At 46.8% G+C, this 141,549-nt stretch overlaps 6 protein-coding genes across 9 annotated transcripts; 2 read left to right on the top strand and 4 right to left on the bottom strand.

Annotated features, from left to right (window-relative positions):
- Positions 1-28,201: 28,201 nt before the first annotated feature.
- Positions 28,202-40,883, top strand: CHRNB4 (cholinergic receptor nicotinic beta 4 subunit). 2 transcript variants are annotated; one of them, XM_071568629.1, is made up of 6 exons: positions 28,202-28,494; positions 32,816-32,961; positions 34,650-34,694; positions 34,822-34,931; positions 37,512-38,484; positions 40,480-40,883. In XM_071568629.1, the coding sequence occupies exons 1-6, from the start codon at positions 28,437-28,439 to the stop codon at positions 40,618-40,620; spliced, it is 1,473 nt and encodes a 490-aa protein (XP_071424730.1). In that variant the 5' UTR covers positions 28,202-28,436; the 3' UTR covers positions 40,621-40,883. The 2 variants fall into 2 exon arrangements, with proteins under 2 accessions (XP_071424730.1, XP_071424731.1); XM_071568630.1 differs by lacking the exons at positions 28,202-28,494; positions 32,816-32,961 and adding an exon at positions 33,392-33,401 and having other exon boundaries at positions 34,439-34,694.
- Positions 40,884-49,188: 8,305 nt separating this feature from the next.
- Positions 49,189-56,022, top strand: CHRNA3 (cholinergic receptor nicotinic alpha 3 subunit). Its single transcript, XM_071568101.1, has 5 exons — positions 49,189-49,314; positions 49,384-49,428; positions 51,034-51,143; positions 52,342-53,353; positions 54,872-56,022. The coding sequence occupies exons 1-5, from the start codon at positions 49,294-49,296 to the stop codon at positions 54,998-55,000; spliced, it is 1,317 nt and encodes a 438-aa protein (XP_071424202.1). The 5' UTR covers positions 49,189-49,293; the 3' UTR covers positions 55,001-56,022.
- Positions 56,023-57,391: 1,369 nt separating this feature from the next.
- Positions 57,392-76,199, bottom strand: CHRNA5 (cholinergic receptor nicotinic alpha 5 subunit). Its single transcript, XM_071568100.1, has 6 exons — positions 76,053-76,199; positions 65,677-65,828; positions 64,591-64,635; positions 63,041-63,150; positions 61,219-62,050; positions 57,392-58,480 (listed from the first exon to the last, which is right to left on the bottom strand). The coding sequence occupies exons 1-6, from the start codon at positions 76,159-76,161 to the stop codon at positions 58,319-58,321; spliced, it is 1,410 nt and encodes a 469-aa protein (XP_071424201.1). The 5' UTR covers positions 76,162-76,199; the 3' UTR covers positions 57,392-58,318.
- Positions 76,200-82,512: 6,313 nt separating this feature from the next.
- On the bottom strand, positions 82,513-90,098 carry PSMA4 (proteasome 20S subunit alpha 4). Of its 2 annotated transcripts, none has more exons than XM_071568493.1 (9): positions 89,953-90,098; positions 89,288-89,417; positions 89,090-89,132; positions 87,244-87,406; positions 85,912-85,989; positions 85,598-85,686; positions 84,631-84,761; positions 84,324-84,447; positions 82,513-82,916 (listed from the first exon to the last, which is right to left on the bottom strand). In XM_071568493.1, the coding sequence occupies exons 2-9, from the start codon at positions 89,288-89,290 to the stop codon at positions 82,762-82,764; spliced, it is 786 nt and encodes a 261-aa protein (XP_071424594.1). In that variant the 5' UTR covers positions 89,291-89,417; positions 89,953-90,098; the 3' UTR covers positions 82,513-82,761. The 2 variants fall into 2 exon arrangements, with proteins under 2 accessions (XP_071424594.1, XP_071424593.1); XM_071568492.1 differs by having other exon boundaries at positions 89,288-89,380; positions 89,953-90,091.
- A 515-nt stretch (positions 90,099-90,613) lies between these two features.
- HYKK (hydroxylysine kinase) lies at positions 90,614-96,411 on the bottom strand. Of its 2 annotated transcripts, none has more exons than XM_071568404.1 (6): positions 96,163-96,411; positions 95,975-96,054; positions 95,330-95,680; positions 94,421-94,563; positions 91,821-92,004; positions 90,614-91,131 (listed from the first exon to the last, which is right to left on the bottom strand). In XM_071568404.1, exons 3-6 carry the CDS (start codon positions 95,676-95,678, stop codon positions 90,626-90,628), a joined length of 1,182 nt encoding a protein of 393 aa, XP_071424505.1. In that variant the 5' UTR covers positions 95,679-95,680; positions 95,975-96,054; positions 96,163-96,411; the 3' UTR covers positions 90,614-90,625. The 2 variants fall into 2 exon arrangements, with proteins under 2 accessions (XP_071424505.1, XP_071424506.1); XM_071568405.1 differs by having other exon boundaries at positions 96,235-96,411.
- A 3,882-nt stretch (positions 96,412-100,293) lies between these two features.
- IREB2 (iron responsive element binding protein 2) lies at positions 100,294-124,862 on the bottom strand. The gene is made up of 22 exons (XM_071568133.1): positions 124,783-124,862; positions 124,172-124,261; positions 120,871-121,036; positions 119,655-119,792; positions 116,437-116,640; positions 114,768-114,837; positions 113,592-113,775; positions 112,901-113,040; positions 112,021-112,192; positions 111,155-111,255; positions 110,611-110,727; positions 109,320-109,479; positions 108,366-108,501; positions 107,756-107,840; positions 107,005-107,161; positions 106,601-106,725; positions 106,185-106,289; positions 105,777-105,919; positions 102,249-102,396; positions 102,038-102,160; positions 101,334-101,519; positions 100,294-100,692 (listed from the first exon to the last, which is right to left on the bottom strand). Exons 1-22 carry the CDS (start codon positions 124,799-124,801, stop codon positions 100,582-100,584), a joined length of 2,880 nt encoding a protein of 959 aa, XP_071424234.1. The 5' UTR covers positions 124,802-124,862; the 3' UTR covers positions 100,294-100,581.
- Positions 124,863-141,549: the final 16,687 nt, after the last annotated feature.

Raw genomic sequence — 141,549 nt, 5'->3', positions numbered from 1 at the left:
CTCATCAATGTCTGATGGAGACATGAATCAACCTCACCCTGGATTTCTGCAGAGAGCAGTGGATTGTTATGGCCAAAAGAGAGCAAGGTGCTGCTTGACTTGTGTCCCAGTTCAGCAGCTGGGACCAGTTTATCCCTGTGTGGATGTGACCAAAGCTGTGCATTCTAAACCCTCTACGCCATTTCCCAGGAACTGTTAACAACCGTTAACATTGGCAGCAGCTGCCCAGGGCACACCTGACCCCTCAGGCTGGGAGCTGGCTGGGAAAGAAGCCTGGGAGAGGAGCTGGGAGAACTCCCCTCTGGGGAGTCCTTGGCACCTCCACACCCACCTGAGGGCTCAGCTCTGCTCATGGGCCAGCAACGATTCCAAAATCCCCCTGACCCCCAGAGTCAGATCCCCCAGTGTAGAACTCCCTGCCCTGAGGGAGGGACTGGGTGCTCCCACCTGCACCTGAGGGGAGAGAATCTTGGGCTTTGGGGACTTGGGGAACCACTCATTGGATCCAGAGGAGGAGCAGAACCTGGACAGGAGACCACCACTCTCCACCAGACTGTGACATCATCTGCACCAACAGGTTTTTCCCTTCCTTTTACTTTGGACTCGGAGGAACCACGTGGGGCTCAGCACAGGGGCCACCAAACCCCATTGTGTTTGTGCCCCAGGGGGCTGGGTTACACTCCTGGGTGTTGTGGGTTAAACCAAATTTCTCTTTGTGCCATTGCATTTATTGTAATATAGTCATTAAATTGTAACTCTGACTTCTAATCTCTTTTGTGTTGGGTTCATTTCTCCTACCACTTTACCTTTAAACCAGCACAAACCTCTAAGAGACTGACTGCATGAAGAGTCCAACTCAGGAGCTTCTATACATAGATCCACTTTGCATAGTCTGCACACTGTTACTCACTGGGTATTTTCACCTCACTAGAATTAATTATCTCCCTTTTCTGTCAGTTTAACTCAATCTCATAGAGCAAAATAATTGGCCTTTACCAGAGCAGTCATCCAAAAATATCACTGAAAGGTAAGCTTTCCAGCATTCAGATTGCTTATTGTATTCCACTGCCTATATTTGTGAATTTTTTTCTGATAAAAAGTCAGAAAACCATCCCACTTTGACAGAAGGGATTTAAAAAAGGATAGCAAAACCTCCTGTCAATAAACCTGGTGTGACTGGGATTTGGAATTTCTATTCTCCTCAAATACAAAACATCTTAGTTTTTACCTCATTGGCTTGTTATTTGAGCTGCTGTAAATAGCTCTTTTTGGGCTTAGGAGAGTGTTCTTTGCATAAACTTAGCCTAAAGCAGACACCACTACAGCAATTTTTAGAAATACTTCTAAAGCAACTGAATATCCCGGCTGAGTGAAGCTCAACTGGCACAGGAATCAAGCTGAGTAGGTAAAATTCACATTAATAAGTATAGAATGCATGTATATGTAATGCAGGGTCCTTGTTAACGTAGCGATTAGCAGTGTCCAGCTTTATGATGCCTTTGTCCTCTCAACTAGTAGTCGGAGAGGGGGAAAACGTGGTAGCTGGGGTCTGGCGGCCGGAAGATTTCGCATTGTATGGAAAGATAGAGACCCCCCCCCGATGCCTTAGTCAGTAATGTTAAAAGAATTATGTGAGCAGACGGAAATGACGTCAGCCCACTATACCATACAGCACTCTGTTACATACCAATAAACGCCATTTTGCCATCCACCATCTTGGTGCTCGAGAGTTGATGGCCCGAGCGGTTAGAGAGTAGCCGCCCTGCCATTCCTGAACCAGGTCACCTCGCAACAAGTGGTGCTGAAACCCGGGAAACCGAAAGCCTGGACAGCCTGGAGGGCTTGTCAGCTACCGGGACGGGAATTTCACTTGAGCTCAGGTGAACGGCGGCCGGAGCCGCAGGATCAGCCTGGCGGGGAGGACACTCCCAGACCAACAAGGAGAATGGAAGCCCTTGTGAAGGTCGTATCGCAGATTCGTAAGCAATGGGGTATAAATTGTAAGTCCAAAGATTTTACTCTCACCGTTGTGAGACTTATGCAGATTGGGGTCATTGACCACCCCGTGGATGTTCTCCACCCGGAGATATGGGATAAATGTACTAAAGCGTTAGCCCAGGAAATGATGTCCTCGGGTCATGGGAAAAATCTTAAAGCGTGAGGAAAAGTCATCCAGGCCTTGCGAAAGGCAATACAAGAGCAAGAAACCAGGAAAGCAGCTGGAAAATGCCTGTTAGCTGCACCTAAATTAGGAGTTGGGGTGACCACGCAAACTTTATGTCCCCCAACCACCGATGTTTTTAATTCCCATTCAGCAGCGGAGGAACAAGAGCAGGTCGGTACGAGTTATAGTGAGTTGGCTAAGGAAGCCAGAACCGTTATGGAAAATGTGGGTTCTAAAAGGGTTAAAGATAAACCGCCGCCCTATGTGTCCCAACATGGCGCTGAGGGGCAGGAAGAAGGGCGGGGCGAAAGCGTCGCTGGCGGGAAGAGTGGGGAAGTAATGGCACTTATGGGTGTGTGTGGTGAAGAGGGGGAGGAGAATAGTGGAGAGGGGGTGGAGAAAGGAGACGGGAGTGACCGAAAAGGGAGGAGGAGTGCGAATGGGGAGAAGAACATTAACCAGAAGGAAAAATATTTGCGTAAAGCGAGCGCCCCGAGTAGAGGGCGGGACAAACAAAGAGGGAAGGTGTGGTCTGCGTGTGAGGGGAGAGGACGGAGTAAAAATTCATCCGCCTGTGGGGGTGGCAGACGAGGTCGCGGTTTGAAGGGGAGGTACCGGAGATCGGAGGTAACCAGTCAGTCGAGTTCTAGCTCCGATTCGGATACTAGTTGGGATAGTTCAAGTTTGTTTGGTTCAAGTTCAGAAAAAGAGAAAAAAGAAATAAATACAATTAAAAATAAACCACAAAAAGAATTAACTCCCCTCACGGACTGAAGAAAAATAAAAGCTGCATGTGCTGAATGGGTTCTGTCATCTTCGCGAGCATTCCCAGTCCAAGTACTAGAGGGAGACCGAAGGGTCTATTCACCAATAAATCCAAAAGACATACAAGCAATTGTTAAAGCAATAGCAGAAAAAGGACTTAATTCTGCTATGGTTTCTACCCTCATAAATGGTGTTTTTGGAGGAGATGATTTGCTTCCATTTGATATTAAACAAACCTGTAGAATGATTTTTGTTGGGTCAGGGATGATTGTTTTTAAACAGGAGTGGGAAGATAACTGTGCAAAGAAATTAGCCCTAGTGACCGGGTCAGATCACCCACTACATGGATCTAGCTTACAGCGGTTAATGGGTACAGATCCAACCATGATTACCCCCCATACGCAAGCCCAAGGCATGCGGTCCCAGGAAGTTGCAACAACTACTCGTGCAGCTAGACAGGCCATTTGCACAACCTCAGCAATCATTGTTAAGCCATTACCGTGGTCTACTATTAAACAAACTGAAAGCGAAAGCTTCACACAATTCATAGACCGTCTTCAAGCAGCAGTTGACTCCTCTGCCTTACCTCCGACAGCGAAAGGCCCAGTTGTTGCTGATTGCATACGCCAACAATGCAATTCAGCAACCAGAGACATTTTACGGTCCCTGCCAGCAGGAGCGAGTCTTGTAGACATGATTAAACACGTCGTAAAAGAGGAGCAGCTGGCTCCAATTCAAGTAGCCGTTCGTACCGCAATAGCGAATGTAATGATTTGCTTTAAATGCGGTCAAGCGGGCCATGTGGCAATAAACTGCCCTCAACAGGGAAGCTTGGTAACAACACCTCCTCCATCCCAAAATCGACCTAGAGGACCATGCTGGGCTTGTGAAAAAAGGGGCATTTTGCTAAGGATTGTAGATCCAAAAAGCAGGGAAACGGGAAGGGGAGTGGGCACCTAGAGCATCCAGGCCGCATACAGCCCCCTCCCACCTGGAATATGAAGCGGCCCAATGGTATGGGATGGTATGGGACGCCCCCAAGCCTGGCGTCCCATCAAGAAGTAGTCACTGTTACGGTCCAACCAGAAGTGAACCTGTCTGTACCTCAGGAGCCACAAGGACCACCTCCCGGGGCAGAGGTCCCAAGGTGGCCCTGGCAGTAGAGTGTGGCCACCCACCTGTGGTGTGAGGAGTTTGTTCCCTTCATGATACCACAGACAATACTACTATTAACATTTCTTTTTTAAATGATACTGGGGCAGATGTTACAATTATCCCTGAAACAAACTGGCCCCTACATTGGAAACTAGAAAATGCTCCTATGGTGGGTGGAGTTGGAGGATCAACTCGAGCTCGAAAGAGCGCCCATTTAATAGCAATTATACTCCACACTGAAAAAGGGCCAGATAAAACCATTACCCTTTTTCCTTACATTTTATCTGAGGTCCCACCCTTGTTGGGAAGAGATGCTCTAACCCTTCTAAACGCCAGAGTGACAAATTTACAGTAAGGGCCACTGCTGTACACCTACCCCCACCTATTAGATTAACATGGAAATCATCCAGCCCAGCGTGGATTGAGCAGTGGCCTTATCCCAGCCTCGAATGAATGCTCTTCTTAAACTAGTTGACCATGAATTACAACGAAGTCACATAGAACCCTCCACCAGCCCGTGGAATACCCCAGTTTTTGTAATACCTAAATGAACAGTTTCATCTCCTCCATGACTTACGTGAAGTAAATAAGAAAATCAGCCAATGGGCGCAGTTCAAACATTATTGCCCATGAGTTCTATGATACCCAAAGGGCAACCTTGTGCGGTTCTCGACATTAAAGGCTGTTTCTTCTCAATACCACTGCACGAGGAAGACAAAGAAAAATTTGCTTTTTCTGTGGTGTTTCCGAATAGCCAGTGCCCTAACTTATGCTTTCAGTGGAAGGTGTTACCACAGGGAATGATCAATTCACCCACTATCTGTCAAATTGTAGTAGACCGAGCACTAGCACCAGTTCGGAATAATAATCCGACTGCAACTATTATCCAATACATGGATGATATCCTGGTATCTGCACCAGGGGCCAAGTAGATCAACTAGTCCTGATGATTTCTGACATTTTAAAATCGAACAGATTTCAAATTGCGAACTCAAAAATAAAAAGAGGACCCTGTGTAACCTTTTTGGGAGTAGAAATTACAAACTCTTATATAACCCCTCCCAAAATAAAAATCCGCCGAGATATTAAAACACTCCATGATGCACAACAATTAGTGGGGTCCTTGCAATGGCTCCGCAACATTGTTCTAATTCCTCCCGGTATTATGGCTCCCCTATATGATCTTTTAAAAGGGAAACATCCCTGGGAGCATAAAAGCCTAACAGCGGAAGCCGTAGATTCCCATAATTTCATTGAACAGCAAGTGTCAACAAATGCTCTTGCAAGATGGAACCCAGATGTACCACTCAATTTGTATGTGCATTTCACAAAAGGGCGGGGGTAGGGGCGTTAGCCCAAGGGTCACCTGAGAAAGCGCAGCCAGTACTGTGGATAGTTTTGGGAAAATTATCACATGCATTTTCCCCAGGAGTCGAGTGTGTTAGCAATCTCATCATAAAGGCAGAAAACTTGCACTAAGACATCTGGGTATCGAACCTGCTAAAATATACTTACCCTTTCGCAAGCAGTTACCAACACAATCCATAGTAATGTCAGAATACCTCGCTGTAGCTCTTGCCAGGTTTGGGGGGGAGGTTCAGTATGCTAAAAAACCCCCTTGGACCCAAACGTTGGCTATCATCAACACCGACCTTCCACAGAAGGTTGTAGACCGGCCCTTACAGGGACCAACAGTTTTTACAGGTGCATTCTTGACAACCTCAACTGCAGCAGCAGTGTGGCAATTGGAAAATGAATGGCATTGTATAAAAATGACCGACAACACACTTTCAGTCCAGCAACTAGAAGTTATGGCTGTGGTACTGGCCTGTGGGCTGTTTTTAACAGAACAACTTAATATAGTAACCGATTCCATGTTTGCAGCAAAACTCTGCCTCGCTATGTCACAGCCAGGCGTGTCTATATCCACAGCAGCTTTGGCGCTGGAAGAAGCCCTTTTCTCCCAGAAAGGCACCATATCAGTTATCCACATTAACAGTCATAACCCAATTAAAGGATTTTTTCAGGTTGGCAATGACAAAGCAGATGCTGCTGTGAAAGGACTGTGGACGCTCAGAGATGCTCGTCAGCTACACGAGTCTCTCCACATTGGAGCTAAGGCGTTAGTAAAGAAATGTAGAGTCATGTATGCTGATGCTAAACACATAGTGGCTACATGTCCTTACTGCCAAAAAGTGCCGCTTTGGTCCAGTGGTGTAAACCCCAGAGGCCTTAAAGCCTCCGAAATATGGCAAACAGATTTTACACTTTGCCAGCTTTTAAAACCTCGGCCTTGGCTACCCATAACAGTAGATACGAAACACTGGAGCAATCGTAGCTACACAGCACCTTAAAACTTACTTCAAAGCCACTATTCAGCATTGGCTGACAGCAATGGCATGGCTTGGTGACCCTAATCAAATTAAAACAGATAATGGCTCCAACTTTATATCCAGATCAGTTCGAGCCTTTTCACAGAAATGGGACAATACTCTGATACATGGCATCCCATATAACAGCACCAGACAAGCTATAGTTGAACGGGCGAATCAAACCCTAAAATCTAAATTAGAAGTACTAGTAAAAGCAGAAGGCTTTACCAGTGCTCTTCCCTCAAAGGATCAGGCATGTTTATTAGCAACTGCTTCGCTAGCATTAAACCAGTTCCCTAGGGGAGAAGAAGTAAATAGTCCTGTCCACAAACATTGGGCCACTCGAGCATTAGAAGAAGGTCCGTCAGTTATAGTCAGGAATGAATTAGGAAATTGGGAACAAGGATGGAGACTAGTTCTTTCAGGAGGATATGCTGCTGTTAAAAAAGATGCAGAGTCAAATGGTGTCCACTTAAGTCAATTAAGCCAGACTTGCAAAACAAAACTAATGAAAACTGTTGAGACTTTATCTACAGGACCAGATTATTGGATGCCCTCGCAACCCATACGTCGCAGTGCCAGAAAAGAACAATGGACTGACTGACGTCCCGTTCGAAACCGGAGAATTCCACGCGAACGAGCTCTGAGCAGCACCAGCGTGACTGCCGCAAAGGAAAGCTGTGATGCCTTTGTGTAATCTTGCTCTTAGAACTGGCCATGGTGTCTTGGTTTGAGATAAGCAACTGCCAACCCCCACCAAGCACAGAGAGAAAAGCCTCCCTCCTAACACCAGGGAAAGGGAGGAAAAGAGAGGGGAAAGAAAAAAACCACTTCAAATGGCATTTATACTAAATCTACATATATTTTTCACAGAAAGAAAGAGACAATTAGAAGAGAGTACAAATATACACTCACACAAGTCTGCAACAACAAGTTCTCCACCTCAACTTCTTAACGAACACACAAATTCTACTGTCTTAACTACACATTACTTAAGAAGAAGCTTATTCCCCAGGGAGACAAACTCAAGCAGAAAGGAGAGACCCAGAACAACACAATTTACTTTCCTGAGGTACCCTGTGAGCCAGTGGTGGGCCTGGTCCTCTCCATCCCCCCTGGGACAGCACCGTGTGTCCTCCCAAGAGGAGGGCTGAGAAGCGACTGCCTTAACCACTCCCACACTGGTTCCTACTTCCCTGGAGATGATGTCATAATGTGGTATGGAATACAAAATTACTGGCTAGAAGAGGTCAGCTGTCAGCTCAGCCCAGCTCAAGTCAGCTGACAGCTTCGGCCTAGTCCAAACTCCAGAGCCCAAATCTAGGCCCACCTGGGTGAACCCATAACACTTGGTAAAACAGGTAAGTTCAAGCCACCTTCGCCACCAACCGTTTCAGTGGTTTCTTTCTCGATTTGAGAATCACAAAATTATAGCAACTCAAACAACGTCAGACGCACCAAGCTTTACTGTCACCTTATATCAACTTGTCCCAAGAGACTGATGCTGGGAATATCTAGGGTTCTACATGTGTCCTGCCTTAAACCCAGGAAAAAGGTACTGTAACTTACCCAACGAATACTACTGTGCTTACTCGGGATGTGAGACCATAGCCCCTGCTTGGATATCTGGCAGTGGTATAGATAAATACCTAAAGGTTCAGTGGGACCTTGTATTTTAAACAAACTTGTGTCATTTGTCAAAAACTGCCTAGAGGCAGTTAACATTATGCTGCTGGAACGTCAGCAACTACTTTAATGCTGCGTTTATCGGATTTTAATCTGCATTGAGTTGTTGTGCCTTAAGTTTTTACTGTCTTTACTGTTATGACAAATGTCTTTAAAAAAAAAAGTTCCTAACATGAAATAGAAAATAATACGCACATGTGGAATAAAAATGAACTTTTACCTCTAACCTCGTTTACAGTACAGTTGGTCTGTTTGGCATGGAGAGGGGGGAAATGTGGTAGCTGGGGTCTGGCGGCCGGAAGATTTCGCGATGTACGGAAAGACAGAGACACCTCCCCCCCGATGCCTTAGTCAGTAATGTTAAAGGAGTTATGTGAGCAGACGGAAATGATGTCAGCCCACTATACCATACAGCACTCTGTTACACACCAATAAACGCCATTTTGCCATCCACCATCTTGGTGCTGGAGAGTTAATGGCCCGAGTGGTTAGAGAGTAGCCGCCCTGCCATTCCTGAACCAGGTCACCTCGCAACGTAAAGCAACTGAATATCCCGGCTGAGTGAAGCTCAACTGGCACAGGAATCAAGCTGAGTAGGTAAAATTCACATTAAGTATAGAATGCATGTATATGTAATGCAGGGTCCTTGTTAACGTAGCAATTAGCAGTGTCCAGCTTTATGATGCCTTTGTCCTCTCAACTTCCCAGTGAGGCAGCAGAGAGAAGCTGAGGGGTGTCACGAGGCCTGATCTCCACAGACACAGTTCTCAACTGACCCTTTTAGGGTCTTTTCAGGGGCTTCAACAGCTATCATTAAATAAACCACTCGACTGCATCTAATTTTATGGGGTTTAACAAATTAGTATTTTATTTCTTGGTCCTCTTCATCATGTGTTACAGTTGCTAAGCAGTTGTGGAGAGAAGGGAAGAGGAGCAGGAGGGAAAAGGGGAAGGGGAAAAGGTACAACTATGTTTACATTAACAATGTTTAAACTAAACTTGCACAAAAAATATTTAAGTTTCAGGAGGGACTATATTCAGAACTACTTTTTCACACAATTACACACAATTTTAAGACTTATACACAGCATGCAAACTGTCTGACATCACACAGCTATAGCTAATTATTAAGTAACACATATTTCCTAAACATTGCTAGATCTAAGCAAACTTAATCAAATTATTTTAACTTTATAAAAGAGCACTTTTAATGTTAACTCCACAGAGTTTCTGCAGATTTCTTTTCTTGTTTCTGCACCAGCTCAAAGTCTCCAGACAAATTCCATTTTTATCTTGGAAGCTGGCACCTGCAAATTGGTCTTTGGTTTGCTAGCCTGAAAATGTATGAATCCTAACAGAGGGAGTTGTTCAAGCACACAGAGAAACTGTGGTGAAGGCTGAGGAATGGATGCCCTCAGACAGAGTAGACACAGCTCTGTGTGCAGAGCCAAAGCACTGCTGAACCATCAACGCCAGATGAAAAGTCATGAGAAGAATCACAAGAAGCATCACAAAACCACCCAGAGCTGGGCAATCCCAGGGTTTCTCCCCATGGCTCTGCTCTCTGGCCCTGGTTGCCTACTAAGAAGCTCCAGTGACTGCAGCAAGGCTCAGACTTACTCCAAATGGAGGACCAAGGAACCAGATAAACCAACTCTATTCACTGCTGAATATGGAGAAAGGTTTATTTTCCTGTTTCTAAGGCAAAACTCCTGGATATCAAGAAAAATTAATAAGAACTGTCTCACATTTTGGCTGTTACCAACTTCCTGTTATTTAGATGACTTGTTGGGTAAATTAGGAAAAATAAATCCAGCCAACTAACCATATTTTATAATGGTAGATTACTTTGAGGTTTTGATTGCTGCAAGATTAAAAAAATATCTCAACATTAAAGTGTGCACTGAAGAGCCAAAGAGGAGCAGCACCTGACAGGACTCCCCAGAAGCACGTGAGTCAAGGGGTAAGTTGGAATGCCAGTCCCAGACACCAGTTCAGAGCTGTGTCCCCTGTGAGCTGTGCAGGAACTGCAACCTTCCTACAGGAACACACAACTGGCCCTGAGGCCACATCTCAGGAGCTGGGCTGTTTGTCTTTTGTCTCACAAAAAGCAATCAACTATTGCTATGTCATCAGAAAATTTCCCCTTCAGCAACTGTTGCTGGACCCAAATGGTTCTCTAAGTGGTGACAGAAGGAAAAATAAAGCGTATGACCTTTTACAGTTTAATTATTTAAACCAATAATGCTTGCAATAAGTAGTAAGCCAGTCACCAGGAATTCTAATATGTTATTACCAGACATAGAGCACCCACTTTTCATTCTGCGCTGACATAAGAAGATTGTACATAGGTTAGGATTTGAGTTTGCAGAATCAGTATAACTGACCTCAGAGTGGGGAGAGATCTCTGATAAGAGGAAGAGTGAAATTCAGCCTTCCTACTTGGAGGGCTACCAGTTTCTGCACTGCTACTTTCTGAACCCAGCCTCCTCCTTAGAGTACCTCTAAGTCTACAGGTAAGTGTGCTGGTTTAAAGGGAAACCAGCATGAGAAATGAAGCCAACATGAAAGAGATCACGTCAGACATACAATTTAATAATAATATTACAATAAATGCAATGGCACAAAGAAAAATTGGGTTTAACCCACAAAACCCAGAAGTAGAACCCAGCCCCCTGGGGCACAAACACAGTGGGGTTTGGTGGCCCCTGTGCTGAGCCCCACGTGGTTCCGCCGAGTCCAAAGTAAATGGAAGGGAAAAACCTGTTGGTGAAGATGATGGCACAGTTTGATGGAGAGTGGTGGTCTCCTCCTGTCAAGGTTCTGCTCTTCCTCTGGATCCAATAAGTCATTCCCCAAGTCCCCAAACCCCGAGATTCTCTCCCCTCAAGTGCAGGTGGGAGCCCCCAGTCCCTCCCCCAGGGCAGGGAGTTCCACACTCGGGGATCTGACTCTGGGAGTCAGGGGGGATTTTGGAATCGTTGCTGGCCCATGAGCAGACATGAGCCCTCAGGTGGGTGTGGAGGTGCCAAGGACTCCCCAGAGGGGAGTTCTCCCAGCTCCTCTCCCAGGCTTCTTTCCCAGCCAGCTCCCAGCCTGAGGGGTCAGGTGTGTCCTGGGCAGCTGCTGCCAATGTTAACAGTTGTTAACTGTTCCTGGGAAATGGCAGAGAGGGTGTAGAATGCACAGCTTTGGTCACACCCACACATGGACAAACTGGTCCTGGCTGCTGAACTAGGACAGTAAGAAATAAAAGTGAAGAGCTCCCACAGAGCATCTCCTTTTAGCTGTGGTGCCTGCTCAGTGCTATTCAGGATGTCTTGAACCACCTTCAATCCCACTCAGCAGTTGTATCTCAATCACCCTGCTCTGGGCACCTTGTTTTATCAGTTATCAGCTCCTGAAAGATTGGACACTGTTCTGCCTCTGTGTGACACACACACACAATGGGATCAGAAGGCAAAAAATTTGCAATCCACAGCACTGCTGTCATATAACACACAGGTAATAAGTCCTCCACATGCCATGTGACCAACCCACAGACCACAGCTCACAGAAGCCCATGTGTCCTCTTCCAATCTGCTCCTAAACTCATGCTCTGGACTTCTGCTGCACTTAAGACCATGACATCTGACCACATTTAGCTCCCAAGCCCGACCCTACACCTCTTGTCTAACCAGCCCTAACAGTGCTCTGAGAGAAGTTTGCAGAAACCAAACACACAGAAAGGGATGGATGGTTTGGATCTCATAGTAATATGAAGTTCAAGAACCTAGACTGTGTCTGGCTCACCAGTCTTCAGTCCTTCAGCTGGCTGCTGGCAAACATAACAAGAGCCATCACTGAAGAGTTTTCACGCATTTACCAATTTGCTGCTCCTACTGGTGTGATAAAATTGGAAACAGAAGCAGCTGAAGTGCTGTCAAAAGAGGAGGAGGTGGGTAAAGGGAAGGAAGGAGTTAGAAGGTATAAAGAGTAAAGTTAGAGAAGAAAAGGATGTCTCTGTAAACTCAACAGTGAAAGGTGTCTTGTGGATAGTTAATTCACAATGACATTGGGATCAACCAATGGTGAGAGATTTAAAGAAGCAAAACAGGAAGGGCTGGGAAAATAAGATCCAATGCAAATGCTATGCTAATATTAAAAAACATACCCTAGGAGTAAAAAGCAAATAAAAGGAAAAGTTCACCTCCTTAACTCTTGTAGGTAGTGACTTTACGTTTTGTATTCCTAGCCTTGGTTCCTGATACAACAAGACTTCACATTTTTGTCACATTCCTGTCCACTTGGCCCCCACCACCTCTGAAACTTCACAGATGATTGAAGCTCACCAGACAGGCAAAGCTTCTAACCACTCCAGTACCTCTGCAGACAGGCCACCAGCAGATGAGAGGAATCCCAACAGGCTCACCTTGACTAACCATCAGGGAACCTGTACTAGAAAGAGCCTTGCAAACCAGACTCAGCCACTTCTGAAGTTCCTGGGCCTGACCTCTCATGACTGTAAGCAATTGCTGAGTGACCCAAGCATCTGAGTTTCTGGGGTTTGTTGTGTTTTTTTGGCAGCAGAAGGTGCTTTAACTATGGCACAACTTACCATTTTATGTAGGTGTGTGCTAACTCCAAATACACTATTTTAGCTTATTCTATATGAAAACCCCACCAGCTACCACAGGGGATGACAGCCTGGTCTTGACTCACTGCATGGCCTCAGACAAAGCAGTATGTAAATTCTCAGACACCTTGAAGAGTTGACAGGGCAGCAACAAAGGATTCTCCCACTCTTGTCCCAGGAACAGCCACAGACCTCCACCCTGGCATTCTGGTACTCAGCTCAGTGCTCACAGCTCTTATCCACAGAAGTGCCCTTCTCATGCCTTGACAAGCTGGCTGCCAACATTGTGGATCCTGTCTCCTTGGACTGCTTTCTGCCTTGTGTGCACTGCAGGGCTGGAAAGCACAACCTCCAAAACCTCTGCACATCTCCTTTAGATCCCCATCCTGCCAAGTGCTGCTGCTGGAGCATGGCTGTGAGCAGGGGGTTGGAGCAGCCCTTCCAATGGACTTGAATGCACAGCATCGTTTCCAGCCCTTTCCAAACATGCACAAATTAGCAACACTCCCAAGTCTTTCTGTGTTTTACACTGTTGTTCCTGGTTAGTTTAAAGCTGTCCTTTGTGAAAACTGCAATAAAGAGGGAAGTATCACGCATACCCTTTTCAGCTGAGAGTCTTTCATGCTCTGTACCACTTTGTCCCAGTTCAGCAGGTGGGACCAGTTTATCCCTGTGTGGGTGTGACCAAAGCTGTGGATTCTACACCCTCGATGCCATTTCCCCGGAACTGTTAACAATGGACCATTTGCATCCATATTGCTCCTGCAGGCTGGGAGCTGGATGGGAAAGAAGCCTGGGAGAGGACTGGGAGAACTCCCCTCTGGGGAGTCCTGGCACCTCCATACCCACCTGAGGGCTCAGCTCTGCTCATGGGCCAGCAACAATTCCAAATTCCCTCCTGACTCCCAGAGTCAGATCCCCCAGTGTGGAACTCCCTGCCCTGGGGGAGGCACTGGGGGCTCTCACCTGCACCTGAGGGCATAAAATCTTAGGGTTTGAGAACTTCTGGGACCTTTTGCCAGATCCAGAGGAGGAGCAGACCCTGGACAGAAGGGGACCACCACTCTCCACCAGACTGTGACATCATCTGCACCAACAGGTTTTTCCCTTCCTCTTACTTTGGACTCGGAGGAACCACGTGGGGCTCAGCTCAGGGGCCAATGAACCCCACTGTGTTTGTGCCCCAGGGGGCTGGGTTGTACTGCTGGGTTTTGTGGGTTAAACCTAATTTTTCTTTGTGCCACTGCACTTATTGTGATATTGTTATTAAATTGCAACTCTGACTTCTAATCTCTTTTGTGTTGGTTTTTTTTCTCCTACCAGTTTACCTTTAAACCATCACACACTTTCTGTGAGATTCCACCTCTTTTTACTGCAGCTGCCTGAAAAGAGCCTGGATACAAACCATATTAATAAAATACTAGTCTTCTTTAACTGAAGTATTTCCCAAGCACAAATAAGGTAATAACACCCTAAAGATAATTTAAAAAAAACAAAACACTGAAGCCAACATAAACCTCAGTGTGATGATCATAATTGCTTGGCAGAGCATAAGGAACAAAAAAGACCTGTGGGATCTGCAGTTCCCTGCAGGCTCACAACGATGCTACCCTGTGCTCAGACACAACACAAGAGCCAGGACAAATGGGTTGGGCTGACATCCACTTCGGCTGTGCTTTGGAGAGTCCAGCTGGGATACAAAGAGGATGGCCCTTGGTTTAACAGCAAACAGCACATCATACTGAGGGGATGTGCTCAGATCAGTCCCACTTCTGCAGCTTTGGAGGTGTCCCTAGCAAAGCAGCCCATGCAGACATGGGGTGGGTTGTGGGAACCAAGACATCAGGCAGGAGAGTCCTCTGAGTACAAGTTGGCAAAGGCAGAATTGGGAAAGCTGAGGGATGTGCTATCTCCTCCCACCCACCACAGCAGTGGATTTCAGCCAGATAGAGAGGAGTGTAAGGGGGGCAAAGCTGCTACATCACATGCAAATATTCTGTTCTCCCTTGTGACCACCCTTCTCTGGAGCTGGCTGTTTTTACCGAGACCCACTTGGGCACAGAAAGTCTGAGATAATTCCTCTGTAAGCAGAGAGCTGTTCCATGTAGTGGAGTGTCCCCAAAGCCACCTCTTGGAAGCTTCAGTGCAATACGAACAGCTCCTCCCTCTCTCTCCTCAGCTCCAGCTGACAAAGGCCTATAGATCTGCTTTGAGAGCAGGAGGGAAGTACTGTTAGCTTGAAAATCCAAAGTCATTCCCAACACAGATATTTGTATCTTTTTAATCCACACATTTTTGGTCTCCTGTGCCAGTCACTCACTCTCCACAGTCTTCATGGTGCCAGTGTTGGGAGCCCAATGCCAGAAAGAACCATTGAGCTCAGAGAGACACAAGATAGTTTGATAGCAAATGAATTATAAATTTTGCATATTAAAAAAGAGTTTTTCCTTGTGAGAATTAAGCAAAACTCCAGGGATTAATCTGAAAGAGGAGGTTTTGACTCTTGGAATGATACACTGTATCAAGATTAGCTTCACTTGACATTGCCAGAGACACTATGAAAGGCCTTTGGCCTCTTTATTTGCCATTTTCACATCATAAATTGAAGGCTGATGATAAATTTTTAACAAACAGCAAATTTAAATTCTTTGTCCTGACACATTTAGCCTTTATAAAGAAATCAACCACTGTGAGCCCTCTGGACAGTTTCTTCCCCTTTCTCAGCCACTGTAACTGATCCCTGGAGAAACTTTCCCAACACATTGATTTCCAACCCCTTTCATCTCATGTTCTAAGACTGCCTTGGCTCTGTGTTTCAATGACAGCAGCCTCCAGAACATCATCTTCTCAAAGTGCAGAGTCTAAAGGGACCTGAGCCACCAGGAGGGCTGGGAGGGTGAGTGTGGCACTTGGGGCAAACCCCATGGCTCTAATGACAAAGGATTTGCCTTTCTCTCAGATCTCACACTCACATGAACAATAATTTCTCCCTGACAGCTGTTAAAAAAAATCACAGAAAGAACTGAAACCTCACCAAAATGGTATTTAGGCAGAAAAAACAGTCCCTTAAATCCTAACAGGTCAGGGCATACCTGTCAGTCCCAGGGTGGGGACAGGCAGAAATACCCACCCAGCTCTGAGGTTCAAATGAGTGCATGTGCTTCAAACTGTCTTCCTGCTTCCAGGGAGAAGTGGCCCTTTAAAAGAATTAGAAAGAGAGGAATGGGAGTATTTTAAAAATTCTGGGAGAAGAAATCAGTGGCAGAGACTGGAAGCATTTCACCTCAGGGTATCTGCAGTTCAGGGACTGCAATGTTGACTACTTGCTCAAAATCCAAACATTTTGGCTGCAATGACAACACAAAATAGTTACTAAAAATTCAGCAAGAAAAATCCTCAAGAAATTAGTTCAGTGTTGATCTGGCTTGATCTGCCTGGTTTTGTGCCAGTCCCAGTATAGCAATTCCTCCTACTGCCTCAAAGGAGACCATACCAAGAACATCACAGACAGTTTAGCACCGTCAGGACCGGGTGGCTTTTGCTCCTTTGCTTGCTGCCACTTTGCAAACTGCCACACATGAGGAGCAGATGGAGCAGAGATTGCACTGCAGAGAACTCAGAGGAAGTTTTTGGCTAGGCAAGACACAGTGGAGACTCAATCACATATAAGGAACTGTAAGGTTCCACTTGAATTCCAAAAATACACCACCTTTCCTGACAAGCAAATGTGTGCTGTGCTTATATTTAGCTCATGTCCACATGTAGTGACTGTTGGGGAATTTTTTGTGACAACAGACTGGCTTTGGCCACACACTGGGAGAGACATCTCACAATCCCAGTCTGACGGATTTTATGGGCAGCCAGAAAGGACTCTCACACCCATACACAGGTAAATTACACAGGATAAAATAAGCCCAGATCACGTAGTAAGCCAGATGTTTTGTTAATTATCTTTTATGTACTACTTAGGAAAGAAATAAATGACCCAGTGAGTCAGATCTATTACCTGCTGAATCAAATGCATCATCTACTCAATCAGATACATCATCTTCTCAAACAGAAGCACAGTTTTTTAAACTAAATGTCATATAATATGATTTCCATGCACTGGGGGAAAACAGATGCAGGAAGGTGTACATGGAATGCAAAGAGAAGGTCAGGGGTGCTGGTGGGCAGAGCTGCCCTGGTGAGCTCTGTGTGGCTCTGGGGCTTCCCATGGCCTGAAAACACAGTGAGTGTGTGTGCCAGGGGCACTGCACCTGTGTCAGGGGCTCAGGGCTGTGCTGAGAACAGACCAGCAGCACAAGCCCTGGCAGGGGAAGCTACTGCACAGACCCACCAAATGCCCATCACATCAGTCTGGGCTGTGCCAGTGGTTTGCTGCTGGGGAGGAGCACCCAGCCTGTTCAGCATCTGCAACAATCCCCCCTGCCAAAAAATATCAATAATCTGTGTGGGTTTCGTCGCTTGGAAAAAAAACAACTGTTGGGATTCATACATTTTCAGGCTAGCAAACCAAAGACAAATTTACAGGTGCCAGCTGCTAAGATAAGAATGGAATTTGTCTAGAGACCTTGAGCTGGTGTAGAAACAAGAAAAGAAGGCTGAAGAAACTCCGTGGAGTAACATTAAAAGATTTCTTTTATACAGTTAAAATAATTTGCATTAAGACTGTTTAAATATAGCAGTTTTTAGGAAAATATGTATTACTTAATAATTAGCTATAGCTGTGTGATGTCAGACAGTTTACATGGTGTGTGTAGGTTTTAAGATTGTGTGTAACTGTGTGAAAAAGTAGTTCTGAATATAGTCCCTCCTGAAACTTGAATATTCTTGTGCACGTTTAGTTTAAATATTGTTAATGTAAACACACTTGAATCCCCTTTTTTTCTTCTTCTGCTCCTCTTCTCTCCAGAACTACCCAGTCACTGTAACACATGAAAAAGAGGACAAAGAAATAAAAAACCAAATAGTAAAACCTCATAAGATTAGATGCAGTCGAGTGATTTATTTAACAATAGTGGTTGAAGCCCCTGAAAAGCCCCTAAAAGGCTCGGAATTGAGAACTGTGTCTGTGGAGATCCGGCATCATGACAATAAACAACTCCTGAGCTCTGCTAAGCTCAGCTGCCACAAAGGATAATAAAGCCCAGAAATGGCTACAAAACCGAGGCCCTGGTAATGATTTCCTTTCAGTCATAACCCATTATATCCACACAGCAGAGTCCCAAGACATCGCTAATGATAGTGGGATCTGTCAGTTGTGAGATGCTCGGAGACTTTGTGAATTAAGCCCCATTATTGCCCTAAATTATAGATAAATTTCTCCCTTTCCTTGGTGATATGCAGCATATTTTTTCTTCAGGGCAGTTAGATGATGTCAGCACAAATTACTGCTTTCCACATAGTGAAGCTGAGAGAACCAGAGGCATTAAAGAGACTTTCCAAACCCAAATCTGAAGAGACAGAAGGAGCTGCTTCCTTGGACTGGAAAATAACAAATTCTGCTGTGGTATGCTGGGTAAGGCAAAAGGAAAAAACTTAACTTGGGACACTGGTGCAGCTTCAGAAGCATCACATACTTAAAAATCTAAATTCAAGTTTGGATTCTAAATTACAAAAAACCCCAGTCCAGTAGAAGTGCCTGTGTTAAATGCTCACACCTCTCCACTACATATGTATTGATGGGTAATACTGAGATATTGGGTTGTTGTGGAGCAAACCAGGGAGCTCTGTTTTCAGCTTGGAAATGACTACACAATGTAATTGAAAGTGGTTTTCTCAATGATTTCCTATTCTTGCAGTTTTTCCCAGTAGACCAAAGTTGAAGGAAGGGCAGAGGAAATGTCAGTGGTTACACGTCTGAGAAAGGTTACAAAGTTCTGTGCCAGGGAAAGTTTGCAGGCAGGAGCAGGATCCTTTACTACATCAAGTGATAGAAGCAGAAAAAAACCCACAACAGGTTGCCAGACACATGGCTCTATAAAGTCTTTTGTTACTTGATATACAAATACTTAATTTGCAAATCGAAGACCTGGTAATTGTTTCATTATCCTGCATAATTTACCTTTATTACACTTGCATTGTGGCCCTGTGTGCACCAGCAGCCAAGCTCTTGGTTGCCATCTGCTGTTCTGCCTTTCTATGGCTCCACTTTGGTCAGGTCAGGACAAGGAGTCTCAAAGAGCTGTTCAGAGCAGGCACAGCTGCTGCTCTCACACACGAACTGGGGGCCAGCTGGTCATGCGGAAAGCACAGTCACAACTGGGAACAGGTCCTGGCCAGGCTTCCACTGCAGCCCTGGCACCACCACCCCCTGCAGCCAGCACAGGGCTCCTTCCACCTCCCAGCTCTCTGCTCTGGGATCCATCCCCCAGCTATCTGCTCTGGGATCCATCCCCCAGCTGTCTGCTCTGGGATCCATCCTCCAGCTCTCTGCTCTTGAATCCATGTCCCAGCTCTCTGCTCTGGGATCCATCCCTCGGCTCTCTGCTCTGGGATCCACGTCCCAGCTGTCTGCTCTGGGATCCATCCCCCAGCTGTCTGCTCTGGATCCATCCCCCAGCTCTCTGCTCTGGATCCATCCCCCAGCTGTCTGCTCTGGGATCCATCCCCCAGCTCTCTGCTCTGGATCCATCCCCCAGCTCTCTGCTCTGGGATCCATCCCCCACCTCTCTGCTCTGGGATCCATCCCCCAGCTCTCTGCTCTGGGATCCATCCCCCGGCTCTCTGCTCTGGGATCCATCCCCCAGCTCTCTGCTCTGGGATCCATCCCCCGGCTCTCTGCTCTGGGATCCACGTCCCAGCTGTCTGCTCTGGGATCCATCCCCTGGGCTCAAAGTCTCCCAGTGCCTGCTACTTCCCAAGCTAAGCAGGTATAAAAGCCCCACATTAAAACAATTAATTTTGGAGCCTCTCTCTGGGCAAAAATTAAGTCTGTGCCTGCATCGCCACCGTGTTTTCCCTTCCATCCCTCTCTGCCCTGGAGCAGGAACAGATCTGACTTGTACCCAAACACCTCTAAGTGGATGTCCCTCATACTGAAGTCTTCATGCAGGTGCACTCCCAGGTTTACAGAACCACATGCCCTGCACATCTGTCCTGGCTGCATTTCTTTATATGTAACATGTTTAAGTTTTGAAGAGTTTAGAGAGATCAGATACATTCATGTTACACATTAAATATTTCCCAAGCCCAATTCAGCTTTGCCAGGGCCTCTGGTATGAAAATCACAGTAGGCATTCATTTCTGTTGCACCAAAAAACAGGACCAAGGAGCTCATACACTGAATTTAGATGCTTGTTCAGACAACTGATCTGAAGGTGCCCATTTGGTTCTGCAGAACCAACCACCATCTGCACTTTCACAGTTTCAGCCCCTGCCAGGAAGCAGAAGCAGCAGCCTTTCTGCTCTCAGGTCAGTCTCTGCAGGCGTCATATTTGTTGTCATCATCTGTGCAACCACCAGAGGGTCACAGGAACCCAAGGAACTCCACACAGAAGGGTCTCACCGGAGAGCTCCAAGGCTGGGCTTTCTGCTGGGCTGAAGTCTACTCCAAACAGGGATCCAGCTCTCACCGACAGTACCATAATGAAGTCAACCTTCAGCACAACTTTGTGGAACTTGAAACTGGGTTTTATTTTCCACCATGTCCCTTCCAAGCATTTAAGTTAAAAAGGAATCTCAGTACCAACTCCTGTGCCACACTGACAGTCTGGATACTTCACTCTGAGACAGTGATGGTGCAGATTATTGCTCAAGGTGTATCCATCCCTGCAGCCACATCTGGACCTCGGTCTCTAAGAAGGAAAACCAGAAGGGATTATGAATTTCAAAGCGGGTTGATGAAGCAGCACTGCCAGGTTAACTCCACACAGACAAACCCAGGATCCATCTCCGTCACCTGTTAAACAAGGAAAACCTCTTTGGCAGCAGAGGTGTAAATGTGAGAGTCAAAGCACTCCAGGGCTTCCTTGGGTTTGCGTGGCTCTTTTTCATTCCCTGCCATCCAAGTCTTTTACTAATTAGTTAATTCTTTGCAAATCCTTATCTTTGCTTTACACCTGGGGAAAATGGAGCACTGAGGAAGGATGGTCCTTGGTTAAACACAGCCCTGGAGAGATGAGTCCTAGGAGAGATGAGAACAAAGCCCATGTCTTTTGGCTCTTAGTCTTGTATCCCAAAGCCCTCTTTGTTCTGCACTTTCCAAATTTGCTCCTTTTGAAATGTAGAAATAGAAAGGTAAAACTCAAACACTACAATTGCCATTCACTCTTCCTACTCCTCCTTTTGGAGGATGTGCAGATACAGACATTGTGATTCCCTCCCTCATGAGTGCGAGAGAGAAGTCTTTGGAGACTGCCATGGGCAGTTATGGGTTTGGTTTTTCCTGGCACACAAGTGACTCAGAAGATTAATCCACAAATGCCAATGTCTCATCCTTAGAGTCCCAGTGCACAAAACAGCCATTACTGTCCTGGACTGGGCCCAGCACAGACAGCAAGAAAGGAGAGTGCAGGTCTGCCTCAGGGAAGAGTGATGGTGTGCTGGTTTAAAGGAGAACTGGCAGAAGAAATGAACCCAGCTCAAGAGAGATTATAAATTAGAGTTACAATTTAATACTACAGTAAATGCAATGGCACAAAGAGAAATTGGTTTAACCCACAAAACACAGAATTATAACCCAGCCCCCTGGGGGACAAAAACAGGGGGGTTTGGTGGCCCCTGTGCTGAGCCCCACGTGGTTCCTTCGAGTCCAAAGTAAAAGGAAGGGAAAAACCTGTTGGTGCAGATGATGTCACAGTCTGGTGGAGAGTGGTGGTCTCCTCCTGTCAAGGTTCTGCTCCTCCCCTGGATCCAACGAGTGGTCCCCAAGTCCCCAAAGCCCAAGATTCTCTCCCCTCAGGTGCAGGCGGGAGCCCCCAGTCCCTCCCCCAGGGCAGGGAGTTCCACACTGGATGATCTGACTCTGGGAGTCAGGGGGGATGTTGGAATCGTTGCTGGCCCATGAGCAGAGCTGAGCCCTCAGGTGGGTGTGGAGGTGCCAAGGACTCCCCAGAGGGGAGTTCTTCCAGCTCCTCTCCCAGGCTTCTTTCCCATCCAGCTCACACCCACACAGTGATAAAATGGTCCCAGCTGCTGAACTAGGACAGTTGCTTAGAAAAGGAGTAAAACTCTCCATAATGTTCTAGTGACCTGTGTCCTGCACCACAGCTCTGCTGGGTTTGCCAATACTTCTCTATTGCTATCAGCACCCTGCAGTGGTCAGAGGCACCTTGAGAAGTAAAACCATTTTACTGCCAAAAAGTGATCCTTCTAATACCACTCTGTCCAGCACAAAATTTGCCAACCTCACAGATAAAACTCACATGACTCCACAGCCTGAGCAAGGTCTGCATATTTGGCCCTGCAACATTAAGTTCCACAACAGCTCAAAAATGTGATGTGTAATTTATTCACAGCATCTCTGCTTCTAGCAGACAGCAGAGCTTTTCTCAACAGCTCACTATTTACTGCACAGGACACAGCAGGAAATGGCATTAAAACTTCACTCTGCATAGTCAGCTGTGCATTTGCCTCAGCACAGGCTGCTCACTCTTTGCTCTGGGACAATTCTGCTTTATTGCACAGCAATGGTATATGCATTATAATTTTTGACACCACTCATAAATAGTTGTTTGCTGTGGGATTTGGCTGTAGGACTTTCCACTTATTCCAGTAGAGAGGTGTAAATACTGAAAAAACCTGGGAAAAAATCCTTAGTAACTGGCCCTTAGGTTCAGTTTGATAATAACTAGTGGGATGAGGATTAAAAGGGGCAATTCTACTGAAACTAGAAAAATTGTGAACCCTAACAAAAAACTTACAAATAGACCTTTACCAAGAGATAGAACACACCCAAACTGGAAACTGGGCAACAATTGCAGTGATTTGACAGGCAAGGAAGTACAGTTTGTTAGTCAGAATAACATAGCAAGGTAGATAAACTTAAGAAATAGAGTTTCAAATCCTGGATTGACATTCAGAGTTGTTACTTCAAAAAACAAGAGCACTCAAAACTCCTTCACTCCAGGTAGGAACACAGTGGTTTGGGTGAGGATGTGCACATGTTTAGCCCCTTTTTTATTCACTTCATACAAGATGCAGACATTGCAAGAATGGCTACAGCTTCATTTTCAGTGTTGTCAAAGAATGTGGGACACTTTGCTGGTATATACTGGGGAGGCAACAGGTTGCCCTGCTACAAATCTCAGAGCCTGTAAAAGGAAACAAAAAAGAAAAGTAAAAACAGAGCATCAGCCCCCAAATAGCATCCTCCAGGAGCTGCTTCTGCATTGCTTTGGAGAACCTGCTGGACTTGTTACACTCACACCCCTTGGAGGTTAAAGAGGATGATAATAGTCAGTGAGTGTTAGAGGCTTTGATGTCACTGCCCTAAATACTCTGCAAACACAACACACCTGCAGCTCACCCAGCTCCTGGTGACAACTTCCCAAATCAAACAAAAAAAAGGAAAGCATTGTTTGTCCAGGAGTGACCTTGTCTGCCATCAAAGCAGAAAGGTGGTTTTTCACTCATCCCTAATAATTCATATTTTGACCATGAAAACTGGAATGGCATCCATTGCTACAGACTCACTACTGTTGTTATCATTGTCCCAGTGCTATCAGAGGCAATTCCCTGGAACATTTTATGGGTTTGGAGCAGACTGTGCTGGGATAACACAGTATCATTGTTTGAAACCCTAAAGGAGTGTTATTTACCTGATAATCTGGCAGCATCACAGCTCTGTTTTGCACTGCCATTTGCAGAAGTGTGGTGGTGTTATGCCATCAGGGTAGCTGGGGCTGTGCCTGAAGGAAGCTCAGTGCAAATACCTGTACAAATTGCTCAGTATCCATCTGGCAAGGCAAAGGTGGCTGTAGAGATGCTGTAGGAAACAGGCTTTAAGCCTTAATTACCCACACAGATACAGTCTGTCTCTGTAGAGGAAGCCTCTGGATGAAAGTCCAGTCCTCCAGTGTAAAGCATCCACTAATCCAAAAAAAGCTTCCTAAATTCCAAAGCTTTAGATTACAACAGACTAAACACCACACGTATCCTTGGCCTTGCCACTGATTCCCACTCCCAGTTGTGAGGACCCAGCTGGGCTCATCCATCTGGCACTGGAACTCAGGGCCACAGCTCAGCTTCGCCTGGCAGGTTTGAAACTGGGCTCCACTGCAGCACTGTTCAGTGAAGCTGCAGGCTACAACCTCACCCTAAACCATTAGCACCAGAATGACTGAGGCACCACCTCCAACTGGACTGTAAGAGCATTTGTAAGGAAAAAAATTCCAGGAATGCCGACTGTTGGCTCCAGCATAGCAGTTCTAATGAGCTCATCTAGATCCCTGTGAGTGGGGAAAACCAGGATTTTACCTGCAGAAGTTGGAAAAAGTTCCATTCCTCAGCCACTCAGGGCAAAGTAAGCTCTGCTGCTGCTGCCACCAGCCAGAACTTTGGCAGATATCATTAAGTTTACTCAGGCACAAGGTGCCAGGGAAAAAAACTGCCATTAGCTGCCACTTTCTCTAGTAATTTTCAACCAGAATGTGACAGCTGTTCTGACTGTGCAGCACCAAGTCAGTCCTGTATGTTCTGTGAGGTCACTATTTAACGAGTGCATTTGAAGCCTCTTATCAACCCAGTTTAGTCATGAGCTCAGCCCTGAACTTCGTTTTGGTGCCACAGTTACTGGACACTAATTGTACCTTTCCTTCCCAGCTGGCAGCCTTTATTTCTGCAGTGCACTGCCAGGACCTGTCCCTTCCCACCTGGCAGCCCTTATTTCTGCAGCGCACTGCCAGGACCTGTCCCTTCCCACCTGGCAGCCTTTATTTCTACAGGAAACTGCCAGGACCTGTCCCTTCCCACCTGGCAGCCTTTATTTCTCCACCACACTGCCTGGACCTGTCCTTGCCTCGTTAAGGACACACCCCTTGGTGCTGCCCCTTAAAAAGCTCCAGCCTTTCTCGTTGGTTCCTTCTTAACACAAGCAGCAGCTGGAAATTAGCCTGAAAAATCCACAAAAAGGGACTGCCCAGTTTTCCTGGGCACTGGGACATCTTGCATTCCTCTGCATCTAAGAGCTCTAACACCCCAAGGCATGCACAGCATTCCAGCCCCAGGACCAAGCCCCCAGGCAGCTGGGCATGGCTCTCTGTCTGCCACGCTGGTCCTATGCTGGCACAGGGCATTGATATGCAAACCCAGAAGATCACATATGCTAAATGAATAAATGCTAATGAATAAATGGATCCTGCAGCATCACTGTAGGGCAAACAACTGCAGAGCACAAGGGATGAAGGAAGACCTTGAGTGCTCTGACAGAATGAATGAGCACAAGTGGATGGCACAGGAAGGAATATGGGCAGAAAATCAGCTGTGGGAATTCTCCCTGTTCTCCTCAGCCTCAGCAGCAAAACCAGTGCAACCAGTGCAGGATATGCGACCCTTTGGCTTTGTGGTAACTCACTGCTTGAGTGGAGCAATCCCAACCTCTTTTGTTGTTTGCTGCTGCTCAGCTCCCAAGCAGCAGAGATGGCACAAGCACAGGGACTTCAGGGGCCACACATCTGGTACAGCTGGAAGCACTGCAGAGTCACAGGGGCTGGGGTGGCAGAGGGAAGATTTGCCTTTGGGGAGGAACAGGTCAGACAGCAGAGGGTAAAACTGGGGAACCAGCTGTGTCTCTCCTCCCCAGCAGGATGGTGCTTGGGTCAGACATGCCCTCAGCAACTGCAGGCTCAGCTGCTCAGAGCAATTGTCCTGCACACTGTGAGACATAACCTTGCCCAGCAGCTCCAGAGGTCTCTGACCCCACAAGCCTCTGACAAGTACAAGCCTTGCAAGTGAGAAGCAAAAAGTGGAAAGCTGGAGATAAACACTGCTTGGGACACACTTCCCAGGGCTTGGGACTGTTGCAAGAGGGCCATTTTCTGGGGGCTCCTTTTCTACATACTGTCAATTAAATACTGGAGAAGAGGGAAATAGTGGTGTCTTTCCATGCAGTTAATCTATTCCCAGGTACTCAGTGGGACTGCCTGGCTTTTTTCACCCAAGTAGATGACTTCCCCTGTTTGTGTCAATGAAATCATCTTCCTCCCCCTCAGATCCCACATTATCTCAAATCATAGAACAATTTTTGTTAGAAGGGGCATTAAAGGTTATCTATTTCAACCCCCCACTCTGAAATGAACAGGGACATCATCAGCTAGAGCAGGTTGCTGGGAGCCCTGTCCAATCTGGCTCTGAATGTCTCCTGGGGTGGGACATCCGCCACCTCCTGGGAAACCAGTCAGAATTATAAAATCATAGAATCAGTTGGGTTGGAAGAGACCTCTGAGATCAAGCCCTGGTGTTTCAACACCATTATTGTAAAAACTTTTTCCTTATATCCAGTCCAATCTACTTCTTCTGGTTTAAAAACAATGCTCCTTTTCCTACTGGTGCCAGTCCTATAAAAACATCAGTCACCACCTCTTTATAAGCTTCTTTAAGTACTCAAAGGCCATGTTAAGGTGTCCCCAGAGCCTTCCCTTCTGCAAGCTAAACAACCTCAATTTAAACCAATTCCAGCTAAGGAAGAGTGAATAGGAGGGAAAAGGGAGTGATGAAAGCAGAAAAAAGGACCAAAAATAACAGGTAGGTGACAGCCCAGGTGATCTTTGATGCCAGGCTCAACTTAATAATTAAGATCAGCACCAAACCCAGAGCATTTATATTGGTATGTCTAACAATCAGCAATGAAGTAAAAATATTTTGAGTATACAAAAAGCATCCACCATTGATTCTTCCATGCTCCATAGAACATTTTATCAGCTGAGATAGCACAGCATTAGACACAATAAATCCATCTCTAAACAAACAGATCATATGTATCTGTCTATAAATACATTTAAATGTTCAGAAGTTATAAGGGATCAAAGTTGGGGGGGGTTAAGTCAAAAATATATGAAACCTGAGAGATTATAATAGAGAGTGTTTTATTAAAGGCATATCTGAGGAAACTGGTTGAGATTGCAGGTGAGAAAGGTGAGAACATACAAGCCATTCTTGTCCTGGGAGAAAGCTGTGAGCTTTTTAAAGAATGCTGGGAATCCGCAGGGGAGGACATGGAACACTTGGCATACCTTGAGTTTCCAGAGTAAGGGAAGGCAACAGCAGATGCCACTTCATCAAAGCTGACCTGACAGCTTGTTTTATCCAAACAGAAGTCCATGCAGTGACTGCTTTTCCATTTGTCTCACTGAATCCTTGCTCCTAACCCAAAGAAATGGGCCAGTATTAACAAACTTTTGGAGAAGTTTAGAGAAGTCCATAGATTGTATCCAGTACAATTATCAAAAATTGTAGTAGTCTCTTTGTATATTAGGCTACCTCCTCTGAAGACCCCTGTTCTGAAGTTCTAACATCCTGGCCTCTTTGGTGAAATAAGGAGGTGGCTACAATATTTAGGGAGAAGGCAAAGAGCTGTTCAGCACTGCACTGACAGCTTGCCCAGAACAACAGCAGGTGTCCTTCTCCAAATAAACCCAGTCAGGCCTCTGTGCAGGGAGCAGCAGTCTGGTGTGTTCTGCTGATAAACCAGGAATGGCTCCATCCCCCCAGGGGTGTTGGGTGGTGGGAGAGGAGGCGAGGGCAGGGCTGGGTCCTGTGACCAGCTGAGCAGACAGGAGCCTCAACATGGACACAAAACAGCATTTAGATTAGCACCCTTTCTTTTTTTCCTATCCAGGGACTTCATCCTGGATAGAAAATATCCAGGGACTATCTAAGACAGACAGACACAAGACATGATAGATACAAGACAGACTACAGTGCCCACAGAGGGTACATAAGATCGTGCCCCTTCCCTCCACACAAATCTTCCCATGTGCAATCCCCAAAAAAATGACACTCCACACTCTGCTGAACCCTTCAGCTTTAAAAGATGAATTCCATGGGGCCTCTCTGATGCTCGTCTAGAGTGTCTTTATTGCTATTGCTACTTCACAATAGGTTGCTGCAGCTTTCTTTAAAAAATCCTGTCAGATGCTAATGACAGACTCTCTCTTCCTCTCCTGCTGCTCCCAGAAAGCTTTTTGGAGCTCTGTTTTACAGAGATCAGATGTGTGGGCCTTGGAGGGGGAAAAGGCGATAAACTTTCTCTCCTGACAGCCAATTACCCTCTGCTGGGGTTTTAATTTACTGACGTGGCTTTCCCTAACAGGTTTTATGGCACAGAGTTGATGTGCAGCTTTTCCCACACGGCTCTTCCCACCCATCACACTTATTAACCAGAGAGCCTCCCCAGTGTTCCCCAGCAGCAGGAATACAGCAGTTGTGTTTTTGCACACCATGTCCCTCAGCTGGCTCTTTCATTTCCTCTTTTCCAATATTATCACATTATGTGCCTTCTCCTTTTCCTCCTCACAAAGCTCTTTAACAGCTGCAGAGGGGGAGGGACCACTGTGCTCAGGAAACTCCACTTTGCAGAACGCTCCTCTCAGGTCCTGCTCTCTGCCTCTTCCCAGGCACTGAATGCCTCCAGGATCCAGGTTTGTTCTGCCTTCCCTTCCAGGGGCATCCTGACAGCAGAGCCTCTTGCCAGCTGCCCTGAGTGAGGGTCAGGAACCCACCTCTGCCTGGTGCTGCCATGGGGACACTGGGCACCCTCCTCCTCCTCTTCGTGCTGGGCTCCTTCTGTCTGGATGGTGAGTGACCTTTGCTTTCTCTGCAGCCTCAGGACAGCAGTGGCTCTGGGGCCAGGGGGGAGGACTGTGGGATCAGCTCCCAGCAAATTCCTGACCAGCACCTCGGGAGGTTGCAGAATTAGGAGGGTGCATGAAATGTGTTATTCGAGTGTTGTTTTGGTATCAGCAAATGCACTATATGGATGTGGGCAGACAGTTAAGTTGGATATAAAATGACAGAACTGTAGGAGATAACAATGATAAACACTGAATAATACCCCTTTAGATGTTCCCAGGATTATCTGTGATGGGAAAAGCAGATGTTGTGCTGAGGGAAAAATGAACCATGACATGAACCCTAAATAAGACAGATCTCATTCCTCTACAGTGCCTGCTCAGGTTCCTGCATTTTACAAAGTTCCTCCTTTCTGATTTTCTTATTAGCATGTAAATAGTGTAAAGTAAGATAAATATCTGCTATAAAAAGCAAACATCCGTTTTCTTTAGCCTTCAGGATTTCTTCCCCATGTTTTAGCCAACAGCAGCATGAAATGGTGCATTTACTGTGGGATCTTCTTCAGGGAGAGACTCCCCTGGAGGGTTCTCAGAGGGACTGGCAGCAACCACACCCAAAGAGCACACCTTTCCCTTTATTACCTACTGTTAGTTTTATCCTTCAGTCATTGAAAGGGAACTTTATAAAACATTTGCTTTCTAACAAAGGATGAGGGCCCACTTTAGAGTCTGACTTTATACACTTTTAAACCCTTTATTATTTCTTTTTCATTTGCATTAATTGCAATGTATTGAAAGCCTTTAAAATACAGTAAATGCACTGCTACTTCCACTGGAAGAATAAGCATTCCAATCTAGCATGGTTATGAAAATCCTCTTGCTCAAGAGTGTGCTGAAAAGAAACAAGTAATCTCAGAGCAGAGACTGGGACTGTCTCGTTGTTGCTTCTTGCCTGCTCTTTGCTAATCACAGAAGGACACTTGGTATGTCACTGTTGTCCACATAAGTTATTTGTGAGAGGGTGAAGAACTAAAATCCCAACACATGCTACAATATTATTTCTAAACAAATGCTATTTCAACAGTTATTACAATAACTGAAGTCAGTTACTACAATAACTGAAGTCACTTAACATGCCTCATGTTACATTTTGCAATTTAGACAGTGGACTTGCCTGTATTTCTGTCTTTGCTTCTTTTCTGTGGAAAGCACTCCAACAAATTGGTCATTGCACAGAAAACAAACAACAAAACACAGGATGATTAATTATTCATTTCATGTGTTTAAATTAGACCACGTAAAAGGCAAAGTTTGCACAGGGCAGTGAGTGAACTCTGGGGTTTCTTTCATGGAATTGTTTAATGGTCACACTCCCACAGGGAAAACCAACTCACTGAAGGATGTCCCTGCAGGTTCTGTGGCCACTGCCCTCCTTGTCACAGCAGAGTGTGGTGAATTCAGGGCAGCTGAAACCACTTCCTGGCTCAGGATCCTCCCCAAGGTGTTTGTTCTGTTGCTCAGGATCCTCCCCAAGGTGTTTGCTCCATTGCTGCTTCCAGGACACAAAAATCCTCCAGCCCCACATTAGGGCTCCTCCATCACTGCTGTCCAAATCCTTTGCATAAGAGCATCACTGTCCCTCTGCAGCATCTCTGGTGGTCGCTGCTATCTGGGGGAAAAGCCACTTTGGAGGGAAACTACATTTCCATTTCTCCCATCTCTGAGAGGAAAAAGAGGAGTTTGAAACCTGCCCACTGCCAGGAAGGGCACATAGAGCTGAACCTGAATGTCAGGGAATTGTGTTTTCATTGGGTGCCATCTGCTTAACGTGTAGATTGTTACCAGAAGATATAAAAACTTCCCAAGACCCCCTCATTTTTGTTTAAATCTCCGTTTCCCACGAGTGCTGTGGCGAGCTGGGAGCAGTGCACGGCTGACACCTGGTGGTGTGTGACACAGACAGTGACCTTTAGTGCTGGCGATTAACTCACAAAGATCGGGACAGGATGCCATTTTACAAGGAATTATTCATCACTAAGAACAGATAATCATTTCTTCAAGGGATTCACTGCTGAACAAATAGTTTTTTCGAATTAAGTCCTGGCTCATTATTCTGCATCAAGTTTATTAGGGGAGGCAGTGCCTGGAAATCTGAGCTGTGCCCATCAGACACGAGGGCCAGACGGTTTGATGTGCAGACCAGACAACCAGGATTGCTAAAAGCAGGTCGCAGAGAAAAAACTAATTACAAATCCAGAATTAGCTTTCTGCAAATATCCTGCAGTTTCTGCTGCTTACTCTCTGTTTAGCAAATACTCTCCAGGCTAAAATATGGACAGCAGAAATACAGTGAAAACATCTTTAACAATTCCAACAAGAGCTCCTTGTCTTGCTGGCAGCATTCAGGGACCAAATGACAATTTATTTATGTTTGAATTATAGCCATCTTCCCTGTGCAACAGTGGGCATGTATGTTCAAAAACTCCAACAAACAAAACCAACATAGAAGGCCACCAAACCACACACCAAAATAACTTTATTCAAAATTCTCTCTTTAGCTACCCCCAAACTTCTAACCTATCCTTATAAACACAGAACGATTCCTTCCTGGAATGTGGCCCCCTTTTCTGCACAATATCAAATTTAGCTCTTCCTTGATGGCTGGAACAGGGACCTGAGCGAGAAGCAGCATCTCTCTGGCTTGATAAGCTTCTGATTAGGCAGTTTGCATCGAGAATAAATGTCATATTGAAATATCACCTGGTACTGGGGCTCTTATAACAACTTGCAGGAGGTACAAAGCAAGTGTGAGTCAAAAAACAAACTGCCCCAACAAACACAGATACATTCATCCAAATTCGTTTTCCCAAACAGCTTGGGAAGTACTTGAGAAGCCTTTTCTGAGGAACAGTGTCATGGTTAAGGATGTGTGACCAAATCTGGGCTCCCAGTGCCAGAGCATATGCTGGTCCTAAAGGAATTAAATCAGGCCTGGTGTTTTATCTCAGCCTTTCCACAGAGCTTGACTAAAAGCTGTTCCTAGATGTGAAATCTCTGTTTGATAATGTTTCCTTTTACATCTCTCCACTCTCTTACTGGATCAGAAACAATTTCTTGGGATTTTTTTTAACCTGAGTTGGATTCAGAGGAACCAAGTTTTGAGAGCCCCAGAAAATGCACAGCCCAGTCCTCATGAAATTCAGGCAGCTTCTAGAAATGCACACAAATTTTATTTGATACTGGTCTTTGGATGACTGCCTTTCTCTGCATCTCATGGATGTGCTACAACATAGAAAGCTCAGCACAAATTTAAAATGCTTGCGGGGACAGTGGGTTTTGCTGTGTGGAATTGCTCTGGGGATGATGAAGCAAATATGCTGTAGGCACTCTGCCCTCATTTCTGCAATATCTACAGTTGAATTAAGTGGTCTTTCCTATGGAAGAATCACTCTATCCATTGGATTAGAATCTGCTTTCATCACCACCTGTGGCCATCACCCCACAGAGCTCAACACCAGCACAGTCTCTCTGGGTCAGTTCTGTTGGCAGGATCTCACCAGGACCTCAGTCACCAGTACCATCAGGTGGTCAATATGGTGTGAAAAGTCCACTTTAAAAGGCACATGCAAGAACATGAGAGCAGATTCAGCTCCCTCTGGGGTTGTACCCAGGGCTGTTCTGCTCCATGGACAATGTTCAGACTTGTTTGCTGGAGATACTCTATTTTGTAATCACTGGACTCCAGCTTTGGCAGTCTGAGATTTATGGTATTTCTGCTGCTTCACAAGTCAAGTTTCACTTCTACATAAAACAAGGCTTAAATACTGCCTTGGGTTTTCAGATTCTGAAACAGAAACATCAGTAGCTACCAAAGAGTCCCCAGTCATTAAAAAATCTTTATGACTCCTTCAGCCTGAGCCCCTGGTTTTCCCTCCATAAATCAGAGCCTTTAAATTTGTACATGTCCTGCAACTCTGTCTCCTACAGCACTGAAGAGAGAAGTCACAGCTGGACCTCTGCCTTTGGATCACAGAATAATTCTTCCTCTGCTATTAAGACGGTGGTTTCCACTTCTGAGTGTAATCAGAATAAATTTGAGCTTCACATTTTACTGTGAAAACCCCCAAAGGGTTCCAATTGATCTGTGCTCAGCAGAGCAGATGTTGGTGCAGGCAGCACATCCTTCTGCTCACACAAACTCACAGTCTTTAGAAATCAAAAGCCCTCATTACTCCATGAGGCTGATGTGATGCCCAGGGGCTCTGTGATCCCTCCATCATGTCACTTTGGTGTCCCGTCTGCAGTCCTGTCATTTTATGCTTTACAGGGAGCACAGCAGCAGATGCTGAAGAAAAGCTCATGAACCATCTCCTGAGTCCTGACAGGTACAACAAGTTAATTCGCCCAGCTGCCAACTCCTCCCAGCTGGTGTCCATAGAGCTGCAGGTGTCCCTGGCACAGCTCATCAGTGTGGTGAGTTCAACCCAGGCTATGCCTTTTCATTCATTACTACCTGCACAGCACTCTGACAGTCATATTGGGATTGCAGTGTCCCTGCTCTTTTCTCAGTTGTGTAATACTATTTAATAGGCAGAGCTCATTCATGCTGTTGGCTAGTTTTGTACCACAGGAGCAGCTACAACAGGGAGATCAATCTATGCCTAAGCAATGAAGGACAGTGGCCAGATCTCCATCCAATAAAATTCCACTGATGTAAAATTCAAGATCACTCCACAGGTTTCAGTGCAGCTACCGGAAGTTCCCTCAGCTCGTGATCCACCCTGGAATGTGCCCACAATTCTGAACCATCTACTTCTTGCTTCAAAGAAGTGGTTCAATGGCCTGAAAACAAGCTACAAAGCCAATCAAAATCTCGTGACATCAGGCATTACAGCAAAGAACAGTGGAATGTTGTAAGTAAATAGACAAGATAGCTCTGGCTGGATGCTTAAAACAGTCCTCATGCAGGCAACTCCTCACATTCAATAAAAATGACTTCAATGGCTCTCAAAGACATTTCCCTCCCCAAGGAGAGCATGTTCTTCCAAGGTACAAACACGTCCTGGCCAGGAGAGGTTAGCATGAACTGCAGTGGGAACAGGAGCCAGCACACAAGTGGGAATAATTTCCTGGATCAGGGCCTTTCTCTCTGCTGCTCTCTGCCAGATGACAAGGACACAGAGTCTGGGGCAGGGCTGGGGACTGGGCTGCTGCAAACCTGCAGACATCTGAAGAATTTACATTCTGAAATTGAAGGGGAGATGAGAGAGGCGCAGATGGAACAAAAGGGAAACTGTATGAACAGTTGAGGTTTCATACACATGTGCAGGCTGGATATAATATATATCTATTTATATACTTATACAGAGAATATAATGCCATGTACACCAGGTGACTCCTGCAGAACTCCAGCTGGACAGAGCCATTCCTCCCCACATACTGCACTGCCACCACTAGCACAGTGTCCACAAACCTGCAGATTCTGGGCATAAAAAGTGACCAGAGGCCCCAGTGATCAACAACCTAAGCAGAGCAGATAATGGGCAGGGATCAAGCATAGTTCAGGCCCCATCTCTCTATATCCTCAGTCTTCAAGCAGAACACAAAATTAGTCATTTCATAGACTCTAACAATCTTCAGGATCAGAGAACGAGCTTGTTTTCCTGCAGAAATCCTCCTGACAGGTCTGCTGCAGAGAGGTTTCTCCTCTGAACTGCTCTGCAGAGGGACAGCAGCTCCCTAGAACAGAGCCTGTCAGCTGAGAGCTTACATGGCCAACTTTATATCAACCTCACACAAGCCCATGGAGGCCCTCCCAGTGGCCAAATGTACTTTCTGTACTGTAAATCACAGGTGGAGAAGTGGAGTGGGGGAAGGAAACCAGCTTGGCAGGGTGGTGGTTGTCCCCAGAGAACCACACTCATTCCTGCCACAACTGTTCTTGTTAAAGGGCATCTGGAGCTCTGCACTTGTGGGGTCACTGTTGGTCATCACTGTGGATACAAGACTGACCATCTCACCTACAGAGAAATGCCTGTCTCAAAATACACTGAGCAAAACCATGCTGCACAATTGGAGATGTGCTCAAACCCCACTGAATAAACCCTGTTACTGCAATAAAGATTTTACAGGCCAATTTTTGTCTCTGTTTTTGGCTGCAGAACGAACGGGAGCAGATCATGACTACCAACGTCTGGCTGAACCAGGTAACCAAACCTAACCAAACCCACAGAGACTTCTCTAGCAAACCACAAATGCCTTCACTCCATGGGAGGATTGGTGTGTTAGTGGTGCTCTGGATATTCCCATCAGCAGTTACAATTCTTCCCTTAGGAGTGGATTGATTACCGGCTGGCTTGGAAACCCTCGGACTACGAAGGGATAAACAAGCTGAGAATCCCTGCAAAACACATCTGGCTGCCAGACATTGTGCTCTACAATAAGTAAGTTTACCTTCTGTTGTTTGTGCAGACAATGGACAAAATTCTAACCAAAAAACAAGCACCGAAGTAGGTTTGATAAAATTCTTGAACTGAATATTGTAACTTTTACAGAGTATCAGCTGTACTGGCCTCAAAGATTATTTCTGTAGCTGACAGTTTTGTTTTTCTTTGGTTTAGGTCTCTAGCAAAGCCTTGAAGTGGATGATATAATTTTTTTGGGGGGGGGAGGGAAATATGAAAATTTATACTTTTGTGATATTTTGAAAACCAATGAATTCACAAACACATGATGATTTATGAATTTACACAGATGGGAAACCCAGGAAGTTTATATATAACTGAGTTAAGTCCTTGGAATCCTACTACTGGAAATCAGATTTGATGAACACTTAAAACTAGTGTATTAGTCACAAAATAATTCAGCCAGTGGATTAGGATGTAGCCTGTCTGCTCAAAGCTTGTTCTGGTAGATTGTGCCCCTGCCCTCTGCTCCTTTCTTCTGCTCCCTAAGTGATACCATTTAATGATTTGTAAGAATAAAAAGAAACAGTTTTAAAAGGTTTCTTAAATGTACAGGAACAAGCCTCACCATAGTGGATTTTTATAACAGTACAAACTTCAAATTGAAATTTTAGATAAAGGACAACCACCTGTGACTTCCTGCTGCTGAAACAGAGTTTCCTGGGCATCAGTCAGTGCTCAGGAAAACACAAAGCACATCCCCATGTATGTCCTGTAGTCTCTGAGGCAGCACCAGCCTCTGTGCCACAGCTGAGCAGGGGCAGCCACACAAGCCCAACCCCTGCTCAGCCCAGAGTGTGCCCAGCACACTGTGTGGTAGGATGCTAAAGCTAACTCAGGGAGACACAGATAGGTGAGAAGATACTATTTATTTATCAAAAAATAGCTATTTTATTGGCAGTGAACTAACGACCCCCCTGTGCTGCAGCCACTCACTGCTGCATCTGGTTGTTCCCCTGCCCACAGGAATTACCTGTGGGGTCCCAGCTCAGTGCCAGTCCCAGCTCAGTGCCAGGCACTCAGAGTCCCTCCAAGGGGAGCCCTTTCCAGAGACAAAGGACACTGATCCTCAGAACAGCTCCACATGTGCCAAGTCTTGGGTACTTGTAGCACTGCCCTCTTAGAAAAAAAAATCAATCTTAGCACTGAAATAACTCCATTTTCCATGATGTCTTGTCAGCACACAAGGATATTACCTAAGGATAATTGAGAGGTTAAACAGCCCTAAGCTGCTTGCCCAGAAACATTGGGCAGGAGAAGATCCTGATCACTGACTGTTAATGATCTTCTCCTTGAATTAAGGAAGACCCTCACCCTAACCCTAACCCATAGAAGACTCACTCCCCTGGTGGAAGCTCAGCAGCTGGAAGAGACACAAAGCCAGGATTATTTGTGGGCACTCAGAACAGAGTGACTTGTCTGTTCTGGGTTTGTAATGAGCAAACATTAAGTGCAGTGATGTAACAAATTAAGAACCACATAATCACATTTCCTCTGCCTGCACTCTCCTGCATTTCTAATGAATGCTGCTCATCCTTGTTTCCTCATCCAAGTCACTTAAGAGTGCTCTGTGCCCTCAGCACTGGCTGTGTCCCAGGGCAAAGGTGCCTCCATCAGCTGGACTCATTCCATTTTCCCTCAGCCTTCAGAGATGCAGTGAGCTGTAGGGACTTTAATAAACATTTACACAACACTCTGCTTTCTCTGGATGAACCAAAGGAGTGTATTTATTATTTAATGATAATTTTACAAAGAGCTCTTCCATGATAGCGAAAAATGCTTTGAAATAAATAACTACTCAGAATCTTTTTGTCTTTTTAGCAGCAAGGTATTCATTGACAACGTTGGAGGCAAAACCAGTTCATACTGGGCAAAAACTTGCCTCACTTGTTTGTGTAAAATGAGCCATTTATAGACTTAAGTTCATAGTTAACACCTTCTAATTTCCATACTAATGACTGGGTGAAATCTTGGGCAGAGCTTTCTTTTTGGCTTGAAATTTGGGTGGTGGTCTCCTGAATTCATCCCTCGGGGGGTCTTGAAGCATCTTCATCACTGTTGGATTTCTGCCTTTTCTTTGTTCAATGACATGACCTGTAAAACTTGTAAAATCGTGGCTTTAACTCATGAGATTAGCTCAGTTGGTTAAAACTTGGCTGTAATGATGCCAAGGTCATGGGTTCAATCCCCTGTGTGGGCCATTGACTTAAGTGTTGGAGTCGATGATCCTTGTGGGTCCCTTCCAACTCAGAATAGTCTGTGATTCTGTGAAAATCTTGGATCTTACCATTTCATCCTACTGAAGTGTCCAGCTTACTTTAATGTACGGCTTCTGACCCATGGCATGCTGGTCTCTTTAATTGCTGGACAGGGTGTACCAGAACAAAGTGACTCCAGCACCTCATGCTGTTCATGAGTTAAGCAGCCTTGCTATGCAAACATTTTGCAAAGCAGAATTAGAAATTTCACAAAACTAGGGGCTATTTTGGTCTCTTTTCTCTTTCATCCGTTTTGGCCTGGGTTTGCCCTCTCAGTGCTCTGCTCTCTCCCCCTGCTCAGTGCCGACGGCACGTACGAGGTGTCCCTGTACACCAACGCCATCGTCAAGCACAACGGCAGCATCCGCTGGCTGCCCCCGGCCATCTACAAGAGCGCCTGCAAGATCGAGGTCAGGCACTTCCCCTTCGACCAGCAGAACTGCACCCTCAAGTTCCGCTCGTGGACCTACGACCACACAGAGATCGACATGGTGCTCAAGACCTCCATGGCCAGCATGGATGACTTCACACCCAGTGGGGAGTGGGACATAGTGGCACTGCCAGGGAGGAGGACTGTAAATCCCCAGGACCCCAGTTATGTCGATGTGACATATGACTTCATCATTAAAAGGAAACCTCTTTTTTATACCATCAATCTTATCATTCCCTGTGTGCTAATTACATCCTTAGCCATTCTGGTGTTCTACTTGCCCTCAGACTGTGGGGAAAAAATGACCTTGTGCATTTCTGTGTTGCTTGCCCTGACTGTGTTCTTGCTGCTGATCTCCAAAATTGTCCCTCCAACGTCTTTAGATGTTCCACTGATCGGGAAGTACCTCATGTTTACCATGGTGCTGGTGACCTTCTCCATAGTCACCAGTGTGTGTGTGCTCAACGTCCACCACAGGTCTCCCAGCACCCACACCATGCCCCCCTGGGTGAAGGTGGTGTTCCTGGAGAAGCTCCCAGCCTACCTGTTCATGAAGCGCCCAGAAAACAACCCTCCCCGGCAAAAGCCATGCAACTGCAAGAAGACCAAAGCAGAACAACCTTGTGTGGAGTCAGCTGACTTCTACAAGAACTCCACCTATTTCTTGAATACAGCCCCTGCCAAAAAATATGAGATGAAAGCCTCTGAGACACTTGACAATGTCAGCAGTCACCGAGATTTCAGGTTAAGAACAGGCACGAAATTTTCTCCTGAGGTCCAAGAAGCAATTGATGGAGTCAGTTTTATAGCAGAGCACATGAAAAGTGACGACAATGACCAGAGTGTAAGTAAAAATGACATATCCTCCCTGTCTTTCCAAACCTTGTCTTCTGTCCTTCTCTGTAACAAGCTCTTCCTCACAAAGCATGTCTGAACTCTCAGCTTTGCAGAGAGATTCTAGATATAGCTTATAAGAGGAAATTGCTTTTGCTGTTAAAGAACTTAATGAAGAGCAATTTGGTAACTACAAATACTCTCCTGATAAGTAACATGGCTATTTCTACCAAGAGAGTTTGTTGATTGCCCAGTAAGTCATGAGACACCCTTGGAAAATCTGTGTTGTCACATTAGAGTAGTGGTTGGCAGGGAAAGGAAACAATATTCAGTTCCAGGTTAGAAAAAGAGTATTTTTCTCCATTTTATTCAGTAAAAATGTTATTCAACCCATGTCCAGACCAAGTGTGCCAGAAACAAAGCACCTGCAGCTCAGGATGACTGGGCACAGCAGGATTGAGGCAAACTGGTACAGGGCCTTTGCAAACACCCTCTCTGGGCTAACACACCTTTGTATAGATGGCAAACAATGGGTAGGATTGAAAACCTAATGTTAGCAGAGCTTTAATCAGACTTATAGGTTACAGGAACTGCTTTACCCAGGACACATTAAGCAGTGCTGCTCCTGCCCTGTTCTCATGCCCTGCTCACAGGACACCGGAGCTGATAGAACACCTGTGAATAGGGCTTGGAACACTGAGATGTTCCCAGTTTTGTTCAGACAGGCACCCATGGTTGGGAAAACCCCCCTTCCTCCCTCACAGAGTCCTCTCTCTGAGCCAGAGCCCAGTCAGATTCCAGGTTCTCTCTTCCTGCTATGCTTCCCCTCCCTCAAAACAGGAAGATTAAATACAGTCTGGTGTCTGATCTTGCAGGAGTCCCTTGAGGATCATCCTGCTGAGCAGTCCATGTTTCCTATTAGCTGAAATTACTGTCAATATAAATCCAGAAGGTCAGCTGTTAACACTGGACATGAGCTCGTGAATGCTGAAGCTCAACAGGAGCAGATTCACAGAGCAGGGAAAAGTCTTCCTGTGGCTCAGAAATTCTTGCAAGAACATGTTGCACACTAAAGGATCTACAGAGCTTCCACTTGATATTAAGAACAATTTCCAAGGATATTTTATACATTAAAAATTTATTTAATGCTTTTCACATGGGGTCCTCCAATACTATAGGCAACTTTTCTAGATTCATCTTTATTCTCTGCTTCCTTCATCACCACAATCTGATAACAACTCTTCATGTACATTTATACAGTCTGATTTCACAAGTGTTCAATTCCCGTTAGCAGCAGTTGAAAACTAGACATGCACTGAAGGAAAATTAGGTAATGTTCTAATAGAAGACATGAGACAATTGAAAAGATTGGTAAAGTCATTGCTGTGAGGACATCCCACATGTAACTAGAATCAATGAGAGAGGAAAAAATATTCCTGGGATGCAAATGAAGATTGATATCTTCCCCTTTTACAATAATAGCCTGACAGTTGCTTCAGTTTGAGGCAGAATCTCAGGCCAATGCTTTCACAGACAACACAAGCAAGGCAAAAAGGGATTTTACTAAAAGCAACAGTACTAACATGCTTTAAAATCCTTGATTAAGATGACTGCTGATAAGAAAAGAACTCTGAAGCTAACCTTGTTGAACAGCAGGAAACACCATCTATTTTTGCTCACCGAGATGAATAGCAACTGCAAACTAAAATTAAAGAAAAAAAATCCTTAATTGGATTATTCTGAGAGTCCTTCAGGACTGGCTTCCACCAGGCAACCACACTCAGTATCTCACCCTTCCAAGAAAGCTGGGAAATATTCTCTGTGTTTTTCTCCATTCTCAAAATGGTTGGGAGAGAAAAATCCCTTCCCAAGCCTAAAGTCAGGTTATCACTGAACCTTGAGATTTGTTTCCTTTTGTTTACATAGACAAAAACTCTCATTAGCAAGAGGAAGACAAAAAGAATATGATAAATTGCTAATATCTTTAATTGACTTTTTCTTCCAGGTCATTGAAGATTGGAAATATGTTGCTATGGTAGTGGACAGGCTATTCCTCTGGATATTTGTCCTTGTTTGTGTCCTGGGGACTGTTGGATTATTTCTGCAACCACTTTTTCAAAACCACACTGTTGCCATGAACCCTTAGCTGTCATTTAAAGCTCTCAATATTTAGACAAATATTGGGTCTTCTTCTGCTCTCAATTCCACTCCACTAATTCCACAGAGATGCCAAGTGAGTTGTACCTACCTCCCTTAGAGCAGGGAAAAGGAAAGTAGAACTTGGCTTACTGTGATAAGAAAAAAAAACAAACTGAAAACTAATTATTTTTTCGAGTAAGTCCAGTACTTCTGGTGATATCTTGGCCCTTTTTTCAATTATTTGAAGTTTGGATACTACAGAGAAAAGCTTTTACTGTACAACATGCCATCCTGGCATATTACTATTATTATTATTATTATTATTATTATTATTATTATTATTATTATTATTATTATTATTAAAATACATTGCCCTGGAAAGGATACTTTCTTTCCTTAGAATACTTCAATTCTCCTGTTATAAAGAAGGTATTGCTGTGAAATTCATTTCCTTCAAATGCATCAGAACAATTTGTGTCTGATTTCTAAAGAGCTTTCCAAGTGGGTTTGATACTTAAATCTGACCTGAGAAATAAACCCATCCTCCTGGGGTGACCACTGCAAGGTTTCTCACCTTGCCATCTCTGATAGCAGATCAATCAGCAAAGGCCAAATTAATGTATATAAACAAACATGTATATAATATCCTGTTCACTGGTGAAATATAAATAAACCATAAATTTTTCCTTTATATAGATTTGGTCCTCAAATATGCCTGTAACTTTCAGAGCTCCTGTGTCTGGGACTCATTTACACCTTAATGAATGTCAGGGTAAGAGCTCAGGAAAGCAACTGGAGAAGACAACTGTGCGAGGCAGCAAGAATGGGAGACCCCTGAGAACACACAGACCTGTGTGTTTTTCTGGGGAGATTTTCATGTGGATTTAAGTGCAATCCTCAACAAACTAGCCAGGAAAGCACACAAGGCATGTGGAATCTCCAAGTCTTTGGCAAAGGCAGGTTGAGGTCATGGGACCATCCCACCACAGTCTGCTCCAGGGAACCTGCAAGAAGAGAGAGGGGCTCCTGGCTCACTTAGCTCTTCCTTGGGTGTTGGCAGAACATGCAACAATTGTAGCACCACAGATGAGCACAGCTAAGGGCTTGTGAACAAACTCAAAATCCTCTGCTGCCCATGGAGGGGATTGAGGCTCACCTGTCCCAGGGGAGGAGCAGCTGACACCTAAACCTGTGTTCTTCAACAAGCCACAGGCGAGGGCCCCTCCAGCTCTGCCTGCTTTCATCAAAACTGCGCGCATCTGCCCCTACATCACCATTCCCAGGCAGCTCTAGACAACTCCATGGACTTACCCATGCCAGAACAGCTGCATCCACACCTTCCCAGCTGTTCAGAGCAGCTGTGGCCTCACAGTCACTGCCCCCCAGCATTGCTGGCACACACACCCTCACCCCACCTGGAGGGGCTCTCCCCAGGGCCTGGCCACTCCAGCACAGCCTGGTGCCCACAGCCTGGGCAGAATGGGGTGGGAAAGCACCAGAAGTGGGTGGGTGAAGCTCTCTGATGCCAGAAAAAGGAAGGGTTGTCACAATGTCATCCTCCCTTCCATCCCTCTTCCTCTCAGCACTGTGACTCTCCACCCCAGACAGGGCAGGAGGGTGATGGGTCACTGTAGGACAGCCCTGGTGGCGCAGGGACACCCTGTGGTCAGTGCCACACATCCTGCTCTCCCCAAGCAGGGCAGTGTCCTGGCCAGCCCTGCAAACATCGCCCTTCTGCGCACGCCCGTGGTGACTGGTGGGTTGGGTGAAGTTTAAATGGGTCAAACCTGCCTTCCCCCTCTCCGATGCTTCCTTTGCAGACCTGGAGGGCAGAGCTGTTCCTCTGCAGGCAGCTGGGCAGGGGTGAGCTGGGGCAGGAGCAGCCCCGGAGCACAGCGGGGTCCTCCCCGCACAGGGACACGCTCTGTGGGGCTCGGGGTGGCACGGGCACAGGGGCACAGGGGCACAGGGGCACAGGGGTATGGGCACAGGGGCACAAGCAAAGGGGCACAGGGGCACAGGGGCACAGGGGCACAGGGGCACAGACAAAGGGGCACAGGGGCACAGGGGTATGGGCACAGGGGCATAGGGGCACAAGCAAAGGGGCACAGGGGTATAGGCACAGGGGCATAGGGGCACAAGCAAAGGGGCACAGGGGTATAGGCACAGGGGCACAGGGGCACAGACAAAGGGGCACAGGGGTATAGGCACAGGGGAACGGGGGCACAGACACAGGGGCACAGGCTGCCAAAGCTACTGCAGTGTGTTCAGGGAAGCCAGAGCAGCTGCCAGCACTGGGCAGTGTAAAGGTGAAGCCCCTCTAAACATCCAAATAATCCTGACCAGCGATCCCAGAATAGAATCATAGAATCAGCTGAGTTGGAAGAGACCTCTGAGATCATCAAGTTCAACCCTTGATCCAACCCCACTTTGATTACCAGATCATGGCACTCAGTGCCACGTCCAGTCTCATCTTAAAAACCTGCAGAGGTGGTAAGTCCACCCCCTCTCTGGGCAACTCATTCCAATGCCTGACCACACTCCCTGTAAAGAATTTCTTTCTGATATCCAACCTAAGCCTCCCTTGGCAGAGCTTAAGCCCATGCCCTCTTGTTCTCCTGCTGGTTGCCTGAGAGCAGAGACTGACCCCCAGCGTGAAAGAGGCAGCGCAGCCTCGAACACTGTGAGAGGTGCCATGCACTGCCCCGGGGCAGGAGAGGGGGCAAGAGGGGGGGCAGAAGAGTGGGCACCTACCCAGCCCAGCAGCCAAGGATGCACCAGGTCAGTGCCCCCGACTGAGACAGACCTGTGCAGAGCAGAGACCCCTCTCTGCTGTTTCCACCAGCACTTTTGGCTCGGTCCCACCCTCACCCTCACCAAACATGACTCTTCTACCTTCTTATCCCTTCTCCTTCTCCTCCCTCCTCCCTGCCCGAGTGCAGCTTCCACTCCTGAGCTGCCTTATCCTTAAGAGCAGTGAGGCCAGAACTCTGCTCTGTGCAGCCTTCAGCTGAATTATCCTCAACACTGCCAAAAGTTCCAGAGAGGATTTGGCAGCTCAGCGAGCAGCTGACACGGAGCACAGGAACATGAAGGCTTCAGACCTGACAAACCCAGAGAAGCTTTGCATGGGCACAGCTCTGGCCCCGGGGAGATCCCTCGGGACACAGCGGGCAACACTGCACTGGGGCTTTCCAGGCATGGGACACCTCGCTCCTTCTCCAGCAAGAGTGAAACAGGCTCCCCTTTCCCAGGTAATGTTCTTGGAAAGCACCACTGAAATAATCCAATCCATAGAAAACTTCAGAATGAAAAATTTCACCCCAGGTCCTAAAATTCTGGAAAATCTGACACCTTAATCCTGTGCTTTCCAAATGGCAAATGCTATTTTTGCCTAACCCTCAGCAGCTCCACCTACGTAATACAGAGAACTGTTCCTCATTTAACTTGTCAAAGAATTATAGGTTTTTCCACTTTGGATTTTTTGGCAATATTTCAAAGATAAAAGATTTCTGAAGAAAAGGAAACATTAAAAATGTCATCTTGCAGGGAAATATGAATATGATAATATCCCAGTTCATTAAACCAAACAAACTTCAACATTTCCATTTTTCAGGGAAAAGTTTGCATTAAGAAAAGTGGACATTCAAAATATTTAAACTGTTTTTCAGTGGCAGGCTGCTTCCTACAAGTGAGGAAAAGCCTCTGCTGGCTCCCTCCCCTTTCCCTACCACTACAGATTTCACAGAATATTCTGAGTTGGAAGGGACCCATGAGGATCATCAAGTCCAACTCTTACATGAAATGCAAAGCCTTTTGATCCTGACCAATCCTGCCTTCCATCAGAACACGCAGAATGCCACACACAGGTGCCACCTACCTCCAGGTGAGTTTATTTGGGACTGTTTCTGCACCCCTGCAGCCACAGCAAACTGGGAACAACCCTTTTTATAGAGGGGACATCAATACCCCAGGCAAAGGTGAGAAAATATTCTTTTCTTCGTTGCCTCAGTTAAGGTTTGATCTTAACAAATCTTAACACAGCAGAACACCTGTAATAGCAGCAGGTTTATTAAAAACCAAAGGCTGCATAGTCAGTTACTGCAGACCTTCCTGGGTGGATTAGCTTCCCCCTACCCACACAAATTCTCCCTCTATGTGGTTCTGCAGTGCCGTGATGGTGACGTGTTCTGATCACATCACTCTCTCTTAGCCATAAAAATAATCCTACCACAATCCTGAGCTGATTTCACGAGGACCTCCAGCAGGTGGATTTTGGAAACAAAATATCTGTGCCATTCAAACACCACTGACAATTTCAGTACCTTGGCAAATTATGAAGTACCTGTATCTCTTAATGCAATGGCTTTTTTCTTCCTCTCCAGATCAGATGTTTTCAAATTATCCAGGTTAAGCACTGACTTTGGGGGAATACAGATTTTTGATATTACCTTTGAAGCTTTAACTCATTTCTAGTTGGGATTAAAAGGAACAAACAGAAATCTCAGGTATAATGCTGCTTATAGCAAGGAGGCAGAAGGGAAAAACATTTAGTTTCAATGCCCTGGAAAGGCAAAGATAAAAGTACCCACAAAGGGTTAAGCAAAAAGACCAGGCAGCCACGTTCTCTGGGAAAAAAAAAAAAAAAGAAAAGAAAAGAAAGAAAATCAAATGGACAGTAAAGCCTATTTCCTCCACGCTAATAGAATTACAGAAATTATCATAAGAGCTTGTGTCTGGGGACGGAGTGAATGATGCTCTGAGAGACAGGGCTAACAGGGTAAACAAGCTCAGTGCCAGCAGCTGAACCATCCTGGTGCTCTTTCTCTCTGAACACAGAGCAGAGGGGTCACTGTTTATCCCTCCCTGGCAGGGAGTGAGGCACCTCGTGGGGCAGCTCCTGTCCCTCAGGGCTTCTCTCTCAGCAGTTCTAGAAATGAAGGTGGAATCCCACATTTTCCTCTTCCCCCTCCCTCCCTCCACACTGATGTGTGCAGAGACCACTGACTGCATCAGCCTCACATCCCCTGGTCATCCAAGGGCTGGGGACACAAAAAAGGTGACAGAAGTCAACAAGGAAGCTGATGGGCACCTGGGGAATGAGGCATTTTATAAGTCCTGGATTTATGGCTGAACACCAAACACAGCTCCCCCTTCTTCCCAGTGTCCTTCCCCATGAACAATAAGGTTTTGTGGGATCAAGCCAAGATCCTGTGCTCTTATTCCCCAACTCAAATTTCACCTTTCTAATCCACAAAAGTAGAAATGGCCTAAAGACAGTTATTCTCATGGTTTTAATGAAGTTTAATATTCCATTCCAAGCCCTGGCTCTTGCCAGATTCCAGCTGCTGTTTACCACTCTGGGCTTAGATCCTGCCAACAGTTGTACATGCCTTTAATTACTCCTGGGAGTAGAACATCCTTTTTCTACAGTCAAGCTCCCAGTACATGTGCCTGGGAGATGAAACACAGGCAGGAGAAAAGCCTCAGCATTAAGAGTATAATTGTAAATTCAGGTCCCAAGATCTCAGTTCACTGCTAAATCAGGCAGCTCTAATGTCAATATTCATTTCAGCACAATTCAATTACAAGATTTTTATTAATTAAACTTTCCTCAGTAGGTTGCCATGAGCTTCTGGTAGAGAAGGATCCTGTCAGCAGCCAACAGGAAAAATCTTTAGCACTGTCAGACTACCAGGCTCATTTATGCACCATTTTAAGGACTCTTGTCCATTATCCTTGCCATAAGACTGCTCTTTGCCCACAACAACATCTGTTTTGCCTGCAATTAGTTTGCCATTCCCACAGCTCTGCCAGCCTGGGTACCAGAGAGGGGGCAGCACAGCGACCCCGGCGGGAGCTCAGTGGGCAGAGCCGGGCGGGTCCTGCCGGCGGCGGCTCCAGGCACTGCACGCACCGGCGGAGCGGAGCTCTCCCTGTTCCCTGCCTTCTCCCTGCGCATTCCCTGCGCTCTCCCTGCTTTCTCCCTGCTTCCTCCCTGCTTCCTCCCTGCCCTCTCCTGCTCCCTCTCATGCTCCCTGTGCTCTCCCCACGCTCTCCCCACGCTCTCCCTGCTCCCTCCCTGTTCCCTGCCCTCTCCTGCTCCCTGCGCTCTCCCGGTCCCTGAGCCACGCTCGCCTCCAGCAGCCTCTGTCCACAGACAGCAATTCCCAACCCCACGAGAACATGCACGCTCTCCTTCTGACTGCTGCTCTCTGCTCTCTCTGCCGAGGTGAGTGATCCTTCTTTTGGGATTCTTTGTTGGCGAAGGGGGGATGGAAAAGGTGAGCAGGAGATGGTTTGGGTGCAAATTATTAAGAAGCTCACTCCAAGCTAAGTGATAAATCCTAATACAGTTCTTTTTGTTACATAGTTTGTTGTTCGCTGGGTGGGTGTTTAAAGTTTATTTTCTTAAAGTATTGAAGTAGTCCTGATTAAAGGTGCCAAACAGGACAGACAAAGCCATTTTAACTTACAGGAAAAACACGTTACACATACAGGTGAGGTTTCACATGTTGCTGAGAAGACCACAAGGAAGTGCCATTAAATTGCCCCAAATACGAGCTGCAAACAGCATCTCTTCTCTCTGCAGATGTGGAAAGCACTAAAATACTCAAATAAATCCCCCACATGAGTGCACTTCTCTAGAGACAGTGGCTGCTGGATTTAATTAGTGCCAGTGACATGTAAAAAGGCTGACAGTTTGGGACTGACAATAATAGAGTCGTTAAGATGTAGCTTTGGAATTATTTACCTAAAAGATTCAGGAGTATTGATTCCAGGGAATCTTCCTATGAGAGACAGGAGATATCAATATATAATATGGACAAGACTGGCAATTAAAAATTGTTAATTTTTTAGTTAGCAAGTTGGCTTGAAAGACTTCACTAATCTGAAAATTGCCCTCCAAGTGAACAAGACAAGGAGTGAGGGGTAAAAACCAACCAACCCAAAACTCGAACAAGCTTTTAGCTGAGTAGGTTCACGTGAGGAGAACCCTCTGGTCTTAGGGAGTGGAGGTTTCACAAACATTGGAAAGTAATACCTGTTTTGTGGAACACTTCAGCTCAGTCATCTGCAGATTCTTCTGCCTCCCACCTCTTTCTCTATTGAAAAACAACTGGCAATCCCCCCCATGTCCTTGCAAATCTGCAGATTCGTATTTGTGTTTCATAGGAACTGCAGAATATGTTCAACAGCCTTCAGTTCATGCCTTTGCCAAATTTGCATAGTGCCATCCCTTAATGCCAAACCAGGACTTTTCAGTTGCAGTGCATGGGGGTGTGTTGTCCAGAACAGAGTTTAAGGGAGAGTTCTCTACAAATAAAGGGCCACTGGCTTTTAAATAGCATCAGCATGGTTATTGCCCAGAGAGCTCAATAGTAAACAGGCAGTGTGAAATACAGGCTCCCACACCTCCTCCTGAAACAGTTAAACTACCTTGATTTCTAAGGATTTCAGTTTGCAGTTTTTTTGTTGGCCAGAGTACCATGAACTGCAGTTATGAGTGGAAAAAGGACAATATTAATCTATTATAAATAAAAACTCCTTAGAGTAATAAATGAGTAATTAGCACATTTCTTTGAATGTGCTGTGAAGTCTTTGGATATAACAGTTAATCAATTTTTAATCCTTTTTTTAATGTATTTTAAGAAGCAGGCTGTTATCCTTGCTATGATCACGCAATCATGACTCAGGTTAGAGAGCAGATTTCTCATTCCTGGGAATCCTCCTACTGCCAAACGTTCTGACCCTTCACAAGCAGACCCTTCCTGGTCTGTTGGGCTGCACTTTCCTCCTCCTGCCTCCACAGCCCTGTGGCTTTGTCAGCTCCAGGGGCCAGGCAAGGACTTGGGTACCTCCAGGTCTTCAGTAACTCCCCAAAACTGTTTTTACTATTTGCAGAGATGTATGTGAGAAGACATGTCATGGCATTACCTTCCAGTGCTTTTCTTCTCTCAGCCCAAGCAATGCCACCTATGGCACAGTACAGGTGGCACGGCATGGGTGGCACAGCACTGCCCACTGGGGCGAGTCTTGGGCTGTGCTCAGCACAGAGGATGCTGAGCAGGCAGTACCGGGGGTCGGTACCCAGGGGGATGAATACCAGGGGTTGTACTCGGGGGTCAGTACCCAGGGTCAGTACCAGGGGGAGTCAGTATCCAGGGGGATTGATACTTGGGGTAGTACTCGGGCGTCAGTACCAGGGGTCAGTAAGGGGGGAGTTGGTGTCTGGGGGCATTGGTACTGGGGGTCGGTACCTGGGGGTTGCTGCCCAGGGGTCAGTGCCCAAGGGTTGGTACTGGGGCTCAGTACCCAGGAGTTGGTACCGGGGTGTCGGTACCCGAGGGACAGTATGGGGGGTCGGTACCTGGGGCTCGGTACCAGGGGTCGGTACCCTGGGGGATTGGTACCGGGGGGCAGTACCGGGAGTCGGGTACCCAAGGGTCAGTACCCGAGGTCGATACCCGGGGGTCGGTACCGGGGCTCGGTACCCTGGGGGGCGGTACCGGCGACAGTACCGGGTCTCTGCACCGGCGCCCACCCCGTGCCCTTCGCAGGCTGTGGCAGCTCCGAGGCCGAGCACCGGCTGTACTCGGCCCTCTTCGAGAGCTACAACCAGTTCGTGCGGCCCGTGAAGAACGTATCGGACCCCGTGATCATCCAGTTCGAGGTGTCCATGTCGCAGCTGGTGAAGGTGGTGAGTACCGAGCGCCCCGCGGGCCCGTGGTGGGGCTGGCACCGCTCCCGACACGTGTCTCTCTTCCAGGACGAAGTCAATCAGATCATGGAAACCAACCTGTGGCTGAAGCACGTGAGTAGCGCTCAGCGACCGCCCGGACTGACCCAGCTCACGGGACATTCCCGAGGCAGCATTCCCGGGGCGGCATTCGCGGGACAGGATCCTGAGGCAGGATGCCGGGGCAGCATTCCCAGGGCGGCATTCCCGGGGCCGCATTTGCGGGACAGGATCCCGGGGCGGCATTCCCGGGGCAGCATTCCCGGGACAGGATCCCAGGACGGCATTCCCGGGGCAGCATTGCCGGGACAGGATCCCAGGACGGCATTCCCGGGGCAGCATTGCCGGGACAGGATCCCGGGGCTCCCCCCGTTCCCCGCTCAGCCCCGTGCCCGGCTCGCTGCTGCCCCCCAGCGCCCACCGGGCCCGCGGACCGTCGGGACGGGAAAGGATGGGATGGGATGGGATGCGATGGGATGGGATGGGATGGGATGGGATGGGATGGGATGGGATGGGATGGGATGGGATGGGATGGGACGGGACGGGGATGGATGGGACGGGACGGGACGGGGATGGATGGGACGGGACGGGACGGGCGGGGATCAGCGGGAACGGGATGGGATGGGAGAGTAGCGGGGCCGGGGATAGATGGGACGGGAGCGGAGCGGGAAGGGGATGGGGGAGTAGTGGGGGACGGGGATGGGCGGGATGAGACGGGAGCAGATCAGCGGGAATGGAATGGGATGGGAGAGTAGTGAGGGACGGGGATGGATGGCACGGGACAGGAGCGGAGCAGCGGGAAGGGGATGGGATGGAGGAGTAGCAGGGACGGGGATGGCGGGACGGGACGGGGACGGAGCGGAGGGAACGGGCTGGGATGGAAGGAGCAGCGGGGACGGGGACGGAGCGGCGCTGCTACACTCGCTGGAGTCGCTCAGCACATCACCTTCCCGCTCCCAAAGGCGCTGCCCTGGCACACACCGGCGCAGCGGGAGCCCCTCAGCACGGATGCCCCGCACAGCACCACCTGGTGCTGGTTTAGCTCCCGGAAGGAGAGAACAAACCAAAAATGTTTACTTCACTTAGAAAGGGTCTTTAGGGGTTAAAAATGCAGTTACTGTTGCAGTCAGCTTAATAACCAGGTTAGTTCCCACTGTCAGCTTGATAGTCAGCTCTGTTAAAAGTGGAGTTTAACGAGCCCTAAGGAGCACGGCTGTCACTTAACCAAGCAGTGACACCCCGCAGCTCTTTCTGACCCAGACACTCGGGGGCCCTCGCTCGATGCTCACACCCACCACCACAGCCTCCACCGCTTTGTTCTCACCATCTCACAGATACCTGGTTTTTGGAGACTGAAGCTGTTATTAACGTCCTACATTCTCTGACAACAGAGTGTCTTATTCCTTCTTTCACTTTGTTTCAGCTACTGAGTGGTCATTCCTGGGACAGAGTCACACATATACGTCACATTGAGATATGACCAATGAGCTCATATCTAGGCCCACCCAAAATCTGCATATGAGTAAAGACCACACATAGGTATTTGTTAAAGGAACACCTAAACACTGTGTATCCAAAACTAAACAACTCTAGAAGTGATGACAGCACTTGGTTCAAGTCTTGTCCACTGACTTTCAGTTTCTTACAAACCTAACATAGACTAATTTGTTCCATAATTAGATCTGGAATGATTACAAGCTTCGGTGGAATCCAGCTGACTATGGAGGTGCTGAATTCATCCGAGTGCCCTCTGGCCAGATCTGGAAGCCAGATATTGTCTTATACAACAAGTAAGACTCTTGCATATTTATCTCCTTAATTCAGGAAGAAGAGGGGGGGTGATGTTACCAGTGTTTAAGAAAACCCAAACAACAAACCCAGCAGTAAGTTCCTTGACTGAACTGCACAGCCTGCTGTCCAGGACATCCCCCCTGCAGCCCTCACCTCCAGGCCAGCTCCATCAGCACCACTGGGCAGGACCCAGCTCCAACCCAGAGCTGCAAGTGGGCAAGCCAAAGTACCTTGGCTTTTTTCCTTCACGAGCCCCCACTTTTACTGTTATTTGTATCACTGTCTACCAGGGGAGGTGGCAAGAATTCCCTTATACTGGAGAATACTTGTCTGTCAGTCAGACCATTAACTGAAAAAAATGAAACTTCTAGCTTTTTAGCAATGAAATTTGTAATTTGACACCTTTACATTAACAGGGTTGACATATAAAAGCTACAGATAAAGCTGACTTTAGGTGTCATTCCTATTTCTGAGACTGTGAGGAGCCAAACCATAACTAAATGGCTCCCTGTGCTACGTAGGGAGGTTCTCAGGGAGATGTATTCAGCTACACAGATCCAGCACTTTGGGGGATGGAGCAACAGTGATGGTACTCCTTTTCTAGCAGTGAGTTTAAAACTTTAAAGTACCATTTTAGTTTTACCTTTTCATATCAACAACTGAAATTGTCACATGGATCATATAAGGTAGCAAAGTGGGACTTAAAAATAATCCTCAACAAATACACTCCGTATGCAAAGATGCTCCCCAACCCTAATCCCTCTTTCCATAGTTACTACCCACTGTCCACAGAAAGGCAGGAATACCAGAAATACAGGTATCCTCTTACCAGCCCTTGGGTTCTGATCTGCTTGATTGATCTAGAATAGAATAGAATAAAATAGTTCAGTTGGAAGGGACCTGCAGCACTTATCTAGTTGAACTGCCATGTTGAATATTGATTGCATGACCCATGTTATTAAAAAGGGAGATTGTTCAACTCCTTTCTGGTAAATTCATACAGCTGTTTGTTTCAGTTTAATTATGCAAATTTATGGTGGTCACTGGCTCAGTCCTGCACATGCAATTCAGTTCCAAGCCAACAAGTAACTGCTGACTTTCCCAAAAGAGAGCAAAGAGTTAATGTGTACTATCTGAATGCATGAAACTACCTGGAGTAGACCATTCTAATGTTGGTTATTTTTATTTGTTTTACAGTGCAGTTGGGGATTTCCAGGTTGATGACAAGACAAAGGCCCTGCTGAAGTACACTGGTGATGTGACCTGGATGCCTCCAGCTATCTTTAAAAGCTCATGTAAAATAGATGTAACCTACTTCCCATTTGATTATCAGAACTGCACCATGAAGTTTGGTTCCTGGTCTTATGATAAAGCCAAAATTGACTTAGTTTTAATTGGCTCCACAATGAACCTGAAGGATTACTGGGAGAGTGGAGAATGGGCTATTATTAAAGCCCCTGGGTACAAACATGACATCAAATACAACTGCTGTGAGGAGATCTATCCAGATATCACATATTCTCTGTACATTAGGCGATTACCTTTATTTTACACTATCAACATGATTATTCCCTGCCTGCTGATTTCTTTCCTGACTGTACTAGTTTTCTATTTGCCCTCAGACTGTGGTGAGAAGGTGACACTCTGCATATCAGTTCTTCTATCTTTAACAGTGTTCCTTCTTGTTATCACAGAAACCATCCCTTCTACTTCCCTGGTAATTCCCCTTATTGGGGAATACCTCCTTTTCACCATGATCTTTGTAACTCTGTCGATTGTGATCACGGTGTTTGTGCTGAATGTGCACTACAGAACCCCCAAGACACACACAATGCCCGAGTGGGTGAGAACCATCTTCCTGAACTTACTGCCCAGGATCATGTTCATGACAAGGCCTGCCAATGATGAAGAGAATAACCAGAAGCCAAAGCCACTTTTCACTTCTGAGTTTTCAAACCTAAATTGCTTCAGTAGCTCTGAACCCAAATCCTGCAAAGATGGCTTTGTGTGCCAGGACATGGCCTGCAGCTGCTGCCAGTACCAACGCACCAAGGTCTCCGATTTCAGTGCCAATCTCACCAGAAGTTCCAGCTCTGAGTCTGTAGACCCCATGCTTTCATTTTCAGTCCTGTCGCCAGAAATGAGAGATGCTATTGAAAGTGTGAAATACATTGCAGAAAATATGAAAATGCAGAATGAGGCAAAAGAGGTAAGATCATACTCTACTATTACTCAAACTGCAGATACCTTTCACCATTACAGTGTTCTCTATATGTAGTGTATATATATGTGTGTGTGCATATATAGATATATACACTATATATAGTAACTCTATATAATATATATGAGATCTCAAATAAAGAAACAAAAAAAATCCCACAAAACAACAATTATTTTATACAGGTAAATTACCCAAGCTGTATTACAAATGTGTGCAATTTTGAATTTATGTAACTGGGGACATTCTCTTTATTGACAATATAAATTCTGAGTGAGGTTTGGTAAGGTTCCCATTGCCAGGGGAACACACCAGAGCATCCATCCTACCAGAGCTGAAGTTGGGATTTTCCAAGTCAAAATCCTCATAGTGGAATTTGCTGATTCCGTGGCCTTTGGAAAGTTACATTCTGCCTTCCACAGCTTATCAGCAACACCAAACACATGGGTGAATGTCCCTCACAGTGATGATGTTGCTTATTCTGTTGTAGCTGCAGATAAAGTGCTGTAGTTAAATGAGGCAACTGCTGCAAGAGAGGGACCAGCACCTTTCATAAAGCTGCATCTTAATGGAAGAAAGAAAAAAAACTTGAAAGCTTTTTCTCTATCATGTTCCTCAAAAATACTGTGGACAGTAGCCACACCACCACAACTACCATGGAATTTAAATCCTCTGCAGCATGGCACTTCATTGTACCTTCATTTGTACCCAAATCAGAACTTTACTTATATGTAGTTGGTACAGAAAATATGGGGTTGGTTTGCTAGGGCAGACTTAAAAACCCAAATAAGCTCTAAGCTAAAAAGCACGAATTTCAAAGACAACAAATGCATTCTTCATTCATTAGCATTCCTGATGAATCACAAAGTAAAACTTTAAACTGCAATCTCAATAATAACTAAAATGATCAGCTAGTTAGTATTAAAATATATCATATATAATATTTCAGTGTCATCCGTGCTATAACACTGTAAAAAAAAGAAAATTAGAAAAATCTGGGGTATTTTTAAATGTGTTTTCTCATCTACAACAAAGGTACAGAGATGAATTTTATATCATGCATGAGAACAACCGAATTTCAGTGCTACATAAGAAAAGTATCAAATAATTACAGACCAATTAATCTTTGCTTTTTCCACACTCCCTCAAGAGCAGTAAACTGTAAAGTTTTCTGGACAGACCTGTTCACCTGAGAATGTAAAGCTTTAGACTTTCATTTTTGGCATAGAGAAGTTTTATCTCCTCAAGTCCAGTGTCTTGGTGAACAACATTTTGTGTTTGAAGAAGCAGCTTTTGGCTTTGCCACAAAGAGCATATTCAGATAAAGCTTCTTCAAGAGGAATTCATTTGTCAGTGAAAACAGAGAAGTGTGAGTCGGGTATGAAAGATATCTACATACAGAAAAACCTGTGCTTCCTGTATAAAATGGCACTAATTGCTAATGCAAGTTATCCACCCAATTAACATGCCAATTTGCTATTCCTTTTTATTTCTTCTTTATTTTTTCAGATTCAGGATGACTGGAAATACGTTGCCATGGTCATCGACCGTATTTTCCTCTGGGTTTTCATCCTGGTCTGTATTCTGGGAACAGCAGGATTGTTTTTACAACCCCTGATGGCTGGAGATGAAATGTAAAGATTAAATATGATGGTGTGAAAGCTAAAACTGCCAACCAGCTCTGCATTGCCAACCCAGCACCTCATGTCTCCTCCATGTGTAGTAGAATAAGGAACTCTCAACTCTGCTGGACCAAGAAGGCTTTGAGAAAAACGTGGAAAAAGAAATTCCTTTGAATCTTTATGCCAGATAATTCCAAGTAACACAAGCTCTGCTTTACAGCTACTTCTTGCACTACCTGGAAAAGATGGAGGTAGAACATTGAACTTTCTAGGAATGGTTTGAGAAGGGGGGAACAAAGAATGCAAAATCACATGAATATTTGCAAAGTCAAGACAGGTTGAATGTTTTGGGCTGTGTTTTCCCAAGGCTGGTGCCAAGCCCCTTGAGATCATGGCAGGACCTTGTGGAAGGAGTTCCTCCCGAGCTCCAGGAGTGCTCTGGTGTGGCTGGAATGGCTGGGGAAGCACAAGCACCAGACTGCTCCCTACAGACATCACCACCAGTGTCCCACTGATCCCCAGGGGGAGAGAGGGCTGCAGGCAGGTTTGTAACAAAAGGAAAACAAACAGGTGAATAACAGATGAGGGTAATGAAGCAGCCATAAAGCAAACCCTGAGCGTCCCCATATCGGAATGTATGTGAATAGAGTCAGAAAAAACCCTACCCAAACCCAGTGATGTTTAGAATTGTGTAAAGTGAAACACACACCGAGAATCCGCAGGTGGTCTAAAGGATCAAAGCACTCTGACAGGATATTTGGATACAGAGGCATCCTGTTGTAACAAGGGCAGGCAGGTAGACACAAAACAGTCCTGTAAAGTATGCTAAAATCACTGCTTGGGCATTTATATCTTCATTTTTTAATCAGTAACTGCAGATTAATTAAGAGCATGAATAAAGAATGCAACAAAAATACTGCAAGGAGAACATATTTTGTAAAAATATGAACTGTTCTCTCTGTACCAAACTGAAAACTTTTTGTAAATACAGTGTGTCAAGTGGTGTAACATTTAAGAAAATAAAGAGAATCAAACTGTTGAAAAGGGTGCCTTTCTTTTTCATTTATTTTGACCCAGTAACAAACCCCAGCTAAGGCAGCATTGGCTGCAGTTCAATACATTCAATACAAGTCCCACAATAAGGTGCACACTGCTGAGCCTGCTCACATTCCTTTGTTTCATACAGGCTGACAAGCTGCAGACCCCCAGGATTCCAGAGTCAGCTCCTCACCTAAATCTGTCGGGATCACACTGCAGATGGGACTGAAGGAAATTCAGGGATTTGCAAAAATTGTGGGTTACTGTAACAAAGACTGTGACTGCACTGGGCCATTAATGTGCTGCCCACCATGACAGAAATGGCCAGTCCAGAGACACCTTTTAACAAGGGAAACAGAAGAGGTGGAGAGTTAAAAAAATAAGATATACATCGAATCTACTATTTTACTTACTTTGTTTTCTGTTCATGTAAAAGTAAATTTCAGTAAGTCAAACCCCAGGAAGACCATAAAAGGAAATTTTGTGTTTGAACAGGAAAAAAGTATCTGAATTATTTTTACAACTTTAACAAAGAGAAAGTCACTGATGCATTGTTTAATCTTAGTAGTACCACAAAAGTTAGAATTCCTCTATTAAGGGATTAAATCAGATAATCTTTGCTAATTCACCTTTAAAATTATGATGGGAATAGAGGAAACATGGATATCCAATGCCAAATGTAATTGTGTAACTGAAGGAGAGTGACTCCCTTTACAACCAGAATTACTCATAAATTATTATTTAAAAAAAAGTTTGCCTGGCATAATTTCTTTACCTGTGACCCTTAAAATCTACACAAACCCAAGAAAATCCTACATCTTAAAACAGTTTCAAACAAATATTCAATTTTATATAAGTTATGACATAAGCAATCACTCTTATAATCAAACAGGGCTATTCTAAAGCAGACCCAGGGGCATGGGGGAAATATGTATCTGCTTTTCAAATTTATAACCATTACAAAAACTTACATTATCAAAGATCCTACAATTTACATAAAAACTTCTCATCTAAACATGTTACTATTTATGTAGTAACTTAAGGAAACAAAATCTTCCCCAGGACTTCTCTAGCTTGGCATTACTCTGTTAGTCCTACAGGATACAACTGTATTATGAACAACACTGACAAAACTTTGGTGTGGGAAAACGCCCAACTATTTTAGAGTCTTTTCTAGAAATAAACTTTGAAGAAAGGAAGAAAGGTGGCATTGGAATCAATGTTAAGAATATATTTTAATGGAATAACTGAAAAGCTGCAAGTTTTTCAACAGTCTCAGGAAAAAGAAAATATGGGAAGCTGTAAGTCCTTGTAGCTTAGAGTTACAAACCTGTTCAAGGCAGCCCTTAAATTCAGTCTAACAAATGTGTGAAAGCTTCACCATCTGTATTTGGTTCCATAGCACAATAATTTGTAACCTTTCCTTCAAAACACATTCCCCAAGTTTCTTAAAATTAAAAAATTCAAAACCTGTGCTTAAAAACTTGATTCTGAGAAGCACACAAAGACAGGATAACTAACATGTTTGCAACTCACATACTTATAAAAATCATTGAGGATAAAGAAATCTGAATGTTCTGGCCCTTGTGCAACTTGGGAACTCATTTAACTGCCTTTGCCCTCCTTCCCAGAGCTGATGGAGCTATCAGGATGTGCTTTAGGCATCTTAAGGCTTATTGAATGTTCATGTTAGTATCACAGAATTAACAAGCTTTAAAATTTAGCAGCAAACTCCACTGAAATTTTATAAAGGCAAAGCATGGCCAGATTGCTCTTTTTAGGTGGATATACAGGAAGTTTAACTTGTATTTTTACTATAATTTTATATTACTCTGTAGAAACTTCATACTTTTACAACACATTCAATAGAACTGATAAAAATGCTCCTCTTTCTGCTACAGTAAATTGAAATAAGCAACTCTAGTGTGTAAGTAACTGCAAATATTTAATACTCTGTATAACAATTTATATAGTAATTTAATAACTGGACTACAGTGATCATTAAAAAAAGTCAATCCTTGTATTTTGCAGTAGGTGTCAGTGTATGCTTTTTTTGCTATATCACACATGCAAGTGCTTGAGAAGGTTCTTTGAATTCTGACCTGGCTTAGATGTAACTGAGTAGACTGGTAAGAAGCAAATGGATTTCTATGTGTCCTAGGAATGCCATGCTTTAGTATAAATCTAATTTTCTGGTTTTGGAATGTTTTTCTCCCTCTATCAGAGACACACCTACAAAGAAGATGCATGGAAACAGAGCAACTGAAACACCAGCAGGGACAGTTCCCAAAACATCCTATGTGTTTGTGCTGCCTATATGTGCAGGTACTACTATACTTGCCCATTTATGAATAACAGGAATGAACAACACAAGGGATCCAACTATTGAAACCAGAAGGAAAGCCCATAAGAACATTCGATCCAGCACCTGAGCAATGTATTTCCAGTCTTCAACAACCTAAAAATCAAAGAGCACAAGAGTTGGTCAGGATGTGCAAAACCAGGTAAAAATACAGCACCAAATCCTGCAATTCTAAATCCTTTCAAAGTACACTTTTTGCAACCTTGTCCATTTATAACACTTTTTAATACCATTTTATAATTACAGTCTGAGCTGGAACAGGAGCAAACTTCCCTCTCTGAATACTGGTAGACTATGTAGACCAATATTGGATTTAATGCAGAAAGTGCCTCTGACAAGCTCTGAACATCCTCAGTTACAGAGAGGTGGAACTGGTATGCCATTTTCTAACATACTGCAGGGTTCAAGCCACATGACAGCACACAGTGGAATTCCCAGGCAGGAGCTAGAAACAAAAGTCATTAAAAAAAAAAGACAATACCCTCCTGCCTCCAACACCTAAACAAAAACTACTAAGCCTCCCCCCCAAAAAAATTAAAAAAGAAATTACAGTAGTGAGCAGCTGTTGTGTTACAAAAAAGCTCTGAGAGCTGTAGAGTTACTGCTGCACAGAATTCCACACCAGGGAGGATACTCACTGTACTTTCAAGGCTGATTTCCTTTTTATAGAATTATTCATATCTACACAGTTTTGTAAGTATAGCAGATATAATTGTGCAGGTAAATTCAAGCCCCTCCAAACAATTGTCTTGGATTGGAACTGCAGCAATCCACATTTCCCAAGCCTAATGCTCCCTAAGATGGAAGGCTGCAACAGCACCAGCTGTGTAGTGTTTATTAACAACTTCTGCAAATAAAGCTTGCAAATTCTCTGGAGCCCAAGTAATAAAACACAAGTGAATCCCCAGTCATCTGTATATTGATTTCCAAGGTTTAGAGTCACAAAAACATCACACCTGAAAGCCAAAATACTTCTCACTTCTCTTGTCACTCACAGTCAAATACAGCAATCTCACAAGAGAAAGGGAAACAATCCCCAGTTTACAGGAAATTATATATTTAATAGCAAAAACTCTTCTATTTCTGTTGTTCATACAGTGCAGAGATAGTGATGCTGCTTTAATAGCAGAGCAGACACACATTAAAAATCTAGGCTGGATCCCTTGTGACAATGGCAGAACAAGTCCCAAGAAGGCACAGGAGAGGAGTTTGCTCACTCCTGGGCTGGGATGTGAGAAACACTCCCAGCAACCAGCAGCTTCTGAAGAGAGCCTTTTCCATATAAACTGAAATAATCCCAGGCCTTGCCATCAGAAACACACAGCAGGATCATAAGAATACACAACAAATTTCTATATTCCTACACTAGCTGGGAGATCAGATTTAAGTCTCTGGTGTACCAAGGGTGCCAGTTTAAAAAGCATGTAAAGAAAACGGGTTTGTAATGCTCCTGCCCAAATGGTGTAAACATCCATGAAGGATAGTTCAGAGAGCAAATGCACAGACTGAGGAAAAGCCTTTGACATATTTTGATACCACTTAGAGACAAATAAGGACAGAAGAGAGCACTTAGGAAGCCACAGAGCCCACATTTGACCTCAGCACAAAATGAACTACATATGGCTATAGCTTGTATTTAAACTAATAAAAGTTAGAGAATTAAAACTATTATTATTTAGAATTGAAAGCTGAAAAACATGGTTTGGCAATATTTATTCTGAAAACATAAGGAAAATGCATCGTTGAAAGAGACTTCAGGTACAGCATTACAGTGAAAATACCTTCTCCTCTCCTCACCTCACAGCACTGCAGGGAACAGTTACAGTACCTGCTCTTGTGACAGACAAGTGTCTCACAATGTGTAACTAACAGCATGAACTTACTTCTGGAAGAAAGCAAAAGACTTTTAAAGAACCCAAGGACTGTAGTAAAGCAGCCCAATATCCACAAGAATTCCCAGCATTGTACCATACTTGCACTTGTTTCCAGTGCAAACCATTGCACAACTTTCAGTGCAGCACAAAACCTGGCAATCCATAGCACATCTTTAATATGCAACTGCACAGTGAAGCATTAGCTGGTTTTCTAATTTCCACTTGTACACAATCAGTGCAACGGGACCAATGCACTTGTCCCAGTTCAGCAGCCAGGACCAGTTTATCACTGTGTGGGTGTGACCAAAGCCGTGCATTCTAAACCCCCTATGCCATTTCCCAGGAACTGTTAACAATGGACCACTGGCAGCAGCTGCCCAGGGCACACCTGACCACTCAGGCTGGGAGCTGGATGGGAAAGAAGCCTGGGAGAAGAGCTGGGAGAACTCCCCTCTGGGGAGTCCTTGGCACCTCCACACCCACCTGAGGGCTCAGCTCTGCTCATGGGCCAGCAACAATTCCAAAATCCCCCTGACTCCCAGAGTCAGATCCCCCAGTGTGGAACTCCCTGCCCTGGGGGAGGGACTGGGGGCTCCCAACTGCACCTGAGGCGAGAGAATCTTGGGCTTTGGGGACTTGGGGAACCACTCATCAGATCCAGAGGAGGAGCAGAACCTGGACAGGAGGAGCCCACCACTCTGCACCAGACTGTGACATCATCTGCACCAACAGGTTTTTCCCTTTCTTTTACTTTGGACTTGGGGGAACCACGTGGGGCTCATCAAAGTGGCCACCAAACCCCACTGTGTTTGCGCCCCAGGGGGCTGGGTTCTACTGCTGGGTTTTGTGGGTTAAACCCAATTTCTCTTTGTGTCATTGCATTTATTGTAATATTTTTTATTAAAATGTAACTCTGACTTATAATCTCTTTCATGTTGGGTTTGTTTCTCCTGCACCCACCTCACGAACTTCATTCTCCTTCATAACGTGTCTTGTGATGTAGCGGATGGAATCCAGAGCTGCTTCCAGGGTGTTCCTGGAGGATTCTGAGCCACTCAGATTGGCTGCTTCCTCCTTCTGAGTAAAGTATCTGTCCACATGGCTCCTCATGCACAGCAGCTTGGGCAGCTTGTGCAGGAATATCCTGCGCACCCACGGTGCCATCGCGTTGTGCGTGGACGAGGAGCGGTGGTGGATGTTGATGGCAAACACGGTTATCACAATGGACAGGGTCACAAAGATCATCGTGAACACCAAGTACTCTCCTATCAGTGGAATAACTTTGGAAGATGATGGAATAATTTCTTCAATAACAAGAAGGAAAACAGTCAAAGAGACCAGTACTGAAGTGCAAAGTGAGATTTTTTCGCCTTCATTTGAAGGAAGGTAGAAGACAAGGACTGTGAGAAACGAAAGGCCAATGCAAGGAATAATGAGAAATAATGTGTAGAAAAGTGGCAAACGCCTAATTATAAATGAATATGTCACAAAAGGATACCAGCAGCATCCATCAGTCCTGTTGCCTTTGCTCCCTGTTGCAGTCACTATTTCCCACTCTCCGTTATCAAAAAAATCTCTTTTGTCAACATCATAATCTTCAATAATGAGGTCAACCTGTGAGCCATCGTAAGTCCAGGACCCAAACTTCATGGAGCAGTTTTGGAGGTCAAAGGGGAAGAAGGTTACATCAATAGTACAAGAACTTTTATAGTTTGCTGGTGGAGTCCAAGCAATGGTGCCGTCGTATTTTACCACAGTTTTGGTAGATGTTCCCTCGAAACGTCCATCTGCACTGAAAGAAGGGAGAAATTGCAATTGCCAGGGGGCCAGGAGGTGTATTTAAATAGGAAAATATGCTTTGTTATTGTTATTTCAGCTCTTTATCACTTATCCCCCTTAACAGCCAAAATTTTGTCTTCATAGCCTTTTGTTGTTGTTGTTGTTAGATCTGAATCTCACACAGGTAAACAGCTTTGTCAGAGGGAAGACTATTTTTAGGCCATGAAAAAATCTGTGCAACTTTCTGTCATCCAAATGACTTCTGAAAGGACCGTGAAAACCTTGACCTCTAACAGCATGACCCAGCTCTGGTGTTCCTATTAGTAATGCAGCATAAATACTTTTAAATTTGGCCAAATCATAATTATCAAAGAAAAAAAAGTCATGAAACAGGTAAAATAATACTTGTGTGCCACATCCAAACTGGAATTCACAATCACAGAAACAGCCTTTCATCCTGACTCGACAGGGCAGGAAATATAAAGCATTGGACATACATCTGAACTGAGCAGAAAGATTAATTCAAAAGTTGTTGCTTCTGATATTTGTTGATTTTCAAAATAAAAGAATCCAAACAACCCCAAACCAACCCAATCCCTCCCTTACATCTGAGAGTATTTAATTTTAACTCCATGCTGAATATAACTTACAACAGCATAAATTAGCTGCTCTCCTCCCATCACTCTGCACTATTTGTACCCAGCACTGTGCAAGACATTGTCTTCTAATGAAGGAAAGAGTTTACATGAAGAAATAGAAACAAACCTTTTAAAGGGATGAGAAATTCCAAACAGAAGCAAAGCAAAACATTTAGCATTTAACATGGGAGCAAAGTCCATTTGCATTCAGAGGCAAATTTTTCCACACACCCTTAGCTCTACTAAACACACACACTTGTCTGTCCAATGACCTCCCGGAACCAGCTGGGACAGAAAAGTTAGAAAATAAATGTATTTTCTATGTGTAGTGGGCTCACCACACTATGAAAAGATTCAAATCTTACTTGTCATACAGCACAATATCTGGAATCCAAATAGAATCTGAGGGGACACGGATAGATGTTATTCCAGCATAGTCTTCAGGATTCCACCTTAGTTTTACATCTATCCATTCCTGCAGATATGTGAGATGTAAAGACCATTATTATTGGGAAGTGGATTCAAGCAGGACAACACCAGATGAAAACAGATAACAAGGCAATGCAAAACAATCAAACTGGCTTCTAAAATGTGTATAAAACTATTAATTTGCTGAACAGACATTTGTTACCTCACTCAGGATTCGTTTTCTGTTATAAAAGCCTCTTGATGGCATTTCTGTACAGACCTTAAGATAGGAAGGTCCTTTTACAGAGCATGCATGCATAAGTAGGGCTATTATAAAGTAATTTAATTGCATAAATCAAATATGAAAAAAGCTTGTTCTGAATCAACACCAAACACTGGAAACCAATCAAGCAATTTAGACATCTTCATCATACAAAAACCCCATCATGATGTAGCTCTTTAAAGGCAGTTGTTCCTATTTCTACCAACACTAAAACCAGCACCATTGAGAGCACAGTAGTATTTTGATCAATTTATACTTGAACTACAAGCTCAAGAGGAAGGATTTAAGTTTCTAAGAATTCATCATCAAACTGAAGTTTAAACACATATACAGGTCAGTTCTTATTTAAAGTGGTTTTACTGCAGGAAGATCTACAGAAACTATTAAAGAGAGCACAAAGTGTCATCATCAACACATTGCCATCTCATATTTGCTGAGTAGTCTCAAAGTTTCCCTGAAAACAAAAAACCTGGCCTGAGATTACAGTTACTGGAAAAGAAGGGAATGGGAATCAACAGGGAAACAACAAAACAAAGCAAAAAAATCTAACCAACCAAACAGAAAAGAAGTAGCCCAAACAAACCCAGTAATTATAAAAACTGGGATCTGCAAACATTCTTCTAAGTTAAAGCAAGAATGACTTGTGAGCAGCATTTCCCAAGTTAATACTGGCAATTCAGTTTAGCACTGGACTCTGATTATTATAAAGCTGGAGGCTTCTTCCTGCCTAAACCCCAGGATTCTTAAGAGGAAAAAGTATTTCCTTGTAGCACACATATATAACTTTGAAACTGAAATCCCTCAGTAGTGTTTAGCCCATAATCTCAAATATCCCACAAGAGAAAAACCTCAACACTGTTTTCCAGGACATCAGCCCATTCTTTTCTTTAAAAAGCTTTTAAATGAAGACTTTTGAATGAAGACTTTTGTACCAAAGCAGCAGCTGCTGGCTGGAGACACACACCTTGGTGTATTAATGGCCGTGCAATGCCATATCAGAATTCTTTTAATTTGGGGAATTTTTATTTACCTTTTCAGACTGTTTGTTATGTTTTTAAGAGGTTTGTAACAATTAATCCTTTACAGCATTTCTAGTGACATTTTGCAAAGATACTGTGTGAAATAAAAATTCATGCAGTGACTGAGCTTTTTTAAAAATACACAATTCCTTAGAAAAGTTTCTTCCAAATCTTGCTTCAGAATTTTTCAATATTTTACACATACCTGTTTCAACCATACATTTGTTGTCATCAATTGATTTTTCTCATCCTATAAAGCAAAGCATTATGTTACAAAAAATAACCTGCACAGAACATTCACAGTGAACAGCTGCTTTAGTTCCCAAAGGTCTGCAATTTAAAATACAAAACACACTTTTGAAAGCATCCCAATCACTCAGCAAGTTTATATGAGAAGATCACACATGTACCCACAGTGCCTTCTTTTATTACACTGATAATAATTTGAGAGGACTCATCTACTTCATTGTCCCAGTTCAGCAGGTGGGACCAGTTCATCCCTGTGTGGGTGTGACCAAAGCTGTGCATTCTCCACCCTCTACGCCATTTCCCAGGAACTGTTAACAATGGACCATTGGCAGCAGCTGCCCAGGACACACCTGACCCCTCAGGCTGGGAGCTGAATGGGAAAGAAGCCTGGGAGAGGAGCTGGGAGAACTCCCCTCTGGGGAGTCCTTGGCACCTCCACACCCACCTGAGGGCTCAGCTCTGCCCATGGGCCAGCAACGATTCCAAAATCCCCCCTGACTCCCAGAGTCAGATCCCCCAGTGTGGAACTCCCTGCCCTGGGGGAGGCACTGGGGGCTCCCACCTGCACCTGAGGGGAGAGAATCTTGGGGTTTGAGAACTTCTGGGACCTTTTGCTGAATCCAGAGGAGGAGCAGACCCTGGACAGGAGGAGCCCACCACTCTCCATCAAACTGTGCCATCATCTGCACCAACAGGTTTTTCCCTTCCTTTTACTTTGGACTCAGGAGAACCACGTGGGGGCTCAGCACAGGGGCCACCAAACCCCACTGTGTTTGTGCCTCAGGGGGCTGGGTTACACTGCTGGGTTTTGTGGGTTAAACCCAATTTCTCTTTGTGTCATCGTATTTATTGTAATGTTGTTATTAAACTGTAACTCTGACTTATAATCTCTTTTATGTGGGTTCGTTTCTCCTGCTTGTTTACCCTTAAACCAGCACATTGATTTGAGCTAAAATATGAACAACTATTTCATATGACATCATGTTCCAGAATTTTAAAGTTAGTGGGGAAAAATCCCAGAGAAATCCTGGGCTATACATACGACATCCACCAGCTGGGAGATGGCAAGGCCAAACTTGATCTTTATTGTGTCGTTCAGGCGCTCCACGGGACGAACCCACCTCTGATAGTCCTCAAACAAATGCTTAAACAAACGATCCTCACTCTTAGCAATGAAAGAAGGTTCAGATACACCTATATAAAAAAAGGAATTTATTATCATTGATTGAAGTGAACGGTGTATCCAAAGAGCTCAACGTGAGTTACATTTCTCATCCCCTCTTCCCCAGAACCACAGGCAAGGTCCTGGAAGGATTCTGTGAAGTTACCTGGTTTTATTGGCATCTGTATCCCATTATCACACTTCTAAAATCTGTGAGTCAAGAACACTGAGATCATTTTGGTAACAACAAAAGCAAAATGCACTTCTATCATATACCTGATTCCCCACAATTATGGAAGTCCTCTCAAACTGAAAGCTCATCCATGAGGGACTGAAGTTCTGCCATTCTCAAAACAAGGTGGTACTTTTAAAAAACTTTAAAATATCTACATCTACACAGGCCAGGTCTGTAGTACATTACCTGACTTGCAATCCAGTTTGAAACTTCAGTCTCTTCATGTTTTATACATTTCTTCTAATGTTTGGGCAGATCTATGAAAATTAAACTTTGTTGCACTTGTAGAGCAGTTTCCCCCCTAACACTGTTTTGTATCTTAAATGCTTATGCAAATCTATTTCCCAGTCTATCCTCTACCAGTCCTGATATTATATTGACTGGAAAGCACATTTCTAGTTCATTTCCAGAGCTCTGAAATAGTCATTTCAGTGCCTGGAGACAGACTGATGACTGGAACAGCCAAAAATCTCTGTATAGCTTACAAGGAAGAGGAAACTAAATGTCTTCTTTTGTTTCCTGAGAGAATGGAATACATGGCAGAGCTTTTTTCTTTTTTTTTTTTTTTTGGGGTGGGGGTGGGGGTGGGAAGTGCTGTAGATGTAGAAATTGCACGGAGAGAGCAGCCTGGAATTAAGGAGATATGTAAGTTGTCCTAAAGCACCTCATCAGGCAAACCTATGCTCGAGACAAAGATTTTTACTACTCACCAAGACTTGAACTGACTGAAAGTGCCAAGAAAAGACCTAACATTTAATATTGCCACTTTAAGGGACAGAGTAAACAAAAGCAAGAAGTTTATCACCAGTTCTTTTTAATGTAGACTTAAAATATTATTCCATTACATAAATGTATGGCATGACCTCTAGAAACCATGTGCTCACTAACAGCATCCATCTAAAAAAAGATATCTCAGAAACAGAAAAGCACCAGAAAATGTCATAAACAGATTAAAACCAGAGACAGTCATCCATACAAGGAGAGATTTAAAAGATTTACATTGTTTTGTTTGGTCAGGAGGTAAATTTAGTCAACATAATAGAAGTAGATCAAGTAGTGACCGAAACATGCAGAAAAAGCATTGGTTGTATTCAATGTTTCTCATAAAAGAAGGTAAAGGTAATAAAGCATCTTAAGGGCAGCATAAATAATGTCTATTTGAAGTTCATTACCATCAGCATTCAGTAAATCAGAGATGATTAGACACTGAAGAGGACTAGGACTCTGGAATTTCCTGGGATTACTCAGCTGTGTGCCAGGCAGTGCCATCCCTGCAGAGGGACCAGTTCTCACTCCAACACAACAGCAAAAGCTGCCTCAGAGTCTGACCAGCAGGACTGGCATTTGTGGCACAGCTTGGCTAACACTGAGCCATTAATTCAAACTGACCTAACCCAGTCCTGTGTGCCCAGGCAACCAAGACAGGCAACCTGAGTTCTTCAATTCCCTCCCATTCACCAAAGTGTCACAGCAGCAGCTCTGCAAAGGCTTCATTTACAAATCCTTTGGGCAGAACACCCAAACAATGGAGAGCCCAACAAGGCAATTCCCTGCCTTCTGCACTGCAGGTCTGGGGCAGGCCACTACCAGTATTTTAGTATTTTAACTAAAACCAGGTAACTAGTTTTTAAATACTAGTATTTTAAATACTAACTGGATTTTCCCTGAAATGTCATAGCAGGAGTAAAAGCAGAATGCAGCTCCAGGAGCAGGAGCAGCAAAGGGGGAGCAGCAGGACTCCTCTTCCCTCCAAATCTCACCACACACCAACAAGATGCTGAATGGATCTTGCTGTGGGCAAATCAACATGTGGGGTTTAAGACAGGTCACCTTTCTCTGCAAAACAGAAATCCATGTGTTCACAGTGCATTCCATTTGTTCACAAACCTACTGTCCTTGGTGGATGTCCATTTCAAGCCATGTGGGATGTGTGACAGCAAAATCTTGTGTTGTACCACTGAACACAACTCAGGGGGACACAGGAACACTCACAGGACATAAGAATTGCTGCCAAAAGGATCCAGGGGCAGAAGGTTCCACATGCTCAGGCCATTCTCACAGCTATTAGGTTAAAATATATTTATTTTAATTGGCTCAGTATATCCTCATTAGGCAAGGGATTTTCCTTATTTGTAACCATACACAGATTTGCCAAGCCCTACATTTTACAGGCATCCAAAGAACTCTTCCTGAGGACACAACTTAATTTCTCCATTTCTATATCCCTATTTCCTGAATTATGGATGGTTTTGTGTATATTTCAGGCTAATGTTTCATAAATACTTGATGTTTGTATTAGCATTAATTACATTTCCCTTCTCCAGTTACAACTCTCCATTGAATTTGTTGTCCCCCTCGAGCTGACTGTGCAGCTGAATTTTCTCTCTGCATTAATTGACCTTGAGGCACTGCAGAGCAAAGCTGCACTTGCACCATTTCTGTGTTCTTTAAGGTGACCCCCTGTGCACGACACAGCATTTCAAGGGGTGCTGTTTCCACATTAAGCTTCTCTCAAAACACAGCAATTTCTCTGCTGTGCTCAATGGGACCACATTACTCTGCTGCTTTTATAAACTTGCAGATCTTTTTGCAAACATTTTACACACAGACCTACAGTACACTCACTGATCTATTACAATGACCATTATTTACTAACAATATAGTTTGACTAATTTTATTTTCTTTTTTCTGCTCACAGAAATATCCTCACTTTTCAATATTTCTAGTTTATTCTGTTTATTAAGACCCTGGGGCATGTATGTATGTATGGCCAAACTTCGCCAACGAAGCTTTGGGCAGGGCTGTCCCCACGTGCCCTTCCAGCCTGCGCAGTGGATTTCAGGTGAGGCTCAGCCTGCACAGAACTGGCCCCACCGTTTAACTCCTGAGGTTCATCTGCCACGGCCGAGCGAGCTTGGACAGTGCCAGTGAAGTCCTCAGGACTAGAACCTACAGCCCCCAGCATTGCCCAGGAGGTCTCCCATCCAAGTACTAATGCGGGGCTGACCCTGCTGAGCTTCCAAGATCTGACGGGATCGGATGTCAGGGAGGCATTAACTGCCTGCCTGGGGCATACTGGTCTATAAAAGGCTGCTTGTAGAAAGGAGAGCCCCATGGGGAGGCTGGAAATGGCAACACTGTATTAGGAATCAGCAAAACCAAACTAAGTAATCACCCCTACCTTGCATATTTTATTCAACAGGACTATTCAACTCATTTGTTACATGGACTGCATGTGTTTAATTTCTCTTTTCTGTATGTCCATACACTTCTAGTATTACAATAAAGGGTGTGATTTTTAGTTACTCCTTGTATTAACATCAAGAAGAAAATTGTGAAGAACTGGTGACAAGCAGAAAAAATGTACAGAAGAGAAGAGAACCAGAAAGAGGTTGAAACCCATGACTGGCAAACAAACAACCCAGAGCACAATCTCATACTAAATCAGATGGCAAGAGATTATGAAGCATCGCCCCTGCCATCAGCTCAGTGCACTAAAAACCCTTGGACAGTTTGCAGCCTTTGCAGGGCAGTTCTGAGCCTGCCCCTGTTTGCATGGCCTGGGTTTTGTTGGGGCTGGGGAACCTCTGCAGCCTCAATCATTGCTCAGTGAGAAATGCCACTGACAAGGTTTTATTGATTATTTGCACCTTAAACTCTTCTCACTCCCTCTCTGTGAGATTCCATGTCAAGCAAAAAAACCTCCAAACCAAACCCCCTAAATCACATAAAATGCTGGATGGCCGAATTTTAATTCTGCACAGAAGAAACAAATGTTTATGCACAAAGCAGAACAGTTATTCAAATTTTTTAAACCCCTGAAGTAGCTGGAGAACACTTTTGACAAAATGGTAAGCAAAAATTCTAATTAAACACTTGACCTCAGACAAAACTGTATTTAAAATTCAGTTCTACCATTTCTTCCCTAAGCACTTAACAAACTCCTTTTATTAAAGTACTTTGAAAGAACAACTTGGAAACAGGAGGAACCATCACATGGGTCTCAGATGCACGAGCAGCACAACAAAACACTGTTCATCTTGGTAACATTCTCAGGGCAAAGCTTCACTTGTGCTGTTCATGGCAGACCTTGAAATGCTGTAGGTAAATTACAAAAGTGCTATTCTTTTGTAAAATCCACCTCTTTACGTTATTTCTTACTGTACCACTATGGGATTAAATTTCTTAGCATCTTAATGTGATTTGGCAGCATTGCTCTTTTATAGGAATTACCAGTGAAATATTCAGTGTTACAGCTTTATCTCAGATGTATTTTCATAAATATTTGTTTTTAAATGAGAGAACACCACAGTCCATGTTCCTCCAAATAACCAGCTTTCTTTGAACTCCATATTCCTCCACCCTTCCTTAGGTAAAGTGTCCAAGAACCACATGGGGATGGCAGGAATGATGCTGGTCCTTATACATTAAACAGAGCAGTTCAAAGAATTTTCTGATTGATGTAACTGAGTGTTAATGATTTCAAGTTCTCTTTGCATCATTACGTGGTGCATTTTCAAAGCAGGTCCATGGGAACAAGGAAAGGGTCACTTTTTAGAAGCCTGATGTTAAGATGTAGATTCAGAAGTAATATATATTACTAATGCACATTTATAACCATATACCATTATAATGAAAAAGAACACTGCTAAGGACAATAAACATTGCAAAATATCCATACTTTGCAGTTAACATTATATTCTTTAGCTGTGTGCTATCACAGCATACAGACTACTACCCACCAATCCAACTACAACTAATAATTTTCTTACAAACCTGGGAGGTGAATGAATGTATAGACACACCTGCCCTCAGTACACTCATGTATTTGTTGAGATGATCTCCCACATCACTTTATTAAGTAGAAAATGTATGGAATACAGTAAATGAAATACAAAATGGGAGTTTTATTTCTGTGCTGACTCCCCCCTCCCTTTTAAAGGCATCACTTTCTGCAGGGGCCTCAATTTTCTGGCCTACTTTTCCTTCCATGCTTTGGCAATTGCCAAGAATCCAATCACAGTCAGGCGTTTAATTAACAGAAAGCATTTAGAAAGATCAAAATCATCTTTTCTAGGATGTCTGTAAGTCAAAGCAGCATTCCTAACTCTATTCAGTTCATTGAACAAAGAAAAGAAAAGCCAGCTATCACATTCTGAACTTCCCAGAACTACCTTTTAAAATACCCCCAAACCCCATCACGGCACTTTCAAGCAAGGAAAAGGTGACTTGTACAGGGCTGTCAGGTTATTGGGAGGATTTCTGCCTTCTCTCCTACCTAACACATCAGCCTCTGGCCAACCAGCAGCAAAATAAAATTACATTTATTGGACATGAAACTGTGAGGAATTTGGAACTGTAACACTGATTAGTACTTACCCACATGCACAGAGGTACAAGAATTGCCTTAGAAAGCAGGGAAGATGTTCCTTACATTCAACTCAAATATAAAAGATTCAAGTTCTGACTTCATAACAGTAAAGCAGAATTAAACTATTTCCTAATAGCTGCACATCCAGGCATAATTATGGCCCATATTTCTGAGTGCATTGACAGGTTTGATCGGTAACAGCATCACATACTGCCGTGTAGTTTGTACTGAAACAAGAAATGGACATGGATGGCCAGCCTTTAGATTGAGAGCTAAGTGGAGCCCTAACCACTCCTTTCTGAAGAGCTGGGCTCTGGATCCTACAGGGCACCACCCCAGGAAGGCTGATGTTCAGCAGCAGCCTCCTGACAGCCCCCTGCAGCACTGCCTGTGGCTCTGTGCCCTGGCACAGCATCTGCCCTGTGCCCACTGACACAGCACACTCCTCTCAGCTGCTCTGTGCCCCTTCTCCCTGCCCATGGCATGTCCCCCTGTGCCCACTGACTGACACCAGCACACTCCTCTCAGCTGCTCTGTGCCCCTTCTCCCTGCCCATGGCATGTCCCCCTGTGCCCACTGACTGACACCAGCACACTCCTCTCAGCTGCTCTGTGCCCCTTCTCCCTGCCCATGGCATGTCCCCCTGTGCCCACTGACACCAGCACACTCCTCTCAGCTGCTCTGTGCCCCTTCTCCCTGCCCATGGCATGTCCCCCTGTGCCCACTGACACCAGCACACTCCTCTCAGCTGCTCTGTGCCCCTTCTCCCTGCCCATGGCATGTCCCCCTGTGCCCACTGACACCAGCACACTCCTCTCAGCTGCTCTGTGCCCCTTCTCCCTGCCCATGGCATGTCCCCCTGTGCCCACTGACACAGCACACTCCTCTCAGCTGCTCTGTGCCCCTTCTCCCTGCCCATGGCATGTCCCCCTGTGCCCACTGACTGACACCAGCACACTCCTCTCAGCTGCTCTGTGCCCCTTCTCCCTGCCCATGGCATGTCCCCCTGTGCCCACTGACACCAGCACACTCCTCTCAGCTGCTCTGTGCCCCTTCTCCCTGCCCATGGCATGTCCCCCTGTGCCCACTGACACAGCACACTCCTCTCAGCTGCTCTGTGCCCCTTCTCCCTGCCCATGGCATGTCCCCCTGTGCCCACTGACTGACACCAGCACACTCCTCTCAGCTGCTCTGTGCCCCTTCTCCCTGCCCATGGCATGTCCCCCTGTGCCCACTGACTGACACCAGCACACTCCTCTCAGCTGCTCTGTGCCCCTTCTCCCTGCCCACAGCCTGGGCACAGGAAGGGGCTGCCTCCTCTCAGGCTGCTTCAGGGGAAAACTTCTGTCACTCTCAAGTCAGGAGGACTTTTTCCATCACACATCCAGAATTTTGTCACCTCTCTTTATACCACTTTTAGTCACTCCAGCCTTTTCCCTGTGCTGTCAGTAAGGATGAGGCTGGGCTGTGGGGACAGCACCAAACAGGGTGTACACACGTGCAGAGAGCACAAGGAGCAAGAGGAAGAACAAGTGTGGAGAATCTTGCAAAGCAGAACCATTTAGACATATAAATGTAGAGGCTGTGCCTCACACAAATCCACAGTTTCTGTAAATAAGGCACAGGCTGGGGCTGCTCACAAGTTGCCAGTGCAGGCACTGGCATCACCTCCTGCCACAGCAGCATTTTGCCCACCCAGCTCAATTCCAGTCTGGGACACACCAGAACATACAACCCCACAGCTCCCAGCAATCAGACTGCTTAGAAATCAGACACTCTGCTCAAAACCAGACCCAGAGTGGGAGATTTCAGAACACATAATATCACACAAAACCAGATTTTACATTCTAAAAACTGGGAAACCATGCAAGTATTTCCTTCCACAAATCAACAGATATTGCTCCACAAATCAATGCTCACATTTTTCTTCCTAAGAACCTCTAAAGAAAGCACAAAACGTTTTAGGAGAAAAACCACAAGAAACCCATTCAGGTGGAAAGGTTTGCAGCCTCCTGTTGAGCAGGGAGATGGACTTGCTCTGCTAAAATGGGTGAAGAACTGCCAAGTTAACACTGCCCAGGTGCTGGTTAACCTCAGTCCCATCTGGACAGTTAAGTCTCACCTGTTAGTTTAGGATTCAGTGCAAGGAACAAAACTTATATTTTGATTGTATTTTAAATCACCAACTATTTTGCATCAGCAATGCAGACTTATCCAAGACAAAGTGTTGGTTCACTACTAATGAAAGGAAACACTAAATTAATTCACAAGCACTCTTATAACAAATTCCATTTTATTTTACAGCAAACAAATTGTGAAAAGAAAATTTTATCTTCACTATGTATGAGCAGTTCTCAGTGAAGTCAAAATTGCTGGCTTGTGCCAAAAGGCAAAATTTGACTTAACTTGACTGTGGGTAATTCCATGCAGTCATACAAATCATATGATGTAACACAATGATTTTGCCTACTAATATCTTCTCTCGTGATGAAAACACTATTTTTCCAAATGCTGAGACAAAGAATGACCTTTTAAATCACATTCAGCAATAAAAGACTATTTGTCAGTTGAATTAAAACCAAGGCATCAACATGATCAACTTTCCATAAACCATAACTACAACCACGTTTTCAGTTTTAGGTTAACATTTTAAAAAAGGGTCAAATTTATTTTTCATTCATTGTCTTTCTGCCTTTATATGGCAGTTATGGTTTCAAGACATTGTGCAAAATTCTTACTGAGGCACCCCCACAAATTATATAAAAACGGTGTTTCTCTAAACCAGTCCTTGATGAGTGATTTTGCTCCTTTAATCTTGGTTTAACTCTATAAACTCTCCAGCTTCACATGCTATTTTATGCCCTTCAACTTTGAAAGTTACATCCTGATTGAATTACGAGACTGATTCTTTTGAAGTCAAAGAAATAATGCATGGCCAATCTAAAGAGAGTTCTGTTATAAGTTTTCAGAGGATTGTTTTTATAGGCAACCACATCCATATATGAAACTGCAATTATTCAAATGCATTCTGAAAGTTTACTCTGTACCAGCTGCAGACACGGGGAGGACACCCAGACCTACAACTGCACCTCCGTAAGGGAGCAGAGTAAAGATGGAAAGCTCTGGCACTTGAAGTCTTTAAAACATTATATATATATATATTTATAGAAAGCATAAGCACTGTATTATGAAATGGGCAGCAACAGGGACTGGGAGCACCTGAGAAGCCGCAGCTTGGCATTTTGCCCCTCTCTGTGCCCGGGGCAGCCCTGGGGAGCGCTGGGGAGAGCTGGGGAGCGAGAACTGGTGAGCCCTGCTGAGCGCTGGTGAGAACTGGTGAGCACTGGTGAGCCCTGCTTGAGCACTGGTGAGCCCTGCTGAGCACTGGTGAGCACTGGTGAGAACTGGTGAGCACTGGTGAGCCCTGCTGAGCACTGGTGAGCCCTGCTGAGCACTGGTGAGAACTGGTGAGCGCTGGTGAGCGCTGGTGAGCGCTGGTGAGCGCTGGTGAGCACTGGTGAGCGCTGGTGAGCGCTGGTGAGCGCTGGTGAGCATTGGTGAGCCCTGGTGAGCCCTGCTGAGCGCTGGTGAGCCCTGCTGAGCGCTGGTGAGCGCTGGTGAGCGCTGGTGAGCGCTGGTGAGCGCTGCTGAGCCCTGGTGAGCACTGGTGAGCACTGGTGAGCCCTGCTGAGCACTGGTGAGCACTGGTGAGCCCTGCTGAGCACTGGTGAGCCCTGCTGAGCACTGGTGAGCACTGGTGAGCCCTGCTGAGCACTGGTGAGCACTGGTGAGCCCTGCTGAGCACTGGTGAGCCCTGCTGAGCACTGGTGAGCACTGGTGAGCCCTGCTTGAGCACTGGTGAGCCCTGCTGAGCGCTGGTGAGCGCTGGTGAGCCCTGCTGAGCGCTGGTGAGCGCTGGTGAGCCCTGGTGAGCACTGGTGAGCCCTGCTGAGCACTGGTGAGCACTGGTGAGCCCTGCTGAGCACTGGTGAGCCCTGCTGAGCACTGGTGAGCCCTGCTGAGCACTGGTGAGCACTGGTGAGCCCTGCTGAGCACTGGTGAGAACTGCTGAGCCCTGCTTGAGCACTGGTGAGCCCTGCTGAGCCCTGGTGAGCACTGGTAAGCCCTGCTGAGCATTGGTGAGCCCTGGTGAGCCCTGGTGAGCATTGGTGAGCCCTGCTGAGCCCTGCTGAGCACTGGTGAGCCCTGCTGAGCACTGGTGAGCCCTGCTGAGCCCTGCTGAGCACTGGTGAGCCCTGCTGAGCACTGGTGAGCGCTGTGGTGAACCTTTGTGAGCACTGGTGAGCCCTGCTGCGCACTGGTGAGCCCTGATTAGACCCGGTGAGCCCGCGCTCTCCGTAGGTCCCGTTCCTTTCCTCAGAGCTCTCGGAGCCCCGCGATGCTCGCCCAGCGCCCGCCGGCCCCGCTCCAGCCTCGGCCAGGCACAACTTGGCGGCGGGGAAGGCGAAGCGGGTCGGTGGCAGCCCCGACGGTGACACCCCCTACACACAGTCCCACCTCGCGTCCCCCACGAGCCGCTCCGAGCGGGAGCCCCCGGGCTGCGGCACCGCCCCGTCCCTGCCCCGTCCGTGCCCCGTCCCTGCCCGGCGGCCCCGCCCGGTCCCCGCCGGTCCCCCCGCGCCGCCTTACCCGACTGCGGCGCTCCCCGCTGGGCGAGCAGGGGCGCGCAGAGCCAGCCGAGGAGCAGCAAGAGCGGCAGGAGCAGCAGCGCAGCGCGGCCACAGCACCGCCCGGCCATGGCTGGGGCTCGGGCCCGCTGTGCGAGCGGCACGGCCCGACGGGGCGGGGGCGGCGGGGCCGGGCGGGGCTGGGCCCGCCCCGCGGGGCAGTGAGGGGGCGGACCCGGCCCGGGGTACCGCACAGCGCCCGCACAGCGCCCAGAGCCGCTGCGGTTGCGGGAGCTACTCGGGCCCTCCCGAGCCAGTGCGGGTGCAGGAGCCCCTCGGAGCCCACCCCGGAGCCGCTGCGGCCGCAAGAGCTCTCCGGGCGCCCTGGAGCCCGCCTAGGAACCAGTGCGGCCGCAGGAGCCCCTTGGGCCCCCCGAGCCGGTGTGGCTACAGGAGCTGCTCGGAGCCCTCCCCGGAGCTGCTCCCCAGAGCCGGTGCGGGTGCAGGAGCCCTCGGCAAGTACCGCTGTGGGCTCCCCGGGCCGTCCGGAGCCGCTCCCCGGCAGGTGTCCGCTCCCGCAGCCCCCGAACAGGTCCCGTAGACCCGGCAAGTCTCGCCGGTCCCGCAGCCTCCCGGCCGGTCCCGCAGCCTCCCGGCAGGTCCCGCAGCTCCTCCCTGCAGGTCCCGCAGCTCCCCCCCGGCCGGTCCCGCAGCCTTCCGGCAGGTCCCGCAGCTCCCCCCCGGGCCGGTCCCGCAGCTCCCCCCGGGCCGGTCCCGCAGCTCCCCCCGGGCCGGTCCCGCAGCTCCCCCCGGGCCGGTCCCGCAGCTCCCCCCGGCAGGTCCCGCAGCTCCCTCGGCAAACCCGCCCCGCTGAACACCCGCGGCTTCCACTCCGCGCCCGAGGGAGGGTGTAAGTTCAAGTGACTTCTAAGGGAGAAACAAATATGGAAAATTAAACTTTTCATTTCCATTCCATATGAAGCACTCGGTACGTTTTGTTGTTGTGACTGGGGGTTTTTTTAAGTTTCTAATTCAGAAGGATTTTTTACATCTTCTAATCAGAATACTTTTGAATTTTAACCAAAAATAAATAAACTGATGCAAGCTACAAAGACCCAGGATACGTCATCTTCGTGTGTATTATAAATACAACATACATAATAAATACTCTGCACAAAACGCCTTTTTTCTGTATCAGATAAATAAAATCTGTTTTAAAAGGCAACTTCTCAATGCACGACCTGTGAAATTCAGTTAGTGACTTTCCCTAAATCATCCTGATGGAAATGCACTGTACACACTGCCACAGACAATAGGAGCAGCTGGCATTAATGCAGGTTCTACATCTAAGACATTGTTTAGTATTTTACAGAGAGAAAAGATTTGGAAAGATGGGGTAAGTGGTTTTGTAGTGTTAGTCAGGTGCTGCATGAATAGTGCCAGATACCATGTTCCACAGGGAACTGCTCCTTATTTCACTCAATTTTACCAACTTTATACCTTCTTAAAATGACCATTACCCAAATTAGCAATTTCATTAAGCATGTTGTCAATTGTCAAAAATTGTTTTAAATTGATTGTTCATTTTACAGAAAAATAGTGCATCTCTCTGTGTAAACTGTGAGTCTTTTCAGTGACTAAACCAGAGGACTGGAGCAATTTAATGCCTTAATTTTTCAACCCATGTTTTATTCTCTGCTCTTACCCTGCAGCCCTATTTGGATTGTGCATGTCTGTGAAAAACATCACAGAGTCTGTGCAAGCACCCAAAAAGCTGCTTGCACAGCAGTTCCTGCCAGCACATACCAGGGACAGGCTGTATTGATTGGAGTGTTCTGCAGTAAATGGGGGCCCTTTATAGGCTGAGAATCCATTTGGATACTGCCTGTCCTGCACAATCAAAGTATGTATGTGCTCCAGGATGCAGCATGGCTCTCATTCTGAAACGCTCAGCGTGGAGGCAGTGGCCAACCCAAGATTGTACAGTAAACAAAAAATATATTTAGGCCAAAACAGGGCACAAAACCGCCCTGTTTGGTTTGGGGTTTTTTTGGTTTTTGGTTTTTCTGTTGTGTTTTGTGTTGGGTTTTTCTTGTGACACACCAGAGTTCTGGTGTTTTCTAAGAGCTCCAAAAATTACTTGGCAATATTTGCACTGAAGTGGCAGCTGTGTAGTTTTTGTGACATTTGGTTCACCACTGCACCTGGTGTTCCTAACACAAGATTATTGTGGAAAATCTGTATTTCTGTTAGCAGTGTGTGTGCACTGCAGTAAATGCATTTCAGAGCTCTCTCTCTCTCACCCAGCATTGGACAGAACTGCCACTTGGACGTGCAGGACACAGCAAACTGGTTTTCTTACATAACTGTGGATTTGTGTGCAGCTGGGTCATAACCAGGCAAAACAGATGCTGTAAGATACAAAAGGATTAAACTGTCTGGGTTACATGCCCAGCGTTTTGCTAAATATTTCATGTAGCATCATCTGGCATGTGTTAATTATGTTGTATTATTGCTCTTAGAGAAAACAGTAGTTACAAATAAGCAGCTGGTTTTTTCCTGCTGCTTTGAGCTTGGAGCAAAATGTCAATAATAACACCAACATGTTAGTGTAATACTTGTCATTAAGTGAAAGCCCAAACAATCCCATGAGTAATGGTGTCTTTCAAAGGGCCCTTGGCAGCAGGAGGTGACATCTGAAGGTCCACACTAACGTATGCTCTGAAAATCTGCAATGAACTGGCTGATGGCAGCTTTGACTGCACACTGAAGAGGAGTTTAACGGGAAAGCCAAATGCCAAATTAAACACAGATAAAAATAGCAAGCTGCTCAGCTCTCTTTGTGAAATCAGAAATATTCTAAAAACTTTGTAAAGCTGAATTTTCTCCAGATTAAAGCCAGTGAAGGTCAAGTTACTTCAGTTGCGGTAAAAATAACCACAATTAAAACTTGAAAATGAGCACAACTTTTACTACAGAACTGTAATGGAAAATATGCTTTAAAAACAATGAAAGATACTTCAGTAAGTTCTAGAATCTCATCTAGTCTGAGACTACACAGTTTCTCTCGTGTAGGAAGTACCTGAGTGCACAACTTCCTGGGCTCAGCAGCGTTGTATCCACGTGGCTGTTACCAATGTATCACACACAGTCCTGTGGCCTCTGAAACCATTAATTGAACACCTTGCAACCATTAATGTATTCAGGGGAGAAGTATTGCACCTAATTTTAAGGTTAGTAACAGAAAGAGTAAGTTGCTACCTCCAAAATCCACAACAAACCAGAAGCAGCTGTCAAATTTAACATCACAAGTTTTTCATCTCAATTTGGGCGCTGTTGCAACTAACAAGTAAAATATTCTGATGAAGAGGGAAGCATTACCTAAAGGAGGTCATATCAGAAGCAGCCTTAGAAGTTAATTGGACTTTATTTGAAGAGAATACAGTCACCTAGCAAGAAGCTAACTCTGTTTTTAACCACTGACAGGTGCAACAGACAGCACAGGTGTTACTGCAGAAGCTGTTGTTTCATTACCTCTTAAAATACTTAGAAGAATGAACCACATTACAATCTCTTAGGACAATCTATGTGTGAATATTTGCATATTTGCACTAACAAGTTCTATCATGCAGTCAAGTGAGATATAAACTATCCAGTTTTTAAGTTTACAATCATCATATTATGCAAACAGTTTCAAGTAAATACTTCTACCTAATTTGAAAAATCTGTCACCTTCCACAGCACCACACGAAGTTCTGGTGTTAAAATAACATTTAAGCCACAGCAATAGTTAAATATATGAAATATTTGTGTAGGACACTGTAAACTCTACGTAAACACTACGTACACCAAAAACATACAAAGAACAGGAAGATCATTTTGATTAGCAAAGATACCTCAAATGTATCCCCAGAATCATTTTTCTGTTCCTATGATTTATCCCCAAATCACTCCCAGAAAAGGCACAGATGGTGATTTTTTTTTTTTAGTTTTTTTTTTAAACACACAAAGCCAGAATCAACACAATAGGCCAGTGCAGTCAAACACTGCTCTTACATCCAGGAAGAACAGGGAAGAAACTTGCAGGGATGGCTCAGGAAGGTTCTAGTCATAAAAGATCCCCAGTATCTGCTTATTGCCACAGGCTCAAGTGCAGAAAAGAGCCAGAAATTACATTTAGTTCAGGAGAACTTTGCTCTTCATCTTGGACAGGAGTGCCAGCTGGAGTTACTTGCCTGTTCCAAGGCAGTTTTGAGGCTCAGCTCACAACCAGCCATTAGTGGCACTCAGGAGACAAGGTTTGGGTTTTTTTTAAATTAAATTGGTAATTACCATTATAAAGTACTTGACAAGAGTTTTACTTTGGGTAAATGAAATCTTTAAATAAACAGATCTTTTAAAAATGCAGTGTAACTACACAACAACACAATGCTTCAATACATAATGGAGTACAGATCAGAAAATTATTTAAGTCATTCCAACTTTTTTATTACAGTATCTAAAAAGTTCTCCTTTACTGGCAAATGATGCAGTGTTTGGCAAAGAAATGCTATTGGCAATGCTTTAAACAAAGACATGAATATATGAGTTATCCCCTTTTTGTTAGAAAAAGATGTATTTAAGAAAAAATATTTTAGTAAGTCCATATCCTAAGCTACCTAATAACCTTGCACTACTACACTAAACAAACTGCCTTGTATGATCCATACACATTGAGGAACACAAGCTCAGATTCTCTCATGGTTTCCTAAAAGACAGAAAGCATTGCTGGAGTCAATCACATTTTGTTGCAAGTCATGTTGAGAAGTGTGACCCAACTCCATTTTGGCATTGCTGCTTTTAGAGTGTATCCCAAGCACTTGTAGAACCATCATTAGTGCTCCAGAAATCTGCAAAAGGTGCTGATGTATTGCATTCGTGGTATCAAAAAATAGAAAGATTGAGCACTGGATTTCTGCATAAAAAATGGAGCTTGAGGTATTTATACAACCCTGTGTAATGGAGATTCTTACCCATTGCATGTTGTTGTACTCAGGGCTTGGGACAGGAAATACCATTGCTGGGCTATTATTTGGAAGACCTACTGTTGCAGAAGGTGTATATGAGTCAGTCCAACTTTTATTAGCTATAAAATTTGAATATTAACAAAGTGCTGTCTAAGTTCAATACAAAAGACTGAAACAATTGGCCTGCACAGAGACTTAGAGAATGAGCAGGCAAGTCCTGCACCTGGAGAGAACCCACACCAGCCCTGCCCTGTGTGCAGAGGCTGCCACGGGGCAGGGCACCCACACAGGCTGCAGCACAGACACCTGGAAGCAGATCCCTCCCTCAGTTCCCAGCAGTGACTCCTCCAGCAGTGAGCTCAAAAATGGGGTTAGTGGAGATGAAGGGTCATTCCTGGCCATGTTGACAAAGTACATTTTACTCAAGAATGTCTGGGATGGATTAAAAACAACAATACACTGTATGGATTCAGTTTCTTTAAGCAGCCATATTGAGTCTTGTACACATCAGACACCTTTGGGGTAAAATCCCACCCAACCACCCAACCAGGCTGCGAGACTGATACAATCCAGGGTGGGCACAAAGGGGCTGGAGAACCAGTGGCACAGCTGGAAACTCAGCAAGGAAGGCCTCACTTTTAAGCAAGTCACTCGAGCTTTTCACTTGGCTTTTGGAACCTGAAAGGGGGCACATTGATTTTTGTAACTTGTTTTCATTTCCTCTATTTTTCTTTTCAGAAGAGATTTTTGATAATCTGAAAATGACACTTTCTTGCATTCAGTGTAGGGGCAAGCCAGACAAAAATTATTAAAATTTCTAATTCATGCACAAATATTATGATTTCTCTGGTGGTTAACTGGTTGGTTTTTTAGACTGTTGTGCCAAAAAAGGGAACCAAATTCTCCAAAGAAGTATCAGCAAACTAAACATAAAACATCTCGATTTCCTTTCAGAATAAAATGTGAAATAGTCAACATGGCCTAAAATCATGCACTCTTTATTTACCTATTTGTATTCTGACAAGATAGAGTAACATTTTCACATGGCCTTTGTAAAATGTCTTTCTGGCTTGTGTCAATACAGCTCATGTTGTATGGTTTATTTCTTAGAAAACACATGCACTGGTGAAGCCTGTGACAAACTGAGCACATTTGCTACAGGGCATTTTTAAAACACTACTGCTTGCAAGACCATCAGTTTGACAGAACCTGTTAGAGAACAAAACAGGCCAGAACTAAAACTTGGCATGCCAGCACACTTCAATTCTGTATTTGCAAAATGACTTTTCAAACTATGGAGCTCTTTTCACTATCTTAAAAGGAAAACCCACACATACTCACAAAATTCTAATAATACTAACACCACATTTGTTCTTTACCAACTAGCATATACCTTGTTTTAATGGTTTAAAGTGTATAAATTCCTTAAGGCTGTGCATATCCAGGCATTACTGAGGAAATAAAGACACTCATCACTATTCTTCTTAAATTTTATTCCATAATAAAAAATTGAAGATGAAAGAAATAGAACGGTCAAGAATTAAAGCAATTATTGGTCAATGTAAGGGGCAGTAAACTAATTATCTAAATGATGATTAAGGACCTGGTTCATCAAAAGTAATTCTGGGTCCTCCAGGAAGCTGCAGGTTTCTACCAGACAGAAATCCAGATTATCTTTTACTGAAGCAGGTCCTTTATTATCTCGAGAACACTTGGTTTCATACTCTATTTATCCTTCTCTTTTTGTTCTTTTTCCTTCTTTTCACGTTCAGCTTTTGCTTCCTCCTCCTCATGTTGCTTAATCAATTGTTCCACCTCCTTCTGCTTCAGAACCCTGATCACTGTCTTTCCGTTCTCTCTGGTCAGTGTTGCAATTTCCACTGAAACACACGGAACAGACAGTGGGGTTACAGTTTGTCCTTGGGGCAGAGCAACCATCAGAGGGGTGAGGGTTACAGTGACAGGGAGCAGAAGGCTCTTTGCTGCCCTGTCCCAGTCTGGCTGGGGGAGCAGCAGCACAGCAGTGCCCCCAGCACAGCCACTCCAGGGACTCCTCACACACTCACACACACACTCACACACACACGCTCACACACACACACACTCACACTCACACTCACTCACTCACACTCACTCACTCACACACACACACACGCACACACACACAGAGACACTCACACACAGACACACTCACACTCACACACACACACTCACACACACACTCACTCTCACACACACACACACTCACACACACACACACACACACACTCACACTCACTCACTCACTCACACTCACTCACTCACTCACACTCACTCACTCACTCACACACACACACACACACGCACACACACACACAGAGACACTCACACACAGACACACTCACACTCACACACTCACACACACACTCACTCTCACACACACACTCACTCTCTCACACACACTCACTCTCACACACACACGCTCACACACACACACGCTCACACACACACACGCTTACACACACACACGCTCACACACACACGCTCACACACACACGCTCACACACACACGCTCACACACACACTCACAGACACACACACGCACGCTCACACAGACACACGCTCACAGACACACGCACGCTCACAGACACACACACGCTCACACACACACACACGCTCACACAGACACACTCACACACTCACACACACACTCACACACACACTCACGCTCACGCACGCTCACGCACGCACGCTCACGCACGCTCACACGCGCACGCTCACACGCTCACACACACACACGCTCACACACACACGCTCACACACACACGCTCACACACACACGCTCACACGCACACGCTCACACACACACACGCACGCTCACACACACACACGCTCACACACGCACACGCTCACACACGCACACGCTCACACACGCACACGCTCACACACGCACACGCTCACACGCACACGCTCACACGCACACGCTCACACGCACACGCTCACACACACACACGCTCACACACACACACGCTCACACACACACACGCTCACACACACACACACGCTCACACACACACACGCTCACACACACACACGCTCACACACACACACACGCTCACACACACACACGCTCACACACACACACGCTCACACACACACACGCTCACACACACACACGCTCACACACACGCGCTCACACACGCTCACACATCATTCTGTGACTGCTCCATGTTGTGCATGACCAGCGATCCCACAATGCACAGCCAGAGCACGAGCATTCACATGTTTCCCTTCAGAACGCAGCTCACCTTTCTCTGCAGAGAGCTTGCTGACATCCATGGTTTTGTTCAGAACCTTGATGGCCAAGGCCAGGGCAGTCTTTAAGGTCATCTCTCCCTCTTTGTAGTCCTGCTTTAGCATTGACACAGCTGCCTGTAAATGTCACAGAAATTAAAATGGCATCTTTGGGCAGTCAACCAACAGTCGGGGGGTTTGCCATATAATATCAATACATGAGTAACAACAGCATTTCTACAATTACCTGTAAATCTGTTCTCTACAGTACAATTTACACTTTTTTCCTTGTTTTTTGAGGAGAAAAACCCCAGAACTCACAGCACTGTTGTTCCCAATGCACGTGGCTTTCCAGCCTCCATAATTTCCACTGGGATCACTCTGATACAGCTGAAATCCATAATGCTTATCCCAGCCAATATAGAGCAATGAAACACCAAAAGGACGTTTTCCTGTTGAAAAGAAGGCTATTAGCAATCTAAATTTAGTGACGAGATTGGTCATGAGTGACAATTCTTTCCTTTGATTTCTTTTTCCTAATCTATTCCTGTGAACTGGGATTTAACAGACAGTCCTGCACTTCTGTTCCTGGAGATAAGCATTCCAGCATTTCTTCCTAAGTCATGGGGTGGGAGGCAGCAGAGGTTTATTCCATTTAACCCTAAGAGCAACTAATCTGTGTCTCCACAAATTGTAATTTATCATCTCAGGACTTTAAGTCAAAATTTAGTATTTAAAGCACGTAGCTTAGCTAGTAAAGCATTTAACAGCATCAAAAGCCAAGTACATAAACATTCTTTCATAGTACCTCTATGTAAAACAGAAAACCATCAGTTCACACACAAAGGAACAATGTAACATCATTTTCTAACATGTTGATCGATCCACAGAAATGGTATTTTTGAAGTGTTATGATACTGACACCCCTACGTACAGCCTTGGGTTTGATTCATTATTATGCTGGATGGGCCCCAAATGCTGAAAGGCTGCCTATCAAACAATCCTCTGCTGGTCTGCTGAAAGCATTCATTAAATGCAAGAGCATTCAAAGCATTCTGTGCAATGGGCTGGCATCTCAGCCATCCATTTCCTGATCAAAACAAAGCAGCACCTTCAGCAGCGGAGCAGTAGCCAGGACTGCCCACTCCCCTCTTAAATCAGGCTATTGCTTTTCTCAGTGTAACTTGTTCAGAAAAAAAAATCAGTAGAACTGTCCAGAGATTCATACTATGTGAGAGATTCGTTCCATAAACATTTAATAACACAATGACTCATCACACCTCATTACCTCCAAACTGTGTATAGGCCTGCTTGATATCACACAGTGCTGTTACCAGTTGTTCACAAGGAATGGGCTCTTGATACTGTAACAAATACCTAATAGCAAAGAGGGAAAAAACAGTTTTAAAAACTTGTTTTGCTGGCAGTATTCTGTACCACGTTTAAGAGGAAACAAGTTCCCAAGTTAGAGCCTCTTTGATGTAGCTGTTTTATGTCAATCTACTTCTGATCTGCTAAACACATTCATTTTGATGCAATACCCAGAGAACTGACTGTGACAGGGCAGGCAAGTCAAACCCTGTTACCCCTCAGGAGACTCACCTCTGTGCTATCAGTCTCAGCTCGTTTGTTAGGACATTGGCATCTGAAGTTATTCCTGCCACACTGCAGGCCATGTCCCTGCAAGGGAAGCACAAACCTGCTGAATTCCAAACAACAGTCCCACCTTCACCCCGGGGTCCAAGCAGGACACCTCCTGTCAGGCTTTTCTGATCACAACTATATAGCTGCCATATAAAACAGCCTTATCAACTCCCACCTTTGGAGTACACCAGAATATTAATCACCATCTCCTGAGAGCAGAGGTGGACAGCAAATGGGAGTGAGTCAGTGTGTAACTTACACACATAGTTCTGAGAAGAGGGCCATGCCAAAGGTCCTGGGTGGTTTCACAAGAGCCACGGGGCACAAGCAGGTGCCTCTCAGGAGGCCCCCTGACATGGCACATCACAGCACAAAAGGGGCCACACAGATGTGACAGGCCTTTAGTGTGAGTGTCTGGCTGACACATGGCATCTGGGTAACTCAAACTCAGTGATCTTGATAAGAGCATAAGAAAAAAAAGCACTTCACATCCTTGATTGTTTTGTTAGCTCTTAATTTAGGATCTCTTCAGCCCAATCTGATGTTGCTACAAAGCTTTTGTTACCCAAAAAGGATTTGTGAAATTAGGAATTTCCCAGAGGATGGAAGGGCTCTTCTCTAGGGACCACTGCAGTGCACTGTTAGGCTGCCCCCTCGAAAAGGCAGTGCTGCCTTCATCAACACCAAAGGGGAAACTGGCAGGATGAAAAACTATTTGCACCATCCAGAAAGGATGCTCTGCCTTCCTTACAGACAAGAAAGCATAATCCATAATACTCTCTCCTCTGACATCACAAATTTAACTTCCAGAGAGCTAAAATAAAAGTTGTATAGAGGGATGTATCATCTTTGCTGCAATTGTGGCAAAGAAGCCTAAGGCACCCAATTATCTTGTTCTCTTTGAGTCACCAAAGAAAAACAAAGAAGAGGATACTGAGCTGAAATAGCATGTGATGCTTCTGTGCATTCCTCACTCTGCCCCCCAATGGTACTTTGTAAAACACAATTCCCAATTTTCTGAACTGCTGCAATACCATTTCCTCACATGGCACAGCACCAACAAACAGGCTATTCCACCTAGAAAATTCTCCTAGAGATAAAAAAAACCAAGCCAGCAATACTTCTACTTTAGAAGGAGAACTACTGAAGTGAGCAAGGACAAAACAGACATACCTGTCTAAAACAAAAAGATGGTTAACACTACAAATGAAATAACCCGAGGTTATGTGCTCATGGCTGTTTTGTTACTGACATCACCACTGGACGTTTGATCATCACTCCTCAACTCACTCGTTCAGCTTGTATATCTTCTCTGAGAAGAACACCTCGTCGAGCAGCTTGTGGATATTGCGCCTCTCGGCCGCCAGCAGGACCCCGTCGTTGGCCAGGATGCCCAGGCAGGTGCCCGCGTGCCCGATGGCCTCCATGGCGTACTCCACCTGGTACAGGCGGCCTGGAGCGGAGTTACACCCACAGCGTCACAGGGGGAGAGCGGGGAGGGAGGGAGAGCGGGGAGGGAGGGAGAGAGAGCGGGGAGGGAGGGAGAGAGCGGGGAGGGAGGGAGGGAGGGAGGGAGGGAGAGAGCGGGGAGGGAGGGAGAGAGAGCGGGGAGGGAGGGAGAGAGCGGGGAGGGAGGGAGGGAGGGAGGGAGGGAGAGAGCGGGGAGGGAGGGAGAGAGAGCGGGGAGGGAGGGAGAGAGCGGGGAGGGAGGGAGAGAGAGCGGGGAGGGAGGGAGAGAGCGGGGAGGGAGGGAGGGAGGGAGGGAGAGAGCGGGGAGGGAGGGAGAGAGGGAGGGAGAGAGCGGGGAGGGAGGGAGGGAGAGAGCGGGGAGGGAGGGAGAGAGAGAGCGGGGAGGGAGGGAGAGAGGGAGGGAGAGAGCGGGGAGGGAGGGAGGGAGGGAGAGCGCGGGGGGGAGGGGGGGAGGGAGGGAGGGAGAGCGCGGGGGGAGGGAGGGAGGGAGAGCGGGGAGGGAGGGAGGGAGGGAGAGCGGGGAGGGAGGGAGGGAGGGAGAGCGGGGAGGGAGGGAGGGAGGGAGAGCGGGGAGGGAGGGAGGGAGGGAGAGCGGGGAGGGAGGGAGAGAGAGAGCGGGGAGGGAGGGAGAGAGAGAGCGGGGAGGGAGGGAGAGAGAGAGCGGGGAGGGGGAGAGAGCGGGGAGAACACCAGGCATGCAGGGGGACTGGAACCTGCAGGAATCTGACAGCTGCTCTGTGGGGTGACAGTGTGTTTCGGGATCCCCTGATGTCTGAGGGAACTGAACTCCCCAGGATCAGATCTCTCATCAGAGCGTATCTGAGAGAAAAGCACTTTGGAGTGTGCCCTTAGGGAGCCACCTGTGGAATGTGGGATACCTTGGAGCCAGTAGGATGTTTCCAGCTGAACTAACTAACCAATAGTGTGATGACACACTATATACAAGAGTAGATAAAAAATGAAGCTGTAGCTAAAAATAAAGCTCCTTGTTCAAGCCTTCTGATGCTGCTGTGCCTGAACCTTTTCTTAACCACCATAACTGACCCCTTTTACCCCCTTTACAGTGCTCAACCTACTTGTATTTCTTCAGTCTATTACCAGGTGATAGTAAATTAATAGGCTGTAAAGGAGGCAAGAGTCAAAGAAGGAAAGCCAAAATATGGGGAAAATACCCTTTCTTTAAACAAAATCTAGAGAAGTCTCTGCTGTCACAGAATGAGCCAAAATAGATTTTCAAAATCCAAAGAAAATATTTGATACTGAACTTTTTGAGTCCATCCATCCAACAGGAAAAGATGGTGTGTACATATTTGTTTCAGCATGTGCAGGAATAACAAGGAGAGGCAGGACCAGGATATAACCAGCAGGATATTGTCCAGTCTTAGGGGACAGTGACAAAATCCAATCATATCAAATAAGAGCCATGACAGGTGATATCACTTAGTAATAAGGGAAGGTCTCATTATTGCTTCTATTAGAATGAATTTGGAAGTGTCCACTTCAGACCCCTGGTGTCTTTACAGAACTGGGTGCTACTTCTAGTGGGTAGATTTGATTTCTGTAACTCACACACAGGTGGAACCACATCATGAACAACTAAGTTTCATGCAAGTAAGGATGGATAGACCACTAAGAGTTTACTCGAAAGTGTGAGGATAAAAAATACCTTCAGGAGAAAATATGGTGGTTCTGGAGTCGTATCTTCGCGACTGTAAAAAGCAACAGCTCGGTAAGTATCGGCAGTCTCTGGTCACCATCCCTTTAACAGACCCAACCCCGGTGTGCCGGGGCTGCTCTGACTGCCCGCCCGGGACTCGGCAGCGCCGAGCCCAGCAAGCCCCGGGGCAGAGGGTCGGTCACTCACCATCGTGCCGGGGACGCGGCGGGTCTGCCGGTGAACGGGAACCGGGAACGGGCACTGGGCCTGCCGGGGGTGAACGGGGATCCGGCACCGAGCCTGCCAGGGAACACAGGGGATGTGAGCCGGGACGGGCCTGCCGGGGAACACAGGGGATGTGAGCCGGGACGGGCCTGCCGGGGGATGTGAACAGGGAACCGGGACCGGGCCTGCCGGGGAACACAGGGGATGTGAGCCGGGACGGGCCCCGGGCCCGCACGGTAACACCGCACACGAGAGAAGGGACAGGGCCCGCACGGTAACACCGCACACGTGAGAAGGGACAGGGCCCGCACGGTAACACCGCACACGTGAGAAGGGACAGGGCCCGCACGGTAACACCGCACACGAGAGAAGGGACAGGGCCCGCACGGTAACACCGCACACGAGAGAAGGGACAGGGCCCGCACGGTAACACCGCACACGAGAGAAGGGACAGGGCCCGCACGGTAACACCGCACACGAGAGAAGGGACAGGGCCCGCACGGTAACACCGCACACGTGAACCGGCCCGGCCCCAGGAGGAGCTGCCGCCGCCCGGCGCCGGCCCGCACTGCACAGTCATGCTCGGCACGGCCGAACGCCGCGGCCCCGCCGCCCCCGCAGCCCGCCCGCCGCCCGGCCCCACTCACGGCGGCCCGCGGAGAAGCGCCGGGCAGGGCCGGGCCGGGCCGGGCCCGCGGCACGAACCGAACCGAACCGAACGGTGAGGGATGAACTGGCCCTCAACCCACACCGGGAATGGCGGCCGCGCCTGCGCAGTGCCGGGGGCGGGGCAGGCGCAATTCCCGCCCCCAGGGTCACGTGTGCGGAACCGGGTCACGTGACGGGGGGAACGGCCACACCTGTGAGGGGGGAACGGCCACACCTGTGAGGGTGGAGGAGAGGAATGGCCACACCTGTGAGGGGGAACGGCCACACCTGTGAGGGTGGAGGAGAGGAATGGCCACACCTGTGAGGGGGGAACGGCCACACCTGTGAGGGGGAATGGCCACACCTGTGAGGGGGAATGGCCACACCTGTGAGGGGGGAGGGGAGGAACGGCCACACCTGTGAGGGGGGAGGGGAGGAACGGCCACACCTGTGAGGGGGGAACGGCCACACCTGTGAGGGGGGAGGGGAGGAATGGCCACACCTGTGAGGGGGGAACGGCCACACCTGTGAGGGGGGAACAGCCACACCTGTGAGGGGGGAGGGGAATGGCCACATGGGAGACCAATCCCTGTTCCCACCCTGTCCAGCCCAGGTAGTGCCGCTGTCGTTGGCTTTACTCAGTCCCTCAATGCCTTTATTCAGTCAGTGCCTTTATTCTCTGCCTTTATTCCCCTCCTGCCCCTGCCCCTCAGCAGCCCCCGGGGCCGGGCCGTGCTCTGTGTACGCCTGGGCAGTCTCAAACCATTTCTCCTCCACGGCCTGCTGGCCCAGCTCCCACATGGTCAGCAGGTGTTTCCAGCCGCTCTTGGCCGTGACCAGGAGGTACTCGGTGTTGTCCGGGTACAGCCGCGCCGTGTGGGCGGCGATGACGAGGGACTGGGCGAACCTGCCGCTGACCAGCAGGAACAGCGCCGCCCTCTCCTCGGCCCCCAGCGGCACCACGCTCTCGAACCCCGCCAGCACGTGCCCCCCGGCGCCCAGCGGGTCCCGGCTCTCCACCATCATGTACATGATGGCGATGGCCACCTCGAACACGTAGTACCCGCAGCTCATGTCGCTGAAGTCCAGGATGCCAGACACTCTGTACTCGGGGCTCTCCAGGGACCCAGAATGTTCCACCAGGATGTTGTGGTCATTAAGATCTCCGTGATTGATACCTGAACGCAGGAGAAATAGAAACAGTGTTTAAGAATTACTGAAAAGCAGGATTCAATGTTTGTTCCCCCCTCATTTCTCAGTGAAACAGCTTTGGGAAGATGCATAAGGGCTCAGAAACCAACACAACTACAAAACCACACCAGTCCACTGCAGCATCAAGTGCTGCCTTTCACCCCTTTATTGCCCTCAGGAACCTCCACTGTGCTGGCAGTGGCCAGACAGCAGCACATGGAGGGTTTCCAGTTCTGACTCCTGTCTCCTGCTGCCTGTGATGAGCTACATGTTTTCCAAACACACAACAGCAGTTTCCAGCTACAAAACTGTTGCATTGTCATCAACATCAATGTGAGCTGAGTTCCAAAAGTATGATGAGTACTTATTTGGGACTTTATGAAAGGAAGCAGTGTACTCTGTACATACTTAGTATGCTGATGCAACAATATGAAAGTCATTACCTTAAAGCAAACTCCTCAGAAAAACTGAGGAACTGCCCCTGATCCTGGACAGCACATTCCTCTGGGATAACTCTGTGCTGTGCCCATTCAGCACAGTATTTGCCCGTGTCTACGCTAGGGAAAAATTTGATTCACTTTTTTGCCGGTTTTTTGCCTTCTCCACAGACCCAAACTTCTGTAAGAATTTTCTGTGTCTCATTTCAACATAATTAAAATGAGAATAAAATACTCACAGGCTTGAAAACCGCTTAGCTTGGGTATCACTTTCCTTTTAAACTGCTCAATGACTTGTTCCACAACTGCACGGTGTTTGTTCTGGCCCAAGGCATAAATGTACTGCTCTAGAAGAGGAACATTTGCCAGGTTCCAAATGAACTGGCCTCGATGCAGACTTTTTACTGATGGATGATGGAATTTCTTTGGAAAAAGCATACAATAAAATAGGCCATAAGTAAAAATGCTGGGTTTATGATTAAAGGGCTCCATTCAAAGCCCATGTGAACTTTACCAGTTTTCTAATGAGACTCACTGAAAAGCACCATGACTTGGCCTATTGCTTTGTATCAAGTGAAAGAATGATTAAAGCGAGTACCTTAATATCTGCATACAACCTAAATGTTGGTTTTGCCCATGTTTTAGGGACAAAGGTTATCTCAAGTCATTTGTCACCTAAATAATCTAAAATTGACTGTCCATAGCATGATGTGGTGACTTCGAGGCCCTGTCAAGGCAGATCCCACGCTGGCAGAGCCAAGGGTGCACAGCTGGCACTGCAGAAAGATGTCACAGCAGGAGACCCAAAACCTGCCAGCGTGCTGGGAACAGGCACGCTCTGTGTTCAAAGGTGGCAGCTTCTGGGGACAGGCCTTAGAGCAGCTGGTGTGTGCAAAACCCTGGGGACAGAAGGGCTTCAGGGAGGCACCAACCATGGCTTTATTCTTGTGAAAACTCACCTTTGTACAACCAGGCCTCACTATTTTAAACAAGCAAGGTCCTCCTTAACTTCTCTTTCACCAGCAAGTGGAAAAGGTGGTTTGGACAGTGACAATCAGAGAGGAAAAGCAGCTCTCCCAGTGCACACCCCACATTTATCTTGCACTCCTCAGATGCTTATCAGGGTGGTCTCGGGGTCAGATGTGATCCATGCATAGGGAAAATAAAAAAAACTTTCCATGAGAGTAGCTGGCTTCCTCAAAAAAAAATCAAAAATCTATGCTTGCAATGAAGGCTCTTCAGGATCACTAACTGATAGTCACACTGGACCATGTATGAACAACCAGGTCGAGCCTGGACCAAACTCACAATACAGGATCTCTAATACTGTATAAAGCCCACACCGGTAGGAATGAAGCCACCCGGTGAGCAGCCACTGCCATCATCCCAGCACACATCAGGTGTTCCAGCAGATATTCCACACAAATGCAGTACCAGGTGTGTGGAGCCCTCATGAGCCATGAGCCCTCATTGCTGTAAAGCCATAGAAGGTCAGCCATAAACTCATTTCCAGAGGAGGGGGTGGAATAGCAGCTGCTGCACAGAACAAAGCTTGGCACAGTGCTGTGCTCTCAGGGGGACTAAGTAAATTAACTGGGTAGAAAAGAGAGGCTGCATTTTCTGGTCTGTCATCAGAAGACTCAATACCTTCATACCTCAGGTATTACTTTTAGTGTCAACAGTATTTTGAAGTTTTGAAAAGAATGATTGTAATTTGCTCTTTTAAATGGTGACCCTTGGTAGATGGCAATCCATATGTTAAAGGCATGAAAAGTCTTTTTCATCAGAATCTGCTGTCTCATCAACTACTTCCTCCTTGGCAGGATCAGTCACGGACATATTTGAGACTATCTTGTCTATATAAATTGTTTTAATTGCATTACAAGAGCATGCCCAGTGTGCCAGAAGGCAACAGTAAGTTATCTTTCCCAACTGAAGAATGATCTTATAATTTAAGAATGTGGTTAGCAAAGCTAGCAATTCACATTTCATAATTTTCTGAAGCTGGTAGTCAGAACATAAGAAGAAGAGGTTAATGAAAGGCAATAAATAATGCAAGAGTTCTTTTATGTATCAAACTTAAGCACTGTCTGATTTATCAGCTTTATTATCCTGTATAATTACAGAGTAAGAAGGAACTTACTTTGCATTCAGATTGTGTGGCAGCAGTGCAAATGAGAAGTGTCACAGCTGTCTGTTCACTGACACAGCTGGCATTGTGAGAAGGAACCAGCTGCTGCCAGTGTTTAATGGTCACTGGGCTAATGACCAGGAGAAAGTCACTAAGTCCAAAGGAATTCAAAGTAACAGATCAGCCAGCTGTGAACTGCACAAAACTCCTTTAAAACAAGCTTGGCATGCTCTTAATTTGAGAAACTTAGGGTTCCTTCTCCTTATTTGCCAACACCGAACAGGTGAGCTTTGCATAAGTAAAAAGAAATCCTTATCTCCCTGTACATGGTACGAAAACGCATTGCAGGAGTATCCCCAGTACCGTGTCCCTGGTCAGCCTGGAGGGTGACACCTGAGGCACCTGAGACACCTGAGGCACCTGAGGCACCTGAGGCACCTGAGACATCTGAGGCACCTGAGACATCTGAGGCACCTGAGGCACCTGAGACACCTGAGGCACCTGAGACACCTGAGGCACCTGAGACACCTGAGACACCTGAGACATCTGAGGCACCTGAGACACCTGAGACACCTGAGGCACGAGCCAAACTCCCATCTGCAGCCACCAGCCTGCACTTTGAAGACCAGGAGGGCAGGCACCAGGCACCAGAACAAATCCAGAGGAGACATTCATGAGGAAAGAGTGTGAGGCTGCAGCAGAACCCACCTCTGTGAGCGCTTTGTCCAGGCTGGCAGCGAGTTTCCCAATCTCATACAGGATCTGGGCATTGGTGGCAATTTTTGCTACTGGTGTTCCTGGCAGGTAGCTCAGCAGTCTGACTGTGTACTTCTGGTTCCCAGGGCCAGTATCTGCCAAGCAAGGACAGGTGCTCTCAGTCACTTCCACATGTGCTGCTAAGTATTAGTTAATGCAAGAGGCAAACAAGGTTTATCCCAGCGTAGAAGTCATCAGATGCAGCTGATAAAACAGATTTCATGCAAAGATTTGATTTATCAGGAATGCTGTACAATGATGTGTAAACCTTAACACACTTGCAATCTCTGCTGGACTCCCAGTCCTTGTGCTTGGGACCAGCTCTGCAAACAGCAGGTTCCTCCCATGCCCACACACACCCACTGATGGTTTTGCAGCAGAACAGGAGGCCTCAGGAATCCTAGATTTTGTATGAAGGTTACAGTGACAGTAAAAGCTAAATGGCAACACAATTTTTCTTCCAAGCACTGTCAAAGCAATTTGTTCTGGCTTCATAGATGGGCTAGAACTGCACTTTACACCATTCTATAGGCAAATCATTTAGAGCATCACTTAGTCAATGAGCGTTTTTTTTCCTTTTCTTGTGCATGGATGTGTCAGATAAATGTTTTCTCAAATTCACAACATTGAAGTGATTTCCTAAGTATTTTCATAGTTGAGTATTACTCTCTTTGAGTTGCTTTCTTTCTGGTGTTTCAAGTTGGGACTATTATGGCTGGAATAGCTGTCACCTGACACAATATCCCTAATATTTAAACATAAGCCCAGAGTTGCCCTTTAGTACATACACAGTGAGCCATATCCAAGATACTGCTGAGCTCAGGGGAGAGTGGGGTAGGAAAGGTGCTCACAGTTGCTCACCTCCTGACTCCAGAGACATTATGTTCCCATCTTTGGTGAGGTGTGGAGTAGCTGAGGGAAAGCCTTCAGCACTGAGGAAGATCATGGCCTGGGTCTGCGCTTGGATGAGCTCAGGCTCCCGACTGTCCTGCGAGTTGGTGATCTTGAGCACATACTCCTGAGCCCCTTCAGTGCCTTCCCCGTTCCTCAGGACACACACGTGGAAGTTCTGGTCGTCATAGCTGGGCAGTGGCCTGAGCCAGGACACCTTTAATCCAAACACCCTGTCAACCAGCTCAGCTGCTGCTTTCTCACTGAAGGCTGGTTTGGTCAGGGTCTGGGGTTGATGGTCATTTCCAGTAGACGTCATCTCTAGGGGAAAAGGAGAAGCTGGATTATGTGATCTGGACTTTGCCATCAGAAGCAGTAATTCCTGCAACAAAATGCATTCAACTACTGGAGAAAAGTTGCCTACATTTTATTAAATAAGCAAAGAAAACACACCAAGCCAGCCCAGGTTTCCTACATCACGTGTTATCAACTACTCAGGCTGTACCAGCCAAAGAGACTCCTCGAGTGATGCACTCGATCTGCTCAGAACCAGCAGAAGTGAAAAGCTGATTAATGAGGAGTACTTTAATTAGCTATTTCTGGTAGCAGACTAACCTGGTATTGTTGATAGGCAGGAATGATTTCCTAAGGAACAGAGTTGCTGAATCCCTGACCAGGAAGTTCTCAATTCACGTCTGCAAAGCACAAGAAATATTTTAGCAGATCTCAGCGTTAAAGCAGATTAAATCTTTCAGCCTGGTCGCAGCCTTCCCAATCCCTGCGTTAAGAAAGGCAGCACGAACCCACAGCCGCGGGAATGCCGAGCCTCGGCCGCCCCGGCCCCGCAACCCTTGGACCCTGCGGGGCCGAACAACCTTCGCCCGGTGCGAGGCCGGGGCGGGACCGGGAGCGGAGCGGGAGCTGGAGTGGTCGGACCGGGAGCCTCCGGGAGCAGACCGGGAGCTGCCCGGAACAGCACGGGGAGCCCCAGCCCCGGGGCAGCCCCTCCGCGCCGCCCCTTCCCTTCCCTTCCGCCGCCGCGCAGCGGTCGATGCTCCTCCGGGTTTGCTGCACGACAGGGAATGCGCGACAGGAACACGACAGTGCTCCCAGAGCCATGGGAGAGAGGGGATGTGCGTGTGGCTATTGCGGTTAAATCCTTATATCAGCACGGCAGATCGAAATCTCCCCAGTGCTCAGAACGAAGACCACGTCTTGATTCAGGAACCCCTCAAGAAAACGGATTTTATCCCTTCTCCATAAAATCATATCGTCTTTACTAATTTTTAATCAGGCCGGTACTAACTTTGTATTTATATTAATTTTTGATTTTGGCTCATACCTTAATCTGTCAGTGATCTTACCCCTACAGAGCTTTAGACAAAGGAATTTAACCCTGTAAGATGAACTTGAAGAAATAACCCAAAACCTTGTTTAGATTAAAGGCTAAACTGTAAGAAATAAATCAGTAAACCTGTCTAGGTTGAGGCCTGAAGCTGTAACATTGTTTAGTTAGAAGGAAATACAGAGCTGCAGAGACAAGAACAGCCCATCTGATCTGTTAAAAGTCACCCAAAATATCCTGCTTAACTCTGGGGAGGGGATTTCAGTTGTAACTCAGGATACGAACCTGGAAACACAAAGGTCTTGTTGAACGTGTCTTTGGTGGAATTATCCTCCGTGTTCTCAGGGCTAAATAAAAGGGAGGATTTTGTTCTATTCTGTTGGATTTGATTGTTTCTTAACTCAATCTCTATATAAATAACAAATCTGAGGCATCTTGCTCAGGATGTCCTTTAGACTGTACCCGAGTTCGGACTTAGAACAAATGTCCTGCCCTAGAGAATTTTTCACTTAATGACAGACCTCAAGATGGTAACATAACAGAACTGTGATACAATTTCTCTATTAAAAATAGGTCACAGCATTGGTAACATTTTATGCACAATTTTCATCAGTCGAACTTAAGGTGTATCATACAACACTTACTGAACTTAAAACTTACACTGTTCTGTTGGCTTTAAGAAGCAGACATTGATTTGCAGTTGCTTAAATATGATTAATATACATGGTTTCATGTTCTTGGGTGTAAAATGTATAAATATCAACACTATCCCAAGGCTTTGTGGTCTGGGACAAGGAGGAAGAGGGAAGAAAGGAGAGAAAACATTTAGAAAAATTGTAGCAGATTCTTCCCCCAGATGCAAATGGGAAAAAAAGTTAAATTCATCTAACACACCGAGCCACTTCTCAGCAAGGCCCATGTCCTCCTCTGCTCTGAGATACTGGAGAGGTCAAACTGAACAAGCTTTGGGGTGTGGGCACAGCGATTCTGCCGGTGCCACCCCTGCCACTACCAGAGGGCCCACCCAGAGCTCAGGGGATCCCAGCGGGGTGCCCAGAGTGCAGTGTCTGCCCCTCGTGCTGGGCTGTTGGACGGCGCTTTACAACTGCCCTGCTGCGCAAGGGGCAGGGACCGGGCACGTCCCGTGGGGTGGGGGGAGGGTCCCACCCGGGTCCCACCCTGAGCCCCACACCCACCCCGGGGGGCAGAGCAAGGGGAGCAGCAGCTGCACAGCCCACAGACCCACCGAGCTGGGCACTGTTAGAGCTGGACCTGCTGCTGCAACACCAGCAGGAGCCTCCAGCTCAGCACTAGCTGAGCACCGCTGTGCCAGGCACAGCTCAGCACCAGCTCAGCACCCCTGTGCCAGGCACAGCTCAGCACCAGCTCAGCACCCCTGTGCCAGGCACAGCTCAGCACCAGCTCAGCACCCCTGTGCCAGGCACAGCTCAGCACTCCTGTGCCCAGGCACAGCTCAGCACCCCTGTGCCCAGGCACAGCTCAGCACCAGCTCAGCACCCCTGTGCCAGGCACAGCTCAGCACCCCTGTGCCCAGGCACAGCTCAGCACCCCTGTGCCAGGCACAGCTCAGCACTCCTGTGCCCAGGCACAGCTCAGCACCAGCTCAGCACCCCTGTGCCAGGCACAGCTCAGCACCCCTGTGCCCAGGCACAGCACAGAGCCTCCCTCTCTCTCAGGGACTGTAAGACACAGGAGTGCAGCAGAATTAAAGTCGCTGCTGTGGTCATGAAACCCATCACGTCCCCAACAAGAGCTGAATGCTTTACTGGTGACCATGTGCAGACAAGTCACAGCCCTTGAAGTTGTGCTTAACTTCACTTAACCAGTTTGCCTTGCCAGGGCTTGGATTCCTGTCCCCTGAAGCACGGAGGGAGGACAGGAGGGGTGTTCCCTTCAAGCTGCAGCAGCTACACAAGTTTTAAAGAGGCTTGGAGTTGCAGTTTTATCATCTGCAAGAGGAATCACTTTGTGCCAGCACTAAATTCCCATTTTCTCCCTAATAATGTACATTTTCTTGAACTAAATCAAGAATCTACACCTCAGAGCTGGGATAAAATAGCATGAAACACTTGTACAAAGAGTAAGATCTGCTCAGTCACTCTGGATAAAATCCATGGAAGTGTAGCACAGAACAGGAACTGAGTCAGCATTCAGTTGAATACTATAATCAAACCCACATCAATCTATCCCCCTTACCAGTGGTAGGAGTCATTGGAGTGGTTTTCACCTCACCTAAAGGAAAACCACATCAAACTAGTGAAATACAAAAGCAAATCTGAACTTCAAACTTTAGTGAACTTTGTCTAATAAAACAGAAAAAGATAAATGGAAGTTATTTCAGTGAAGTCCAATTAGTTTGGCCTTTGAACTGTCAAAAAAATAATACATTGTAATTATATAATTATGTGAGAGGTTTTGAGTGTTTTGTTTGGGTGTTTTTTAAGGAATGTTAAACATACCAGTTAAAGAATTGAACAGTGCATCTGTTAGCTCCCAAGTCAGCCAGCTTAGTGTCTGGCTATAAATTAAAAGCACATGTAAGTAAAGGTAATATAGTCCTCTTGAATGTTTTGATAATGTTTATCAAGAATAAAAAATCTGAAAGCAAAAGGCAAGTATTGCAGTTTTGTTCTCCAGCAGAAATGAATCTACACAAACGCTGAGTTGATGTCCTGAAGCTCTTCAGGAAGCAGGAACAGGTTGGAGTGGCACTCAGGGCCAGCTCAGACACCACTGATGCTCAGCCAGGGGAACACAAGTGGTTCTGCAGCCACTGCCAATCTGAACGTGGGACAGTTCCAGCCACAGCTCTGGCAGTGCTTTGTTCAGCGTTCTGGGCTCTACCCCAGGGCAATGGGACACTGTTTGAAGGGGCTGGGAACTGTGAGAAAGCACTGAAAGGCAGTAGGGCCACCTGGCTCTTGAACATCTGACAGGAAAGTGTGACTTAGACACAGGTTGTATTTAAAGCAGAGGAATTTAAACAATCCTAAGAAAGTTTTTAACGAATTTTAAAGGCTAAAACACTACTCTATTTGAGGATACTGCAGACAGCACAGGAACATCTGGTGTCACAAATGACAAACTGCATCCCTTGAGGCAGGTGACAAACTTCACTTGAAGGGCATGAACAAACATGACTTAACCAGCACGAACCAAGCAACTGTGAGCTCTGTTTTTAAATGCAGAAACGTTTCCCATCTTTCTAAGCACATTATTTCATAGCTTGAGCAGTCTTAAATCTGGATCCAGATGAAATATAATGCCATGAAAAAGTAAAGAAGTCATCATCAATGATAAGGATACCATGGGCCTCATGTGGACTGCTTTTTGTTCAGCCCACAACCTAAAGAACAAGAAATTCAAAACTCAGTATCTTTTTTAAGCTCTAGATGAAATAAAAAAGCCCAAAACAACAAAAAGAAACAAAACTTTTTCGGCCTTTAAGATTTCAGGCCATTTGCTATCCTTGAACCAACAAACAGCAGCACACAGATTTTCAGGTGCAAAAACTGAGTGGAAACATCTGCAGAAAATCCTCTCACATAATAACCTTCAGCACAATCAGTTTCAGATTTCGCATAGTTTATTTACAAAATGGTCTGATAAAACATCCCCTCCATACTTACAGCTCTCTGCCACGATACACATGTTGATTTTAGCAATAGCACCATTAGAATATTATTTAAAATCAGAAAGGATCTTGTTGCAGTTACAATGGTTCACAATCTTTTACATCCATGGACAAAGGAACTCGGAGCACACCAGGACTGTTTGCAGTTCCACAGTACAGATTCTGGGCTCACACAGGCATGGCAGTCACCAGCTATGCAAGGGCCCAGACAGTCAGTAGCCACTATAAGAATCTTCGAGCCACGAAGTTCAGACTCCCACCACACTTGTACAGAGTTATCTCCAGGTTGTTTTCAAACAAGGCAATCACGCTGAATACTTTTCCAGTGCTTGTCTTCAAAACAAAAGCAAAAAAGAGAAACTAGTTAAGTTTTGCTTTCACGTCCCTTTGCTTATCCTCAGTGAACATTCTAACCCCAAGTTTGGTTGAACAGAAGTGAATTTATCCCTTTAATGTGCCATTGCAGACCTGAGGCTGCTGGGAACAGAGGTGAGTTTTGTTTTAGTGCTTAGTTTAGACCTGGCTGGGAGCAGGGCATGTGCCCACTGATGACCCAGAGACACCATGTCCCATGTCCCTCACATGGCACCAATCGTGTCACGGGCTCGTTCACAGGGAATGGAGAGCTGAAGCCTCTCCCAAACCATCACACTTTTGTCTTTAAAAAAGTGCCTGAATGAGGGACAAACTCAATTCCACCCTAATGTAGTGCCATTGAGGGAGAAAACAACACCCAAAGGAACAGCCAAGCACTTCAGGTTGCACACAGAATTGCATAGAAAGAGCATGTGTGTATGTACTCTGGGAAACCTCAACAGCCAGGACAAACTGCAGGCAGGACTGTAAGCTTACCTGCCAAGAGAATTAAGGTTTGTTTTTGCCTGCTTTGCTTCCCATCACCAGGGCTAGCTTTTCTTTCTCTGTTTTCAATGTCAGTACATTCAATAGAGAAGTTAAACATATGTCAAAGATACCTTAATATCCAAAGTCATTCTGGGTGACAGCTCTGGAGGGAACAATATAGAAAACTGCTCTTTGCCAGTGAGCCCCAAAGTACTTGGATTTTCCCCAGGACGAAACTGAAGTGGAGCAATGCCAATTCCAATCAGCTGACTCCTATGAACCTTCTCAAAGCTTTCAGCCAGCACAGCTTTAACACCCTGCAGACATACAAGGACAGCAGGCAGAGTGAAACACAAAGGAACCTTCAAACACACAGTATGTCCAAAACACTGCAATTCAAGCTGAAGAGTAAAGAGAGTACTTGTCACCAGAGTCCTCTAAGTGTGCTGGGAACATCTGTGAGCTCTACAGTAGATGGAAGCAAACAAGCCAGAGCAGGCCCAAACAACATGGGGTTTGTCACAGACAGTGACTATGCTGGAGGTAGCAGGACATGAATACATGGCTGCCTTGGAGTATGTTCTGAACATTAGTGGAAATTATTCTCCAATAGTGAGATACTGAACACCTCATAGAGACCAAACAGAGGTCAGAACTCTAATTTATTTCAGACTCTGGTATCCAAGATGGTAAGTTACAGAATTAGGAAATTCAGATTTATCCTGACTAGTAAATCTTTCCTATGAAGATTCTAACAAAGAAATTATATGATGTGTTTTTAGGTATTTCCACAAAGAACAAAACCACACCCTAAACCCACACAAACCAGCAGTACCAGTAAAAAAGGTCCTTTTGCAGCCCAGTCTCTGGAGCTCCCCAGTCCGTACTTCTTTCCTGCCAGGATAATTACAGGAATGCCTTCCCTCTGGTACAGCTCTGCTGCTTCAAACACATCCAGCTGGGGAAGGACAAAGTGGCACAGTCTGAGTGAGCTCTACACCTGCACCCCCATTCCAGAGCAGCTGTGCAACCAAATATATTCCTACCGTTTGTCCTGATGGGAAGTGAATGGTTTTAGGAGCTGGTTTTCCTATGAACTTGTTCAGAAGCTTGATATTTGCAAAGGTACCTCTGGTCATCACAGCATCATTCCCTCTTCGAGCCCCATAGGAATTGAATTCACGAGGTGTGAGTCTGGAATAAAAAGCAAATTGAAGAGGGAATCAATTACTTTAAAGATTACTTGATTTAAAAGGATATTTTGATTTTTTTTTTATAATTATTGCAGCATGTCTAAGTCTTTGGTGCAATATGTAAAGAACTAGTCCTTGAACAAATGTAATCACTATAAATCATGAACAACACGTGTTGGGTGATGGCCCCTGATGAGCCCTGATGGGTTGAGGGAGACACCTCAGCCCTCTGGAGGGATGTTCCAGGCAGAGAACAAAAGCTTTCAAACTGATAAGATTAACAACGGATGGAGTATTAAGAAATAGCACAGCCTTCCTTTGTGATATCTTCTATAACCACTCTAGGAGCCACCTTGCCTCAGGCATCTGCATCACCCCCCCAGTAGATTGACTACTAGTCACAAAACCACATGAAGGAAAAAAAAAGGTATAAAAAGTGTAGTTTAAACTCCAGCAGAAAGGGAGAAATGCCAGTGTCTCTGTGAAGGTAACTGCTGCAGCTTTGTCCTGCCTTCTCCTACCTCCTGGAACAATGTAGGGGTGAGAAGACCATGTGCTTTCTATTTTTCTATACTTTACTTTCTTAACTTTACTTTCTTGCAAAGCTTATTCCTTTATACATTCTATCTTACATCTTATGCTAACAGCTACTTCTATTCTTGGTTTATAAGCATATCCTTTACTGTGTTTTGCTACCTTAATACTAATAACAATAACTTACTTTACACTCTGCTACTTAATATTGGTTATTGCTTTTTGCTATTCTTACTTTATAAGACCAGCTCTGGTTTGCTCTACAGTAACTTGCTTTCCTTTCAAGGTGCAGGTTCTTTTTTTCAACATGTGTGTTGATGAGAAGCAGCTCTGCCCTTCCCTTTTGTTTTGTGTTACAGAGAGAGTGGTGTGCAAGATATTTTATTGCCCTGTGTTATTGAGAGAGTGTCTGGATAAGTGTTTTAGGTGGCTGTGTTTTTAGTTAGTAGTTCTTTGTTGCTGGTTTCTGTCTGTCATGAAAATGGGATACATTGCTGTGTTGTAACTTGAGTTTAGTGTTTGTCTCTGTAGAATGTGTTTTGTGCTGGTTTCTTTTGGGGTCCTTTATTATCAATGAAATTCAATCTTGCAGCTGAACGTTATCCCGGCAAAGCAGAACCCACAATAACTGTCACATGTTTGTATTAATAAATGTTATTTCGGGAGCGGTTGTGGGCAAAGTTCTTTTCTGGCTTAAGTGTGGCTTCATATTAGAAGTCAGAATTCCTTCCAACCTGTGGGCTGTCCAGCAGTTCCACAGACAGTGTTGGGGACATGAGGCTCTGATTGTCTAGAAGCGCTTGTTGCTAATAATTTCTCCCTGGCTTAATTGTGGCTTCACATCAGAGGTCAGAACCCCTTCCAGCCTGTGTGCTGTCCCTGTTTGGTAGGCAGTGTTGGGGACATAAGGATATGATTGTCTGGAAGCACTTATTGCTAGTAAGTTTTCCTTAGAATAAGTGTGGTCCTCATAGGGGAGTCAAAAACCTTTCCAGCCTGTGCTCTGTCCAGAGTCCGGCGGGCAGTGCTGGGTTCATAAAGCTTTGATTACTGCGAGGACGCTTCTAGCTAATAACTTTTATTAATACAGTTAAGACTAGAAATCTTTGCATTTCTGTCTCCCTCCTCCTTTTCACATGACAACATGTGTAAACAACTGCTAGATTATTCATGAGGAAAGTTGCAATTTTAAATTGATTTTCTACAGCTTCATTATGAAGTGCTGTGAGCGCAGTGGTACTTCCAGAACTATGGGGAGACTGCTCTAGGAAACAACCCAGCTCACTCATTCTCTCACCATTATCAGCATATTTATTAATAGGCCTTGCACCAAATTGAGAGTTTTACTCATAAATCAAACAACCATCCTGGAATTAATTAAAGGACCATTAATTTTTTCTTTCTTGCAATATGACTCATTCAGACTGAACACAATATATTTAGAAAGAAAAGTTCCCACACCACATTCAGTTATGAAGCTGGGCTTCATTTTCTTAAACTGATCTGTTAAAAAAGATCTGAGCATCTGTCCATCTGGCCGTTCCTGAGGCCAGGGACAATGACTAACCCACATTACCAGATCTGTACATTAGGGCATTGGTTTGCTCTGGCATCCTTTTGGCAGCAGTTGTTACTGTGGCAAGAGCAGTGAGGAGAGTTCTGTAGGAGTGTCAGTGTTTGCTGTGCCCTCAGACACCCCAGTGGCACAGAGGGTGAGCACTGAGGGGGTGCAGGTCATGACTTACACACTTGGGAACGGTTCTGTTCTGCTTTTCCATGTACAACGTCCCCTTCATGCAGATGAGCATTTATAAATGAAAAGCAGTGGTGCTGAGCACTGCCCTGCTACGTGCGCAGGTGCTGAGAGTGCCCTGCTATGGGGCAGCGGTGCTGAGCAGGGCCCTGCCACGGGCACAGGTGCTGAGCAGGGCCCTGCTATGGGCAGCAATGCCCATCAGTGCCCTCCCACAGGCGTGGGTGCTGAGCGGTGCCCTGCCACGAGCACTGCCCTGCTACGTGCACAGGTGCTGAGCAGTGCCCTGCTATGTGCACTGGTGCTGAGCAGTGTCCTGCTATGTGCACAGGTGCTGAGCAGTGCCCTGCTATGTGCACAGGTGCTGAGCAGTGCCCTGCTATGTGCACAGGTGCTGAGCAGAGCCCTGCCACGGGCACAGGTGCTGAGCTGTGCCCTGCTATGTGCACAGGTGCTGAGCTGTGCCCTGCTATGTGCACAGGTGCTGAGCAGAGCCCTGCCACAGGCGTGGGTGCTGAGCTGTGCCCTGCTATGTGCACAGGTGCTGAGCTGTGCCCTGCTATGTGCGCTGGTGCTGAGCGGTGCCCTGCTATGTGCGCTGGTGCTGAGCGGTGCCCTGCTATGTGCGCTGGTGCTGAGCTGTGCCCTGCTATGTGCGCTGGTGCTGAGCTGTGCCCTGCTATGTGCGCTGGTGCTGAGCTGTGCCCTGCTATGTGCACAGGTGCTGAGCTGTGCCCTGCTACGTGCACAGGTGCTGAGCGGTGCCCTGCCACAGGCGTGGGTGCTGAGCGGTGCCCTGCTATGTGCACAGGTGCTGAGCTGTGCCCTGCTATGTGCACAGGTGCTGAGCGGTGCCCTGCTATGTGCGCTGGTGCTGAGCAGTGCCCTGCTATGTGCGCTGGTGCTGAGCAGTGCCCTGCTATGTGCACAGGTGCTGAGCAGAGCCCTGCTATGTGCACAGGTGCTGAGCTGTGCCCTGCTATGTGCACAGGTGCTGAGCAGAGCCCTGCTATGTGCACAGGTGCTGAGCTGTGCCCTCCCACAGACCCCGGTGCTGTGCCCCAGCCGGGGCTGCGGCTGTGCCCGGTGCTCACCCCTTGCTGGTCAGGTACTTGGCCGCGGCGCTGCTCCTGGCAATGCTGCCCGCAGGCGAGATGTGGTCTGTGGTGACAGAGTCCCCCAGGTACAGCAGGACATGGGCGTTCTCAACTGGCTGTGGTGAAACTGGGTCTTTGGCCTAAACGGGAAGGGGAAGGAACACAGGGGACAGAATGTAAGAAACTTTTTCTCCCCCGACCCTCAGAGACATAAAACACATCTGCAGTATGTGAAGGCACCTTGATGTACAGGCTCCACTCATTCCAGAGACACCAACAGTATTTGAAAAGACTGAGAAATATTAGTGATAATTAAATTTTTGACTTAAACATTGAAGATTCATTGAAACACTTATTCCTTTAATGCAGTGCATATAATCTGATGGACAGATCCATTGTACTTACAAGTTTATCAAAAAAGGAAGGACATCTGATATAAGTAGATTTTGAATCCCAGGGAAATAAAGTTGACTCTGGTGCTTCCAGCAAATTCCATCGTTTGTTTCCTTTCTACAAGAAAGAAAATTAATAAAAACAAACAAAAATTAGTTTATTATAATTTTACACTCAGAAACCAAAGACTTATTGGTGATTTTCTATTACTTATTATTAGTAGTAAATAATTTTCTATCACATATTACAAGTTACCTCACTGGATGCTACTTAAGAATCACTTTTTAATGCCTGTATCCACCCCAAATAAAGCCCTCCATTATAGCAATGAAAATAACTGACAAACCAATCACATTCAACTGGCAGATATTATGAAGCTACAATGCAAAGCAACCTTTCAATTATGTAGACCAAAAGACTCTTCTTACCTCCATCTTTTCCTTCAGTTCCTTAAACATGGATGATATCACACACTCCTCCTCCACTGTGTGAAGTTCTTTTCGGGTGGGCCAAATATCTCGTAAGTAAATACTTTTGCCATCAAAGCCAGTGCCTGAGCAAGATTTGGAACAGAAATGCAGTTTTGAAGAGTAAGATATTAGATTTCAGACTTGCATTACGATATAAACGTGTGTACGTTCTGGCCTGCAGAGATGGCATCAGACAGGCAGAGAATGTCATCAGTTAAGGGGATGCTCTGCTTTAGGCACAAGTAACACCAAATACAGCTGTGCCTGCTGTTCAACACACAGGCTCTGGGTGCCCAGTGCCCACGCAGAGCCCTCCCACCCCGTGCCCGAGGGGCAGCCGTGGGGCTGCAGGGCAGACTCACCCAGGGGCTCGGTATCGAAGTCTATCCGGACGGTGCCCGCGATGGCGTAGGCCACCACCAGGGGCGGCGATGCCAGGTAGTTGGCACGGACACAGTCACACAGGCGGCCCTCGAAGTTCTTGGTGCCAGACAGCACTCCACAGGCAATTATATCACCCTGAAAGGCATACCCAGGCATGCTGTTCCTGCCAGTTGTGGTGCTTATGCTATTTTTGCTTGACTAAGGCAGATGTGCATTTAGCAATCCACTACAAATATTTAACAGTACAACTGAAAGGCATTTTGCTCTCTCCCACTACCCCTCCCTTCTCATTTTCACTCTTGACCCTCTGACATGTTCTTCTGTCACTTCAGTCAACTTTTCTCCTGCCTTTTATTCCTTGTATTTTCCTTCTGCTTCAGGCAGAGAAAAAAAGCTGCAGCTGTTGAGACATTGCTGGTTAAAATTACTTGAGTCCACAGCTCTTTAAAACCCTCCTCTTCACTTTTGATACAAAATCTACACATTGCATCCTCCATAAGATTAGATCATATTGTATTAATTTTGTAATTTCCATCTGGATGCTACAAATACCATTTATTACACATAGGAATGAATTGGCATGAGCTCCCTGACATGCAAATGTGCAAAACCAGCATGCAAAGCCCAAACCAACAATGAAGGGTATTCTGCATGGACTGGTGTGTTTCTTGATTGCTTAACTGGGTGGGAAACACAGTTGTGTACTTAACAAGCCAGCTAGAGCTTTACCTGTTTTATTGCATTCCTGATGGCTTCTGGCAAAGGGGCTGTGTTCCCCACACAGGTGGAACACCCATAACCGACCACCTCAAACCTACATGGGAGAAACCAAACAAGCCACAACCAATTTGTTAGTAAAGCTGCTGCTTCTTTTATTACCAATCCCCAAGAATTTTTTTTCCTTTGGCAATTAAGACTGTTTAGGAAGTGAACAGCAGACATTACGCCTCACTGATGCAATCCACAGCTGGGCACTGCCACAGAATTCTGAGCACAGTCCAGTTGTTACTGCTGTGGAGCAACCAAAAACATGCTGAACAACCCTAGACAGCAGTGATGTTAAGAGAAGACTAACACAGACTGCCCTGACAAATTTGCATCCAGCTTCCACTTTTACAAGACCTCATCAAGTGCATCCTGTCCTGCAAGACACTTGGAATTCAGTAGTTCAGTACTGAAAAAACAGAGCTCAGATGGGGTACAGCTACACATAGTAAATAGTGAAGTGGGAATACAACAGAGCAAAACAATTTTAAGTCAGTAAGTCCATTAAGTCAAGAATTAGCCAACTCCAAATGAACAGCAATCCCATCTGTCAGCAAAGGGAGCCAGGCCTCACCCAAGCTTGCTGAGGTATGGCAATACTCCACTGGAACTGAGGTAATGTGTGACCATGCCACTGCCTGGGGATAAGCTTGTTCTGATGTAGGGCTTCACCACCAGGCCAGCCTCAACAGCTTTTTTGGCCAGGAGTCCTGCCAAACAGAAAGGGAAAAGCCAAAGAGACAGATTAGGATTTGTATATCCCTTACCAGGACACCTATAGGCTGCTACCTTAGTTAAATGAAGAATAAAAACCCACCAAGGATTAGACAACTTTCAGTTATTAAAGCAACTACTGGCCTGAATAAAGTTTCTTAACTCGTAACAATACCATGCAGGTTTTTGTTGCCATTCCTATAATGCAGATGCCCATTTTGTTTCCTATAAGAAAAATGTCTTTCCCATGTTCCAGCTGATGGTGCAAACCCATCCAGTCTTCAGAGGTGGGGCAACACAGCTCCAAAGGGGAGCTCACCTTGGCCACAGAAGCCCTTGAAAGAGAGCAAGGTGTGACAGATGAGCTGTTGCAGCAAAACCATCTGCAGCTTGTGAAAGTGTGGCAGATAGCCCTTAACCAGTGACAGATCAGCTGTTCAGCAATGCAGTTCCTGCCCTGCTCTGTGCTGTTACAGCTCATCCCTCAGGACAGACTCCAAGCTCAGGCCCAGCTGTGCATCAGCTGTGCCACTGCATCCCCCTGACCAGAGCCCTGCAACTGCTCCCCTGCTGGAACACAACCAAGGGCAAATCTTTTGTAAGTACTCTCTTTAATGGTGCTTTATGGCACACACTTGGAGACTGTATTATGGAAAAGTAACTTTCACTATACAACTCCCAGAGAAGGGTACCAGTTTGCAGTTTCAAACCTTGAGGTCAAGTCACTCCAGAGAACCCAGAGAAGTGAGAGGTGCAGGTAAGGGCTGTGCAAACATGGAGCACTGAAGCCTGAGGGCTGTGTGGTCCCACCTACCTGCAGCAAGCATGACAGAGGGGTTGCAGTTGTTTGTGCAGCTGATTACTGCAGCAACCACCACACAGCCGTGGGACAGCTTGTACTCGTGTCCTTCATACTCGACAGGCACTGTGTCATTCTGCTTCTCAGCTGCAACCTGAAACCCCTTCACACCACACTGGGGGACAAAAACACAGGTTAGCAGACAGCACAGCACAGCACAGGAGGATGACAACAGCAAGAGCAGGTGAAGTCTCATTCTGGAATAACACTCAGCTGTGCCAATAGAAACCCCTGAACAGATTTTAAAGGCAGTGCTCAGCTCATGCTCCTCTGTGAATACACTGGGCTCACCCTCCTTCCTTCACAACTGCTTTAACCCTGCAGAGCTGTGAAAAAATGCCAGTGTGGGGTTGATCCCACAACTCATTCCCTGCTGTACAGCAAGAACAACCCCTTAGGAGTACATGTCTAATTCTACACAGTACCTGCTCTGAATTAGAAGCCTGTCCAAGATTTTATTAATTGCAAGAGAATGGTAACTAAACCAGAGTAGGTCAACGTGCATTTCACACCCTCACCAGAGTGCTCTTCAGCACTCCAGCATCCTCCAGAGGTCCCTTTCAACCTCAACCTTTGTGTTCCACAATGAGCTCCAATTTCCCTCCAGCACAACTGACCATTCTGTCTCAGGCCTCATTACAAGCCACAAAAGCCAAAGCCAACAGAAGGAGTTGTTACTAACACTGCTGCAGCCTTCAACTTCAGTGATTAACACTGAAAAGGAGCATATATTCCTGTACTAGCTGCATTCTTAGATACCTAAACACATCCCTAACCAAAAATAATACCTTCAGACTTAAAATCGTTCCCTTTGTGAGGTCAAGTTAAGCTGTAAGCAGAAACAATTTCCTAAGTTAAGAACCTAGAACACTGATTAGCTACAAATCCTGCCAGTCCTTCTGAATCTCCTTTAAGATATGGGTTTTGTTTTGGAAATCAAGTAACACACAACTGTTTAAAAAATCCCTGAAAAAGTGAAAATGTTTCACAAGCTCACACTAACTCTTCAAGTCCTTCCTCCCAACCTGAACTGTGACACAGAGTATTGGGAAGCTCCTGTTCCTGCCAAACCATTCACAGTTTACCAACTGCTACCCTTGGGATACTTGGCAAGCAGGAACAGAACACCCTGGACAAGCAGTTGTGCAGCAAGGAGGACTCAGCAGGTATGCAGGGAATAGGTAACAACATTTATTCACATGGATTATAGGAAAAACCTTAGGAAGAAAACATCAGGGGTACAAACCTTTTCATTTAAGCAGGCTTGGAAGTCACTTTTCATGTTATTAACAGCCACTCTATCTTGGGATCTCTTGGGACCACTGACATATGGAACTATAGAACTCAGATTAACTTGCACCACCTCAAAAGCAAGAAACAGAGAGCACAGGCATTATCAATCCCAGCCCTGCAGTACATGAACATGGAACTCTTGATTAAATCTGAATGTTCTCAGACATTCACAAGTCTGGGCTTCCATTTTCAAGACCACTCACTGTAAAAGACTATTCCTCTTATTTCCAAGCATTTCAACATCATCCTTAACTTTTCTCATATGACTGGGGAGTGACTGGAATCAAAGTCTGTCAGTTGACATCACGTTCTTATTGTACTTCCCTTATTCTCCCCACCCCCTCTCTGTTTTGCAAACAAACTCTGCTTCTCAACATTGTGAGTTAATCACTAACAACTTTGCTGAAAGCAACGAAAATGACAGCAGGAGACAAGACTGTTGAACCCTCAGCAGTTGTTTCTGAGAATCAAACCCAAACAAGTCCTTTCCAGCATACCTGGGAATACTCGGGTTCTCTGGAAGAACTCTCATCATTCCTAAATAACTTCACAGCTTTAAGATATGCTTCCATCACTTCAAGCTTGGCCTCCTCCAAACCTTAGGAAGATTATTTCAAACATGAGAAAAGTCACATTAAAGACATAAATAAAATAAAACACACAGCTTGCAGAAATTTAGACTAAGTGAAACATTCAAAGTATTTTTTCCCAAGCACACCACTTCCATACCCCAACCTCCAGAAACGATTCAGGAATGATACACACAACATTAAAGCATTTATAAATGATCATAATTTTTTCCTAAATTAGCTTAGCTTGTCTTCTTACATCAAGGAACAAAGTAAGTTATTCCAACTCTAGCAGTTTAACTAAATTTGCAGGTGTGTCCCTGAAGGCAGAAGGCTTTTTTCTCTGGTAGGATTTGCAGGTTTAACACAGACCATGTGCTCAGCTGACAACAGGCAGAATTGCTGAGATTTGTTCTGCAGATTCACTTATTTCTACTGATCATTTCAAATTCTGATTTTGTAGGGAAGATACAGGTGCTTAAGGGATTAATTTCAAATTGAAGAGACACACTTCAAAATGTGAGAATTTCCCAAATACTTTTCTTCTAAAGGCTTACAGATGCTTTTAAAAACAAGGTCTGTGGGTGTTGAAAAATAAGATCACGTTCATAAATCAGGTATTAGACAAAGGAACCAGACTGGACACAAACATCAAGAACAAGTCTAAATATACATTAAATCCACATCAGAACTTAGCACAGTGTAAGAACGATGGAGTTTTAAGCAAAACACGTGTGTTACCACAAATGAAAACCACAATTGACAAGGAATCCCTATTTTCATTTCATCTTTACCTGTATGCTTTAAGTGCTTCAGTGTCACATTATCAACAGGGAAAAAACTCAGAGTAGCACCATATTCAGGACACATATTTGCTATTGTGGTTCGGTCTGCTACAGACAGCTGGGAAACACCACTCCCAAAAAACTCCACGAACTTGCCAGCAACCTCTGCCTGCCTCAGATGCTGTTGGGAAGAACACACAACACTGTTATGTGCAGAGGCACAATGCAAGCATGGTGGTCACAACAGTTCACAAGTCACAAATGTTTAAAACAAAAGGCTGAAACCCTAAGGCCTATGTTTGCAAAAAAAATTAGAGTTATTATAAATTCCTTTTTAGTGAAAGAGGGCAAGTAAATAAAATGACTGCAAGGGGAAATTAAAAACAACTACTTCGAAGGACTAATGAATAAAAATGCTTAGAGATTATTTGGACCTTTCTGCACTGCCAAACTAAAAACACTCCTGGGGATTAATCCAGGTCACAACCTGTAGGGATGACAGTGTGTTTGTAGATTCTCTGATGTCTGAGGTCATTGATGGAGAGATTGATATGGAGCAGTTCAGAGTGTGTCCTTGAAGGAAAGTAGTTTGAAGGGCACCCTTAAGGAGAGAGCCACCTGTAGAATGTGGGATACCTTGGAGCCAGTAGAATGTTTCCAAGTATGCTTAGTGACCTGACTAGCCAATTGTGTGATGGCATGTTGGATACAAGAGAAGATAAAGGGTGAAGCTGTAACTAAAGTTCTGAACTCTTTGTTCAAGCCTTCTGATGCTGCTGTGCCTGACCCTCTTCTGCCAGACACTGATTCACCCCCATTATCCCCCACACCAACCCCCACGGGCAGTGTTGGAACAGCCTCTTAGTTCAAACAGGCACCAGGCACTCACCTTGGTGATGCTGAGCACGATGTCTATGGACGTGGCCAGGGGGCTGACGGTGCCCGTGAGCTCACAGCCCACCACCTCGGGCAGGGTGAGGGTGAGGGGCATGCCCAGCATCGCTGCCTCCGCCTCGATGCCCCCCACGCCTGCAAGGAGAACACCAAGGGCTGCCCATCAGCCTCAGGAACCAACATCACTGTGCTCAGGCCCTAAAGAACTAACAACACCCTTTCTATCAAGCCTAAAGGCCCGTGACAATAAACACATTGCTGCTTCTCTTACAAGTGAAGGGCATCACTCCGTTCCCAACAAGGACAGAGCCTAAAGGCAGGAGTTCATTAAACATTTGTACCTCAACAATCAAATCAAGCACAACCAACTCAAGTTAAAGATCACAGTCAAGCAGAAAATATTTTACACCTAAAACTAATTTTCTGAGAGGAAAGTTCATGCAAATTGTTGTTGTACAAACAGCACTTATTTGAATATCAGTTGGGTTTTGGCTGCTTTCCCTTTTTACAAAGAGTCCCTTCTCAATGGAAAGAAATGTTAGTCAAGATTACTTTCAGACAAAAAACATTCAGAAGAATAATTCAAGAGAGCCTGTTATGCTTAAGATACAAAGATCCAATAGGAAGAAATATGAAGCTTTTTTGTGCCTTTCCAAGTGCAATCAAGTTACTCTGAGCATACTTACCCCAGCCCAAGATACCCAAGCCATTTACCATGGTTGTGTGGGAATCTGTGCCAACCAGGCTATCAGGATAGAGGAAATCTTTCACTTCAAAAACAACTTTTGACAAATATTCCAAGTTCACTTGGTGTGCCATTCCAGTCTCAGGTGGAATTACGGAAATATTCTTGAAAACCTTTGAACTCCACTGTAATGTTTCCAAAATGAGAAGAAAAAGAGTTGCATTTTTTCCACAGGTATATTCAATTTTTAGAACATAACTAAAAAGACAAAACTAAGACACAATAAAAGTCCTTGGTATTCACCCAAGTGGATTTTGCTCCTTTGTCAAACAGAGGCATGTGATGCCCTTGGATACATTCCTAACCACCAACAAAACCACTCACTCAGCTCCTGTGAAGGCTGGATCAATAATTCACACCTACCCTTCAAATGCAGGGCTGCAGAATCTCCTACCTGCCAGTTCACACAACTTACTTCAAGCCCACCTAAGACTGTGTTTAGACAACAGAACCATAGCACTCGTGTTTATAGCAGAATTTATATTTATAGCATAATTGAGTTCAGGGTTGACACTCCTGGGTGAGCCTGTCTGCAGACTCGGGCTGGTACATTTAACAGAACTGACATGGACATTGTAACAAGATTCAGCAGGGCCATTTCCGTCTTTAATTATGTAAAAGCTAATTTGCTTCAGAAAGAAACCTCCTGGTCTACACACATGAAAAGAGTCTTAGATCATTGCACTGACTTTCTAGACCATGTCAAATTATGGCTGAGGATCAAATGCCAGTGCTGCAGATCCCTCCCAGCAGCAGAGCAGCTGATGCTCCCCCAGGATTTGTGCTGCCCAGTTTGGGAGCAGCCATGGCTGAACACTGGGCTCTGCTGGTTTGTAACAGAGGTGTGGATAAATGAGCCTTTGATCCAGAAAGGCACTGAGCTCATGAAAAGGCATTAAATAGCCCAATGCTTCATAAATCCCCACTGACAGGAGCAAAACCAGAGTAAACTTTTACAAGTTAGAAAGCCAATTTTCTGTTCCTGTGTTAAATTCAGATTTGAGAGTCTAACACTCCCAAATGATTACATTTAATTTACCATCTAAACCTGAACAGTAGCAGATAAAAGGCTCTTAAAAAAGCCCAAAACACAAAGCCTGTAGATACATGGACATACCTTAAAAAATTGAAGCCTCTCTCTATTTCTGCCAAATTCCATCTCTTGATTTTTCAATACTGTCTCAGGCCTAGAAGATAACAAGTTTACAAGTACTGTCATAATTTATTTCAAATCACAGAAGAACAAGTTGTAGTTTTAGCTTCTCTAAGGAAAGACTCATTTAAGCCTGCAGGACTATTTGAAGTGGTTTATTAGAACAAAGATAATTGCTTCCCAGCAGCAGTGAGGAATAGCTGACCTCACGTGTGCTGTGCCTGAGAACAGGATTATTCCAGGTATGGTTTGCCTCAGGCTAAAAGTGATCTCAAAAATACTTTAAGAGATCTATTCCAGGCATGTGCTGCAATACAGAAGCTTTTCTACCCCCATCAACTGTGTCACAGGCTGCATGCCTCAAAACCCCACACAGTAAAGAACCAAGATGTTCACTAGTTCATGTAAAAACACTCTCCACTTTCAGAACTAGCCCTCAGCAGCTGAGTAGAACATCAGGGCGATTGTAACTATCCTCTATTTCTGTATTTCTCTCCATGCCACATTTTTTTCTTCACAAGTACTCAGTGGCCTCATAAAATGAGCAATTTTTCCTTAGCATTGTATTTACTAAGACACTGATGCTTGTTGTAACAGAGTTATCCATAATTTAAGAATAACCTCTGCTTTGAGTAGGTGAAGAAGAAAGGGAATATACTTGCTTTGCACCAGGAAGTTCTCAATTTTCAGAGGCGTATTTGACATCCTGAGCCTTCCCTTTGCTCTCTGCAGCAGCAGAAGGTCAGAGCTCCACCAAGCCCCAAGAGACACTCAGTGCTGATGCTGCAGCTTCATCTACAGCCCTGCTGGGGCTGCTGCCACAACACCAATACTGCTGAAAACCCCTCCTCCTGTATTCCTACACCTGCAGGGAGGAGCAGCATTTCCATGTCTACAAAATTACCCTGACAGCAACAGAGCACCACTGTGGGATACAGATTTGATCAGCTTTTAAACACTACACCTGCCCTGCACAGGCAGATATGGATCTGAGCAGCCCATCAGAGCCAGGAGGCAGCAGGTGAGACAGGAGGGTGATTACATGTAATTGGCAGAGATGGAACAGGTCTGATAATAACACAGAGATCTGGGAAAGCAGAGATGAGCCTCCCCTGGGCTATCACACACAGGCAGGATATTTACTGAACTGCAACTCAGTGACAGATGGACTGTGATCTCCTGTAAAGTCTGGGAGATGATGTACAGGCTACTTGTTAGCTCTTCTTTAAGAGCCAGACACTTCTGAAAAGTTAGCACACAAAAGCTACACACTACTTTTAGAAATAAATTCAGGCTTCCCTGGTTTATTCACTCAGATTTGCTTTCCAACAGACAGAGGATTATGCTCCTATGCTTTGTTGTCCGAAGTAAGAAGCATCAAAATTGAATTTAAAGGTCACAGCCATGAGCCAATAGCTGGCCATCTGCACTCAGTTCAGTAATGCTCCACTTATAAAAGGATAAATTTACTGTAGATCAATTAGGATCAGCTACAGATATTTGAGATACTGAAACCTGTCTGTGGCACAGCTGAAGGGCACACAAGTTTAAAAACCACACCCCACCCCACCAGCAGCCCCGGGCAGAGCCCCCGCCCCCCGGGGCACAGAGTAGCACAGAGGAGGGTCCGTACTCGGGCAGGGGCTGCAGGTGGAAGGGGCAGAGGATGGGGGTGCTCTCGATGGGTGCGGCGGGCCGGCTGTGCTCCCCGCAGGGTGCCCGGCAGCCGCCCTGCCCGCGGCACGGGCCCTTGCGCGGTGCCCGCAGCGGGGACAGCCGCGCCGGGGGTTTGGCATCGCCGCCACCGCCGCCCGGGTTCGGCGCGTTCTGGATCGCACTGCAAGGCAAACACAACAAACAGCGATCAGTCACCCGCCCGCAGGCTGCTCCTCCTGCTCCCGCCCTGCCTCCCTGCAAACCCCTGCAACACACCTGTCCTGGGCCGAGCTGCAAAGTGCCAACGGCCCAACACAGAAAGAGAATCAACCGCCCCACCAAGGGAAGAGGAGGGAGGGGAAAAAAACCCCAACCTCCGAAATAGCAAACTTCTTATATTAGAGAAAAGGGAGACAAGTAAAAACAGAACATGATATAATATGTATATATGTAAGTATGGATGGCCAGGCTTCATGAACGAAGATTTGGGCAGGGCTCTCCCCACGTGGGTGTGCCCTTCCAGCCTGGATTTGGGCAGGGCTCTCCCCACGTGGGTGTGCCCTTCCAGCCTGGATTTGGGCAGGGCTCTCCCCACGTGGTGTGCCCTTCCAGCCTGGATTTGGGCAGGGCTCTCCCCACGTGGGTGTGCCCTTCCAGCCTGGATTTGGGCAGGGCTCTCCCCACGTGGGTGTGCCCTTCCAGCCTGGATTTGGGCAGGGCTCTCCCCACGTGGGTGTGCCCTTCAAACCTGGATTTGGGCAGGGCTCTCCCCACGTGGTGGGCCCTTCCAGCCTGCACAGAGGATTTTAGGTGAGGCACAGCGTGCACAGAACTGGCCCCACCCTTTAACTCCTGAGGTTCATCTGCCACGGCCGAGCGAGCTTGGACAGTGACAGAGGAGTCCTCAGGACTGGAATCTACAGCCCCCGGTATTCCCAGGAGGTCTCCTATCCAAGTACTGACCGGGGCTGACCCTGCTCAGCTTCCCAGATCTGACGGGATCGGGGGTCAGGGAGGCATTTAACTGCCCTAACATATATATACAAATGTGAGAAAAACCAAACCAACAACAACCACCGAGTCACCCACCCAACAACACAGACCTCCACCACCCCAGCTCACAGAAACACTCCAACAAACTCCCCTCAAAGGCAAGAGAGGAGAAAACCAACAACAAATAAAGGTAATTCCCAAACCAATCAGCTGCGAAGTGGTGAATGAGGCCCAACACCACCAGCAAGGGCATAGCAGGTCTGCTCAGCACAGGCCATGAAGGGACTGAGCCAGGCACCTCCTACACCTTCTTTCATAGTTGATTTTGATGCCAAAATGATATGAAATACCTCTTTGGTTGCTTAAGTCAGGTGACGTTTGTCCTCTCTAATCTACATAGACTCTCTGGGCCTGCTGAACTGAGGCCTGGCTAAAACTAAAGCCAAAACTACCACAACATTATAAACTACCATCTGAAGAAATATTTTACTACAAGCCTGTTGCAAAGTGAACTACTGCTGCATAAGCTTAGTTAAGCAGTGTAGCATGGCAAGAAGTGAACAGAACTGGATTGTCTGAAAGATTAACAGCAAGCAAGTCCTTCCGTTTCTTCACAATAGGCCAGAAATCTTTATAACCAGCATTGCAAAGGCTGAACTCAGAGCTGCAAACTTGGTAGATGTGGGTGGAGTCCCATTCAAAGGGTAGACTGAACTTGTTTCTGAAGACTGTGCTGTACATGTTCTGTTAAATCCAGAGGAATGACTGAAGGCAAAGCTTTCTCAAGGAAAGAAATGTTATTCTTTACTATTTAATCTGGCTTTTTATCCAAATTCTCAAAGGCTCAGATAAATTTCATACACTGCTGAAGTCAGTCAGAAGTAAGACAGAGAAGTTGGAGGGTTTTTTTAAGAAAAACTCCATTCAGCACAATATCCTCTATTTGTACAACATTCAGTCTGTGCAGTAGAGCAAAGAAAGTTTGCAAAAAACTAATGACCTTTTACCTCCAGTAATTATCAAATCACACAAGTGCAGTAAATCCCATTTCCTCTGCTTTAGTAGCACAGACGTTTAGTTATGCACTGGCAGGACAGTGCCTGGGCTCAGGGGATATCTTGTCTCGATGCCACCCCAGCCCAACAGGCCCTGATCCTCCTCAGGAGGTGGCAGCTCTGCCAGCAGCACAAAGCACCCTGCAGAGAGGGCTCATTATCACAGCCCAGCAGCTGCTGAGGCCCCAGAGCTTTCCAAAGCGATGCTGCAGAGGCTGATTTATCATCACAAAGCAGCATGCTGGGGCCTCTTGCCAGCACTTGGTTTGCCTGATAATTTTAGGCTGGCCTAATTGCCATGGAATCAGCTGTCCCTCCAGACAGAGACAGAACTGACACAGCTCAGATGCAGCACGACATGATCTGTGGCTTCTTCCTCTCCTGACACCAACCAAACTGAAACTCTGTGAGCACTTGGAAGGTTGACAGAAATGACTCACACATCCATGTCCATCTGACCACTGGCTTTTTCCCTGTGAGCTTTTAAAATTCCCAGAGAGCCTGAGCAATTTATGCAATTCTGCATGAGTGTGGAAGGCTCCATGAGGGAAGGGCAGGGGAGAAGGTGAAGGGAAGCCACATTATTTAGTGATTACTTCAGCAAACACTGAATAAAACTCAAGCTGTTCCTCCTGTGTAGTATTATGTGTCTAGCACAGGCAGCCTCAGGCTGGGTCCATCACATCACTGCCTGTCAGACAAGCAAAACAACACTGCTGGTTTCTCAGACCCCACACTTGTCCAGACTTCTCCAAGCACACATATTCTCTCTGAAAACATAGGCAGCCACATTTATCTGTTTGAACAACACAAACAGAGCAAAGCAAAATTGCAAACTCCCTCTGCCTCATCCTCTTGAGACATATTATTTTCTGGAAACCATGCCAGATCCCATTATTTCAGCAAAATCCTGCCCAGAATTTGAATTATCAGTCAGCTTCATCCAGAATGCCTCACAAACATTCTTCTTCTCCTCCAAGAGTGTCAATTTTGCCATTTTTACCCAGCCCTTTTTCAGATACCCCCCCAGGTCTCATTGCAGGGAGCCACCCAGGACAAATGTTTGATGGGATAGTACCAAGACCTGAATGAATCCACACCTCAGTGTTCACAGAAAGGTATGGTTTGTGAAAAAAAAGTATGTTACCATTTGCTGAAGTCAATCTGCAGAGAATGGTCAACAGTGAGATCAGTTGGGCAGGCAGGATTGACCTTCACTGGATCTCCTCCAGCATTTCTCACAGCTTCCCTCATGGCAGCAAAGTCCACCATGGCTGGAATTCCACTGGGACACAGGAAAACAAGTAGTACCACATGAGACATCAACTCAGCAAGACACACAAACTTCCTCTGATTAATTACAGATCCAGCTACGTCTCATTTCAGATGGTAAACCCCTATCACTCCATTCTCTAAATTTTAAAGGACTTGAGCCATTTCCAAGGCCAGTGGAGCTGGTGCACCTCCCCCTCATGCACCAAACAGGAACACAGAACCCCCTCAAAGTCACCCACCTGTCTGGTGCCTCGCTGTGCTGCTGCAGCCCAGTGGGGTCTCCCTGCAGGACTCATCTCTGGATACTCCTTACCTTGGGACAGAGCCTTGCCATGCAAACAGTGCCAGACAATGCTTGTGCTGCACATTTCAGCACCTCAGCATGTCTGCTTTGTCTGACAGAGCCATTTCTGGAGCTCACAGCAGTTCACAAACTGCCTGTGTTGCTATGGCATGGGTAATAAGCACACCTGGAATATAAAGCTAAGAGGGGGGTAATGTTTATGCCACACAGTGCTACATAAAACCTTACTGGCTTTGCCTGCTAAGCAGAAGTTACCTCAAATTTATTATCATCATAGTTCCTTTTTTGAATTATCTCACTTCTTAATAAATACAGTCAGTGAGACAGCTTCAGTTGAACATTTGCAAATTGCTGAAGGACTGGCCTTTTAGCTATGCCATAGTTAAATCACAAAGTTATTATCCTAAGAGATTGCTTTTCAAATGTATGTATTATTCATGGAGTCAACTGGATTACTCACTGTGGAATAAGCAATATTTAATCTCCATGTATTTCAGGGAACTGGCTACAGCCAAACATCACCACTTTCATCCTGGTCTGGCTCTTACCCTGCAAAGTGCTCCTGGTAGACCAGCAGCTTCAGCCCTGCCAACCTGCACTGATGCCATGGCACCCCACAGAACAACTCCTACCCCTGCAGCACATGGAATTATCCCAAGGAATCCATGGCACAGCAGAAGCAGAGCACAGGTTTCACTGGAAAAGCAGACCCCCGGGAATGTATTCCCAAGCCCAGGGGTTGCACATCAGCTCCATGAGCTGGCACAGGTGTGCCCACACTTACGTGAAGTCTTGAAGAACAACTCTGGCAGGACAGAAGGGCACTTCCACATGGCTCTGCGTGGTTCTCCAGTCCAGGATGTTCATGGCATCCCCCTCCTTCACCAGGAAGCCGTCGCAGTGGCGCACGCTGGCCTCGAACAGCACTCGGATGGAGTAAGGCAGAGAGTCTGGGGGCAGGACACACCAGTGAGGGCAGCACCTGCAGCTGGAAACTTACCATCTCCCACTCCTAGGGAGTCCCTCCCTCTTCCATGGGATTGCAGAGGTGAGAGCCTCAGGAGTCTGCTTTCCCTGCTGCCTTTGGGTTTGATCTTCCCTACACAATATGGAACTGTGAGCTCCATAATGCACATGTTGGAGACGAGTTACCCGATGGGATTGGAATGGGAGATACAATGACTCAACCCCAATGTGTGCAGACAATGACCTTAAAGAAGGTACATTCCTCTGGCAGGGGAGAGATGCAGGAATTAGAGCTGGGATTACTGATCACAGCAGGTCAAAAGCAACAACAATTGGGGTATTCAAAACCATTTTTAACTGTAAAGTTCACCACTGCATTACTCAAGATATGGAGCCAAAAACATCCAATGCCAGAATATTATTTCAATCAACAGTAATATGAAGACCAGAAACTATTCTGCCATTGGCCCTTTTAAAATTAAATACAATTCATAAAATATAAACAAGGACATTTCACTAAATGTAACTTGAGTTAGTTTGCAACTGATCTGAAATAAGGTACTGACAAGCAGCAATTTTTTGGCAAAAAAAATCGGGGAACGGAAATGAGAATGAAAAAAGAGGGAAGAGAAGAAAATCCCCAATGTCACTGTTCGTATCAAAGAGACAAAAAAATCAGAGGTTAATTAGATGTCACCAAACCCACGTGTAATGGACTGTCATGCCCCCACTCACGTGATTTCCAAGCCAAGCTCCCAAAAGGAACCGTTTGCTTTCCTGTGGGGCACCAACACCACACAGTGACAAATGCACCTCCCTGGGGCAGCTCAGCTGGGGAACAGCAACTGCTGCTCTGCAGGAGCCACCAGTGAGATCCCCCTGCAGCCAGCCCTGGGTGCAGTGTGGGGCTCCCCTGGGTGCAGTGTGGGGCTCCCAGGGCTCCCCTGGGTGCAGTGTGGGGCTCCCCTGGGTGCAGTGTGGGGCTCCCCTGGGTGCAGTGTGGGGCTCCCAGGGCTCCCCTGGGTGCAGTGAGGGGCTCCCCCGGGTGCAGTGTGGGGCTCCCAGGGCTCCCCTGGGTGCAGTGAGGGGCTCCCCTGGGTGCAGTGTGGGGCTCCCCCGGGTGCAGTGTGGGGCTCCCAGGGCTCCCCTGGGTGCAGTGTGGGGCTCCCAGGGCTCCCCTGGGTGCAGTGTGGGGCTCCCAGGGCACCCCTGGGTGCAGTGTGGGGCTCCCCTGGGTGCAGTGTGGGGCTCCCAAGGCTCCCCTGGGTGCAGTGTGGGGCTCCCCCGGGTGCAGTGTGGGGCTTCCAGGGCTCCCCTGGGTGCAGTGTGGGGCTCCCCTGGGTGCAGTGTGGGGCTCCCAGGGCTCCCCTGGGTGCAGTGTGGGGCTCCCAGGGCACCCTCAGCAGGCAGATCCCACCCAGCACGGGCCCCCTGAGCTCTGGCACTGCTGCCCTGGCACAGGCACTGTGGGCAGAGCTGGGCTGGCTGTCCCCACCCAGGGGACAGTGAGGGGGGCACTGCAGCTCCCACCCCCTCCCAGGGGCACACAAGGAACCAGTGAGTGCCCAGTGAAGGCCCAGGATGCAGGCAGGGACACTGGGACTGGGCACAAGGAAACAGCAGCTCCCAGAGAGGTTGCTGAGCACAGGATGCAGGAGGGGTGGGGTCTCTGCCCTCCCAGCCCTGCAGAGCTCAGCCCATCAGGGCAAGAGCCTGGCCTGGATCAACACATCCCCTCTGCCCTAAATCCTTCTGAGCTCTTCCCAGCCACTGTTTTCCCCAGAGCTTCTAAACACTAGAAAATCTCCCAAGACAACTGGCAAATAAATCAATTAACATTTAAATTAGTAATCTGATTAATATAAACAGCACTTAATGTCAAATTACAGTCAGAAGCCTCAAGGCAGGGGCAAACAGGTAAAAGGGCAACTGTTCTAGCAACAAATGCAGTGAGACATTCCAGATGCTGGATTTGCTCCCAGTGCTGTCCCACTGTGTCTAAATGCTGTTTAATAGTTTGCTATCTTGGAGCTAATCTAGCAAGGTTCCAAGAAGTTCCAACATGAGGTTCCAAGACCCTCTTAATCCTGTCTGTTTAGACTCCTGAGAGTATCTTCAGGAATATCCATTGCTGCTCAAAGATTTATGCCACATTTTAGCAGAAACTTTTATCTTGTGATTGCATTTCTGCTTCTGTCATGAGGTTTTTCAAAAAGCTGCTGTGGAACTCTCTGCTTTTGTTACCACAGCACTGCTGCTGCCTGGACAGAGCCACCAGCACAAACCTTCTGCTTCCTTCATCTGTGCTTATATGAAAGATTGACTCAATCACAAGAAGGAGGAATTGGCAGGAGCCCTCAGCTGTTGCACAAAGTGTCAGCACACTGTGCCCCCTCTCTCTTCCCTTCCAACACCAGGGAGTTGATTTCTGTGCTCAAATGCTGGTTTAGAGTGAAACATCCACTGGTGAATTTTATTTAACATCACCAATTCTGTGAACACGGAATTCAGACCTTGCAAAGCTGAAAAACAAAATTCCCAAATGCCTTTGGTAAGTACCTCATGTGAGTATTCCAGTTTGACAGGAGAGCAAAGGGAGGGAAGAACCCAGGCATGTTTTGATGCCCTGCTCCAGCTGGCCCTGGGCACAGCTCCCTGCCCTGCACTCCCTCCCACACCTGCACACCGGGAGCTTGTAGAAGACCCAAGAAAGGCCCTCCTGGCACAGCCCCTGCTCCAGACTAATGCCGGGCTGGGGTTAAACAAAGCCTCACCTTCCTGCAGCAGGAGCAGACAGAGCCACCCACTGTGTGAAGCTGCTGGGGAGGTGAAACCACCACACCCCGAAGCTGCACAAAACTACAGGAAAAGCTGGAGTTGTGTTTGAAGTTCTTTGTCACTTCACTTATTCTTCAAAATTATACTGATCTGGAGCATTTCTGAAAGCTCCAGCAGCACCAGTTCTCCCTTGCTGAAGAAAAGCTGTAAGTCTCCCCCCTGAGGCAGCAGGACATTGGGGTGTTATGAGCTCCCGGGCACAGGAACTGCTGAGGGCATCCCCCACGCTGCAGGGCGCTTTGCTGCCGGCCCCACCCCGGTCCCCCCGAGCACCACCGTACCATACTTGGCCCCTCCGAGCTTGGATACATTGTAGAACTTCTTCTGGGGGTGGCTTTCCAAGGCTTCAATGACGGGCTGGTAGGGGCTTCCTGCGGGAGAGCAGCAGTTACAGCCGCGGGCCGGCAGCGCCGGGCACCCCGGAGGGGATTATTTCGGGCTCTGCCCCGAATGACGGCGCTCTGCACCGCAAACGCACGCACGGCGGGCAGGTTCCCAATGGCCCGCGCTGCAGGTGCGTGGCCGAGGGGAGCGGGCCGGGCACCCGCGGCAGCAGCAGCGGGTGGGTGAGAGCGGGGCGCGGGTCACGGCCCGGCCCGCACACGCCCGCCCTTTGTTGTCTCGCTGTGCCATCTCCGGGCCGGGCAGGGCGGGGCAGGGCAGGGCAGAGCCGGCTCGCAGCGAAGGAGGCCCCGCTGCTGCCGCCGGCCCGGCCCGGCGCGGCCGAGACACAGCGGGCCCGGCGCGGCCCTCGGGGGAACAACCGGCCGGGGGGGCGCGGGCGGCGGCAGGGCCGGGCCGGGGGCAGAGCTGCGGTCCGGAGCGGAGGGCGGGGCGGGCCGGGGCAGGGCGGGCTGGGCCGGGGGCGCGGCCGGGCCGGGCAGGGACAGACCTGCGCTGGGAGGGTCCATCGCCGGCCACCATGTCAGCCCGGGGGCCGGGGCGCGCCTCTCGCGAGACTCGCCGCGCACCCGCCCGCGGCTCTCGCGAGATTGCGCGCCCCGCCCCTAAAGGGGAGGGGGGACAGATCTCGCGAGATCGGCCCCGCAGCTGGGAAGGAGGCGCTCGCGATCCCGCGAGACTTCGCGGGGAGGGCGGAAGTAGCCGCGGCTGCTCTCGCGATAACGGGGACGGCGCGAGGGGCGGGGCGCGGCGGGGAGCGCCCCCTGCCGGGCCCGGGAGGTATCGCGAGAGAGAGCGACAGTGTGTGTGTGACAGTGTGTGTGTGTGTGACAGTGACAGTGTGTGTGTGACAGTGACAGTGACAGTGTGTGTGTGACAGTGACAGTGTGTGACAGTGACAGTGTGTGTGTGTGTGACAGTGACAGTGTGTGTGTGACAGTGACAGTGACAGTGTGTGTGTGTGACAGTGACTGTGTGTGTGTGTGTGTGACAGTGTGTGTGTGACAGTGTGTGTGTGACAGTGTGTGTGTGTGTGTGACAGTGTGTGTGTGTGTGTGTGACAGTGTGTGTGTGTGTGTGACAGTGTGTGTGTGACAGTGACAGTGTGTGTGTGACAGTGACAGTGACAGTGTGTGTGTGTGACAGTGACTGTGTGTGTGTGTGTGTGACAGTGTGTGTGTGACAGTGTGTGTGTGACAGTGTGTGTGTGTGTGTGACAGTGTGTGTGTGTGACAGTGTGTGTGTGTGTGTGACAGTGTGTGTGTGACAGTGACAGTGTGTGTGTGTGTGTGACAGTGTGTGTGTGACAGTGTGTGTGTGTGTGACAGTGACAGTGTGTGTGTGTGGGTGACAGTGTGTGTGTGACAGTGTGTGTGTGACAGTGTGTGTGTGTGACAGTGACAGTGTGTGTGTGTGTGTGACAGTGTGTGTGTGACAGTGTGTGTGTGTGTGACAGTGACAGTGTGTGTGTGACTGTGTGTGTGTGTGTGTGTGTGTGACAGTGTGTGTGTGTGACAGTGACAGTGTGTGTGTGTGTGTGACAGTGTGTGTGTGACAGTGTGTGTGTGACAGTGTGTGTGTGTGTGACAGTGACAGTGTGTGTGTGTGTGTGACAGTGTGTGTGTGTGTGTGACTGTGTGTGTATGACTGTGTGTGTGTGTGTGTGTGTGTATGACAGTGACAGTGTGTGTGTGACAGTGTGTGTGTGTGTGTGTGTGACAGTGACAGTGTGTGTGTGACTCTGTGTGTGTGTGTGTGTGTGACAGTGACAGTGTGTGTGTGTGTGACAGTGTGTGTGTGTGTGTGTGTGTGTGTATGACAGTGACAGTGTGTGTGTGACAGTGTGTGTGTGTGTGTGTGTGACAGTGACAGTGTGTGTGTGACTCTGTGTGTGTGTGTGTGTGTGTGACAGTGACAGTGTGTGTGTGTGTGACTGTGTGTGTGTGTGTGACAGTGACGGTGTATGTGTGACAGTGACAGTGTGACAGTGACAGTGTGTGTGTGACAGTGTGTGTGTGTGTGACTGTGTGTGTGTGTGACAGTGTGTGTGTGTGACAGTGACAGTGACAGTGTGTGTGTGACAGTGTGTGTGTGACAGTGTGTGTGTGTGTGTGTGTGACAGTGTGTGTGTGTGACAGTGTGTGAGTGTGACAGTGACAGTGTGTGTGTGTGTGACAGTGTGTGTGTGACAGTGTGTGTGTGTGTGTGTGTGTGACAGTGTGTGTGTGACAGTGTGTGTGTGTGACAGTGTGTGTGTGACAGTGTGTGTGTGACAGTGACAGTGTGTGTGTGTGACAGTGACAGTGACAGTGACTGTGTGTGTGTGTGACAGTGTGTGTGTGTGTGACAGTGTGTGTGTGTGTGACAGTGACAGTGTGTGTGTGACAGTGACAGTGTGTGTGTGACAGTGACAGTGTGTGACAGTGACAGTGTGTGTGTGACAGTGACAGTGTGTGTGTGTCTGTGTGTGACAGTGTGTGTGTGTGACAGTGTGTGTGTGACAGTGTGTGTGTGTGTGTGTGACAGTGACAGTGTGTGTGTGTGACAGTGTGTGTGTGTGTGACAGTGACAGTGTGTGTGTGTGTGTGACAGTGACAGTGTGTGTGTGACAGTGTGTGTGTGACAGTGTGTGTGACAGTGACAGTGTGTGTGTGTGTGTGACAGTGTGTGTGTGTGTGACAGTGTGTGTGTGTGACAGTGTGTGTGTGTGACAGTGTGTGTGTGTGACAGTGACAGTGTGTGTGTGTGACAGTGACAGTGTGTGTGTGACAGTGACAGTGTGTGTGTGTGTGACAGTGTGTGTGTGTGTGACAGTGACAGTGTGTGTGTGTGACAGTGACAGTGTGTGTGTGACAGTGACAGTGTGTGTGTGACAGTGTGTGTGTGTGTGTGACAGTGTGTGTGTGACAGTGACAGTGTGTGTGTGTGACAGTGACAGTGTGTGTGTGACAGTGACAGTGTGTGTGTGTGTGACAGTGTGTGTGACAGTGACAGTGTGTGTGTGTGTGTGTGACAGTGTGTGTGTGTGACTGTGTGTGTGTGTGACAGTGTGTGTGTGTGACAGTGACAGTGACAGTGTGTGTGTGACAGTGTGTGTGTGACAGTGTGTGTGTGTGTGTGTGTGTGACAGTGTGTGTGTGTGACAGTGTGTGTGTGTGACAGTGACAGTGACAGTGACAGTGTGTGTGTGACAGTGTGTGTGTGACAGTGTGTGTGTGTGTGTGTGTGTGACAGTGTGTGTGTGACAGTGTGTGTGTGACAGTGTGTGTGTGTGTGTGTGTGACAGTGTGTGTGTGACAGTGTGTGTGTGTGTGACAGTGACAGTGTGTGTGTGTGTGTGTGACAGTGTGTGTGTGACAGTGTGTGTGTGTGTGTGACAGTGACAGTGTGTGTGTGACAGTGACAGTGTGTGTGTGACAGTGTGTGTGTGTGTGACAGTGTGTGTGTGTGTGTGTGACAGTGTGTGTGTGTGTGACAGTGACTGTGTGTGTGTGACAGTGACTGTGTGTGTGTGACAGTGTGTGTGTGTGTGTGACAGTGACAGTGACAGTGTGTGTGTGACAGTGTGTGTGTGACAGTGTGTGTGTGTGTGTGTGTGTGTGTGACAGTGTGTGTGTGACAGTGTGTGTGTGTGACAGTGACAGTGACAGTGTGTGTGACTGTGTGTGACAGTGTGTGTGTGACAGTGTGTGTGTGTGTGTGTGTGACCGTGTGTGTGTGTGTGACAGTGACAGTGTGTGTGTGTGACAGTGACAGTGACAGTGTGTGTGACAGTGTGTGTGATAGTGTGTGTGACAGTGACAGTGTGTGACAGTGTGTGTGTGTGTGAGTGTGTGTGTGTGTGACAGTGACAGTGACAGTGTGTGTGTGTGTGATAGTGTGTGTGACAGTGACAGTGTGTGACAGTGACAGTGTGTGTGTGACAGTGACTGTGTGTGTGACAGTGACAGTGTGTGTGTGTGTGTGTGACAGTGACAGTGTCAGTGTGTGACAGTGACTGTGTGTGTGTGTGTGTGTGACAGTGACAGTGACAGTGTGTGACAGTGACAGTGTGTGTGTGTGTGACAGTGACAGTGACAGTGTGTGACAGTGACAGTGTCAGTGTGTGACAGTGACTGTGTGTGTGTGTGTGTGTGACAGTGACAGTGACAGTGTGTGACAGTGACAGTGTGTGTGTGTGTGACAGTGACAGTGACAGTGTGTGACAGTGACAGTCAGTGACAGCCCCTCCTGCAGTCTCTGAGCTCTCCCCACAGCCTTTCCTGCCCCGGCCTGCCCAGCCCCAGCTCTCCCAGCCTGTCCTTGGGCAGACGCTCCAGCCCTTGTACCAACTGCCCTGCCCAGATGGCCAGTGGTGGCCCTGGGGACACCAACACCTGCCAGCAACCCCCCAGGCAAGGGGTGAGCAGTGCCCTGGGCTGGTTCCTGGGGCAGGGCAGGGGTTGAGGAGTGCCCTGGGCTGGTTCCTGGGGCAGGGCAGAGCCACCAGAGCCCACCAGGGTGTGCCACAGCAGGGCCTCACCCGGCTCGACCCTCAGTCTCTGAGACTGCATTTCTCTGGGAGGTTTTTGCCTTTTCATTTCTTTGGAAGGTTTTTCCCTTTTCATATTGTGGGGTGATAGCCCCTGATAAGGCCTGATGGGTTGAGGGAGACATCTCAGCCCCCTGGAGGGATGCTCCTGGCTGAGGTCAAAGGCTTTCAAACTGATAAGATTAACATAGGGGAGTGTTGTTTAAGGAATGACATGGCCTCCCTTTGAGACATCTTGTAGGAGCCACCTCCCCTCAGGCATCTGCATCACCATCACCCCCCCAACAGATTGACTTTTAGCCACACAAACGACATGAAAGAAAAAAGGGAGAGAGGAGAAGGAGAAATGCCAGTGTCTCTGTGAAGGGAACTGCTGCAGCTTGGCCTGTCCTCCTCCTCCTGGAACAATGTAGGGGTGAGAAAACCATGTGCCTTCTATTTTTTCTAACTTTACTTTCTTAACTTTACTTTCTTCCTTTATACATTCTATCCTCCCTCAATACTAATAACAATAACTTACTTTACACTCTGCTACTTAATATTGGTTATTGCTTTTTGCTATTCTTACTTTATAAGACCAGCTCTGGTTTGCTCTACAGTAACTTGCTTTCCTTTCAAGGTGCGGGTTCTTTTTTTCAACATGTGTGTTGATGAGAAGCAGCTCTGCCCTTCCCTTTTGTTTTGTGTTACAGAGAGAGTGGTGTGCAAGATATTTTATTGTCCTGTGTTACTGAGAGAGTGTCTGGATAAGTGTTTTAGGTGGCTGTGTTTTTAGTTAGTAGTTCTTTGTTCCTAGTTTCTGTCTGTCATGAAAATGGGATACATTGCTGTGTTGTAACTTGAGTTTAGTGTTTGTAGAATGTGTTTTGTGCTGGTTTCTTTTGGGGTCCTTTATTATCCATGAAATACAATCTTGCAGCTGAACGTTATCCCGGCAAAGCAGAACCCACAATAACTGTCACATGTTTGTATTAATAAATGTTATTTCGGGAGCGGTTGTGGGCAAAGTTCTTTTCTGGCTTAAGTGTGGCTTCATATTAGAAGTCAGAATTCCTTCCAACCTGTGGGCTGTCCAGCAGTTCCACAGACAGTGTTGGGGACATGAGGCTCTGATTGTCTGGGAGCACTTACAGCTAATAACTTTTAATTAATACAGTTAAGACTAGAAATCTTTGCATTTCTGTCTCCCTCCTCCCTTTTCATGTGACACGTATCTTTGGGAGGGTTTTGCCTTTTCATATCTCTCCTCTTCCTCTCAAGCAATGTTTTTTCCTTAGCTGGATGATGGAATTTTACTTTTGCCTTGCTCTTTGGTGCGATGGTGGCAGTGCACGAGGTCCCACTCCCAGTAGTGACCAAGCCAGGCCACAGTATTTCCCCAGGCTGTAAGACACAGATAATATCTGAGGTTTAGGCACTGAAGCAGCTGGAGCTCACCACCAGTGTGAGGCAGCACAGATTACCCACGGGGTGTCTGTCTCAGCCTCTCACCCACAGAGTGTTGGCAGCTCCATCTCTGCACAGGTTCAGCCCCAGGGATGTGCTGCTCTGTCACTCATGGTGTGTCCCTCTGGAGACACCTCTGGGCTTGCAGGGCTTAGTCCTCAGGGACAAAGTCACTGCTGGTTGTCTCCTGCTGTTGGCTCAAGGCTGACTTTGGTGGGTCAGGTACATCCCAGGAAAGGAATTTTAGGGAGTATGGAGCATTTCTTGTTCTTGTGCCAAATCCTTTAGCCCCAAATGTTCAGGGGTTTGTGCCCTTCTTACAGGTCCAAGGCAAACACAGGGAAGTGCAGGGAGGATGCAGGGATGGGCACTGAAAGGTCCAGACAGATTCTTGGGAAGCAAATTCCATATATATATTCCATATATGTATATTCCATATATATTTATATAAATAAATAGTTCAAATTACATATATTTTTATATATATAAACCAAAATGCTTGGCTTTTAATTTCTACCAAAAATTTTGCTCCTTGGCACCTGAGCTACTGCCCTGTTCTGCCTACTCTTTTTGGTGTGATTCTTTCAGACTCACAGAGTCCTTTAAGGTATTGTGTCAGAAAGAAAGATGTTTTTTTCAGTTTTCAGGATGTGTTTTCTGTTTCCCCCCTGGCATCAAACACCCTGCAGTAAGTTAGATTCAAGGGAGAGCTTATCCAGAAGGGAAGGGGCTGGGTGTTGCTGGTTGTAATTAGAGCTGACAGAAGCAGGCTAAGCAGAGTTTTAGTGAGGAGGAGAATGGGAATAGAGGGAATTACTTTGTGCTGCCTGTACTTGTGCAGTGCCTGCAGAGAGAGAATTGCAGTTTCACCATAAATCAGCCTCCAAACACAGACAGCAGTTCTGCTGTGGGAAAAGCTGAGCTCGATGTTGCTCTCAGGCCTGAGTTCCACAGCAGTGCCACGAGAAGGAGAGGCCACAGCGAGGCAGAGAGAACCAGTGGAATGCAACAGCCTTTCCTAGTTGTGCCCTCCTTTTGTCTTCCTCCCCTTTCCCTCTGCAGGTGGATGAAGGACAGCAGCAGGAGAACAGGGAGCAGCCACAGCATGCAGCCCTGAGCAGGTTCATCCAGGAATCTGAATACAGCCCTTGGAATCCAATCACTTCCCATCCTGCCTTCCACAGGACCTGCTGCATTTGAAGCTCTAAATCTGACACAGTTCTTGGAAGGCACTGACAGATCTTCAGAGGGGGAGAGGCAAAATTCTCATACCTGCCTATGAATAGAAAAAAATAACACGGTGACTTACCCTGTTTTTCCAGCTGAATGAATTTATGAGAATAAGAAAGAAAATTTGGGAACCCTCTTTAGAATAGTTGCTTAAGAAATTTAGGTCAGTACAGTCTATTGAGTCAAAGATCCACAAGTGGATGTGCAGAGGGAGGTAAGACACAGAGAAATCCTTGCATAGACTATGTCAAAAGTGGGGCTAGTTGGGGCAGCTGATTAAAATAACCACCAAGACATTTTGACATTGGCACTTTTCAGTAACAAACTGAAAAAAGGGTTTGTAAAGTTCAGGTTGATGAATTTGTCAGAAAAAAATCAGCAAAGCCAGAGGGTGCAGGTGAGCTGTAAACTGAGAAGGTGGCAGCTTGGACATTCCAGTAATAGCATGACAGAATATTGACTTTGGACACCACATGGTTTGAGATACAATCTTTGCTTCTGTACATTTATTTTTTTTTAATACAGTACCCTCAGTGCCACCATGTCATCTTCCAGGGTATGACTGTAAGCTTTGCTTTTTATTGTATATTGTTTATAATCACATCAAAATAAGTAGATTAATAACTGCCAGAGGGAAAAGCATTTCCTCCTGGCACAAGCCAGTGCCACAAAAGACACTGCAAGTTGAGTTCTTCACCCATGCTAAGGCTCCACAAGGAAAACAATCCCTGGATTTCTCATCCCTGGCACACTCATTACCTCCAGTGGGTGTTTGTTACTTGATTCACTGATAGCAATTCAGGTTGCTGTCATAGTTTTTCCTCTAAAATGCTGGCACTGAGGAAATCAAACATAGTTTTAGTCTCTTGCAAGAGCTGCTGTTTATGGATGTACCCAATTCTAAAACTCCTCTGCCAGCCCCTGCCAAGCTTTCAGCACACTCCCATGAAATCAGATGATAAAGCTGTCCTGGAAATACCTGGAGATGGCACATGAACTGTTCCAAAGTCCGGGCTGGAAATATGGAGAGGCTCGAGTATCATGGAGGTTCTTTTCAAACCTTGTTTCTTGGGCCCAGTACATTTTGTTCTCTGGATGAAGGGAACAGGTGTTCAAGCTGATTTTTACCTGAGAAGGAAGTGCTGGTGTACAGGATCCTTCAGGAACTGTGCTTGGCAGAACAACCTTGCTGGGACAGGTTTATTAGAACCAAAAGGGAAATTCAGTAAGCATGCTTTCTTCCACCTACATCATCTGACAAAGGAATAGGGTGGTGAACTTCTGCTGTTCTGAAACCAGGCACCTTTTTTCAGGTTGCAGCACCATTGGGCTTCTGTGTCATTGGGGAGCTGAAAAGTTGCCTTTTCTGGTGACTCAGCAGAGTCTGAGTGTGTGGAAAGCCTTTCCCCAGAGATGTCAGGGAGGAGAGGGGCTCTTTTGTGCTGATGGCAGAGGAACTGAGCTCTGAGCAGGAGCTCTTCACTGCAGGAAATGCAACAACCCATTGGGCAGCCTCAGGCTGCCCTGCCCAGGGCTTGGGGCAGCCTGGGAAGCATCAGGAGCCCTGGAGGTGACATCTGGTTTGGTCAGGCTGTGGCTGTTGCTGACAGGCTTGTTTTAAATGCTTCTTTCTTTAAATGTTGCCTTCTTTCCTTAATGCTGCTGGAAATGCAGAGGGGAGGCAAGTTCAGCTTTCCTACCCCAGGATTTTTTGCAAGCTCAGGCACTGCTGGCTGAGCTTTCACCCTAAAACCTCTGGGAAGAAGCATCTTCCCTCTCAGGAAGGTGGTGGTCACCTGCCATCTGCTCACAGGTGCTCTGGAGAGCCACATTCTTTGATTTCCTCACTCACTGCAGGAGGATGCTCTGCCTGGCAGGTGCCACTGTGGGCATTGCTCACATCTGCATGAGGGAAGGGCTGTGAGGGGGAGTGCTGGGTCCTGGGCACCGCTGCTGGGGGCAGCCCAGAGAGCCCAGAGCTCATCCCTGCAGAGAGAGACGACAGCAGGGAACACATTGCACACATCCACAAGAAAGGAATTTGGGGATTCAGTGAAACAGTTGGGAAGAATGGTCATAAAATGACACCCTTCAGCACCAGGCACTGCAATTCCCCAGTGCCCAAGGGAAGTATGGGTGGTATTAAGGCTCTATTTAACTGCTGATAGCCATTAAATGGTTCTAATAGCTCATCCACACCTGACAGTCTCCAGTCACCCATGGAAAGCCCCACAGCAGGACAAGGCACTTCTGGGGTTTGTTTTCTGGTGAGTTGGGATGTGGTTCCCAGCAAGTCTTTCAGCTCAGTCACTGTGACCCAAAGGACTGGGAGATGCTGGGGTTGTGCTCAGGACTTAATGTTGCACTGTGTGAAGCTTTCAGCAAGATAAACCTCCTGAAGCCAAGGACCATCCTTCCTAAAAACTGAGAACAGCCTGAGCTGATCATCTGTTGTGGAAAGAGGTCCTCAAGGCAGGACTGGGTGAGAGTGCCCCAAACCCTTTGGAGAACCCAAGGGGCACACTGGGGGAGAAGGCAGCTGTGGGGGCAGACAACTCCAAGGATTTTGTTTAAATACTGTCAAAGACTTTTTTTTTGTGGAGGTGGGAATGCCCCAGCTCTGCAGGGAGAGACCTGCAGTCCATCACCTGAGGCAGGTAAGGTGCCTGAGCAAACTGGTGTCCCCACCCTGACCGTGGCTGAGAGGGGCAGTTCTGCTGCCACCCCAGCACTCAGCTCTGCCCACCGAAAAAGGCAGTGCTGCCCTCCCTGAGAGGGGCAGTTCTGCTGCCACCCCAGCACTCAGCTCTGCCCACCGAACAAGGCAGTGCTGCCCTCCCTGAGAGGGGCAGTTCTGCTGCCACCTCAGCACTCAGCTCTGCCCACCGAACAAGGCAGTGCTGCCCTCGCAGGGCAGAGCCTCCAGGCTCTTTCCTGGCACCTCTGCGACTCCCAGGATTAGCTCTTCCCTTCCCGGCTCTTGCAGCTTGCGGGAGGCGCCGGCAGGTGGCATCTGCATCCTGGGGATGGAGTGAGATCTCAGTGCCTGAGAGGGAAATCAAAGAAGCTCAGACATCGGAGCCCTCCTCCTGCCACTGCTACTGCTGCCCAGCGCCCTACCGGATTCTGCTCCCCTTCAGCCGCAGAGAGGCAGAAACAATTGTTGGTGTTGTACCGTCCTCAGCTCCCCCTCCCCACGGCCTGTCTGAGGAACTGTCTGTCCTTCTGCCCCTGGTGGGTTGCTGGGGGGGCAGTTTGCCACAGCAGAGCTCCCCTTGCCCATCAGTGAGGAAGAGCCAGGGGGAGCCCTCCAGCCCCGGTGCCGCCCAGCCCAGCGTGGAGCGCAGGGAAGAGCATCCCCCACACTCCCTGGTTTGGGAGGGCAGTGCCATTTGCCCCCTGGGACACCCCCCCCCCCCCCCCCAAGTGCCCCACCCAGCAGTTCTGTGCCAAAGGTGGCTGCTGGGAGTGCAGAGAGGATGCAGGGACGGACACTGGAAGGTCCAAGGCAGGCACAGGGAAGTGCAGGGGGGATGAAGGGATGGACACTGGAAGGTCCAAGGCGAACACAGGAAAGTGCAGAGAGGATAGATGCAGGGATGGATACTGAAAGGTCCAAGGCAAACACAGGGAAGGAGGAGGAGGAGGAGGCAGAAGACCAAGGTTTTGAGCTAAGCTGAGCAGGGTGATGCAGCTTCAGGAGAAGGACAGCAACAACAGGAAGTGGCATTTGCTGGTAGCATTTTTAAAGCCAGTTGGAGAGCAGCTGTGCTGCTTTAATCCAGCTGGACTGAAGAGCCTCCAGGAGAGCCCCAAAGACCTTTGATACCTACGGTCCAGGCAATAAAATGTTAATCACAGCTGAAAGTGTTTGTTCTCTTCTAGCAGTACTTTTCTGTTTAGCAGGAATGCTCCACTGCCCCAGCTCCAGAGCCCACTGGGACACGAACCCGGGAGCAGAGACTGCTCCTGCTCAAGCACTTGAGAGAAGCCCAGGCCACCAGTGCCCACCAGAGCAGTGGCACTGCCCTCCTGCTGCCACAGCACTGGCCTGTGTGGCACACTCTGCTCCACATTGGTGGGTTTTCTGAGGAGGGATGGAATTGTGGCTCTGGGATCTTCATAAATGTGTGGAAGTCTAAGAGAACTACCAGGGCAAGTTTCAAAAGGAACATGCTGAGGTTTCAAGGGCAGGTGAGCTGGATTCTCAACAGCATATGAGATGAGAGGAAAGGCCTTGAAGGGCTACAAGACCATTTCCAAGCCTCCCCAATGAAGTCAGGTGGGTCTCCTCTGGGAGGTCACAGACTCCCATGAAGTGTGTCCAGTTTCCTTGGAGAACAGATTAAACCTCATTAATGAGGCTGCCAACTGTTCTCCCAGCACAGCTCTGCAAGTACAGCCCTTCCAATGGGGCGTGTTCCTCACACCTACAGCCCTGTCTTACCAAACCTTGGGGACAACTCCCCATTTTTGGACACAGAACAGTGTCCCTGTTGCTCAAGGTCCCCAGGGCTCAGGCAGTGCCTGTGTTACCACCCAGGAATGCTGTGAGGAGTGTGACAGAAAAGAACCAGGCTTTTCACTTCCCCATCTGTTTCATCCCATCCTGGAGTCCTCTCAGTTCCCTCTCCAGCTAAAAATATGCTTTTTCTATTTAGTGTCATTTAAATTATGTCCCAGGTTTTTTTAGAAGTCAGAGGAAGTAACACAAAAAGACACTCCAGCCTTGCTGCATTATCAGATGGCAGGAGGTGGGAAGTGAGAAGCTGACCAGTATTGTGGTTTACAAGAGCATAGAGTTTGGATTTTCTCTCAGATCCTTTCATCATTTCCAGGGATGAGGAGAGTCTCCAGGCTGCCAGAAAGCTCTTACCATAAGCAGGCATCTCCCATCTCATCTGCCTGAAGCTCCTGGTATCATCCAAAACAGGATGAGGAGCTTTTATCCAGCCTTGCCCTGTGCCTGATGCCACTGCTGAGTGCCAAAATCATGGTGGAGGTTTCTCTAAGTGTGTGGTTTCTTGTAGAAATCCCACCTTAAACCCACTGTGTTTTCATGGCTGATGTTCCACCGCTGACAGGGGAGGTTTGGAGCCCCCCTGATGTTTGTGGGCAAAAAGAAGTGTGTTTCTGAAAACATTCTGACTATTTTCTACTGGATGCTGTTTGCTGAGATGTCTCATTTTGGAGGGGGCACTAGAGATGCTGCTCCAATTCTCGGCAAGTAAAGGGAGAGAGGCCACAATGTACTTTTGATATTCATCAGGGCTGTTCATGTTTCCATGACCTCGTTGATGATGTCCTGCCTCGGATTCTTTTGCAAACATCCCTTGGAGATTTAAAAAAACCCTTCATCCTTCTAGTTTCTGTTTCTGCCTCCTACTGCATTAATAGGTTCCATTATGCTCTTACCTTTGTTGCCATCAGAATCTAAAGCAGAGGTGAACTCTAGGCATAGCTTATTTCCATTATTACCTTTATTTTAAAGGAATCATTTGTCTTCATTTTCTGCAGCTGCATTCTGAGGGACTCTGAAAAGGTACCTGCACTATTTTCCTGTTATGAGAGCTTGGGTTTTATGCAGGGCTCTCCCCTCTCCTCCTGCCTGTTACAAAAAAGTTTCCACTCCACTGCTGGTGTGACACAGGGAGTGTCCCACAGACAGACTGGCTCTCAGAGGACCAAAAATCCCCAAATCCAGCATATCCCAGTCTGAACCCCTCTCTCTCCCTGCTGCATTATGTACCCTGGTGCAGTTTCTTCCCCTCTGCACTTTTCAGCACACTCTGCCTTTTTAATTTCCTCTGCAGCTCTGCCTGCAGCTGGCAAACTAATCACTGCCTGAGCAGTGCACCTCCCAATATCTGTGTGTGCTGGAGGAGTCTGGCGGGATTTTCTGCTTCCCATCATCTGCTGCTCTTCTTAATCTGCCCCAGTGTTTGGTTCACAGCACTGAGCTCAAGGAACAATTATTTTATCCAGGGAAAGGAAGTGAAGCAGTAGAAAAAACCACAGTATGGGCTGTGAACACACTTTTAGCATGAAGAGAAGCAGAGACTTTTAGCAATAGCTCAGGTGAGAGAGTTTCAGGGTCACTGTGTGGACTCACATGAATGTACAGCTCCATTTCTTCCCCTGCAGGCTCTGCATGGCTGCAAAGCACTGTCCCCACTGCACATTTGAGGCTGCAAACATCTGGCTCAGGCAGCTGGTGACCATAGGTAATTTCAGCTTCCCTCCTTTTGCCTTCAGTCAATCCCTCCCACAGCCTTTGTTGCTGTGACCTACATTGGGAGCAAATGCTTTCTGCTGGCATTTCAAAGGGAACTAATCTTGCACTCGAACTGAATCAGGGCTGGGTTCATCTGTGCTTCATCCCCTGTGCATATGGAAGTTTATTTCTGCCTCCATCCCTGAACAGCAAATCCTTCATGATCTGTCTCAGCTCACCTGCAAGGCACAACTGCCTGCAAGGAAGACTCCAGAGCTTTGCTTTCTCCAAAAGCTGCTGCTGGCTACAGGGACTGGAGATTTATTAATGCTGCTCTAAGTTTTTCAAAATTTTAATGTGCACAGGAAGATAAAAGCCTTAATTAACAACTGCAAAAACATGCCACAAGACTGATAATGATGCCCCAGTAATTATCACACCCCCTGGTTATACTGTGCTAACCAAATTCCCTATCCAATTGTGCTGCCTGAGTGGAGCAACACACAGTCAATAACATATCATGTGGAGAGCAGGACACCAGGATTAATGTTTTTCATGGAGTGAGGTGTCCTCAGCCTCTGGAGCTCTGGGATCAATAAGGAGACAGAGCCAAAGAAAAATGCAGGAAAGGCAGCGGCTCACAGAGCCCTTTGAAACTGAAGGATGTCCTCTTAGACTTCTACAGGAAAATGGTGGCATTGAAATGGCCCTTTGAGATGATGTATCAATATTTGCACTGCTAAATGAGTCAGGAACCTCCATCAGAGGAGGCAAATTCTGCTTTGTTCATGTATTTCTCCAGATTCTACTGCCCATTCCCTCCCTGATAAAGGTGCTGAAGCCTCTGCTGTTGCAAACCATAAACTTTTTTCAGTTTTCACACACAGTGCAATTGTCCTGTTTGTGCATTATTAAAGCTTTGCTATTACAAGGGCAGTCTGACCTGGGCCTGGCACTGTCACATTGGCACACCCCATGAGAAGTGTGGATGTGTGGATTGAACCAAGCACTGCCACACTCAGGTGTGCCAGGCTTTGTGTTTGCAGAGTCTGAAGTGTCCTTTCATGGACTAAGAGCAACGGAATAGAGGAACCCACCTCTGTTTCCAGTGCCCTCCCAGCGCCCCCCTGGCTGTCGCTGGTTATCCCCAGGTTATCCTCAGGTTATCCCTGCACACACAACCTGGTTATGCCCAGGTTATCCCTGCATACACAGCCTGGTTTCCCCTGGTGAAATGCCCTGCCCACTGCAGCAGGCACGGGTGCAGAGGGCATGGGATGAGTTGCAGTGACTCCTGGCAGTGGGGCCCAGGGCTGATGGGCTCCCTTGCAGGGACATCTGGTCATTAACCCGAACAGAATGAGGCTTTTAGGTCCTTTCAGACAGGACAATGGGCTGTGTGCTGGGCAAGGCGAACCTCATGGTGCACAGCCCTAATCACACCTTTTGGGACTTTAAAAGCTGGTAACTATTGATCGAGGGGAGGGTGATGGAGTGAGGTCACAGCTGCCTTCCTCCTGCACCGAGGGGCCATGGAGACCACACGTAGGAACGCCCAGGGCTCCCTATTGATTCCAGGGGTTTGGCAATTAAAAAGCCCTGTGTTGTTCATCCTTGCAGTCATTTACCTTCCAGCAGATGAAGCAAAGAGGCTCCAGCCAGCCAGGAGGGCTGCCAAGTACTGGGGACACTGGGCTGTGACTGCAGAGCCAGCTGGGCACAGCTTCACCCACCCTGCCTGGCACACACATACCCCCAGCAGATGGGACAGTGTTTCCCAGGAACAGCCTGGGCTCTGAAACCCACTGGAGTGGAAATGTGGTGGCTCTGGCCTGGCAGTGGGCACAGTTGAAGGGGCAGGCACTGCAGAAAGGCTTTATCCCCTCCTGTAATGCTCTAACCCTGCTTGTGCCCCTCCAGCTCCCCACGGACACACAGGACATGACAATCTCCACGTGCATCCTTTGAGCCCTGTGGGGAAGAGGAGTGTGTTTTGCTGCCCTCGGGACTATTGCCCCAGGGCATTTACAGAGGCTGAAGCTTGGGAGGCCTCAGAGCAGAGCTGGGGGCAGGACAGGGGCTTGGTGCCCCAGGAGTGGCAGTGGGGAACAGCCACAGCACAGGCTCAGCCCACAGTCAGCTCCAGGGCTTGGGGCACACATGGACTCCCCAGCAGGGAAGGGGATGTGTCTTTTAATAAATCAATTTGCTGCTCAAATAAAATAAAAGTCTATTTTATTTCCTTAGCCACAGTTTTATAAAACAATAGTCCAAAGTACCCAGTTTATCATGCACAAGGATGATGAGACAGCAGAATAAAGCCTGGAAGCTACAAAGATTTCCAGAAACAATAGAGGACTTTGCCACGGGTTATGGAGAAAACAGCATCTCTGGTGAGGGCTTCATGCAGGCTGAATCCCTTCTGGCTGTTCTTGCCACACTAAGCATGAGAAGACAGTGCTTATTACACCAACACAAGACAAATGATGCCCTTAAATTCATATGTACAAAGGGCACAGTTGCTATTTTTACAGTTAAAAATGCAGCTGGCACTTCACAGATGAACTTTCAAAGAAATCCCTCATGGCCACACCAGTGGTTTCCTTGCACCATGATCTCCAGGCTGAAGGGGGATGTGCATGGGCAGCACATGCCAAGCAGCCCTGAGAGGGAAAAAGCAGCTCTGAGAGGGAAGGAGCAGCCCTGAGAAGGAAGGAGCAGCCCTGGACACTGGCTGTAGGACCAGGCAGGGGCAGAGAGCTATGTGACATATCCTTACATTTAAGGACATTCCTGCATCTGTTTTCAAGGGATAGAAGTGTGTCCCACACAAACCTTCTACTCTAGTAAATTGTGGGGGCAATCCCTGACCACTTACCTTCCTGTCATTCCTCTGTTCCTGTGCCTGATTCTGAGGCTCATCCACAAAGACACATCCTGACTGTTTAAGTAGGGCCAGAGGAGGAGCAGGAGCTGCTGCCTGGCACTGGCCCTGTGTGCTGCCCCCTCTACCCTAGGGCTCCATGAGGTCTCACATTTGAATGAGGCACAGGTCTGCTCACACCTCATTGCCATGGACAACCCTCCAAAGCCAGCTCATTCCTTCCATCTTCTGGGCAGCAAATACTAAACTCTGGATGGTGCAGAGGCTCAGTGGAGTCCCCTGGTAACATGTGCCCAAACTACAGAGAGAAGACTTTATTTTAAAAAGCACCTTTACATGTATGTGGGTAAGTGTGGTAGCAAAATCCTTGCAAGATGTCCCAGTTCAGCAGGTGGGACCAGTTTATCACTGTGTGGGTGTGACCAAAGCTGTGCATTCTAAACCCTCTCCGCCATTTCCCACAAACTGTTAACAATGGACCATTGGCAGCAGCTGCCCAGGGCACACCTGACCCCTCAGGCTGGGAGCTGGCTGGGAAAGAAGCCTGGGAGAGGAGCTGGGAGAACTTCCCTCTGGGGAGTCCTTGGCACCTCCACACCCACCTGAGGGCTCATGTCTGCTCATGGGCCAGCAACAATTCCAAAATCCCCCCTGACTCCCAGAGTCAGATCCCCCAGTGTGGAACTCCCTGCCCTGGGGGAGGCACTGGGGGCTCCCACCTGCACCTGAGGGGAGAGAATCTTGGGCTTTGGGGACTTGAGAAACCACTTGTTGGATCCAGAGGAGGAGCAGAACCTGGACAGGAGGAGCCCACCACTCTCCACCAGACTGTGCATCTGCACCAACAGGTTTTTCCCTTCCTTTTTTACTTTGGACTTGGGGGAACCACATGGGGCTCAGCACAGGGGCCAACAAACCCCACTGTGTTTGTGCCCCAGGGGGCTGGGTTGTA

Source organism: Pithys albifrons, chromosome 13, assembly GCF_047495875.1.
Source record: "Pithys albifrons albifrons isolate INPA30051 chromosome 13, PitAlb_v1, whole genome shotgun sequence".
NCBI lineage: Eukaryota > Metazoa > Chordata > Aves > Passeriformes > Thamnophilidae > Pithys > Pithys albifrons.
This window is presented reverse-complemented; position numbering and strand designations above follow the sequence as displayed.

What these genes read in the sequence shown, in the direction of transcription:
- CHRNA5 (XM_071568100.1), bottom strand. Translation starts at nt 76,161, where the DNA reads ATGGCCGGGCGGTGCTGTGGCCGCGCTGCGCTGCTGCTCCTGCCGCTC. An exon ending in GATATTGTGCTGTATGACAA is followed by an intron (nt 62,051 to 63,040) that starts GTAAGATTTGAA and finishes CCCTTCTTTCAG; the next exon opens with TGCAGATGGACGTTTCGAGG. An exon ending in AGGAGAATGAAGTTCGTGAG is followed by an intron (nt 58,481 to 61,218) that starts GTGGGTGCAGGA and finishes TTTGATTTTTAG; the next exon opens with GTTGTTGAAGACTGGAAATA.
- PSMA4 (XM_071568493.1), bottom strand. An exon ending in CACCATATTTTCTCCTGAAG is followed by an intron (nt 87,407 to 89,089) that starts GTATTTTTTATC and finishes ACTCCGCTCCAG; the next exon opens with GCCGCCTGTACCAGGTGGAG. An exon ending in GGCCTATACACAGTTTGGAG is followed by an intron (nt 84,762 to 85,597) that starts GTAATGAGGTGT and finishes TCTTTTCAACAG; the next exon opens with GAAAACGTCCTTTTGGTGTT.
- IREB2 (XM_071568133.1), bottom strand. An exon ending in CACCTGCAGCCCCTGCCCGA is followed by an intron (nt 114,838 to 116,436) that starts GTACGGACCCTC and finishes GTTATCTTCTAG; the next exon opens with GCCTGAGACAGTATTGAAAA. An exon ending in AGAGGCTTCAATTTTTTAAG is followed by an intron (nt 113,776 to 114,767) that starts GTATGTCCATGT and finishes GAAACATTACAG; the next exon opens with TGGAGTTCAAAGGTTTTCAA.
- CHRNA3 (XM_071568101.1), top strand. Translation starts at nt 49,294, where the DNA reads ATGTCGCAGCTGGTGAAGGTG. An exon ending in GATATTGTCTTATACAACAA is followed by an intron (nt 51,144 to 52,341) that starts GTAAGACTCTTG and finishes TTTGTTTTACAG; the next exon opens with TGCAGTTGGGGATTTCCAGG. An exon ending in TGCAGAATGAGGCAAAAGAG is followed by an intron (nt 53,354 to 54,871) that starts GTAAGATCATAC and finishes TTATTTTTTCAG; the next exon opens with ATTCAGGATGACTGGAAATA.
- CHRNB4 (XM_071568629.1), top strand. Translation starts at nt 28,437, where the DNA reads ATGGGGACACTGGGCACCCTCCTCCTCCTCTTCGTGCTGGGCTCCTTC. An exon ending in CCAACGTCTGGCTGAACCAG is followed by an intron (nt 34,695 to 34,821) that starts GTAACCAAACCT and finishes TTCTTCCCTTAG; the next exon opens with GAGTGGATTGATTACCGGCT. An exon ending in GTGACGACAATGACCAGAGT is followed by an intron (nt 38,485 to 40,479) that starts GTAAGTAAAAAT and finishes TTTTTCTTCCAG; the next exon opens with GTCATTGAAGATTGGAAATA.
- HYKK (XM_071568404.1), bottom strand. Translation starts at nt 95,678, where the DNA reads ATGACGTCTACTGGAAATGACCATCAACCCCAGACCCTGACCAAACCA. An exon ending in TGGACAAAGCGCTCACAGAG is followed by an intron (nt 92,005 to 94,420) that starts GTGGGTTCTGCT and finishes CTTTTTCCAAAG; the next exon opens with AAATTCCATCATCCATCAGT. An exon ending in GCTAAGCGGTTTTCAAGCCT is followed by an intron (nt 91,132 to 91,820) that starts GTGAGTATTTTA and finishes TCCTGCGTTCAG; the next exon opens with GTATCAATCACGGAGATCTT.